The sequence below is a fragment of the Trichosurus vulpecula genome, chromosome 4 (assembly GCF_011100635.1).
Source record: "Trichosurus vulpecula isolate mTriVul1 chromosome 4, mTriVul1.pri, whole genome shotgun sequence".
Classification (NCBI taxonomy): domain Eukaryota; kingdom Metazoa; phylum Chordata; class Mammalia; order Diprotodontia; family Phalangeridae; genus Trichosurus; species Trichosurus vulpecula.
In genome coordinates, this window is record NC_050576.1 from 253,487,905 (window position 1) to 253,632,083 (window position 144,179).

The 144,179-nt window shown below is 39.5% G+C and overlaps 2 protein-coding genes across 3 annotated transcripts; one reads left to right on the forward strand and one right to left on the reverse strand.

Moving 5' to 3' along the window:
• Positions 1 to 621: 621 nt before the first annotated feature.
• MFN1 (mitofusin 1) lies at positions 622 to 39,617 on the forward strand. Of its 2 annotated transcripts, none has more exons than XM_036754470.1 (18): positions 622 to 765; positions 6,893 to 7,013; positions 10,086 to 10,221; positions 14,672 to 14,834; positions 17,006 to 17,130; positions 18,448 to 18,556; positions 19,504 to 19,611; positions 20,394 to 20,547; positions 20,676 to 20,743; positions 26,472 to 26,593; positions 27,520 to 27,646; positions 27,748 to 27,852; positions 28,564 to 28,666; positions 28,945 to 29,174; positions 30,281 to 30,433; positions 34,740 to 34,936; positions 36,423 to 36,557; positions 37,632 to 39,617. In XM_036754470.1, exons 2-18 carry the CDS (start codon positions 6,899 to 6,901, stop codon positions 37,699 to 37,701), a joined length of 2,220 nt encoding a protein of 739 aa, XP_036610365.1. In that variant the 5' UTR covers positions 622 to 765; positions 6,893 to 6,898; the 3' UTR covers positions 37,702 to 39,617. The 2 variants fall into 2 exon arrangements, with proteins under 2 accessions (XP_036610365.1, XP_036610364.1); XM_036754469.1 differs by lacking the exon at positions 622 to 765 and adding an exon at positions 1,042 to 1,123.
• A 773-nt stretch (positions 39,618 to 40,390) lies between these two features.
• GNB4 (G protein subunit beta 4) lies at positions 40,391 to 96,474 on the reverse strand. The gene is made up of 10 exons (XM_036754471.1): positions 96,100 to 96,474; positions 69,835 to 69,946; positions 59,526 to 59,564; positions 57,732 to 57,838; positions 57,148 to 57,211; positions 55,357 to 55,519; positions 54,458 to 54,524; positions 54,160 to 54,361; positions 47,148 to 47,364; positions 40,391 to 45,077 (listed from the first exon to the last, which is right to left on the reverse strand). Exons 2-10 carry the CDS (start codon positions 69,889 to 69,891, stop codon positions 44,971 to 44,973), a joined length of 1,023 nt encoding a protein of 340 aa, XP_036610366.1. The 5' UTR covers positions 69,892 to 69,946; positions 96,100 to 96,474; the 3' UTR covers positions 40,391 to 44,970.
• Between the last annotated feature and the right edge of the window lie 47,705 nt (positions 96,475 to 144,179).

The following is a 144,179-nucleotide window of genomic DNA, read 5'->3' on the forward strand; positions in this document are numbered from 1 at the left end:
ATCACAGATTTAAGGCTGGAAGGGACCCAAGAGGTTCCTCTTACAGAGGAGGAAACCCAGAGGTCAAAAGAACGGCTTAAGGTCAGCCTCCGGCCCAGGGGCTCCAAGGTCTTTGGGGCCCTCGCTTAACTGGAAGGGCTGTCACGTGCAGGAGGCACGAGGTGCCTTCAAGGGGAAGAGCCGGAGAAAGAGATGCCACGAGAAGCGTTCTAATAATCAGAAGAGCGGGGAGGGGGGGCGCGGGGCGGGTTTCTATGGGTAGTGAGTTCCCCAACTCTGGAGGGATCCAAGCCCAGGCTGGAGGACCAGGTGTAACGCAGAGCCCGGTATTGGGGAAAAGAGCAATTTCTTTGGTTGACCGTCGACGTCTCCAACTCCGCTCGCGAGACGCCCAGTAGCAGGCTGGCTGCGGCTACGGACTAAGAGGTAGCGTGATATCAACGCCGCCCACGGTCGGGGTCACCTGGCAGGGAGTCCCGAGGAGACGCTGCCCTTTTTCCGCCCTCAACAAACATGGCGCCCAAAAGGTCGCGCACTTCCGGCGCTAGGGCCACCTAGAGCCCGGGCCGGGGCGGTGGGGCCGGAAGCCGCCCTGCCCCTTCCGGTCTTCGCCCCGCCCTTCCCCGACGGAGGCCTCCTCCCCCGCCCCGCCCCCTGGCCGGGCCTCGACTTCTCCCGGCGCGGGACGATGAGGCTCATGAGGACCCGCGGAGCGGCGCAGCTGCGGTTACCGGCTTAGGGGTAGAGCCGGGCGAGCCGCCGCAGGTCAGGCCCCCGCCGCCGTCCCCTCTCCCAGACACCCGCTCCGGCCGCGGGCGTTATGTGACAGGGCCTCCAGCCGCGGTCCCGGGTGGGAGTGGGCTGGGGGGAGGGGCGGGCGGCCCAAGCGGGCCGGGCGGGGCTGGCACTGGGGGGGGGGGGCAGGGCGGGCGCCTCTGCCCGGCAGTTGGGGCCTGGGCCCGGCCTCACCTAGGCTCGGCTTGCTTGATGAGTCCCTACCGGGGGCGTCGTGGCAAGGTGATCAGACCCTACACCGAGAATGCGAGAGGCTTCCGAGGTCTCAGTTCTGGTTCTGGGACCGGTCGGCCCGGGCAGCCAGAGGGGCTTGGCCAAGCTCCCACAGGTATCAGGTGGCCGAATCGGGATTTGAACCCAGCTCCGCCTTGGGCAGGGACGGGGCAGGAGGCTCCCTTTCCACATCAGGTTGTATGCATTCTGTACAGCTGCCGAGCTCAGCACAGCACCTGGCACATAGTAGGCGCTCTATAAATCTTCATTGTACGGGTGCCGAGCTTAGCACAGCACCTGGCACATAGTAGGCGCTCTATAAGTGCCCTTTCCCGGCTTCCAATCCAGAATCGTGGGCTGTGGCTATAGCTGTTGTCCCCTTTGAGGGTATGGCATACAGGGTCATTCCTGACCCCGGGTGGGGTTTTCTTCGGAAAGATACCGGGAGTGGTTGGCCTTTTCCTTCTGTAGTGGATTAAGTCAAGCCGAGGTTAAGGCACTTGTCCAGGGTCACCCAGCTAGTCAGTGTCCGAGGTCAGGTTTGAAATCAGGTCTTCCTGACTCCAGGCCAAGTTCTATCCACTGAGCCACCTTGCTGCCTCCTGACTGAGGGCTATAACCAGGATTTAGAATGCTTTTTAAAAATCCCTTTACACATTGTTTCATTCTACCCTCGGAAAAAACCTTGGGAGGAACAGGAGACAGGTTAAATAATTCACCAGATCGCACAACTAATAAGTGTTGGGAGGCAGACATTTAATTTGATCTTCCCGACTTAGCTATCCCTTGATTTAAATACTTGCTCTAATGCTCAACCACCTGAAGGATTCTAGGCAAGGCCTTTAACCTCCTTGTCTGTTTCTTATCCATAAAAGGGTTTAGGGAACCACTTTAAACTTTAGACTCTAGACTTTAAACTAATTGATCTCTTAGATTCCAGTTCTAAATGTGGTTCCACTTCTAAATCTGGGGTGCTTTTCCAACTCCGAGAGATCTATTACATTGCTTAACTTTGTGCACATGGTCCTCCCTAGCACTTGAAATTCTCTCCTTCCTTGCCTAGCTTCAGCTCTTGTGTTACCTTCTATGGGAAGCCATTTCCTGATCCCCTGGGGTTAGTGATAACTCTCTCCTTAAGTAAATATGAATACATGTGTCTGTTTACATATTCTCATCCTCTTTCTCCATTCCCTCAGGAAAATGGAAGTTTCTTGAGGGCAGGACTACTTTTCCTTGCTTATCCAGAGGTCTTAAAAATGCCTGTTGGTTGGGGAGATTTCACCTGTACTAAGTCCATGATCACCCAGGGCAGAGCTATCTCTCCCAGAACCTCATCTCTTTATTGAAGGGATTGTGAAGGACTGTCCTGTTCTAACTTTATCTGTCCCTGTGGTTAATGCTTTTATTCACCTCTGCCTCTGCTGCCCAGAATTAGACAGTGATAGCGATTTGCCCTTGGTGACTTTTCAATGGGAAGAAGCCAAGAGAGTCTTTTTACATTCCCTGAAGCAGTTAATGGCCTGGCTCTAAACCTCACTACATTTTTGCCCTGACTCTCCTTGTTTTTTTTTGTTACAAATGAACGAAGTTTGCCTTCTTGTGTTGCTTCTGTGGCTTAGGAATAAGACTTTGCAGGCAGGCCCTAGTCCTCTTTCAGACACTTTGTGAATAAGCTATTGTTTACTGACTTGTTTTCTCCTTATCCAATGCTCCTTAATGAGATAAAGTAACAACAGAAGTAAAATAGATTCTTATCACAAGTAAAGGGCTATAGAAGAATTAGAGGTAGCTTGACAAGCTTCTCTCATTTAAAAAGAAATGTAGTCTTTAAAAAAAAAAAGACTTGGACAACTTTTTCCTCCATTGGTTCCATTTGGAGAGAAACCAGTGATTGTCAGATTCTGTTTAAAAAGTAGATGACTTTTTGTCTGCCCTAATTTCAGTTAAATTCTTATAAAATTTGACATAGATTTCCTGATACCCTGAAAAAAATTAGGAAAATGTTCTCTCGAATCCTCCATAGCTTAAGGAGAAAATGAAATCTTGGAGCCGGAAAAGGACCTTAAGTATTGTCCAGTCTAGTTGGCATCTGCCCAAAGTTTCTACTACCAGAAGGTCTTGTTCAACCTATAAACTGAAAAAAACCAAACTTAAAAACTAAAAAAAAAACAAACCCTTTTCTTTGTCTTTCCTCTCCTCTTTCTCTTCCTATACTCAGTTGCTTGAGACTCCTCTGTGAGTTTGAAATTTTTGTTATTTTACTAGTTCACAGTGTAGATTGACCCTAGAAAACATGGATCAAGTCTGGCCCCTGTTGAAGCTGAAGAGATTGAAATCCAGGGGAGGTGGTGGAGCAGAGCCAGGGTGGCAGACTATGGTGTCTTAATGGAAGGAAACTGGGTATTTCCCATTCTAGTTCTACTCTAAGACCTGCTTTTGTAGCGTACAAAGAGCACTGGGGCTTTGCAGTCAGAAGACCTAGGTTCAAATCCAGTCACTTACAAAGTCATTTAACTTCCCTGGAACCCAATTTTCTCATTTTTAAAAGGAGAGCGTTGGACTAGCCAGGCCTCCAAGGTTTTATCTAACTCCCAGTATTGGGTCCTGCCTCGTCCTGTGTTCTCGGAGGCTAGCCCAGCAGATTGGAAGCTTCTTCAGTTCCTATGTCAAAGGTGGATTGTGGGTTGGTCCCAGAGCAAGTTGAGTCAGGTTGGTAGAGGCTTGTCACTGGAAGGCCTTGGAACCTAGTCTGCCCAGGGAGGGGGAAGGGAGGAGTGAGAACTCACCCACTCACTTTGATGAAATCCCAGGCCTTCACTTGCATATTCCAGAAGCAGCAGGCACTGTGGAGCATCAGAGTGTACAAGGTTTCATTTGTTGACCAGCTCAGGATGAGGTCTGTAGACGTGTTCCTTCATATTTGTTATAAATTGAATATCTGAAATGAAACCTTGAACATTACAGGCAAATCTCTTATTTTGCAATTTACTTTTGCACTAAAATTTCCTATTATTACTTGGAACCTCAGTAAATTCCAGTGGTTCCCTATTCCCTAGGATCAGGCAAGCTATCAAAAAGCATTTTTTTAAGTTAATTTAATTATTTTTAGTTTTCAACATTCACTTCCATAAGTTTTAAATTTTGCTCCCCTCCCTCCTCTCTTCCCTCCCCAAGATGGCATGTAGTCTGACATAGGCTCTACATATACATTCCTATTAAACATATTTTTACATTTGTCATGTTGTATAGAAGAATTAAAACAAATAGGAGGAGCTATGAGAAAGAAAAAAACACAAAACAAACAAACAAAAAAGAAAATAGTCTGCTTTGCTCTGCATTCAGACTCCATAGTTCTTTCTCTGGATGTAGATGGTATTTTCCATTATGGGTCTTTTGGAGTTGTCTTAGGTCCTTGTGTTGCTGAGAAGGGCCAAGTCTATCAAAGTCAGTCATCACACATTGTGACTGTTACTGATATTCCCTGGTTCTGCTCACATCACTCAGCATCAGTTCATATAAGTCTTTCCAGGTTTTTCAGAAAGCATTTATTAAGCACTTACTATGTGCAGGAAGCTGTATTAAGCCCTTAAGATACAAACAGCAGCAAAAAGACCAACCCTGCCCTCAAGGATATTAGAGTCTAATGGAGAGAAGATAACACAAAAGGGACCTGGAAAGGAGTAGAAGGAAGGTATGGAGGCAGGGCCATGGTCACCGAATCCAGAGAGTTGGAAGCACAGCCAGGAGGGAACTAAAGCATTCCTGGCATGGGCTCTTCCCCCACATGGAGGACAGAGAAGGAACTCGCCAATGGGACAAGGGGTCTGGCTTGGGGAAGGGATGTTCCAGGGTTAGAAGGCAGCTTGGTTATGGTGGGAAAGAACACAGAAGCCCCGAAGGGGAGGAAGTCAAGCATAAAATCCTCTTATTAGCCTTTAAAGCTTTTTATAACCTGACCCCATCTTACCTTTCTAGCCTTTTTAAAATTTATACAGTACTCTGTGGTTCAGCCAAACTGGCCTTTTCTCTGTTCTTCACACATGATGCTCCAGTTCCCATCTTAAGACGTTTGCCCCGGCTGCGCCCCATCCCTGGAATGCTCTCTTTCCTTACTATACCTCTTGGTTTCCTTTCCTGTAGAAAGCTCCCTTCCTATAGAAAGCCCCCCCTCTTCCTTTCCTCTCACTATCTCATTAACTCCCTGCAGTCTGGCTTTTGACCTCTTCCACTCAGTCAGTAAACATTTATTAAGCATCTGCTGTGTGCCATGTACTGTGTTAAGTGCTGGGCATAAAAGAAAGGTAAAAGACAGTCCCAGCTCTCAAGGAACTTACAATCTAATGGGGAGACAACAGGCAAATAACTTTGTCTGAAACAAGTTCCAGGATATATTGGAGATAAGCAACAGAGGGAAGGCCCTAAAGTCCTGTAGGTGGAATTTTAAGTAGGATTCAGGTGGCCAGGGAATCTAGGAGTAGAGATGGGGAAGGAGAGAATTCCAGGCAAGGACAGCCAGTGAAAGTCTCCCAAGTCTGGGGATGGTGTATGACTCTGGCCAACTCACTGGTTAACCCTGTTTGCCTCAGTTTCTTCATCTGTAAAATGAGCTGGAAAAGGAAACAGCAAACCACTCCAAGAAATGGGGTCATGGAGAGTCAGACATGACTGAAACAACTGAACAACAACAAAACTGGAGAAATGGAGTGTCGTGGTCAAATAACAGCAAGGAGACTTGTGTCAGTGGGTTGTCTGGTGCTGTGTGAAGTTGTAAGAGGGCTAGATCATGAAGGGCTTTGAATGTCAAACAGAGTTTTGTATTTGATCCTGGAGGAGACAGGGAAGAAATGATATAGTGAGACTGCACTTTAGGCAGATGAGTCTCACAGCTGAGTACAGGATGGACTGCTGTGGAGAGGGGCTTGTGGCATGTTGAGGCCTAGCATCAGAATGGTGGCAGTGCCAGAAGAGGGAAGGGGAAGTATATGAGAGATGTTACCAAGGTACAATTGATAGGCCTTGTCCACAGATTGCATATGGCGACCGGGGGTGGAGGGGTGGGTGGAGGGAGACAGAGACAGACAGATGGACACAGGATGATACATGGATTTTGATCCTGTGTCTATATATGACAACAGGAATAGGGAAGTCTAGAAGTTTAGGGGGATGGATGGGTTTAGCTTTGGACATGTTAAGTTTAAGATGTCCGTGAGATATCTAGTTCAGTATGTCCAGTAGGTAGTTGGATGCAGGAGGAGGCCCAGCACAGAAAGGTTTCCATTCCTTCTCATTGGCTTTCTTCCATTCTTGTCTTTCTCTCACTCCTCATTTCTGCTTCCTGGCTTCCCTGATTTCCTTCGAGTCGAAGCTAAAATCTTCTCTAAGAAGCCTTTTCTAATTTTTCTGTGATGTTAGTACTACTGCCCTCTGAGACTGTCCAGTTTGCCCTGTATATAACTTTCTTGCACACAGTTGTTTGCATGTGGTCTTTCCTCATTAGGCTGTGAGCTCCTTGAGAGCAGGGACTATTTTTTGTCTTTGTATCCCCAGCTTTGGCTCGCCATGTTTGGAATCTGAACTCATCCTCTTGTAAAAGAAGCCTTTCCTGCCCTGTCCTGCCCTGCCCTGCCCTGCTTTCTCTCTAGATTACGTTTTTATCTGTTTGCTCTGTAACTATAGGTGTCTCCTTCATCAGAAGGGAAGCTCCTTGAGGCCAGGCACCAGTTTGTTTTTGACTTTGTATCCCCAGGGACTAGCAGTTGTCTGGAACGCTTCCACACCAGCAAAAAAAGGATTTTACATGTTTTAATAGCTTCATTAGGCCATACCGAAGTCTTTGTGCTTGCCTTTCCCTTAGTCATCTTGGTAATATCTATCTTTTTCACAGTTAAAAATGGCAGAAACAACCACTTCTCCACTGAAGCACTTTGTGTTGGCTAAAAAGACTATTACTGCCATCTTTGACCAGTTACTGGAGTATGTGACCGAGGGCACAAATTTTGTTGAAGGTTAGTTGTTATAAAGTTGCTTGGGTGGCATTGTGTTAAGCATTTTTATGAAGACCCTTACATATGTTAATTATATTAACAAGCTTCCAGAAAATCTTGTTGTTAGAAAGTATTTTTAATCTACCTAACTTAATATAAATCTAAATATAAAAAACACTTTTGTTTTCCAAATTTATATTATTTTAAACTGTCTTTGGAGGAGTGGATGTGTTTTGCTGAAGGAGTTCAAGGATTACATTTTTGAAGCAGAAGATACTTGGATTTATAGAGACATGTTGTAGAACCAGTTCTGGGCTTTGATTTCCTTCTCTGTGAAATGAGAGATGATGTGGCCCAGGTCTAGGGAGCAGTGGCCTCCAGGCCACACGTTCCCCACCCCTGATACTATAAAAGACCCTGCTAACTTTAAACTTTTAATTTAGAGCTTACAAAGCTTGGGCCTCTCGTGATCCTGTTTTGCAGATGCTCAGAGAAGCCAAATATCTTTTGCAGGGTCACACTGCTATTTATCGTTGGAGTCAAGATTCAAAAACAAGTTTCTGAATCCCCTAGAAAGGTGTTCTAGATCATAGCAGAGGAAACTGTTTATTAGGTCCCCATTCCTTCAAGGTTTGATTATGAAATTGACCTGAAGTTCATTATAGATGGTCTTCTGGCTCACCTCAGAATTAATAGTATGTTCTGATTTTTATATACATTTTATGTATAGATGTGGAATGATATGTATATATGTGTGTGTGTGTCATTCTAGATATTACAATGAAAAGAAATCAGAATTTAACACTTTTCTTCAATGAATTACTTTGTATTTTTTGCTTAATGATAAAAAGCAAAATTAGCTTGGTCCTTATTCAGATATTTCCTAGGTCACTAGTTACTTTGTGATTGAAACTTCGGGAGGGGAGATGGGGAGGGAGTTAAAACAGTTGGTTTTATTTTAATTGTTCTGTTAGAAATTAAGGAAGTCAAGGTTGCAAAACAAAATGGCATACAATGTGACATGACATCCAGTTGTGCATCTAGGATCCCTAAAGAATGAAGAGCCTTACCACCCCACCTATTTCTGAATCTTTGACAATGCTGGGATTCCTCAAGGATGTTAGGGAGATTTTTTGGATAGAGAGGGACTCCTTAATCTCATAATATACCCAGTGCATGGGACAGGAGCTTCCAGGCCATTGATGGTGACAGGAATCCCTACAGTGATAGAAGAATCCTAATGGTGTTGGTTTTAAAAACCCATTTTTCCAGTTCGGAAAAACTTTGGCTGCTAGTACCTAATGGCTTGTTTAAAAGGTGAGTGTGAAGATAATGAAAAGATGGAGCCAAAAAGGAAAAAAAGAAAGAAATTGGGAAGCTAGGGGGAAGAACTCAAGAAAATAGGTGGAAATGGCTGCCCACATGAAATCAAACCCAGCCAGTTTTTACCATTTGATTCATATAGCTAAGTGGAGGATGGTAAGGTCTCCCATATCTGGAAACTTGCCAATCCCAGGTAAATGCCCAGTTGCCCATTATATGTCATGGAAAAAGTGAGAACCTGTCCTAGGTCATTTAGCCCACTTGGATAAAAGGACTAATGCAGATATTAATTTGCTAGATAGCAGATTGCTGTTGATTTTAAGGCAAAGAGTTACAAACCCAACTCTAGAGGTTCTTGTGAGGTCTTCAGAAATTTGCTTGGAAGACTTTGAAATACACTTGAGCATGACCCATCTGGCCATTGACCAATATATCCCACGCCTTGAGTGGTCAGATTTCTATATATAAGAGCTCAGCATACTCTATAATCTCAAAGTCTCGTTACTTTATAAATATCTTGCTACTTATATGAGTTAAAAATAAATGTTAAGTACAGGGCAGCTAGGTGGTGCCATAGTGCATAGAGTGCTGGGCCCAGAGTCAGGAAGACATATATTCCTGAGTTCAAAGCTGGCCTCAGACACTTACTAGCTCTGTGACCCTGGGCAAGTCACTTAACACTGTTTGCCTCAGTTTCCTCATCTGTAAAATGAGCTGGAGAAAGAAATGGCTAACCACTCCAAATCTCTGCCAAGAAAACCCCAAATGGGGTCAGGAAGAGTCACACATGACTAAAAATGACCAAGCAACAACAAATACAAGTACAATCACATTTTTAGTAGCTTATTTTTTTAAATACAATTTTATTGATGTATTTTTTTAACTCATAGTTTCTTCTAATATCCCACCTCCTCCCCTCCCCAGAGAGCCATACTGTATAACAAATAGTATTTTTTTAGAAAGAAAAACAAGAAGAGGAAATGTTAGCATAACTGATCAATAAAGAGTGGGACAAGATGTGCAGGCTACTACTCTTATGTGCCTTCTCCCTCTGCAGAAGGGGGGGATAGGGCTGGGGTCTCCTCATCTCTTCTCTGGAGCCATGCTTATTCTTTAGAATTTTGCCACATTTGTTTTTGATTTTTGTGGGTACGTTTGTTTCTGTTTATATTGTTCCCAAATTCTAGTCATTGTGATTCGTTTTCTAGGCTTGGCTTATTTCATTCTGTATCATTTCATGTTGATCTTTCCAAGCTTCCCTGTATTTATTGTTCACCATTTTGTACATCACAATAATGTTCCATTACATTCGTATACCACGGTTGTTTCTTTCTTTAGCCATTTGCCAACTCATGGGCATCAATTTTGTTTCCAGTTCTTTCCTATCACAAAAAGCTTGACTATAAACATTTTTACGTATGTGGGGCCTTTATTTTTATCAAAGACCTCTTCGAAGTATAAACCTTGTAATGGAATCTTTGGATCAAAGAGAATGTACATCTTCGACATTTTATTTGCCTAATTCCAAATTGCTTTCCGAATGGTTGTACTGATTCATAGCTCCACCAGCAATATACTAGTGTGCCTGTCTTCACAAGGACCTCCCCGCCCCCCGCCCCGACCCCCCACTTTCTCATCTTTTGTCATCTTTGCCAATTTGTAAGGTGTGAGGTGAGGCTATAATTACCATGTAAAACCCTGTCTATTTTATTGTTAACCTAGAATGCAGTATATCTTATTCTGTGTACTAATACCTTCTTAATTTCATAGCAACATATAAGAATCCAGAACTTGAACGGATAGCCACTGAGGATGATCTGGCAGAAATACAGAGTTATAAAAATAAATTATCAGTCATTGGTGAGGTGCTGTCTCGGAGACACATGAAAGTGGCATTTTTTGGCAGGTAATTATATTTTTCCTATTAAGTGTCATATAGTTTTTAAAACAAACAAGAAACTATTTTCTTTTAAAATTTTCAAATTTGGCAAGTCAAACTCTGTTCCTTTTTCTCTAAAAAAATTATTTTCGGAGCTCTTAAGCACATGGTAGATAATTTGGATTATAATATTGGGATGTCTTTGTATAAAAATGCAAATAATTATATTTCTTATAGCTAGTTTTTGTATAAGTGAAACCTGTTTAGTTTAGGGCCAGTGAGCATATTTGGACTTAATTCTTTGGCATGAAATATAAAACAGGTAATTCACAAATACATGTGAAAGTAGTTTTGTTTTTTATCTTTTAGACATTAAAGCAGAAATTGCTCTTAGCTTTGAGATGAAAACAATTCAGGAGTCATAATTTGTGACTGTGTTCTGTGTTCATTAGGAAGTATCTGGCACAGTATGATGCTAGTATTTTAAGGTATTATATTGTTGGGGTGGAAAGTATGGGGCTGAGGAGACTCAAGGCATCATAGCCCAGAGAAGGATGTTGATTAACTTAGTCCAGCGTATGCCATAACAAGGAGGACAATACTCCTGCCTGAGTGATGCCCACTAGAGTGCTGTGTCCAGAACGCTAATACTTCTCATTTGTTTTGTCATTTGAATTTTCAAACCAGGTTAGGCAGAGCAGGTGTTTGTTAGACATATTTTACTGAGAGAACAATGCAGCTCAGGAAGATGGCTTACCTTGAGTCACATAGCTAGGAAGTGGTAGAGACGAAATCAGTCACATACTTTGACTTCTAATCACTGGCCTTTCCACTGTACCACACTGTACTTAGGAATGTGATGCTGAGTGCCTGGTGTGTTGTGGTGCTAGTACCCTAATACCTGGGCTGTTTTATTCCCCCAGATCTTTTCTTTTCTCAAGCCTCCCATCCTCTCTTTAGCTTACCACTGTAGACTTTAATGTCCTTCCCCCTGCTTTTCAGAGCTCATTATTACCATGATTTCCCTGTCTTGTTTTTTTATGAGGAAGGAGTAATACTCCTCGATAAACTAATCCTTCTCCCTGTGCTCTCGATCTTATCATCTCTTACCTCCTCCATGATCTCCCTATCAGCTTCTTCCCTTCTGCCTACATATGCCCTCAGGTCTTCCCCAGTCCTGAAAAATTCTTTCCTTTACTCTTCAATCGTATCCCAACTTCTGTCCTCTTTCTCTTACCCTTCACCATCACACTACTTAGAAACCTTGTTCACAACCAATCACTAGTCACTCCACTTAGTCCATTGTATCATGCTTTCTGTCTCCACAACTCTATTGAAATAATTTTTTCAGGGGTCACTAATAACTTCCTCATTACCAAATTTAATAGCCCTTTTTAAAGTTGTTTTTTTTTCCTTCCTGATGTCTTGGTCACACTTGTAACTGCTGCCTGCACTTTTCTTTCTAGATGCTTTTTCTGGGGCTCCTGAGACATTACACTGTTTTGCTTCTTTCTCATTTTCTCTTAATGCACACTTCCCTTTTATAATCTCATCTGTTCTTACAGCTTCAGTTATAATCTCCAAGTACATGATATCCAAATTTATGTTTTTAGTCTTATCCTCTTCCTAAACTCTAGACTCACTTCTCCACCTCTGGATGTCGTGCCCCACCCCCCCCTCCCCGTTCTGTTTGTCTAAAATTGACCTGACCTTTGCCCTCATCCTGTTCTATCTCTTATACTATCATTCCTGCTATTCAGTTCAATTCAGCAAACATTTTTTTTTTTATACTCCCCTCCTGTCTCTCCTCACATACCTTGGGTATACTAGAGAAGGCAGTTACTGGGGGCATGTTGTCCTTTGGCAAGCAAGAAGAGGAGATGGAGCACCCTTCACTCATCCTGTTTCTGGAGTCTAGCTCAGTGCTGCCTAAGGCAGGAGGCCAAGAGTAAAGCTCACAGCCGCTTGTAGCTAAGTAGGGAGCTGGCCCCCTCCCCTTGTCCCAGATGTGAACAGGATCCAACCATCCAGAAGTGAAGCAATCATCTGCTTCAGCTTCAGTCACTTTGCAGAGAGGAGACTGAAGTTCAGAGGCAGAGGGGAAGAGCCTGCCCTGGGTCACACAGCTGTATTGGAGCTAATGTACACATGGGTCTCTTGTGGCTTGAAAAGCAGCTTGGGGTATCTTAACTCCAGGGGTGTCCAACTCAAATATAAATGACGGCCACTAAGAATTCCTTCATGCTGCGCAGTATTTTTATTTATTTTGTTAAATATTTCCCAGTTATCTTTTAATCTGGTTTGGGCCACCCTTAGGGGAGTGTTCTTACCTGGCCGAGAGTTTGTGGGAGTAAAGACATTCAGCAGACATTGAGTGTCTGCCATGTGCTGGACATTGTTATGTGCTTTCAATACAAAGACAAAATAGGAGTTTATATTCTGTGGTGGGCAAGGAAGGTGGCTTATAAGTCAGGAAAGGTGAGCTGGAGCCAGCTTATGAAGGGCTTTGTAATATTCCAGGTGAGGAGGGATGAGGGCCTGAACTAGGGCGATGGCCTTGTGAGTGAAGAGAAGGAACTGGATGTGAGAGCTGTTGTGGAGGCTTGTTCACAGATTGAATATGAGGCATGTGAGAGCTGAGGATGCTTCTGATGTTAGGAACCTGGATGACCAGCAGCTGAGTCAAGTCAGCAAGTATTTATTAAGCACCAGGCATTGTGCTGAGGGCTGGGGTTACAAAGAAAGGCAAAAGACAGCCCCTGCTCCCAGGGAGCTCACAATCTAATGCACAGAATCACATGCCAATAGTCAGGATCACTTTGAGGTAGTCTCAGTGGGAAGATACTGCTGTTCAGAGGAACTGAGAAAAACTTCATCTAGAGGGTGGACTTTTAGCTGAGACTTGACGGAAGTCAGGAGGCAGAGGGAAGGAGGACATGAACAGCCGGTGAAAAGACGGAGTTAGGAGAGGGAGTGTCTTATGCAGGGAACAGCCAGGAGACCAGTGTCACTGGATGGCAGAGAGTGTGGAAGAGAATAAGAGGGGAGAAAACTGGAAAGGTAGAAAGCAACCAGGTTATGAAGAGCTTTAAAAGTCAAACAGGATGTTGTTTTTGGATGTATTGCAGAGGGGGTGACATGGTTGGACCTGAGTTTTAGGAAAATCAGTTTGACAGCTGAAGAGAGGATGGACTGGAGTAGGAACAGATGTGAGGCAGGGAGACCAACTAGAAAATCCGGGATGAGGGCCTGCGCCAAGGTGGTGGCAATATCAGGAGAGAAGAGTGCGGATCAAATAATGTTGTGAAGGTAGAATCAACAAGACTTGACCAAAGATTGGATGAGGAGGAGGTGGGAGTGAAAGTGAGGGGTCAAGTGTGATAACCTAGGTTTTGAGCCTAGGCGACTTGAGAGAATGGGGGTACCTTGTCTGGAAGAGGGGAGGATTTGGGGTGAAAGAGAATGAGTTCAGTTATGGGCACTTGAGTTTGAGATGTCTGGAAAATAGAAATGTGAGAACAGAGGGCAGGGGGTAAGTATGTTTGAGAATGATTTGCATAGAGATGCAATTCTGTATTTAGAGAGAAGAGAGTGAGAGGAAAGAAAGTGGAGGTACTGTCTGGAGACAGGAGAGACATAGGATAATAGCTAGTGGGTATAGACAGATTCTGTGAAGGGTCTTTTGAAGATGGGTCCATAGGAGTATTTTTAGGCAGCAGGAAAGTGGCTAGTAGATTGGAAGAGGTTAAGATTATTGAGAGTATGAAGATGATAGATAGATGGAATAATCTGCTAAAGAAGATGGGGTGGCATGGGATCAGGTGTGTGTATAGGTAGGTTTGCCCTGGCAAGGAGAAGGGCTGCCTCTTCATAAGAGATGGTGAAGGCTGAGATAGTGTGCACAGAAATCTGAGTGATCTGAGATCAGGGAGCTCAAGGTAAATGGCCTCCATTTTTTTTATGAAGTATGAGTCAGGGTTCACACCTGAGAATTTTCAGGGAAGGGAGCCATTGGAAACTTGAGGAATGAAAAGGTTTGGAAAAGCTGAGGGGAGTGGAAGAATTAATCCCTGTATCAAAGGATTGCCTGGCCACAGAGAGCATCCAGTTGAGAACTTGTAACAAATTTGTAGTGGATCTTGTCAGCACAGTTTCATGATTTTTTTCCCCCCCAGTTCTGCTATCAGGGAACTTTATGAAAAAGGCATAATTTGATATTTATATTTTAGATTTCATTTCCCCTTCCCCCAAAAAAAGACCCTCACCAAACTTCAAAACTAATATTTACAAATTTAGAGGGATAAGAGTGAAAGGGGGGTGGGGTGGGTTATCTTACCTCTGAGACCCTGGGCATGGTCATCCAGTTTGACATTTTGAGCCCTTAAATCCCCCAGGCCCCAGATACCTTTAAAGAGGAAGAGTTTTTATTCTGAAAGTGTTTTTCTGCTCCTCATCCTCTTGTGCTCTCTTGCTTCAGGACAAGTAGTGGCAAGAGCTCTGTCATCAATGCGATGTTATGGGACAAGGTTCTTCCCAGTGGCATTGGCCACACAACAAACTGCTTCCTGAGCGTAGAAGGAACAGATGGAGATAAAGCCTATCTGATGACTGAAGGATCCGATGAGAAGAAAAGTGTCAAGGTAAACATTGGTAGCAAAGAACTTGTTGGGAATTATTAGCCTCTTCAGCTCTTTGTTCTGTCTACTTTTTGTATCACTGACTAGGACTAAGACATTTTCTGCGGAAATGTTTACTTATCTTTGTAATCATCGATAGTTGATATTTTGAATTCTTAAATTAAGGATTTTCCAATTCAGTGCTAGGAAACCTATGCATAAATGCAACAGCACAGATGTACCTATTTAAACTCCTTTTTGTTGCTTTTTTCTTTTGGTCCTGCCCTTTCATCAGGAAAGGGTACAAAGTTCTCCTCTCACACCAAAGAGCAGCAACTCCTCAAGTGCTTAGTTAGTCTAAGAGAGTTTGGTGCCTGGGGCCCTGAGAAGTGGTGGGTGTTGCTTATGCTTTCACCACTATCTGGTGTTAGAAGGTGAATTGAACCCCTTGTCTTCCTGATGCCAAGGCTGGCTCTCTAAAATACTCCCACATACAGCCTAAGGTTATAATATTCAACACTTAATCTCAATCTCAGGGAGGAAACATACAGCCAATCTCTGCCTACTCATGTCATTATAGAATATTTTTTTTTATGATGTTGAAAATTCTTCTGAATTCTCAGGATGAATGCTGGAGGCAGGAAGGCTTCAGCTTAACCTGATGCCAAAATAGCTAGCACAGAGTCAGTATATGTGAATTTGACCCACATTATCATTTTATATACAGATATAAACATTCTTTTTAATTTTAAGCTTTTATTTAGTATTTTATTTTCCCCAGTAACATGTAAAAACAATTTTTAACGTTAGGTTTTAAAATTTTGAGTTCCAAATTCTCTCCCTCCTTACTCACCCCCCCCCCCCATCCCCCTTTGAGAAAGCAAGCAATTCAAGATAGCTTATATGTCTGTGGTCATGCAAAACATTCATATTAGTGATGTTGTGGAAAAAAAAAACCTCAAGAAAAATAAAGTTTTAAAAAGTATGCTTCAATCTGTATTTCAGACACTCAGTTCTTTCTCTGGGGATGAATAACATTTTTCATCATAAGTCGTTTAGAGTTGTCTTGGATCATTGTGTGGTTGAGAATAGCTAAGTCACCAGATCTAAATATTTCTAAACAGTAAAATTCAGGTACACACATTTTGCATTCTAAACAAAAGAGATAATCCTGGAAAGTGGATAAGAAATAAATAGGAAGACAAGGAACATTTTTTTTTAAAACTCAAACTTCTTTACCTTAGTGGAAAATGCATCCTACTCAGTAGCATAGCATTGACTTTTTAAATATAATTATTTTATTTATTTTTAGTTTTCAGCATTCACTTTCATAAGACTTTGAGTTTTAAATTTTCACCCCCTTTCTCTCCTCCCCCCTGTCCAAGACAGTGTTCATATTAAACATTTTCATATTAGTCATGATATAAAAAAGTATTAGAACTACTGTAAGGAACCAGGAGGAAGAAGAAACAAAACAAAACAACGAAAGAAAAGGAAAGGAAATCGTCTGCTTCGATCTGCATTCAGACTCCAGAATTCTTTCTCTTGATGTGGATAACATTTTCCACCTTGAATCTTTTGAAGTTGTCTTAGACCCTTGCATTGCTGAGACGAGCTAAGTCCATCAAAGTCAGTTATCGCACAAGGTGGCTGTTACTGAGTGTGTACAATATTCTCCCGGTTCTGCTCATTTCACTCAACATCAGGTCATATAAATACTTCCAGGTTTTTCTGAAATCTGTCTGCTCCTAATTTCTTATAGCACAACAGTATTCCATTACGTCCATATAGCACAACTTGTTCAGCCATTCCCCAACTAATGGGCATCCCCTCAATTTCCAATTCTATGCCATGACAAAAAGAGCTGCTATAAATATTTTTGTACATGTGGGTCTTTTTCCCATTTTTATGATCTCTTTGGGATACAGACCTATTAATGGTATTGCTGGATCAAAGAGTATGCACAGTTTTATAGCCCTTTGGGCATAGTTCCAAATTGCTCTCCGGAATGGTTGGATCAGTTCACAACTCCAGCAACAATGCATTAGTGTTCAAATTTTCCCACGTCATCTTCAACATTTGTCATTTTCCTATTTTGTCAATAGCATTGACTTCTTGAGATATAGCAGAAGGAATAGCTCACCTTGATTTCCGTAGGTCTTGAAGATCTAGAAGCCCTATTGTTTTCTTTTTAGACTGTGAACCAACTGGCCCATGCTCTTCATATGGACAAAGACCTGAAAGCTGGCTGTCTTGTACATGTATTTTGGCCTAAGGCAAAATGTGCACTATTGAGAGATGACTTGGTTTTAGTAGACAGGTAAGACTACAAATGTGTCGTTTTGTTGACTTTATCAAAGAATATCATTTAATCTAGTATGGAGAAAAAGCTTATATGATTAAAAAATGGAAAAGTTAAAGTGTTGGGTTTTTTTGTTTCCTGTTTTTTACAGGAATGAGCTGTCAGCCTTGATTGGTCCAACCCTCTTTTAAAAAAAACTAGTAATTCATTTTTTTCTCCAATTACATGTAAAGACAATTTTTAACATTCATTTTTTAAAATTTTTGAGTTGCAAATTTTCTCCCTTTCTCTCTCAGGTCCATTCCTCTTTGTAGCAATTTCAAGGAGTTGCAAATTCTGTCACTCTTGCTTTGGATTTTGTTGAAAATATTACGACTGCATTTGAATCTGATTCATCTTTGAACCATAGAGATATACTCATGTCAGCCAGCATTGGAGTTGTTCTTTGACCCAATTTTCTCTGAATACTTGGTAGCTGAAAATTAATTATGTGGCTTGTCTAGCTGTCTATTAATTATTCTCTTTTATATTTTTCTTCATTCTACAAGCCTCAGCCTTTTTAATCTGTATTGTACAGTGTGTTTAAAATAGCCTAAATCAAATGATTGTGCCCTTTACACTAGTGTTGAATAATCTTAGCCATAAAAAAAGATTTGTAAAATTTACTGAGTCCTACCAGAACCTAGTGTTGCACATGCGACCGTTCGTCCTTGTTTATGGACTCTAGATGTCTCTTAGTGTAATAGGAATAATTTAATTTACTGAGTCCTACCAAAACCTAGTGTTGCACATGCAGCCATTCGTCCTTGTTTGTGGACTCTAGATATCTCTTAGTGTAATAGGAATAACTTTTCAAGAAATAGTTTACAGAACTAACTCGGCAGAACGTGGCACCTGAGAGGCCCTGCACAGTCACAGTGTTACTTTGTTCGTGTCCGTAGTAATAGAAATGCTGTTATACTTTCATTAAATATTTCCTTCAACTTCAAATGTCGGATGTTTTGGAAACCACGTTGAGTTGTCAGCAGCGGAGCCTGGTTATAAGTAGAACAAACACTACACAGATGGCGAGTTTTCAACCTACTGTAACCCAGGAAATAAACCTCACTTTTATGGGTAAGAAAGTCATTTAAATCTGAGGCCTTGAGCTGATTTCTAGGAGCCAGGTCTTCACGGAAACTTTTGAATGACTCGCCATATTGAGACTGCAGACAAACTATTTTACTTAGTGTTGATGTTTTCACTATATGGTGTAAGAGTTTTAAAAAATTAGTTCTTTGAAATCTCACTCAAAAATATATTTTGTATAACCATGTTTTTACTTTACCCCGCTAGTCCAGGCACAGATGTCACTACAGAGCTGGACAGCTGGATTGATAAATTTTGCTTAGATGCCGATGTCTTCGTTTTGGTAGCAAATTCAGAATCAACGTTGATGAACACGGTAGGATTTGAGCAAATTACTGTCTTTTAATGTTGGGAAACATTCTGCCAATGTTAATTTTGAAAAGTGGTAGAGGGGCAGCTAGGTGACGCAGTGAGCAGAGCATGGGCCCTGGAGTCAAAGTCACTTAACCCCAATTGCCCTGCCAAAAAACAGAAACCGAAAACAAAAAAAAGTGGTAGAATTAGGAAGAAAACCCCAAAGACTCAGTTTAGGGAGCTATGTGGAAGGTAGTAGCTCCCATATCATGAGGACTTGTCTCTGGGAGAATTTCCAAGGCTTCAGGTGTTTTGTTCATCCCTTGACCTCTTGTGACCATGGTGACCTCAGAGTGACAGAGGAGTCAAATTTGGTCTTTGGCAGACAGAGAAAGTGAAGGGACCAGAACAGAAAGGTTGCCTTTGTCTTCAGAGAAGGCTCTCTGATCATGCGGGCAGTTTTGTGTGTTCTGGGACATGGCTGCTTTGCCCAGTTGATCAGCAGGGTTTGAGGCTAGCATGGGTTGTCCTTCTTTGAGATGCAGAAGTGGTTTTGAGCTAGGTTGGGTTAGTCTTGAGGGGAATTCCAGACAGACAGAAGTCTAATTAGAAGTTAGTAAACCACTGTTAGATTCATGGACAAAAATCAGTGTCAGGCTTTCCAACTTACCTTACCTTGCTCTTCTTCAACTCTTTTCTAAATGGGTACAGTCATTTAGGGTGTTAGGTCTGTCTCTTGGGTGCAATACTTGTGGAAGTTCAGTTCTTAATTTCCCCATTTACAAATTGGTTTTATTAGGATACGCATGTGACATCATTTGAAATTCTGTTACTGTAGGTGTTTGGATTTTTCTGAGAGATCCAAAATGTTTGCATCATAGTAATTGAAGTTTAGCTTTTAAATGTAAATTGATGCTATGTCTATATATTTGAAAAAGTAAGGGTTCTGTGTCTTTTGGCCTCTTTTAGGAAAAACACTTTTTTCACAAGGTAAATGAGCGACTTTCCAAGCCTAATATCTTTATCCTGAATAACCGTTGGGATGCCTCTGCCTCAGAACCAGAATATATGGAAGATGTGAGTTATGTTTCCTTAATTTCTGAAGTGGTCACAGAAGCATTGAATTGTCAGCTCAGGAAATCTATCAGCATCGTAAAGCCAAATATTTTAAAAGCTCAGCCTTTGGTCCGTGAACACTGGTTTAGAATAAAATGAAGTATATGTGATCTGGCTCTGAATTTGATCCCTTTAAAGGAAAATATAGAATGAGAAGATTAGAAGATATTTTCTTTTATTTTTAAGTAGTTTTACTTCTGGAGGTTTTAAAGAAGGTATTAAAATAATATAGATTGTATTGCATGTATTTTATAAGTAGTTTTAGTTTCACCTCATGTCATACTTTTTCCTGGATATCTTAAAGATCTTTTCTACTTTCATCATAGAGGTTGAACTTCTTTCCTATTTGCAAACCTAACTGCCATGGAAGGAAAGTTTCTTGGACTTGAGTTATGTTGAAGCAAAATCACTACCCACCATCCAGTAGAATTTAGCATAAGATTGTTGCACTCAGGGCTCTGATGTGACTGAAGTGCCACAGTGTGGATCCCCCTAATTTGGTGGCCTTGTGAAATGGACCCGAAGGACATGATATAGCTCTGAAGAAAGGCCACGGTGGATGTGGAAGCTTTTAAGTATAAATGTTCTTAACCTCTGCAGAGGAATGATCACAGAGCCAGCAGGGTAATGTTAGAGATCACAAATCTAACTCCAACACCCTAGTTTTTGCTGATGACCAAACTTAATTTACCGTTGTTCTTTCTTCAAGGTCATGGGTGTTTCAAAGCTCTCACTCTCTGCAGGTACGTCGGCAGCACATGGAGCGCTGCCTGAATTTCTTGGTGGAGGAGCTCAAAGTCGTGGATCCCTCTGAGGCACAGAATCGCATCTTCTTTGTTTCAGCAAAGGAAGTTCTCAGTGCACGAAAACAAAAGGCCCAAGGGATGCCCGAGGGAGGTAGGCAGCACTGACCAAAAAGAGTCTGATGTGATCCCCATTAACTCTTAGCTATTAGCACGAGCTTATTGCTGATTGTGACTTTTTAAAAACCTCATCATTATAGACTCTTTACCTAAATATTACAGGTGGGGCACTTGCTGAAGGATTTCAGACAAGATTCCAGGAGTTTCAGAACTTTGAACAAATCTTTGAGGTAGGATTTGTTTGGATTTCCAACTTCTAGGTAGGTGGTAAAATAATCCAAAACCTTTGCTGTTGTTTCCATTAATTCTTTCCAGCACCCTGGTCAGTCAGTACTTGTGTATCACAGAAAGGCCATATAGAAGAGAAGAAGAAGCTGGGACTGAGTTAACTTGCAAGCTTCCAGAGTGGAGAATGCAAGAAAAGGATATTTTTTCTTCTTTATTTAAAGACAATTCATGTTATGTTTTATTCCTGATCTGTGTTGAAGAAAAAATATTCACACTGTACTCTGTTTTAGGGTCAAGTCCTCCTAGCAGTCTTTATTAACATTAGTCTAATATCTAAGCATTTCTAGCTTAAAGAGGACAATGTCTAAACCAGTGTCCTTCCATGCTTTTGGACATATCTGTTTCCCTGAGATGGTTTGAGGTAACATAATTTGAAATCTTGAACAAGGAAAATGTCAAAATATGTTAAAAGTCCAGTTTGAAGTTAACACTCTAGTTCTCCAAATAGAACAACAGTCACCTGATGACTATTCATTCCCTGACCACATCCCGTCTTCCTCCAGGATTGAAAGGGCCTCCAAAGGAGAAAGAGGGCACTTCCCTCTGAATGGGAATGGTCACAGGTCAGTCCCTTCAGGCATTGGGGAAGGCAATGGTTTTAACAAGACTAAAGATACTCTTTGTTCTAGGTTTGTTTTCTGCCCTTCATCTGTCTCCCTAAGAAAGGCCTTTTACACACTTGGAAAAGTCTGGAAAAGTTTTTTTAGACTAGAGAAATATTTATTTGTTGCTATTTGTGGATAAGCTGAAAAGGAGATTTTGAATAGGCTTCCTGCACATGCTATCAGACTACTTTGAGTGTTTCCATTCATTATTTTCTTCTAAAAGTGTGTAAACCTTGTCTTTGCCCAGTAGTTGTGGTTGGTTAGAATACAGGAGGCAGGGGAAGGTCAAAGGGGAGAATCACCCTTACCCTTGTTTGGCCTCTTTGTGACCAGAACTAGTTGAGGGATCTAGAGAGCACAGGAAGGCATCTAGAAAAGCAACATAAAACAAGAATTTTGCTACAGCAAAGGGACATAAAACCATCCTATATTCTGTTGGAACATGATACTTCAGCCTACAGAAGTGAGATTTGAGGACTCCAGATTTGAAGGGCCTTTCCCATGTTGGTTATGTCTTATTACAAGGCTGTAGCCATGGAATTTGACCTCTCCACCTTATGCTGACCTTGTGTATGTAGCGTATTGATTTGTTTGTGATCTGTCAAACACTGAGCTGTAGAGGTATATTTAAGGATTTTTCTTCCCATCTATCACTGCAGTTACAGGTAGGTAGTTTGGTATAGCGGATAGAGAGCTGGCCTCAGTCAGAAAAGGCTGGGATTCCAGTACTGTTTCTGACAGTGTCTGAGGCCTTGGCAAGACACTTAAGCTCTTCTGGCTTCTTGAGGAGGAGGCTATCCCAAATTTGTGGGTTGCTCAGAAGAAGCTGATGAGCATTGGGTTATGGAAATGAAAAGAAAAGAAAGTCATCTACATCCAGAGATTCTTAATTTATAAATAAGGGAGATGTATGGAGTAGGTCTGTATAGTACCAGTTCGATTACATTTTATTCTTAGACTTCTTTTATACAGAAAAGCAAATGCTTAGTCTGTCAGCACTGGCTACTCTAACGAAATACAAGCACACTTGAGAACATGAGAACCATCTAAGAAATCTTGAGCCTTTAAAAGATCTAGTCAAGATCATTAACTGTAGCTAATGAGACATGCACAAACAGGATATAGGTGACATATGAGGCATACAATTAACTGCATCAAAGAAATATATATTGGAAAAGGATAAAAGGTGCAAAATATTTCCTCAGATGTACATTGTTAGACCATGGCGGGTAAAAGATGAAATGACTGAGGAAACAAAGGTTCAGTCTTCTGACCATATTGGGCTATTAAGCAGTGTCTGCTAATTGCACATAGGGCTAGACCTCAAATATAGCGGAGACAGATTTTTATACATTAAAAACAATCAAATAAGGCCAGTTAATTAGAAGGAAACAATACAACATTAGGTTGATAGTTCCATTTTTTTTGTTTTTTTAACCTTAAGCAGCTTTCAAGATAATTTTGTGGCCTGAAGGCAACGTAAGCATTTAATCATGTCCTTAACAGTAATTTTTTTTATACTTCAGAAATGCTTGAAATTACTGCCATAAAATGAACACCTCAGATATGTTATTATTTTTGCCATGGACTTAGGTGAGCAGAACTGAGGGTCTCTAATGGCCTACGAACATTTAGCTTTTCTATAATGATTTATGGAGAAGGTGGGGTGAGAGTCCATAGGATTCATCATGTGGTTTGATAATTAACAAAATAGCTAATATAGAAGGGAATGGATCTCTTAAAACATGATGATTAACTTTTCTTAGGAGCTAGTTTTGTCCTAAATGGAGTGGGCTGAATGTTAGGAAGGAAAATGTTGATGTAACTCTATCTAACCTGTTATCTCCCCATCCCAATTCTGATTGGGGACTATTAATTATACTTTTATAGTTATTTCTAGTAAATATTTAGGGCAGATACTCAATGATTTAAATACAAGTTTGAAATCTGAATGTTATTTCTTTTGTTGCCTAAAACCAACTTCCTTGCAGCTTTTATCCTAACCCTGGGCTGCTCGGTGGACTACTCTTCTTCCCAGTCACCTACTTTAACAGGCTTTGGCTCTTTATAGTCACGTGGGACTTAATTGAGGTTTTTCAACTTCTCTCTCTGTCTCACATAGAAATGAGGTACTATTTGACTTTTGCCAATATGCCGTGTGAAATATGGAGTTCCTACAATTAAAAGAAACAAAACAGGTAGCTTTGGAAGGTCAGAATCCAGGCATGTCACTGCATGGGGTGCTGATTTCTACCACCTGGGAGCAGCTTGTGACTGCTGCCTCGGTTGAGGCAGCTGGGTGGGTTTACTTAGGGAGCTAAGTAAGCACTGAGCTTTGGACTCCTCCAGTAACTGGTCTGTTTGTTCTTTTTGAAATTCTTTGAAGTGCCAAGAGTTCCTAAAGAGGGTAGTTTTTAGGCCAAGAACACAAATGTACCAGAATCAGTGGATAATTTCTTAATCTGCTGGATGTTAGCCTCCACAGAAGTGTGCTTGTTATATTGTGTTTTGTTTTAATAAGGGGTGAGTGGAAGATTTTATCTTTTACAAGGATTGTACAGAAAAGCACATGAATCAGTCACTACTGAATGGATGTCAAATGCTGTTTTTGACAAATTTAGTTAACGGGTTTTTTTTGTTTGAAGTGTAGTACAAAAAGATCATACCGTTGTTTTTAAAGTTTCTTTAAAAAATGATAGTTTTGCTGCAGAGAAATTTGTCTTCTATTCTTAGTCTTTTTTTCCCCAAACTTAATCTGTCTCTATTTGTATCACTAACTTTTGGAGCTCTTCTTTCCTACCCAGTCTAGCTCTTAAATTGTGTTGTTCCTTATAAAACTGAATCTTCATGGCTGAAACCTAGATCTGCTTCATCGAGGAGCTCTGCCTGCCTTTTAATCATTCTTTTTGTTTTTGGTTTCTTTCTTGTTCTAAAATTTGTCTTTTCTGCTTTCATCATATAATTTTAAGGTAATTTACCTTGGAAGGTGTATCCATAATTATCTATAGGAGGTAGTTTACAACCCATTAAAAATGAGCTGTTCTCATTTTTAATGTTGACATACTAAACTAATACACCCATTGCTGCCAGTTTTAAAGAAGTAAAAACATGCAGTTGTTTAGGACAGAGGTGTCAAATATGGACAACTCCTGAGCATAGCTTGATCCAGATTAAAATTAATTGAAAAGTATTTTTTAAAAAATCAATAAAACATGGATAATGTTAACATAATGATTTTCTAAGTCACTCTGTGGCCCTCAGGGCTCCTTAAGCCATGTTTAGTGGCTCCATTTCTATTAAAGTTTGATATCCCTGGTGTAGGCCACCTGCTTATGTTAAGAATAAGAATGATACTCTCTCCCACACCATATTTCAAGCTTCCCAAGATAATGTGAGAGCAAAGGCCTTGATAGCAAAGGGAATGGAGTTTCAACTTGATTTAGAGTGGGGTCAGGCATTTTATGGGGGGGAAATAGTTATTATTAATTGTTATTAAGTCAGAGCTCATCAGCTAATCATCAGCCAAGACACAGGAAAAGGATCCACTTACTAGTCATCCTAATTTGAAGTTTTCAATTCTAAGAACCCTTCACAGCATACCTTCATGTCCTCCAGTTGAGTAGTTTTTGCTGTATACCTCAAGACAAGACAGATGGATATGGAGGGAGGGCAAACTAAAGAGATTTCGGAATATTCAGTTTAAGAAAAGACAAAAGTTAAGAGAATATGGTCAAAGTTTTAAAAATAACAAAGAGGGACTAGTATAGCCATAGAGTTATTCACCACATTGTGACATCAGGTCTAGTGGGTATCTCTTGAAGTGTGAAACCAATTCAGCAAGCACTGTTGAAAGAAAGGGCTTTAAGACAAAGAAATGAAAGACACCATTTTTACCCAGTCAGAGATAACGTCTCTTGGTAGACAAAAAGAGACCCGGCCTCAAAACCCAGAAGACCTTTCAGATCCTGCCTCTGACATATATTGGCTATGTGAGTGACCCTGGGCAAGTCACTAAACTTGAGCTGTCCTAGACAGTTCTCTGAGACTGAAGCCTTGGCTTTTTTTTTTTTAGTTGGATAAAAGATGCCAGCCTCCATTGGTAGGCCGAATGTCAGGCCCAGTCCTTTTCAGTCCTCATCTCCCCAGTACTCAACTTAGGGAGCTCATTTTAGCTTCTCAGGAAGTGGTACAGGCTGAAAATTGACATTGAAGAAGTTATGTTCATGAAACTAAGGCATTTGTTCCAAGTCAGTGTCACAGAGGGCAACAGTGTTCTTCTGCAAAACATACCTTCATGTCAGACCATTTGGCCCAATGCAATGTTTCTTGCATTGTTTTGAGAACAATCAAATTTTAGCTGTTTGAATATGAATGTTATTAATATTAACCTCTACACTGAATTAAAGGTAAAATGAAACCAACTGATTTTGGCCTTATTTAGGAGAGTAAATCATATTGGAGTCCTGTGATGACACTGTAGCTATCTAAAACCAGGCATACCTATATTCATGATTTTGAAAGTGAGTAGAATTTTGTGAAAGACTTCAAAATTTTCGTTTAGTTTGAATCTGTGATTCCAGCCATTTTCTCACACAGTATATTGCAGCTAAAGTTTTTAAGGGGTAGAATTGTGAACAGAATTAAAGGGAAAGAAGCCCCCCTCCTTCCCTCTTTAGAAAAGAGTTTATGCTTCCTGCATAAAATTGGACCAAATCAGGTTAAAGAGATTAAATAGGTTCATAGTGACAAGAAATTCATCCAGTGGAAATTATCATGCTTCTTTATGTTGAAATTCTTAGCCCATTATGTGTCCGTATTTACTTACTTTCTTTTTGTAATCTTTATGTTATGCAGTTGACATTGCACATTACTGTGAAAAGATACACATATATAGGCTTGCTGTTCAAAATCTTTTGAAGTTTTGAGTTTACAGATGCTTGGCACTTTCATTTATTTATTTTGCAGGGGAGGGGTTCATTTGATAACAGCAAGTTTTTGTGTTTTAAATTCCTGAACATGTTGGGATGGAATTACAGTAATGTGTTGTGGCTTGGGCCCCTCGCAGGAGTGTATCTCGCAGTCAGCAGTGAAAACAAAGTTTGAACAGCACACTATCAGAGCTAAACAGATAATAGATACTGTGAAAAACATAATGGATGCAATAAACGTGGCAGCCGCAGAAAAAAGGTATGAATTTACTTTATTCCAATGAAAAAATGGTAGTTTTTGGTAACCACTTAAATTTCCATAGTTAAATGTAACAAAATATGTCCAAATATGTCATTCCAAAACTGTCTTTGATTTGCTAAGTAATCTCCTTGTGCCCTTTTATGGATGATCATGTTCATATAGACTACAAAGGAATCATGACTCAAATGTAAGTTTTGAGCACACAAAATCGATTGTCATCGAGATGCCTAATTTTTACAAGGCAGAAAATATATTTTCAATAGCCAGAATATAATCTAATATAGTAAAATATGAGAGAAAGACATGAAGGAAATCAGGTCTGCTAATAGGACAGTCACTTTATTAGGAGTGGAGGCCCATTTCAGGGAAGGGGATCATTTTTCTTAGGTATAAACTCTTTGATTTTTCTCAGGTCATTTTATAGTGCCATAGAATTATTAAACCACGGAAATTTGAGCTTTATTGTAACAACTTGGTAAAAATAAGAATTATTGTTTGGCCTAGATCAATAACTTAGATTGCTACCCTTTGTGGATTTCCCAAGTGCTTCTTTGAAAACAAAATATGGTTTGTGCCAGAAATCAGCTGATTCACTCAACACTGGAGTGCCCCCTTGGTTCCTGGCATTATGGAAGATCAGAAAGGAGGGTGGCCCTAGCACACAGTTGGGAAACCTTTGGCCTCGAGGCCACTAGCATCTGTGGAGCTTAGCTTGTTAGCAATGACTGAGTTACGTTTATTTTAATCATTCCATATTTCTAACATAATCTAACCTCTTTCTAACATAAATTGTTAGCTGTTAGTTTTTTTAATGCCTTAAACCATTGAATACATTTTTCAGAGCAAATTTAGGTTAGCTTAGTTGCTTTTGTTCCTTTGTCTATGCCTTAAATGTGTATTATTATCCCTTAATGCTACCTTAGGATTTATTCCTTGGAGGAGAGGGAGGACCAGACTGACAGATTGGACTTTATTAGAAACCAGATGAACCTTTTAACACAAGAAGTTAAGAAAAAAATCAAAGAGGTTACTGCAGAGGTAGAGAACAAGGTATGTTTAAGAATAGTTTTGAGGGTCTCATTTTGGTGGTGGAGGTTTTCTGTGTCGTTTAAGATGTTTCTGAGTTGAATGACTCATTCTAATGCTTTCAGGTTTCATGTGCTATGACAGATGAAATTTGTCGTCTTTCCCTTTTGGTTGATGAGTTTTGTTCCGACTTCCATCCTTCTCCAAGTGTGCTCAAAGTGTACAAAACTGTAAGTTTAATGGCCACACAGTTCTTTGGAGTGATATTTCTTTGTATTATTTTATATTATTGGGATGTAATCTTTGCTGTATGGTGTGGTACCTCTTAGGAAAGGCCAACTTTGTATTTAGCTTCTACGTATCCTCTATTTACTCTTGTCTTTATTTCTGTGTGTCAAATGTAGAAGCTACTTGCCAAGTTAGTAGTTAGAAAGGACATAAAAAGAGTCCACCCAGTAGGCTCACAACTGTAATTGTCATTGCCCTGGTCAGTGGGATGGAGTCGATTGTTCTATATGATATCTAACTTGGCTTAAACATTATTTGGGATTTTATTCCTTTTAATATATTTGTAGTTTTAGGGCTGTCAGCACATTCAGTTATACTCAGTGCCATATACATCGGTGCATAATGTTTGCTTAATTTAATTGAAGTTAAAGCAAGGAGACATTTTCCCCTTTGAAGAAGATGGTAGTGGTCTTACATCTTGGCAGCGTGCATAAATCATTTTAGAGGCATGCATGTGTGTGTGTTAGGAACCTCTGAAACAAGCTTGAGTTATGACACCAGGGAGAAACTTGAAACAATTTTTAATCTAAGTAAAAAAATGTATTAGCTTTTATTTTACAGTCTTAAGAGATGCACGTTATTAAAAAATGTTTTATACCAGACCTGGGATTTAATTGGTTATGAAAAATAATAATATATAAATGTAACAACAGGAACTAAACAAGCACATAGAAGATGGTATGGGAAGAAATTTGGCTGATCGCTGTTCCACTGAAGTCAATGCCTCAATGCACCAATCGCAGCAGGAAATGATTGGTAATACTTTTGGTGTCCTGAGCTGGAGTTTTTTGTTTTTAAACTTGTAGGGGTTATTTTGTTACTTGATAAAAATTTTGTGCTTGTCCTTGAGTATTCTGTTAAGTTTAACTATGAACTCTAGTTGCTGAGAGTTTATACACGATGGTAGTTTTTTTGCTTTCTCACGTACTACTAAGTACAAATATAATCTTACTGTATACTTTTTGGAGAAATTTTAAAAAGTACATAACAACCTGCTCATATTTGAAAGGTGTGTTTTTTTTTCTGCTTTCTAGAAAATTTGAAGCCATTGCTTCCTGCTGGTATACAGAATAAGCTCCACGTATTAATCCCTTGTAAGAAATTTGATCTCAGCTATGACCTGAACTGTCACAAGTTGTGTTCTGACTTTCAAGAAGATATTGTATTTCGTTTTTCCTTGGGGTGGTCATCCCTGGTTAGCCGGTTCTTGGGGCCTACAAATGCCCAGAGGGTTCTCTTAGGATTTTCAGAGCCCATCCTACAGGTAAGGTTAAACTTGTTAAAATTCTGTGAGAAACTAAAAAATCAGAGCTTGCACACTGATTTTTTGTCATGCCTTTAGCATATGGACCAGTTGCTTTCAGTCTGGCTACACAATTTGATTGCCAAACAATGTCTGGTCGTCAGCTGTCTTTAAGAGAAAATAGGCCCTAGACTTTGTTTCTACAACAGTTGTAAATCTGAAAACTCGATCCTTCTTAAGCTCTGATGGTTCTCTGTCTCCGAAGATTTAAGGTCTGAATTGTAATCTCTGGTACGCATTTTGGGGAGGATGGGGCCTTGACTTGCAGAATGGGAGTAGTGTGACTGTGGGCACCGACCTCATCCTTGGCACTTGATATTTTATTTACCTGACATCTTAAGCAACTTGTGCCTTTGTGGCCACAGACTTGTAGGATGTTGAGGAAAGATGAAGAAGGCGTGCTCCTGTTTGGACACTTTTTCTTGCAGAGAGATAGCACATAGCAAGGCCACAGAATATAAGGCAACCATTGATATCTTGAACCACCAGGACGGCAATGTCTCCTGTGAGATGATCCCTTCCTACTCCTCATTACTTTCTTTCCATGCCACCTTTCCATATCTGCAGGCAAGAGGAGCAGTCTGGAGGGGAGCTGCATGGCTGGCTCTCCCAGTTGCAAACACTTCTGTTGTCTTCAAGAGAAGTATTCTTTAACTCTTAATGAAGCTGAAATACAGGATTGTAATTGTTGATACTGAAAGTTTGGAGTTAGACTGACTATTCTAGCATGTGAAGTAGGGCTCATTTCTCAAGCTCTTCATGGTTGGCTTTGTGAAGGCGGGATGGACTGGGGGCATGGGTGGCCCTTTATTTTAGCACTGTTGTCAGTGCTGCCCTTTTCATTTTCCTTAGAAGAACTTCACGACCTCATGAAGGGGACAGGTTTTTTCCTTTTAAAATTGAGCAGCTTTTAGAGAACTGCAGGGCTTAGAGATCAAGATGAGTTCTCTGCCCAGCCATGCTGCCTTGAGAGAACCAGCAGAGATGAACCAGAAGCAGTTATTTAATGAGAGTTTTGTAAATGCAGTAACCATTTTCTGTTTTTTTTTTTTCCCTCACATTGCCAGGTGCCTCGATCTATTGCTTCTACTCCCTCTGCTCCTCCTAATTCTGCAACGCCAGATCTTGTGTCTCAGGAAGAACTGATGGTGACCCTAGTAACAGGCTTAGCTTCTTTAACATCAAGGACTTCTATGGGCATCATTGTCGTTGGAGGAGTGGCAAGTAACAGTATTCTGTCTTTTAACTACAGCTAACATTTTGATAGTAGTGCCTTATAGAACAAGGAGAAGGGATATCCTTAATTCCAGGCCCAGCAATAATATTTGTAAGTTTGTAGCTTAAAAATATGAAATTGTGATAACATTCTGTAAGCCTTACCATAAATAGAAATATCTTTATGAAAGATGTACACTGTATCAGATAGTCTTCATTATTAAAGAACTTGTTTCTAAATTGTATGGTTAACAGTATGAAAAGTAATGAATTTTTGGAACATTTTGCTTGAAATTTGCTTTTAAAATCAAATACATTGGATAATTTTGTTTTTGTAGCTCCAAAGCCCACAGGTCTGTTGAAGTAATATTCCCCAGAGATTTGCAGCCCTTGGACAGTTAGCCTGTCAGATTTTCAGACAGAAAAAATGAATTTACTTTTGAATTTCATTTTGTTTGAGAGAGAGTGAAATTTAGAAGCTTGTCTGTGATTTATCTCTAGCATATGGGAACGTTGAATGCATCCCAACATACTTGTGAAGGTTCTTCTTTATCACAGACCACAGCATTTGAGAGTTGGGAGGGACTTCGGTGACCAGAAGTCCCCCCAGTATGTGAAAGGCATCTCTGACATATCTAACAAGGTCTTGGCTTGGAGGAAGACCTCCGTGCCGGGGGGAGCCCCCCCAGGATGCAGCTCCTTCCCCTTGGGGACGCTCTTGTCTTTAGGAAGCTTTTTCCGGTCTCTTCCACTCACTGCTGCTACTGCCCACTAGGGCCAAGCAGAACAGGCCTCTTCCCTTCTCTTTGATGGCTCTTCAACCTCTCGTTGGCCTCATCATTGTCATCTCACTCACCTCCTTCCCCCTAATCCCCCATTCCTCTCAAGAATAAACATTTTCAATTCTTTCAATTGATCTTTTATATAATATGGAATCTAGACTTTCACTATCCTGGTGTCCCTCCTTGAACATTCTTCAGCTTGTTAATGATCCTTCTTAAATTCCTTAAAACTTTAAACTAAACCCAGTACTTGAGATGAGTCTGAGGAAGGCAGAGTCCACTGGGCCTGCCAGTACCTTATTCTTGTAAGCTTTGTGTTCTGTGTCATTGAGTTGCCGTATCACAGTGCTGACTCTTTGAATTTGGAACCCATTAACCCTCTTCTTTCCTTTCCACACCCAGTGTTTTTCAGAACAATGTGCTCCCTAGCCATGCCTTGCCCATCTGGAAAAGTTCATTTGTTTTTGTACCCAAGTATTTATCCCTGTTGATTTTTATCTTCTTAAGATTAAGCCCAATACTCCTTTGGAATTTGATGCTGTCATGACAGTATGTTAACTGTCCCTGAGGGCTTTATATCATTTGTATATTTGATGACCATGCCTTCTATGATTTTGTCAAATTCATTGATAAAAAATGTTATTAAATATCCCAGGGCTAAGTGTAGATTCCTGGGCTGCTCCACTAGAGACTTTCTGCCACACTGACATTGAACATTAATAAATATCCTTCAAGACTAGTCATCCGGTTCATTCGGAATCCATATCTCTCCATGTTCTCTGTAAGAATGTGTGAGTTATCAAATCAGTAGTAATCTATAGCATTTTACAAGAAGTCATGATGAACAATGCTATCTATCCAGAAGGAGAACTGATGGACTCAGAGTGTAAAGTGAAGGGCATATTTTCTACGTTGCTTATTTTTCTTGCAACATGGCTAGTATGGAAATGACTTTTTATGTAGAATGAGTATAGTATTTCTTGCCTTCTCAATGAGTGGGGAAAGGGGTAGGGGGAGAGAGAGAATATGGAACTAGAAGTAAAAAAGTGAATGTCAGGAAAAAATAAATGGTGCAGGACTGAGTCAGCAAGATTTTGTTTTCCATCCTACCACAGACACAGCAGTTGTAGGGCTCTAAAGAAATTATTTAACCTCTTGGCCTCAATGCTCTGTCCTGTAAAATGGGATGTTTGCATTCACTTATCTTACTTAGGTGAATCAAATGAGATAAGGCAGATAAAACACTTTAAAAACCCTATATTAAAAAAGAAAAGAATCATTTGAGTTACCTTATCAGAACCTTTGCTAAAATCTAGGTAAGTGCTATCCTCAGCCTTCTCATCTACTCATTTAGTAGTCCTGTCAAAAAAGGGAATGAGGTTAGTCTGGCATGACCTGGTCTTGATGATATCATGCTGGTTTTTTATAGTCTGTTTCCCCTTTTATATGTTTGCCAATCATCTCATTAATGATTCCCAGGAATTGAAGCTGTTCTTACTGACCTGGAAGCTCGGTGATTAGACACGTAGGAGCTGTGTGCCCATGGGCAAGTCACTCAATCTCAGTTTCTTCATTTGTAAAAGGAGGATATTGAATTTGATAGCTTCTAAAGCCACGATTCTTTTTTAATTAGGGCATTTGTACTTCTCAAGTATTTTGTTACTTCTCTAAAATGATCTTAAAAATATTACTGGTAATGCTTAGCAGTGACATCTTTAAGTTCTTTCAGAAACCAATGATGTTGTTCATGTGGGCTAGGTGACTAAATAAAAATTTTATTTTTTTCAATTAAAATTGGTTTCCTCTCCATCTCACCACCTCTCTCCCTTTTTGTAGACACGGAAAAACAAATTTTCACATTGGCTATATTAAAAAAGTCTTATTCTCTACCATCCTGGGTCCATCCCCTCTCTGTAAGGGGTTGCTCACTTCATCCTCATTGGCCCTCTGGAATCATGGTTGCTCATGGCACTGTTAAGAGTTCTTATAGCTTCCTGAGATGTTTGTTTTGTAATGTGTTATGTTTCTGTATTAATTGTTCTCTTGGTTCTGCTCATTTCACTTTGTCAGTTCATACAGGTCTTCCTGCGTTTGTCTGAAACTGTCCCATTCATCATTTCCTATGTCAATAGTATTCCATTACATACATATACCGTCATTTGCTTGGCCATTCCCCAGGTGATAGGCACCTCCTTAGTTTCCACGTTTTTTTGCTACTACAAAAAGAGCTGCTATGAATGTTTTGTACACATGGGTTCTTTCTCTCAATCTGTTTGGTGTATAGGCCTAGCAGTGGTATTGCTGGGTCAAGTGATAATGCACAGTTTAATGAATTTGGGGACATGGTTCCCAACTCTACCAGTAGTGCCTTAATGCTCCTGTTTTTTTGAAGGTGACTTGAATTTATCAAGGGCAACTAGGTGCTCTTACTTCTCTTGATGTTATCCGCCTGTTATATCATTTTAGTTCTGTTCAGACACTTACTAGTTCTGTGACCCTGGGCAAATATTTAACCGCTGTTTGCCTCGGTTTCCTCAACTGTAAAATGAGAATCATAATAGCACCTACTTTTCATAGTAAGCACTATATAAATAATGTTAGCTTTTGCAAAGGTCATTTAAAACCAGAACTGTGCCATAGGACCTTCTCCTTGTTGTTTATCATTATCCCATCCAAGCTAAGGTTGCCTTCATTATCTGTAGCTTCCTTCTCCAGTCTCAGCTCATTCCATGCTTTAGTATTCTTGACTGATGTACTCTGTTGCCTGGCCTCCCTGTCATCTTCTTTATGTGTTTTTGAGTTGTTTGGTGAGTTCCCTGTGCATCCACATTGATCTCTTCACACAAATGCCATTTTTCTTTTTTGTTGGAATTGCTTCCCTTTGCTTCTTCAGAATTTCATTCTTTAGTATCTCCTGTGCCTCCTGGGAAGTCATCCCTAGAGTGCCCATCAACGTGATCGATTGAGGCTGGATTTGTAGCTGGAAAGGGCTCATCTAGTAGGCTCATTTTACAGATTAACAAACCCAAGGCTCAGAAAACAGTGGCAGGTGATTTGCCTTCCAGGAAGGCCAGGGAGCTCGTTGGAACATCGAACTCAGAGGTGTCTCAGTCCTTCTCTAGAAATGACAACATGTGCAATTCTTTAATTTTGAAGTCATAAGGAAAAAGTCTATTTCTCTTTGCCACTACACAAGTCCTCACGGATTCTGGAGTTGGGTATAGGTGAGACCTACAAAGGAGAAAGGGTACTAGTGAAATATCTGTAGTCCTCTGAATTTAGCAGTTAGTTGACAGGTTGGGTGTAAGCCAGACGAGAAGTCAACCTTGGCTCTTCCTCCAAGTTAGTCCCAAGCTTGGATTTCACCTGTAGACTCCCTAGTTGTTTTATTTTTAATTGATTTAAAAAAAAAAAACCTTGGAATTTGCAACAATAACCATACAATTAAAATGGTCCCATGTAGTCTTTCTGTTTCTGTTTGTTTGCTCCAAACTCTTTTGACGGTAATGGATAATTGTTTCTCTTGCAGATTTGGAAAACAGTGGGATGGAAACTTATAACGGTTTCCCTAAGTATGTACGGAGCTTTGTATCTTTATGAACGGCTGACTTGGACCACTAGAGCGAAGGAGAAAGCCTTCAAGCAGCAGTTTGTAAACTATGCAACTGAAAAACTGCAGATGATCGTTAGCTTCACGAGTGCTAACTGCAGCCATCAAGTACAGCAGTAAGTCACAAAATGTGTTCTAGTGAACGTCCTGGGGTGACGGGGTCTGGACTCCGAAGAAACCCAGGTCCCGTGCTGTCGCTGCATTTCACAGATGAGGAAACTCTGACTCAAATTGAGTGACATGTCCAAGGTCACAGAGAGCAGACAACCGGGATTTGAATCCAGGGCCGCAACTTTGAAACACGCGCTCTCTGCCCTTTTGCAAGGCTTAGGTCTGGTGCCACCACTTCTTCCGTGGTGCATAACCTGAACTACTCCTAGGTGTAAATAGGCTTTCTCTCTTCAGATTTTCCTAAATCATGTTGCCTGGATCTCACTGTTGTCCCTTTCATAGTGTCTGTGAGCAAGAGGCTTAGGAAGCCTCTGATCAGTTGAAACCAGTGAAGGCTGAAAGTGCCGCTGGTTAGGGTTTTCTGGTTTGTGCTTTGATTACAGAAGCAGCTTTCTGCAGCATTGTTCATTGGTAGAGAAGAGGGTCACAGCTCCTGGCTTCACATTTTATTGTTGATGGATGAATATTCCTCATCATCCATTTTATCTAAAATTTGGGTCTCTTTTTGTATTCCTAGCACCTAGCAGAGTGCCTGCCATGTAGCAGGAACTTACTAAATATTTATTGATTGAGTCCATGTAGGAGTGAGTGGATTCAGGATTCTTCTCTCCCGCCCCAGGGCCCCTAGGTGTGGGGGTGGAGTGGAGTGGAGTGGAGTGGGGTGGGGTGGGGGGCTGTAGTAAAGGGTGCTCAAAAGGCTGCTTGTCTCTGGATATCAGTACTTACAACTTAGCAAGCCTTAAACACCCTCACAACCAGGGCTCGTGCCTGGGGAGCCAAAACTTGTCTGGTCTGACAAAACAACAGTGGCTTTTGAGTGGGAATGGGGGAGAAGTAATTCACGCTCTGATAATACTTTTAAGGCCCCACAGCCCTGTGAGGCATGTGTTGCCATCTCCATTTTATGGGTGAGGACCCTGTGAATCCAGTGAATTTCCTTCCCCAAAGAGCTAGTCAGGGTCAGAGCAGAGACATAGGAACTAGTTCGTTGGTGTCATGACCGAAGGGGCAATGAGCGCCCTTTCCTCTGGCCAGTATGCCTGTCTTGTGTTAACCTGGGTGCTTCTAGGATTCTGTTCTTCATGTTTCTGGTGAACAATCCAAGTTGTTTGTTCTGCAAAGCTGCATTTATTTTTAAACTTTCTTTGTAGAGGAGTGCTGCTCCATCTCGTGGCATTTAAGAATATTGGTTTTTAAGACAACATTGCTGCAGGTATCTATAAGCAACATAAAAATAAGCCGAGGGGGTATGTTTGGCTGGTGGATTCAAGGCCTGACTCAACTTCTTTAGCTGTGCGGTTTTATCTCCTAGTTTTCCCATGATTGGCTGTCTTTAATATAAACAATTTTAAATCTCATCTTGGTGCTATCCCCTAACTAAAGCAGGCTGACCTAAAGTAGTTTTCTTTCTCATCTTTCTTTCTTAAAAAGGGAAATGGCCACGACTTTTGCTCGTCTGTGTCAGCAAGTTGATGTTACCCAGAAACAGCTGGAAGAAGAAATTTCTAGGCTGTCCAAAGAAATAGACCAGTTGGAGAAAATACAAAATAATTCAAAACTTTTAAGGTATGAGTCATAGGAAAAAGTGTTTCATAACAAAATGCAACAATTTTTATGATCAACTTTAATGCTGAAGGCCTATCAGTTGTTTCAGTTAGGAGGGTTATGCTGACATTCACTAGCTAGTTGGTGGTACAATGTTTAATTTTTTGTGCTGCTGTTGGAGTTGGGGTGAGATAAGCTATTTTATCAGTAGGAAAAAAGCTATTAGTGACATTCTCAATACTTAGAAAGTATTTTTTTAACTCACTATTTTGCCTAGGCAGTTAAAAGCAGTTTAAATGAGTTTTTTCACTCAAAGTGGCAAGGTCACTTTTGTGGGCTTCTCCTTAGGTTCTGGGCCCTTGACCAGGATGATAAAACTAGTAGAAGTAGGAAGCATTTCCAGAACTATTAAAGATGAGCTATTTCTTAGGATTGTGGCAGGATTAAAATGTCACATTGCAGTTGAATGCTGAGTGAAGCCTTCACTGGCTTTATAATCCGGCTGTTTGCGTGCACTGGATATGCCCACATGTACATTTAGAGTACACTTGAGGATATTGTTTATAAGGAAAATTGTTACAGTTGTGTACATTTGTTTTCTGATTGGGGTTGTGTATTTTTACATAAATGATTTTCCAAATAGGCAGAAATGAACTTGGATTTTGTATGATGGTGAAAGGTAGAGCTGTGATTCTATTACTTGAATGTCAAAAAAATCATATTTATCTCTTTGAAACCATTGGAGAAATCCCGCAATTAGAATTGTTATTGGTTACACACTGAATTAGCCTTGTCTTCAAGACTTTGAAAACTTGGCATACTTCATTCTGATGGCAGTGATAAGTAGCCAGAAATGTATTTTGCCAATTGTTTAATTTGATTAAGACTTTGTATTTTAGCTACCTGCAGAGCAGCCAGCTACATATATGGCAGTATAATGAAGTACTCTGAAAGGGTTTGCTAACTGTTGAATCTCTTCTAAGTGGCAAGAACTCTAGTAATAGCAGAATTTTTTTTTTCTAAATTATTGGATGGAATGCATTTTCATGAATCCATATGCTATTTTGGTAACCTTTTGTGTACTTTTAAAAACAGAAATAAAGCAATTCGACTTGAAAATGACCTGGAGAATTTTACAAGGCAGTTTCTCCATCCAAGCAAATAGAAGAATCTCAGTGGATGGCTCTGGTGGCACCAGAGGAGAAGCAGGACTTTGACTCATGTTGATTTACATGAAAAATGACTAAATATGAATTATATTGACTATGCTTGTTGAAAATTGCAAATCCGGGTTTAGATTCTGGCAGCGAACTATCTCAAGGTTTTTGCATTTCTTAACAATGGTTACATGGTATGTTTGTATCCTTAGTTGTAATGGGGGGAGGGGGTGTAAAGAAATAATGAATTTGTGAAAGGAAGTACAACTAATTGTGAGACCTGTGGCTGGGGAATGGGCTCCTGAGCTCCTAGAAAGGGTTTTTTTTTTTATTCTGAAAAACCTTGCTTCCTGGCATCCAGGAATCAGAAAGGCCATTGCAGCCCCATTTTTTCCAGAATATCTTTGTCAGTATCCTCTTATTGAGAATAACCAATCTTTTTATTTTTTTAAATACTCATTTATCTATTAGCCAAGAAGAGGAGGATTTCTTAGTGTTATTATTTTTGCAAATTACAAATCATTTTTGTTAACACATTCATAAATTTTTCATTGTTGCCCATTACAACCACCTGGTCACATCACAGGCCTTGTCATCAAATTGTCATTCACTTAAAACAGGATTTGTGGGTAGTAGGCTATTTATTACCTACCTTGGGAAAGGAACACTATCTATGAAACACCTGAAATGAAATTGGAAATGTCAGATTGATAAAAATGGCTCAGCCATATAGAGCAGTTAGAATCCAGTGTGTCAGGGATCTCTACAGGAATACTTTCATGTACAAAAACAAGAAGGGAGTGCTTGCCTGTATGGACTTGGGTTTCATGTGGAACGTTGGCTAAGTAGGGTTGCTCAATGTCCTTTTCTTTTGACCCCATGTGGGTGTGCCATCTCGGACATAAGTTGGAGTGGTTTGTGTTTCATCTTACCAAGCTTTTCATGTGCTTGAGTATATGGTAAATCACCCTGTTTGCTTTTATATCCAAAACGGGGTTGACAGTTAATATAGGAATGAAGAAAATTCTGTTGCTCTTGGGGGAAAATGTATTGGCCAGGTTTGACATTTTACTGGGGAAAGAACAGAATTTCAGACTCTCTTATTTTAGGTACCAGAGCTGAGCTCTTTCCCTGGGCTGCCCAAGCAGTTTTCTGTTGAGAACATTTTACTGTAAATAGGAATTCTGGGGGGTTATTCATTCACTGCTTCCCTTTTTGTGCCTTTAAGGCTTCTGAATGCTATTTATTATTAGACCTTCTCTGGGCAGGTGTGCCTGTATTTTTAAAAAATAAATAGCATTGTTTTTGGCCATTAAAAGCCTTTCAAATTATTTATATATTTTTATGCAAATTAAACATTTAACAGGATAAAATATTCAGGTCCAGAATTGAATGAAAAATTACTAAGTTGTACAGACTGCTGATAACTCTCACAGGGCCCAACTGAAGAATGGGAAAAGTGGCCACACTGGGTCGTCTTAGGCCACAAGCTGGTCTCCAGTAGGAGCCAGCTCCCTGTATGCATGTGGACAATGCAGTGGCTTGGTTGCATCAGTCTGATCAGTAGTCACCAATTTCCTTCAGTATTTTGAAATAAAGAATTGCCACCTGATTGATTGGCTATCTGTTATATGCATATTGGAAATAAAGGAAAGATGGCTTAAGAAACCAAAACCAACCCCCTTGTCCCTCTCCCCCCTCCTAAAGCGCCCCCACCCAAGCCTATGACTTGCACAGAAATTATGTGATTTTAGTACTAATGTGGTTCGGACTTTTGCAAGATACTTGATGTTTATTTTCTATGTGTGTTTGCAAGATGATTTATAAACTTTGTATAATCCTAAACTTTTTACAAACATAGTTATTTTATAGCTGTTCAAACTTCCAAGGGAAAAATAAAAGCTATACCCATTGTTTGCCTGATGATACAGAAAACATTTATATTGGCACCAAATTTGTGAGAGGTACAAGTCTCTTGGGAATACCTTCCGTCTTGAAGAGACAGCATTCACCTTGTCTTGTGTGGTTTTGCTTCTTCCCCCATAGTGATCTTGGCAAGGTCTCTGACCTCTTGCCACTTAGTGTGGCTTAATTTTGAAGAGTACTCTTGGATAAAAGGACTGGTATATGGCATAACTGACCTCTAAGTCTGATTGGGAATACTCAAGACTTACTGAGCAGTAATTAATTGAATAGATTGCAGTTGAGCCTTCAGGGAAATAAGAGGTACCATGAATTTTGACTGAAGCAGATGCTAATTTAGGGGAGGTGGGGTATATTTAAAACAAGTCTAAACATCACTAATTATGTTTAACTTCTTTACTGTGAAAGGATCTCCTGAAAACCTTCACTTCCTTTCTTTGCCTGGAAGGAATCTGGGTGTCCCATCTATTGGGAAGTTAAATGTACTTGGTGATACTCATGTGGTACTGACTTTTCTAAAAACTGCAAATAACTTGCCTGGAATGCTGTAGCATAAGAATAAGCTACAATACAAAAATACTTCAAATATTCAACTTAATTCACTGCTGGGAAATGTTAGCTCCTAAGACTGCCCGTGTTTCTGCCCTTTAGATGCTAGAGTGTACACTTAAGATGAAAGCAGAACATTATCGTCCTATCAAGCAGGACCATTATCAACTACTATTGACTGGCTATAGGAAGCTGTGGGGGTAAAAACATCTCTGCTACAAAGAGTCTGGTTAAAAGCACTTGTTTATTGGTTACAATATCAACTCATGGCAACATGTTTCACTGAGCCACTGTACAAATACAAAGGTCAAATCCATTGGAAAAAGCTATAAACAGAGAAGTTCATAGCAAGTGACCATTTCACAGGGAAGTCATTGATGCAAAAGCACTATTGGAGAATGCACGGCACAAGTCCCTGGTTTTTATTAGCTTAAATTAAAGCTGTTAAGACTTTATCTGGATACAGACACACTCCAAAGGCAGTGTGGAATCAATTCATCTTTTGTAGTAGTTACTGACTTACTGGTACAAGTCAGCGCAGAGTGTGTAAAACAAATATTCTAAGTAAGATGAGAAGAAATATATTGGAAAATTTGACTAGTATACAGTGACTGCAAAACAAAAGTTTTTAAAAACCAATTACATTTGGACTCCTTTGGATGTAATATGTAGTACAAGTGTTCGAATGCCTCTTTGAAAGGAGAAAAAACACAGAATAGAGCACCATTGTGTAAGTAAAACAAAGGCTTGAAATATCTAAAGACTATTCCACTGAAGTCCATATTAGTCAAAAACCTAACATACTGTGTATGGTACAAGATTTTGTCAGGCACATTTAATCTGTTATCAGTTATATCAATTAGTAACACTTTACACATTTTTACCATTACAACACTGCATTAACATTCTGCATGTATTTTACATAACCAGCAACTGGATAAAAAGGCCCGTGGTGCCTCCAAAGTGTAGGAAGAAATTTTACCAGCATGCATGCCAGATTACTGAATACAAGGTGGACCACCAGCCCATGCTTGCTTAATTTATACATGAAATGCGGTCTTAAAATCAGTCATCCTGCTATAGAACCCAGCAGGTAATGCATTTGTTTTTTACTAATTCATACCTATTCTAACCAGTATTTTAAAGTATAGCACTAAAATCTAGTGGCATTGACTGTCCTTTGAACAAAGGGAGAAAAATAATGGGATGTTTTTCATGCTCTTATAAACATAAAACATGTCACAATGGGACAAGTGGTGGTACATTTTTGAATTTTAAAGGTTATAATGTATCGTAGGATCTGCTAAGTTCATACAGCATTGCTAATCCAAACTTGAGAAGGCTTTGCTAACTCCATGACTATCTTAATGGGATGTCAGAAACAGAAGTTTAAGATATTACTCTTGTACCATTCATGCTTACACTCAGTCTTCTAAAACATCTGTCAGGAAAATTCTAGAAAGAAGCCCTTCATAAGTCATCAAAATCAGGCTTACAACTTCACTGTTTTAGTCCCATTTAGGGGATGACTCAATCCATTTTGTTCCAATTCATGTAGAAATGAATTCTGAGCCTACAAACCATAGTTGAAATTTCTTATTTAAACCATGAGGCACACATCAAAAAGCAGAAAGGGTTCCCTTCAAACATCACAAAGAAGCAAATCAAGTTTATTTTGTATTACTGTGGCGCACAATATTCCATGACTACCAATAAGGAAAATGACACGATCTTAGATTCCTCCTGTCACCATGGATGGAGCAGCTCTTCCTGGAGGCAGCAGATGTTGCAGGCTGCTTGTCATAACCCAACAGTTCTGAATCTCTGTAGACAAATTTATCTTCACATGACACAAATTACCAGGCCAGGTCATCTGAGCCATTTGCTAAACAGCTTCAGTGAAATCTCTTGGAGATGAAGAAATAAAGGCAACTTCTTTAAAGGAGTTTTAGGAACCTCATTATGCCATAAGTATTATAAAGTGCACTATGCTCAAATGTCAATCACTGAAAAGGTACAGTAAGAAACAGCTGAATAAATTTTAGGATTAGGGGAAAATTGTTATTTCTACTAACAGGCATCCCAAATTGCTACTATTTTTGATACAAATATAAGTGGAACTTGAGTGGCATTGTTTCGATTTTGACAAATTTCAAGATCTACAACAGTAGATTTCCTGTGTGTATACCTTCTTGCTGATTTTATAAATACTAACAGAATAACAGAAATCAGTGATGGGCAACCATGCTAGACTCCCAATTTGCAGATAAATTTAGCACCTGGCAAGCTATGCCATTCGGTGCTTAGAAACAAAGGAACCGACAGCCTACGTATTTTAGATTTACTGAAACACAGCCTCAGACACAACTGGCAGTCACTCAACACAGCACAAAGATGACTTTTTGACATCAATAATATGCATAAACTTTTCATACTTGTTAATAACTCAGATCATCAATTTCAAGCTGGTCTACTCAAATTGTTTCAATATTAAAGTGAACACTTAAAAAAATTGTTGGTGACTTTATAACACTTGTGGCTTGTCCAAGTGCCAAAGACAATTATGGCCATTGGCATGCAGCTCCAAACTGCTGGCGAGCACTTCTCATTCTTTTGTTACGATCTTTTCCCTTGTCAGGAGAAATGCTTTTTAGCCATTTTTCATGATATTGAACCAAATGACAATTTGTTTTTTCAGAGTTACTGTATGCATCTTTAAAATCCACATTCTGCCCGACCTCAAAGAGCTGCTCTTTATGAAGATACTCATAGACATTCCATTATTAGTACAGCACATAAAAGTCATCACACACAAAAATGAAAATGTAGGAGTTCTTATAATCTACAGTATAGAATAATTTTGGTCCTATACCTCCCTAATTGGCCTTACGTGTGTTCTTTCTAGCACATGATATAGAACTGATACTGAATTCGTTGTGGTTGGCACACTTTATTTGTAAACAAGACAGACTTACAGGCACAGTTTGGAACTGCTGACATTAGGAGTGACAAGTAATCACAATTTCATGTTGGTTTCAGCAATAATCTGTGGTCTAGAACATTTATAGAATCTTGGGCTCATGTTCACAAAAATGACTCAACAGGATATTTCCCCACACTTACTGCAATGTCACCAATTAAATGACTCTAAGGGGAACCCAAGATGGAAAGCACATTTTTCTGAAAGACTACTGATTTTTATAGTCCACTTTTGTGGCACAACCAATGCTAGTAAAAATAACTCTGGTAAGGAAATTTAGCCATTGCATGAGCATACTTAAAACTCTGTTGAGATTGGTTCCCTTATTAAGGTCCCTTGGCTTAGATGCAAACTTTCATTAGCAAAATAGCTTAAGAAATGTACACTTGGCACTAGAGGGAATAATTAGACAAAATAAGTGATTCATGTTTCAATTTAACAGACCACTGGTATCTACTAAAATGTGAAGGCACAAGCCATTTTCACCAAGCTAAATTTTAAATTAAGAGGTCATAAAATTCGTAGAAACATGGTTGACTTAAGGTTTTAAATAAGGTTACTGACCTACAGACAAGGGATAATGCTCTTCATTCAAAACACAGTGCTATCTTAACTACATTAACTATACATAAAACAGGCCTATATACTCAGGTGAAATACTGGGAAATATCCTCAGGTTTACAGGAAAAACAACTCATTCTTAATCTCTGAGGCAAAGAACCAAAAAAAAAAAATCCAACCTGAAAAATTTTCCAAATATCCTAAAAACTCAGTGTAATGAAATTCAATTGGTTAAGTTCACAGTGGGACACGTCACTCATAGTGTCATTGTATTACTGAATGCCTTGAAGAATGTGCAAAGAATGTTGGCCATTTGTCTACTACCTAGTCTTTGAACAGTCAATTCTAAAATTTCTTGTGTAGTCCTAGAAAACAAAATGGCTATTTGGCAAGTGTGGGCGCACTTCTTCCAGGATTCTACATAGTTCATCTGTCCCAAATGAATGTGGGCACTTAGTTAATTCTGGGGTTAAAGGATGCACCAGAAACCACAAAGGGAAAAATATTATCCTCAAGGTTTAAGAGGAAGGGGCTAAGAAGTAAGGCTCTAGGTAATAGAATGGAATCACTGGGGCCCATTTTACAGATAAAAGGAAGTCATCCTTCTGTAGTGCCCACACATAGGCACAACCACACATCAGAAGACATGGCATCATTCCCACATAAAGCAAGTTCACAAAGACCCTAGCTTCTTCAAAGCTATCATTTGATTCATCCTCCAAAAAACTCAGAAATAAGACATTTCAGAAAGATGCAAAGCTATAAATGTAGTTCTTTTTTAAAAAAAAAAAACGCAAACATATTTTACAGACACGAATGTTACAGGAGAGACTGCAATAGTGTGTGCATTCTGTTCCATACCAGGAAAATATAGAATTAGCAGACTTTGAGCACAAGCAGAAATTCCTCAGATCAAGCTAACCAAATTTCCCAAAATAAAACTGGGTCTGTATTTACTTTCCTGTCACCATGATTTTATACACTGGTCTCCCCCCAACCCCCCCTTCACTTTATTCTAGTTTACAGAAAGCCTTTTTGTGAGAGACAGAGACAGAGAATGAGAGAGAGAGAGAGAGAGAGAGAGAGAGAGAGAGAGAGAGAGAGAGAGAGTGTGTGTGTGTGTGTGTGTGTGTAATAGTGAATAGAAAAAAAAAAACCAAACTTCACCTGCAAATACAAGGTAGAAATGTTATTTCACAGCTACAGGCTGCAGCATTGATCTCTCCAGATCTCAGCGGAGAACGTAAAACATATTACAACTCAGTTAATTCCAGATTCTAAGAAAACTGTCCCAAGATCCTGTTGCTACAGCCATGCCATCATCAGTAACACCTAAACAGCTGACACGGTTGTCATGGCCAGCAAGGACACCTAAAAGAATAAGGGAAAAAGAATTAGAAGTTGTACCTAATAAAGCTTAAAACTGAAACAAGCTTCATTCAAAATATGGGGAATTTCAACATCATCTCCACTATAAAGTATTACCTGCCATTTCCATAAAAATACGAGAGCCCTATGAATTCACTGTAGTAATATCTACCATCTCGTGAAAAAACAAAACAAAACTATAAATGGAAGAAGTTCTTCTCTTTTGGTATGAATAATCAAACACTGATGGGAGCATCACAGGCACTGTACTGCTGGAAGCCACAGAAACGAGATGCTCAGGGCTTCCTTCACTCTTTCACGTCTTTCTTGGATGCTGCTGTCATCAACCCTCCTCCTGTATCCTGGCAAACCCCATGAAACCTTCATACCAGGATACTAATTAGAACTCCTGTGTCAATTTAACCTACCATACCTAGCATTTATCTGGTTCTGTTTCAGCTCCTGTCTTCAGTGCTGTCTTCCCCCATTAGAATGGAGGAGCCTGTTTTTGCTTCTATTTGTATTCCCACTAATTAGCACAGTGCCTGATCCACAGTAAGCACTCAAGAAGTAAATTCTGTCCCTTCCTCACCCCCAGACTCCTATATTGTTTCTCTCATCCCTAAATTGAGACTATTCCCCCTGCAGAAGCTCCTGTCCCCTGCTACTTCTGCCCAAATTGTCATCTCTCCCCTTGGGGCTCTCCCACCATAGCCCTTCACCTTCAGTCTCTCCCCTTCTGAGTCTTTACCTCTTACACCTGTGGCCTGGAGGAGGGGTCAGGTCAGGAGGCTCTGGGCTCCCAACAGGTACTTAAGGAGCCTCTATTGCCATCTTGAAGCACCCTCCCCCTCCTTGGAAGTCCATGCTAATGCTCTGTCTGTCACCCATCTAGACCCCTGGGACAGGGAAGTCCTGCAGAAGGCAGGATGAGCTGAGGCTTGAAGCCAGGAGGCAAAGGTGAGGGAGGAGAGCATTTCTGGCATGAAGTCAGGAGATGGTGCATCATGGCCAAGAAACAGAAAACAGATGAGTAGAGCTGGGCTGTGGAATACGTGAAGGAAAGGCAAGAATGGAAGGAGCCAGGCAGGGGAGTTCTCTGAATGTCAAAGAGAAGATTTTGTATTTAATTCTCAAGAGAATGCCTGTGCTTTAAGAAAAACTGGCAGATGACGAGATGGCGTAGAGTGCAGAGAACCCTGAGGAAGGGAACTTGGTTAGCTTATTACAGTAGCTCAGGTGAGAAGGGGTGAGAGCCTGGATTAGAAGGGTGTCTGTGGGGGCAGCTAGGTGGTGCAGTGAGTAGTGCACCAGCCCTGGAATCAGAAGGACCTGATTTCAAATCTAGCCTCAGACACTTGACACACTTCCTAGCTGTGTGACCTTGGGCAAGTCACTTAACCCCAAATGCCCTGCCTTCCCCCCTCAAAAAAAAAAGAAGGGTGTCTGTGAAAACACACTGGGATGTAGAATGAGAGTGGGCAGTAACAGATGAAGATGGCACAGAGGGTTTGAGCCTGGCTGAGTGGGAGGAGGGTAGCTGGAAAGTGGGGGAAAAGGGAAGGTTTGGGGATAAAGGGAACGAATTCAGTTCTGAACATGTTGAATTTGAGATATCTACAGGACAAACTGTTTAAGATGTCCAACAGGCAATCGGTGACGTGGGATTACAGAACTTAGCAAAGATCAGGACTGGGTACAGAGATCTTGGAACAGAGATAACTGACCCCATGAGAGCTGACGAGATCGCTAAGATACTAGTGAAGAAGGCCCGAGACAGAGTGCTTAGAGGTAATAGGAGGGGATGGGATCAAAAGGACATGGAGAGGGACCAGCTGTGGCAAGAAAGACCACCTCATCAGGGTCATGCTTAGGGCCTCATCATTCAATTCAATTCAAAGTTTATAAACACCTACCATATGCACAATCCTGTGCAACATGCTGGGGGTAAAAAGATCACAGGATGGACACTTCAAGTTGGAAAAATTTTAGAAGCTGATGTACCTCATCCAAACCACTTCCAACCCACTTGTTTACAGATAAGGAAAACTTATTTTAAAAACAGTTACAAACCTGCACGTTCTCCTTTCAATGTGTCCCATACGTTACAATTAAAGTCATCGTAACCAGCTAGCAAGAGGCGTCCACTTTTTGAGAAGGCGACAGAAGTGATTCCACAGATGATATTATCGTGAGAATACATCATCAATTCTTGGTCTGCACGAAGGTCAAAGAGCCGGCAAGTGGCATCATCAGAGCCAGTAGCAAATGCATGCCCATTAGGAAAGAACTGAAAAGAGAATCCAGAAATAATTATCAGAGATAAGGAGAAATCTCATGGCTTTTATTAAACACTTCAAGAAATCCAAGATAAATACTTTAAAATCCTAAATTCGTAGACCTACAGAAAAGCTTCAAAGGGTTAGGATATAAAACAATCACAAAGATCTAAAAAAAAACAAATGCAAAGCAGTCCCCTTAGGGCAGATAAAAAGAAGGTGAATCCAATTTTGTATGTGATTAGGCTTGGCTATCAATTCCCAGAAATGAACAGCTGTTACACTGCTTCAATGTAACCCTGCTTTTTAGAAAGATAAACCAAATACTGTTTGGATGTTTATAAAGTTAATTAACGATGGTCACGGATGAAAGCGAAGGGAGACTATTGGGCCTGGATTCAAGAATATTTCAACAGTATTTTTTATACTTCCAGGTGAAAGTGGTCAGTATCTACAACTCATCTATTATTGTATAGGGTCTCATTCTTAATAAAACTTGAAGAGTTTGTCGGATTTAGGATTTAGATAAAAATTTAGACATTAACAAAACAAACCTCTTTCATAATTTGTTCCTGCCTATCTATTATAAAGAGATTTAGTGGGATGGAGCACTGATAAGCAGCAGACTTCACTTATTCATATATAAATGAGGTTACAGCAAACAGAAGACAGAAAATAAAGGGCAGAGCTTTCTAACTCAACTGGAAAGGAAGGCACCTCGGTTCTCTCCTCAGGAGACAGTTTTTATGAGCCCATACAGGTTAGTGCTCTAGGCTACTTACTTTGAAAGTGCCATAGGCAGACCTGGACATGAAAGCAGACCTTAGTTGGAGAATATATTTGAGAATTTGCTGTTTCATATTAAAAATACCACAGTCTAATGAAAATTATCTACTTGCTAGGAATAACACTAAAAACAAGTTCAAGATTTAATCTTATGAAGCAGAAATGAATATTTAGTTTGGTTTAAAGTACAATACTTTAGATGCTCTTTTGGTGCCAAGAAGACAGGCTAGCTAGCATTTCTAGATAATCTTTTTTTAGTTGAAAAAAAAATTTTAATTTAACAAAAAATCTCCACCCCACCCCCCATCCCCGCCAAAGGGGAAAACAGAAGGTGGTAATCCTTGCAAAAATGCTATGCAGAGTCAAGCAAAACAAATTTCCACATAGCACATGTCCAAAAATATGTCACATTCTGCATCTTGAGTCCATTACCTTTGTTAGGAAATCATTAATATGCTTCAGCATTGATCCTCTGGAATTTTGGTTAGTAACTACAAGGGTCAGGTTCTAAAAGAGCTTTCAAAGATGTCTGTTATTGCAATACTGTGGTTATTGTATAAATTGCCCTGATTTTGTTCACTTCATTCTGCATCAATTCTTATCAGTCTTCCCAGCGTTCTCTTAAAATGTCCCTTTAATCATTTTCTTTGACTAGATAGGACTTTTCTAGGGCCTCTCTACTAATCATATATTTGGACACATAAACATGAACATTAAAAATACTTTATATTTTCCTCCATGTTTACTACTAAAATCTTAGTTTTCTGTGTATGTCATCCTACTGTGCAAGATTAACAATGTTACTGTAAGTGTTGGTTGGATCAATAAACAAATAAAAACATTTAAAAAAAATTCTCATTGCACATTTCCATTGGGCTGGAGCCAGTTATCATATTTTACACAATTATAACTGAACAGTGTGAATTCAGATACATATGATTCATCATTCACACTGATGAAGATTACAAAAGCTTGAGCAAGAAATTGGAGATCTCAGAAGCACAAGTGGTAATTTGATCAGTGCTGTCACTAAAGGATTCAGAAAAGAAAACGATTCCTAAGACCGTAAGAAGATAGTATATGAGAATTAAGATCTTGATTTCTGAACCACAGGTTAAAGATACAGGAACGAAAGACACTTGGCCAGGGATGAAGTACATCTAACAAGGTCTGGTCAAGAATGTATTTGCACAGTTACTGCACTCCCCTCTGGCTCAGCTTCTACTTCTGTAAAAGGGGAATAATGATACCTACCCTCCCTGCTTCACAAGAATGTCATAAGAAGAGCACTGGGTAAATGTATTTGCAAATCTAATCAAGAGAGTTTTACAGTGAAAGAGAAGGGAAAGGGGAGTTGGGGGAAACTGCCACAAATCACCAGGCTAAATATCACAAACAGTAAAGGACAATGAAGGTAGAAGAATGGCAGTGGTGACATTCAGGAATTTACAAGAGACAAAATCCAAGAAAGAAATCATCAACAGTAAAATCCACAGCCCTACATGTCCGTCTGCACGAATGCTCGGTTTAGAATAAAGTAAAATTATTCAGAAATTCTAAAGTAAGGGGTCAAATTTAACCTCGCAGGGATCGCTGAAACTTGTTGGAATTAAACATATGACTGGAATACGATTCCGGACAGGTATATATTGTTGGAAAAAAGCCAGTCAGGTAAAGGGGGAAAGTAGTATTGGGGTAGCAATGTTTATTAAGAAAGCATACTCATGGTAGAAAATCCAAGAACTAGAAGGTAAAATCAAGGCAGAGAACACTGGGATGATTTTCTCAATGGAGACTGAAATAGAAGTGATGATTTCCACTGTAGTACACCACAGGTCGAGAGAAAGAGGAAACAGATGAACTCTTTAGGAAAGAAATGATGATTCCTGCACTGAGGCATGGTGTAGTGTTGACGGGGGCTTCAATTATTCAGACATCTGCTGGGCTACCTCTTTGCCAAAAGCAGAGCAGCAAATAACTTCCTGATTTGCATTAATGATAGGTTTTTTCCTTCAAAAGGTATACTAATAAATGTGAATTCTATCCCAGATCTGATTTTTGTCAAGGACAAACTGACTGCTGTGTCAGAACTGATGGGATCCTAAAGGCAAGTGAGAAAATTTGTATATACATAGTTATTTGCATCTTGTCTCTTCCATTAGAATGTGAACTCCTTGAAAGTAGAGACTGTGTTTTTGTTGGTTTTTTTTGAATCCCTAAAGCTTAGCACAGTGTCTGGCAAACAGTAAATGCTTAATGAACATTTGTGACTTAACTCTTGTCTGTTTAACATGTTTTCCATGTTAACCATGTTACCAAAGCCCCCATGCCCCCCAAAAGTACAACAATAAAAAGCAAGAAACACAGAAAGAATTTTTTAAAAAGTATGCTTCAATCTGCACTCAAGAGTTCACCAGTTCTCTCTCTGGAGTTGAATAGCATTTTTCATCATGGGTCCTTTGGAAACTGTCCTGGGTCACTCTCTTGATCAGAATAGCTAAGTCTTTCACAATTAATCATCAAAACAACATTGCTGTTACTGCGGATAATGTTCTCCTGGTTCTAATCACTTCAGTCTGCATCAATTAATATGGGTCTTCACAGGTTTTTCTGAAACCATCCTGCTTCATTTCTTATATCACCATAGTGTTCCATTACAATCATACTACAAACTGTACTGACTAGAGTTTGTAGAGAAGAGAAGGAAAGCTAGACACAGACCGACACAAATCCTGGATTTGGTGAGAACAGATTCCAAATGGTTCGGAGGATAGAGAAACAGGATTCCAAAGAGTATAGTTCACCGGGGGAAGTCTACTCACAAGGAATGGGGAAATCTCAAATGAAGTAAATCCTGAAGATATAAGAGAAATAACTGATGAGGAGAAAAAACATGGGTTATCTGAAGAAACTGAGTGTGGACGTACAGAAACTTTACCCATCAACTTAGATTTGAAATATAAAGAGGATGGAAGCAAGGACGGCGGACAGATACAAGAATGCGGAACAGCAGCAGAGCTAAAGCTTACAACGAGCTAGCGCCGGGAGGGAAGCTAAGGACAATGTTCTCAGGAGTCCTTGCTGAAACAGAGAACCCTCCTCCCTATAGCTCACACTGTTGGGCTCACAGAACACGGCGCTTACTGCATACATTTTTTTTTCTATGCTGTTCAAATGATCTACTCTTTTTAAAAAAAGAAAGCTAAAACCACAAAGTCTCAGTGATTACTGTTTTCTAATATAGTTTGAGGTCACTTATGTCTCTGGCCGTTATTTCCCTTGAGATTCTAGACCTTTCATTCTTCCAGAGGAACTGTGTCATTGTTTTGTCCAGCTCTGTAGAACAGCCCCTTGGCGGTCTGAATCAAGTCTATTGATTAATTTAGTCACAGTTTTTATTACATCGAGGTGGCCCAAACATGAGCAATGACTCCAGTTATTCAAATCTTTTATGTCTATTGAGAGTTTTAAAATTGTATTTATAGATGTTTTGAGTGTCTTGGTAGGTTAACTCTCAGATATTTTATACATTTTGTTAGTATGAGATTCCCCTATGTTTCTTTCTTTTTATTGTCATGCCTCTACAGAAATGCTCTCAATTTCTGTGAATTTATTTTGTATCCTGCTAATTTACTAAAACCACCAATCATCTCTATCAGTTTCTTGAGTTACTCTCGATTTTTCAAAGTAAAGCATCATGTCCACTAATAAATACAGAAAATTCTGTCTTCTCTTTGCTCATGTTTCTGTCTTTTAATTTGTTTTATTGTTGTTAGAATTTCTAAAACTACATCAAATAATAGTGTGGAAGATGGGCATTCTTGTTTCTATATTTATTGGGAAAGCTTCTAATATTTTCCACTGAAAATCGTGCTAATGGAATAATAATATGCAAAGAAGGAATCATACCAAACTCCTTTTATGAAACAAATATGATGTTGACACCTAAACTAGGAAAAGCAAAAACAGAGAAAGAAAATTACAGACCAATTTCATTAACGAGTATAGATGCAAAAATTCTAAATAATATACTAGCCAGCATACTACAACAATATATCATATAGATTATACATGATGACCAAGTTGGATTTATACCAAGAACGCAGGGATGGTTTAACATAAGGAAAGCTATTAATGTAACTGATTATATCAACAACAAAAGCAATAAAAATTTTATGATTATATCAATAAATACAGAAAAAGCTTTTGACAAAATACAACACTCACTCCTATTAAATACACTTGAAAGCATAAGTATAAATGGATTTTTTCCTTAAAATAATAAGAAGCATCTACCTAAAACCATCAGCAAGTATCATCTGTGATGGGGATAAGCTAGAAGCCTTCCCAATAAGCTCAGGAGTGAAAACAAGCATGCCCATTGTCACCAATATTATTCAATATTGTATTAGCAATGCTAGCAATATCAGTAACACGAAAAAGAAATCGAAAGAGTGAGAATGGGCAATGAAGTAATAAAACCATCTGTCTTTGCAGACTAGCCATTCTCCAACTGATAGGCATCCCCCCCTCAATTTCCAGTTCTTTGCCACCAAAAAGAGAACTGCTATAAATATTTTAGAATATATCTAATAGTGCTATTGCTTGGTCAAAGGGAGATGTCATCAGATAACTAGGAGAACATGGAACACATTATCCTATCAGACTTCTGGAAAGGAGAAGAATTTATAAATGAACGATAGAGAACATTGTGACATGTAAAACAGATAATTTTGCCTACATTAAATTAAAAAGGTTTTGTACATATAAAACCAATATAGCCAAGATTAGAAGGAAATCAGAAAATTGGGGAAGGGGGGATTTTTTTTTGGAGGGGGGGTAAGGCAGGGTAATTGGGGTTAAGTGACTTGCCCAAGGTCACACAGCTAGTAAGTCTGTCAAGTGTCTGAGGCCAAATTTGAACTCAGGTCCTCCTGAGTCCAGGGACGATGCTCTACTCACTATGCCACCTAGCAGCCCCAGGGAGGAAATTTTAAAGATAGTTCCTCAGATAAAGGTCTTAAATCTCAAATATATAGAGAACTCTGTCAAATTTATAAAAATACGAGTCATTCCTTAATAAATGGTCAAAAGATATGGACAGGCAGTTTTTTGATGAAGAAATGAAAACTATATATAGTCATATAAAAAATGCTCTAAATTATTACTGATTAGAGAAATGCAAATTAAAACAACTCTGAGATATCATCTCACACCTATCAGATTGGATAAAAATAGATGGGGAAAATGACAAATGTTGGAGGGGATGTGGAAAAATTGGGACACTAATATAAACTGTTGGTGGAACTGTGAACTGATCCAAATGTTATAAGGAGGCAAATTTATTCTCAATGTAAAGAAACACTCAAATGAGAGCCTTCTAACAGTGAAATGGGCCACCTTTTTGGCTGGACTAAATGGCCCAACAGTTCATTTCTAACTGTGAAATTCGGTGATTCTTCGATAATGGATCATTTGAACAGCCAAATTAATTGAGTTATTTTGGGTCTCCCTTAGTCATAGGCATAACACATGTCTTAGTCAATCTTGGTAGATTAGATTAGTGGGAATTTTTCCTTTGAACCTAATTTTTTTCTATTTGGGTTTTTTTCCCCCTAAACAAAAGAGAGAGCTTTTTTTCCCTTAGAATTTTTATTGCTGTTTTTGCTTTTGAAGCATCCTTACAAATCCTTCTGCTTGGCCTGTTTATTTCTCAAGTTTCAAAGAGAGAGTATTGATTCTTCTTATAAAATAATGTAGTTGGGGAACACCTCAAAGGACTACTTTTTTTTCCAAACCAATATATTCCTCTGGATTGTTTAAGATAAAAACATACAGTTATCTGCAGATAAGCTATTGTCTGTGGTAATGAACCATGTGAGTCAACCATGAGGACTTTGGTCTTAAGAACGCTGTATTATAACATTTTATAATTTAAAGCAGATGACTGAAAATTAGAATGCAAGAATGCAATTTATACACAGTATGATAAATTCTCTGTAGTGATACCATTCACTTACACAGACAGCATTAATATCTGACACATGCCCAATGAAAGACTGCCTACACATTCCATCTCGGATATCCCAGAGTTTAGAAGAGGCATCACAAGCACCAGAAACGAAAGTTTTCATGTCAGGACTTAGAGAGAGACTCATCACATCTCCAGTATGTCCGGTGAATGTGGTGGTCTGTTGGCCAGTTTCAATGTCCCATAAAGCACTGCAGAAAATCAAATGAAAATACCTAGTTAACATTTTCCATCTTTAAATGTATAATTTTTCTTCTTCAATCACTTTTCTTTTTACATAGACTTACCAAGTTGTATCTCCTGAACTTGTAACAATTTGGTTGTCATCTAAGAAACGGCAGCAGGACAAGTAGCCTGCAATATACGAAGTGGAAAATGTTATCATTCATTCAAAAGTTGAGTGCATATACAATGGTAACAAATACAAAAGGGTCACAGCTTGTTAGAACGGTGTTTAATGGTAAACTAATTCTTTTAATATCTAAGTATCTGGAAAATCTATACTGTTTGCAAATAAATGAAGATGGCTAAATATACCTAGTAAATATTGCCAACCAAAAATTATTTATAACCATACTTATGTAATGACAGTACTCATACTGAAAACTAGAAACAATTTAACAAGGACCTATCTCATAACAAAAAATCCTTAATTTGGATAACTATTATAAATTTCTAATTTAGTAACTGTACATAGTTGCTAATGGCCTGAAAGTACTATATGACGGCAGAACATTTAGAAGGTCCTCTTTTTCCAATTATCAGAAAGCTAAAGCTTCCCATGTTTCAAAACAATTTTTTCTTTCTCACCCAGTTAGCACTAATGCTGCAGCCAGCTAAGCCTAAATTTGCTTATACCTGCGCTCACTATAGCAGTTCAGTCATTGTCAGTTGTGTCTGACTCTGTGAATTCATTTGGGGTTTTCTTGGCAAAGACACTGGAGTGGTTCACCATTTCCTTCTCCAGTTCCTTTTAAAGATGAGGAACTGAGGTAAACAAGGTTAAGTGACTTGCCTGGGGTCACACAGCTGGTAAGCATCTGTTGAACTCAAGGCCCGACCCTCTATCCACTGGGCCGATTAAGTGCTGACTATAGAAGGGTTCACTATAAACAGTGAGGGAATAGGCCCAGGGTAGGGAAAAAGGTCAGACTGGAAAAGCATAGGTACAATGAATGTAGCTCACCTGTGTGACCTGGTAACTCCCGGCTCACTCTCACATTGCCTTCCCTAGTTTTCAGGTTGTAGATGGAACAGATGTTGTCCAAACCACCACAAGCAACATAATTACCAGAGGGAGCATAAGCACAGGTCATCACCCAGGAGGATCTCAAAGGAATGGCATGCATCTTGAGAACAAATATAATATATCAAAGCACTGATAAGACATTTATTTTTTAAAAACAGTAATCATTGTTTTCAGATCTGCTCGACTCTTAAGCAAATATTACTAACATCAAAATTAAATATAACCCATAAGACTCAAGCTGCTAAAGTGAAAATGTTTTGGGGAAAAAATGAACAAAAAAGGAGAGAAAAGCAGCCACTATAAATTAATTGTTATTTTCTCATGATCAAAACTTTTCTGAAACAAGGATCCCCAAAATTATTTTTCACTCTAGTCAGATGACTCTCTACACACTTTTAAAGCCTGCAAGGTTTGCTAGAAAACTGAGTACTAACATAAACACTTAAAAATGCAATAAAATAAAGCTATTTTCCTAGGAAAATCATCGCGCGTGCATGTGTGCGTGCGTGCGTGTGGGTATGTGTGTGTTTGCAGCACCCCAGTGGTGGTATTTCAGAAACAGCAAGTGTTAAATTTTCATTTGTCCTTTAAGAACTAAAAGTCAAAACAAAGCTATATCATTTATAGAATAAAGAACAAAGCATGTATAGGGCCTTAAATGAAAGAAATATTATATAAAAGGTAAGTGATTATTCCCTTAGCCACAACACTAGGCAATAGAGAAAGGAAATATTCCATAGATAGTAATTTTATATAATTTTACTAATAATCCTTTAAATATAAAAAAATGATGCTATTCCTCACTAGCCACGGTGACAGATTTCTGTTAGCCCATCCACATCCACCTGGTATCCTTGTGCCCAAATATGAAGTAACATGCAAGACAGCTAACTGGTGCTGAAACAATGAGAACCTAACTGAGCCACAGGGGTCCAAATCCATGAATCTTGGTGTTACTGCTGTTATGCTCTTATACCAGCTACAGCTATTTACTATATATAATTACTATAACATCTACATCTTGACCCTGAGAAAACCCTGCATCAGTTTGCAAGTAACCCCCAAGTACAGGTAGCACTTCTTGTGAGTCTGGAGTGAAACCATGGAAGGGTCATTTGCCTCTCCAGGGAACTCCAGAATTAAGTTCATTTTCTAGGATTTCAGCCCTGTGCATTTTCCAAAGTCAATCTAAATCCCTACAAAGAAGTTCTGGTACAACAAGGTATCTTAAAGGCTATTCTCAAAGAACACAAGTTTATATAACTGTACTTGATATTTAAGAAATGAGTGTTTTCCATATCAATTTTAATGCCTCAAATTTAGATAAGAGATATCAAAATATGCCTACAAATGTATTTGTAACGTAAAATCCAGAGAAAACAAAATCAAGAAAACTGGAGTTGTCAAACTATTAGAAGGGCCTTTAAAAAGCCAGATTTTATATTAAAAGGTCTATTCCTAAGTTTGAATTTAAAATTTGGGCATCATTTGCAAAAGTACTTATGTTGAAAGAGATTTCCATGATTGCAGAAGAAAAGAAGAGGCAAAACATTCACAAATTTAAGCCAAGTCATAAGGAGTATATTAATTAACATTCCAAATTGCTCTTAGAAGTAATCAGCAAATTAAAATCATATTCAAAGCAGAAAAGTAAAATGGAAGAAACAATTAGTAGGTAGCAAATCAAACCCAAGAACCATACAAAAGGACCTGGATAAACAGCCCCACCTTATTTGTTGTATAGCTGTCCCAAATGATTAGTTTTCCATCTTGGGAAGCACTGACTAGTAGCCTAAAGGAAACAATACATATAATTCAAACATTTAGGGAAAAGTTTCACATTAGTCACATGGCATACATTAATATAAAGACCTATTCAGAAAATAGGCTATTCTTTTTTCTAGTGAAAAATAAATTTGATCCAAATTGTAGGTGAAATGGCAAGCCTGAAAATCTTACATACATACCACAAAATAAGAATAACATCTAATTAATACCTTGCTTTATTCTTATTTAACTTTATGGTAATGGCAGCTATGAATTTCTGAAAACAAAAAAACCCAGCCAGTGCAGAAATATAATTAAAATAATGTAATTTGTTGAGAATTGTTTACTAGATTAGCCAAAGCTTTTCAGAACATCAACGAAGATTTTCAGGGAAGGGGAAATTAATTTGTACAGTGCATGTGTTATTTTCCAATTGTTCTAAACACTACTTTAACATATTCAAATTTTTATTATTAAAAAGAAATCAGAACAATGATTCTCAACTTCATTATTTTAGTAACACTGAAAATTGCAGGTATACAAACCTTGAATCATATCCCCAGTGCATGGCATAAATCTTAGCTAAGTGACCCCGAAGAGTACGCCGTGTTCGCATCTGGATTCTTCCCACAGAATCCAGACTTGTTGTCATCTTTAGAAAGAGAAAAAGAAAATTATTATTTATCTTAAAAGTAATTCCAAGTTTTAAAAACAAACTTTTTCAAATAAATCCCTCTTTTCTCTCCACCCTGCAATCTGTCCTTTATAACAAATATTTTAAAAGGATAGTTTAAATTAAACTAAATCAGGAATACTTAAATACCACAATCTTACAATTGTATAGAGAGACTCTATGGGAAATCATTCCAAAGAAAAGGATTATATAGACAACATTTGAAGAAAGATCACAGAATATTTTTAAAAGCTGGAACTGACTTTGAGATCTTCTGGTCCAGACCATTCATTTTAGAAATAAAGCACAGAAGGTGTAAGTCACTTAACCAAGGTCACAGAGGTGGTTATTGGTAGAGTTAATAACTATCAATACAACATTACACTACACTGTTTCTACTCAAAAACAAGATAAAGTGTGATTGATTCAACTTTTTTGGTAGAATATTAACCTAAATTAATACTCTTGAATCATTAACAAAAATTTAGAAGAGGATAAAATTACGCTTCACATGGAATTATAGTCCATAATATAATGCCAATGTTATAAAGCTTCATAAACAACCAATCATAAATTTTTTTCATTAAACTGAAGTGACAGAACATGGCCTAAAGACTACATTTTGTTGTCTTACCAAGAAAATATTTTAATATTAATAATAGAACCTTAGGATTAGAAAGAGCCTTAAGAATTCATCATTCTATCCATCCTCATGATTTTACAGATAAGGTTCTGTTAAAACTTTAACACTTTATGCAAAGGAAATCAGGTCTCTAAAAGGAATGTAGAACTACTTGAAGAGAGATCTATATAATCATGTCCTACATTAATATTAACCACAGAAAATTTAATTTCATACTACCATCATTAATATATTCCTATCAAACCTTACTGTAATAAATGAAGCCCTGCTCTAATGCCATTGGCCTGATCACTTAAGATATAAATTGAATAGCATAATCCTATAATGTCACTGGAACTTTAAGAAATCTAAAAAAAAAAAATGATCTAGTCCTGGGTTCACCATTTTTGTGTCATGGACCTCCCCCTCCCCCCTTGGCAGGCTGGTTGAGCTTTTGGACCCCTCTATGAAATAATCTTTTGTTATCTTCATTCATTAATTGAAAAATACACTAAATTTCTGTTAGGAGTTAGTGAAAAGCTATAGCCCACTGCCTCCCACCCCAATTCATGAACCCCATCAAATGTATCCACAGATTAACAGGTCAATCGCCCCTAGTCTAATCTACCTACCTCATTTTACATATAAATAAAATGAAGTCTAGAGAGATGAAGTTACTTATATCAGCTGCTATGTTTCAGACTTCATGTCTAGGGCTCTTTCCACTCCACCACACTGCCTTGTACTTCAGTCACATTTCATGTCTAGCAGCAGCATCTCTCTGAGCCCCTTATAATATTATTGCATTTCATATTCTACGTCTCAGAAACAATTACAGATGTTAGACAGACTATGCCTTTGCTGCATTTACGTTTTCTATAATTTTATGTAGCATCTATTATTAGTCCTTTAAGAAGCATGTAATCGACTTATATGTGCTGCTCAAGGTGAGGATGACTTTTTTCTTTCAATGCTAAGTTGTCACACATAATTAATGGAATAACAGAAATAATAATAATAAGAATAATAGAAACAATATTTTACCTGACTGAGTGTTGTGTCACCACATGCTTTCCTAGCATCCTAAAGAGAAAAACACATATTTAAAATGAATTTAGATCATGTTTTTAATCGTTTTGAAAAAGGTCAATTTTACTGAAAAGCATTAAAATTTACAACAGTTTTTATGGTATTTTTGATTAACAATGAACTAAACTAAGAGACTGTTCTTAATTTGTTGTTGCTGAAACTTAAGAGGATGGTACCAAATAAGTACATGGTATTCAGGGTATTCTTACTGGTAAGCCTCAATGTAAATTAATGTATTGAGATCTCTTCTATTTGTTTCTTCCTAGAAGCAGTTAAGGTTGTTGAACAGTTCCAATACCAAAGCAAAAAGGTTGAAATATATATCCTTAGAAATATCAAGATAATTTTAAAAACCAAGAAAATAACCTTTATGTTTTCACACTTTGTAAAGCCACTTGGTTCCATACGCTATATCACAAAGCCTCAGGGTGATCAGAAACCCCCAATATGGGGATCTTGGAAGCCCCAGGAGCAGAGATCAGCTACCACTGCACTCAGATAAGAACTCCCTAGGCCCAGAGGTTCCAAGGTCCAGAGAGAGCCTAATCCTGGTAAATAGAAGTCAGCACAAGAATCCAGGACAGGACCACTAAGGGCCAACAACTCTACCCAAAAGCACAGCAAGATACAGAGCCTGCCCTAGCACAAATCCTCAATTTAGCACCTAAAGCTGAAGAGATGAATGAATCAAGAAAAATGCCAAAAGAGATAAAAAAACTGTTGTAACTCTGACTCCATACCAACTGTAAACAAAGACTCAAAGAAAAAAAATGAATTCTCCACAAGAGCTACATAGATATCTGAAGAAATGAAGCAAGGATTTAAAAAATTAATAAAAGCTCTAGAACAGAATCAGAAGTAGTAGTTTTGAAGAGAAAGTGACAAATTTTATCCAAGAAACAAGCTCCTTGACAACTAGAATAGACCAAAAAGAAATGAACGACTCCACAAGATAGCAAAAAATATTAGAAAAAAATAAAAAGGATGAAGAAATAAAAGAAAATGTAAGCTATCTGATATAAAAAACAAGTGATCTGGAAAACTGTTCAAGAGATAATTTAAGAATTACTGGACTCTCTGAAAGCCATGACTTAAAAAAAAAAAAAAGCCTGGATACCATATTTCAAGATATTGTGAATTAAAACTGCCCAAATTTATTAGAACCAGAAAGCAAACAAACAAAAGCAGAATAAATGCACCTATCATTTCCTTAAAGGAACTGCAAAAAGAAAAGTTCCAGGAATTTCAAATCCAGAAATCTGACATCAAAGAAAAAAAATACTACAAACATCCAGAAAGAAGCAGTTCAAGTACCAAGGAACCATACACAGTCTAGAACACACAAGACCTAGCAGCTTCTACTATAAATGAGAGTAGTTCTTAGAACAGAATATTCCCAAAGGCAAAAGAGGTGAATTTACAACCAAGAATATCTGATTTGTAAAATTGAGTCTAATCCTACAAAGGGAAAGAATGGATCTTTAATAAAACAGAGGACTTTCAAGTATTTCTTATAAAAAGGCCACAGCTGAACAGAATCTCTGATATAGAAACACAGAAGTCCAGAGAAATCTAGACAGGTAAATTTATTTGGGCAACTGGAAGGAGCTGTATAATGATGTAGTACTAACATTTTCAGGAAGAGAGATGAAGTAAGTGGTCCTTCATAACCTTAATGTCTTCAAAGAGTATTGGGAGTGTTAAGTAAGAAAAACAGAGGCCCTGGGGATGAACTGCTACTGTTCTTGAGGGTTTTAAAAAGGAAAGGTAGAAAGAAGAATATACTAGCGTAAAACAAGGAGAAAGGGGTGAAACTTGCAATTTCTCATAATTATGTTATGTTAGAAGAAAAAAGATACAAACATAAAGGAAAGGGTGAAAGGGAATGGACATCAGATGAACCTCTCTCTTATCTAAAGAAACCCACACAACTGGTGTAGAAATATATGAAAGGCAACAGGGAAACAAGTGAAGGTGGGGAGGCCAGAGGATGACACTGGAAAGCCAAAACCCTTTCTGATTTTAAAGGGGAGACTAAAGGAAAAAGAAAAGAACTAGCCTCAGAAAGGGTCCCTTAGGTCCCCTCTTAGGCAGCTGGGGAATGGCTACACAAAGTGTGGTACGGGAACGTAATGGAATATTATCGTACTGTAAGATGGCAAAGGAGATATTTAGTGAATCCTGGGTAGTATAAATTGACAGAGTGAAATGAGCAGAACAATTTATACAGGGAGAATAACACTAAAGAAAAGTAACCTTGAAAGACTCAACGACTCTGATAAACGCAATGACCAACCATGTCACTAGAGGACCTAGGATGAAACCTGTTTCTACCTACTGACAGAGAGAGGATGGATTCCAGGTACAAAGAGACACTTTTTTGGACATGACCATTCTGTGGATTTATTTAGCTTGATTCTGCTTGTTTTACACAAGTCTCCCTGCCCCACTCCCACCCCAGGCTCTCTCTCCCTCAAGTTTTACTTGGGGGATAGGGAGGAACTAGTAATAGTTATACCAAAAAAAAGAAGAGGGCTACAGTAATATTTTTAAAATGTACGTATGAGAAAAGAAGGAAGTTGAGAAGGAAACAGATAAGAAGGGCAGTTTTGAAAGTAATATGAAGGGTATTATATATATATATATTATATATATATATATATATATATATATACATATATTTATTTATTTATTTTAAATCAGGAGAAAAGGAGATTCACAGTTTTATACAGAATTCTCTTTCTGTGTTCTGCTCTGGATAGAAATGTTCTAGTGAGAATAAATTTTTTTTTTTTTTAATGCAGCCCAGAATTAGAAGTAACACAGTTAATTGAGAGTAGGAGGGTCAATCTTTGCAGTAAATATCTCAAAGTTTAAGATAAATAAGAACAAGACTCAGTCCCTAATATGTAAACAGTCAAAGGGGATATATATATATGTATACATATATATATATGTAGTTTTCGAAAGAAGAAATGCAAGTTATCCAAGGAAAGAATACACCAAATTAATAAGAGAAATGCACATTAAAACAACTTTGAGGTTTTTCTAGCATAACAAAGTGAAAAGAGCTCTAATTCAAAGTCTAAGGACCTAAGTTCACATTCTGATTGCTTCTTATCACCTGTGAGACCAAGCAAGTATTTTACCTCTAAGACCCTCTCCAGTTCTAAAGCTATGAGTCTACAATCCTATGAACTCACATCCATCGGATTTGCAAAAAAACCACAAGATGAAATGATAAATGATGCAGAAGCTATAGGAAGACAAATACACAATATTTAATGTACTATTGGTGGTTGTATCAACATGTCCTGTCACTCTGGAAAACGACTTGAAATTAAGGGGCAGCTATGTGGAGCAGTGGATAGAGCACAAGCAGTGGAATCAGAAAGACCTGAATTCAAATCTGACCTCGGACACTTATTAGCTGCATGACCCTGGGCAAATGACTTAACCTTGACTGCCTCCAAAAAAAGTCACTTAATTATACATACCCTTTGACCTAGTAACAACACCTCAAGAAATTCAAAAGGAGAACGAAAGATCCTATATTGGGACAAAAATATTTTAAGTAGTACTTTCTGTAGTAGCAAAGAACTTCAAAGACAGTCAGTAGCCATTAATCAGGGGAATGGTTAAACAAATTGTGGTGTATAAGGATATACTAGAATAGTATTTCACTATCAAGAAATGGAAATTAAGGGGCAGCTAGGTGGCACAGTGAGTAGAGCACCGGTCCTGGAGTCAGGAGGACCTGAGTTCAAATGCGGCCTCAGACACCTGACACACTTACCAGCTGTGTGACCTTAGGTGAGTCACTTAACCTCAATTGCCCTGCCTTCCCCCCTCCAAAAAACAAAATGAAACAAAAAAAGAAATGGAAATTATGAAGAATTCAGAAAAAAAACCTGGTTACTCACATGAACTAATGCAAAGTAAAGAGCACCAGAATAATTTACACGATGATCCCAGTAATAGAAATAAAGCAACACTGAAAGACTTCAGAACTCTGACTTATGCAGTGACCAGTTGTGAACCAAGAGGAGAAATGTGTATGCTTCCAGTTTCTTGGCCAAAAAGGTGGAAGATTATAGGAGCTTAAAAAAGAAAAAAGACATACATTTTTTCACACATGGTCAGTATGTTAAGTTTGCTTTGCTTGAAACGAGGGCTGAGGGTGGTGTGTGAACAGGAGTTATTGAGAAATGACAGTAACATAAAGCAAAGCATTAATAAAAGTTGGAGCTTTTTTTTTTCTTAAAAAAAAAAAGATAGTGGAGAACAGCAGAGGTACTAAAGGTCTGAAGGAGGGCAATCATTTCAGTTAAAAAAAAGAGTAGAGACTAGAATCTGGATCAGTGAGCTAGGCTTTAATTCCCAGCAAATTATGTAACATATTGTGTTGGTAAACAAAATGGGCTCTTAGCACTCAGTTCAACCAAGTACCCTGGAAGAGTTTGGCCTTTGTTTCCTTGATTAGATTGAGAGTCCTTGGTGACCTCCTTGCCTCAGGGGAGACCATAGTTTACACGTGAGTTTGAGTGACATGTTTGGGACATCAGAGGCTTTTAGACCACGTGGGTTTAAGCCACCTCTTTGTGACGATTCTAGGTCACATGAGGTTGGCTTTTCCTTTTTCGGAGCTTTTACCCACAGCTGTGGTGGCATACTTGACTCTGGGCCAGTCCTTGCTATGAGCTCCCGGGCTGAACTCAGATGTTGGTAACTATGAATTGTATTTGGTCTGTTTGTAATTTCTTTGTATTTTGCTCTAAAGTTCAGGGTGCTGGCTTTTTCCCCTGAACTAAGTGAATGATGTCTGTATGCTAGATTAAAGTAAACCTGTCAACCCCTTAACGTTGTTTTCCTTAGTAAAGCAGATCAAAAGAACCTGGGCTTTGGCAGCGTGCTTGTTGTTGGGCTTGTGTTGGTCTTTCACCCCCAAAACAGTTGCTAGCCAGATTGTTGAAACACATATTACCAAGATGACAGTTAGTAAACAACTAGGAAGTATTGATCCCAATGAGCCAACATGGCTAGGTTGTACAGAGAACAGAATGCTACACTTGGGAGTCAAGAAGACTTGAGATTAAACCCTGTTCTAGACACTTACATGCTGTGTGACTCTGGGCAAGTCACTCCACCTCAGTTTCTTCCTATGTAAAATGAGGGAGCTGAACTTAATGGCTTCTAAGGTCTCTTCCAGATTTAACTTTATGATCCTATCACTTCTCAATAATTAGGTGATATGATATACACAAAACACTTTATAATAACACTTTTTCTGACAGCAAAGAAATGACAAATGGGTACCCATCAGTTGAGCAGTGATTTAACATATTGTGGCAATAAATGTAATTGAATATTATTGTTTCATAAACAATACCAAATACGATGAATTCAGAGCAATTTATATAATGATCACAATAAAGTAAACAAAAACAAGGAAAGGGCACACTCATTAAATGTGCAGATGGCACAAACCCAAGAATGACAGTTAACACACTGGCAGGCAGAGTCAGGACATCAAGCCAAGTTTAGTGAGATGGAACAGAACAGAGAAAAGTGTAAAGTCCTACATTTGGGTTCCAAAAACACCAACTTGAAAAGATGGATGTGGTTCATCTGAAAAAGATCTGAGGACCTTCTCCTGGTGACATGGTGCTGAATGGCAGCTAGAAAAAATGAGCCGAATCCAACAGAACTGATGATACACAATCTCAACTGGGCACACTAAGTAGATTTTCTTACACCTCCTTAATTAATTCAGTATTCCACTCACCAGGGACTATTCCAAATCTTTTTCTTTCCTCAAGCCTCCCATGATATTCCTTCCCCAACCCGAAGAAAATGCCTCATAATACACATACACACACACACACACACAGAGACACCCACCAAACTATCCAGCTCCCTTTGGTATACTGTTTTCCCCATTAGACTATAAGATCCTTGAGGACAGGGACTGTCTTTTTGCTTGTACTTGTATCCCCAGTGCTTAGCACAGTGCCTGCTTATTACCTTGCTGCCTTTAGGCCCTAGTGGTGCTATCACTGAGTCAAACGGCGTGTACAATTTGGTAAAGGGGGAGCACAGGTCCAGAATCCTTTCCAGGATGGCCGTACCAATGACTTCATCACAGTTCAATCAACAGTGCATCAGTCACTCTGCTTTCCTGTAGCCCTTTCAACCTTCGTCATTTTTTTCTTTTTTTGTCAATTCTGCCAGCCTGAGGTATGAGGTAGAACCTCAGAGTGGCTTTAAATTGCATTTCTCTAATTATCAGTGATTTGGAGCATTTTTAAAAATATGAGTATTGACAGATTCTTTGAGATCTGTCTGTTAATAAGTCCTCTGAGCATCTGTCAAGTAGGTGAGGCTCTTGTTCTTATAAATTTGAGTCAGTTTCTTATTTATCTTGAAACTCATGCCTTTATCAGAGAAACTTCCTAAAAGATTTTTTTTTCCCCAGTTAAGTGCTTTCCTTCTAATGTTAGCTACACTGGACCTGTCTGTGGAAAAAACTTTCCTCCTATCCACAAAAATGAAAGATAATGCCTTCCTTTTGTCTTCTAATCGGTTTGTGATATAACCTTTTTTGTCTAGGACATGTATCTATCTTGAGCTTATCCTGGCATATGAGATGAGGTCTTGGTCTAATCCTAGTTCTGCCAGACTGCTGTCCAGCATTTCCTGCAGTTTTTGTCCCTTAGTAAGAGCTTGGCCACCACACACTTCATTTCCTTCAGCATGCAGCCCCTGATCAGCCTCTCTGCTTTTTAACTGGCACCCAATCGTTCGGATGATTACTGCTCTGTCATATAGTTTCAGAGCTCCCTTCCTCCTCACTTTGTCTTTCATTATCTCCTCTGAGATTCCCAACCTTTTATTCTTCAAGATGAATTTCATTATTATTTAGATGTATTTTAGGGCCTAAACTTGGTTGAAGTTATTACTTATTTCAATTATTTTTAGTTCTCTATAGTCTATCATATGAAAAAAGTGATGATTTTAAACAGAAATAGGTTTTGTGCTTCACCAAAAGTCTTTTCTGTGTTTACTGATATAATCATATGATTTTTGTTGTTTTTGGTTTTAGTGTAAATAATTGTTTATAGATTTCCTAATTCTATGCAACTAAGTGGCGCAGTAGACAGAGCATCGGATCTGAAGTAAGACAGACTCATCTTCTTCAGTTCAAATATGGCCTGAGACAAGCTATGTGATTCTGGGCAAGACCTTGCTTGTCTCAGTTTCCTCATCAGTAAAATGAGCTGGAGAAGGAAATGGCAAACTACTACCAAGAAAACCCCAAATGGGCTCACAAAGAGTTGGACATGACTGGACAACAATTTATCTCTATCGATTTCTCTAACAATTTTACCTTCTATCTCTGGTATGAATCCTATCTGATCATAGTTTAATCTTTGTGATATGTTGCCATAGTCTCCTTGAAAATATTTTATTTAAAATTTTTGTATCAATGCTTATCAAGGATATTGGTCTATAGTATTCTTTCTCTGGTTTGATTCTCCTTGGTTTAGGTGTCAAGATCCTATTTGCAAACTGTTTGTAAAATACTAGAATTAATTGTTCTTTGAACATTTGATAGAATTTGTTTGTTATTGCATCTGGACCCAAGGATTTTTCATTTGGCAGTTTATTTAAAACTTTTTCTGACACTGGGGCTATTTACATTTCTTATTTCTTGTTCTGTTAACTTGAGTATTTTATATTTTTTTTAAACATTCGTCCACTCCCTAGTTGCCAGTTTAATTGGTATATCTTATGGCAAAATAATTTCTAATAATATCCTTTATTTCTTCTTCATTCGTTATAAATTCTCCTTTCCATTCTTAATATTTTTAATTTGGTTTTCCTCTTTCTCCTTTAAAAAAAAATCAGGTAATGGTTTACCTATTTTATTGGCTATTTCGAAAAAAAATTATTCAAATATCTGAAGACAGAATATGCTCTCCATACTAACCACCCCTCCTGTCTTTAACTATTCCTCATGATACAATTTTAGGTGATTTTATCAGCTTACCTACCCACTGTTAGACAGACGAGTTTGCTGATACTCTTCTTAAAATGCAGGATCCAATATAACAAACATTGTTAAGCATCTATTATGTTCAAAGTGAGGAGAAGCATGGCACAGTGGACAGAGAGCTGGTCTCAAGAGTCAGGAAGACCCTAGTTCAAATCCCCTCTCTGCTCCATACTGGCCTCTTGACCGTGGCGGTCACTTAACCTTCCAGTGCTCCAGGCAGCTCTTAAAGACAATGAGTGACCGAGTGGCCGTGCTGGTAGAGGTCAATGAAATCATGTCTAGTTCCCTTCTCTACTGAAATGTTAGGCACTGGTGATGCAAAGAGAAAAATGAAAATGGTCCCTGTTCCTCAAGGAGCTAAATTCAATCAGGGGAATAGCATGTAAGTACTTATAAAATAAATACAATGCAATTTCAAGGGAAAAATACTAACAGCTGAGGGGATTCAAAAAGGCCTGTTGTAGCTAAACTTTGATTTTTTTTTTTTGTTTTTGGCAGGGCAATTGGGGTTAAGTGACTTGCCCAAAGTCACACAGCTAGTAAATGTGTCAAGTGACTGAGGTAGGATTTGAACTCAGGTCCTCCTGACTCCAGGGCCGGTGCTCTACTCACTGCGCCACCTAGCTGCCCCATGTAGCTAAACTTTGAAGGAAACTAGAGAGTGCATGTCAGGCAGGGGGGACTGGCCAACGGCTAAAGGCACGGAAAGAGGAGATGGAAAGCCCTATGCACTGTACAGGAAGGCCCGACTGCCTGGAACACAGCGTGCGTGAAGGGACGTGTTACTGCATCTGGACCCTGCAGCCAGTCTGCAAAGGTCTCAGAATTGAAGACAACATTACAAATGTAGTTTGATCAGTATTGAAGACACAATGCTTCTGTCAGTAAGTAGATGATGACACTGACTTTTCTGGAACTCAAAGCAAAATGCTGACTAATGAGAATTTATAGTCAACTAAAATCCCAAAGTCTCTTTTACTACTTTAGTCAGTAATGAAGAAGCAGAGCAGTCAGTCAAGAGCTTTCTGAACCTGACCTCTGGTGAGCATACCTGGCATTTTGTAGAGGAGCGCTCTCCAAAATTTTTATAGAGGGCACTCTAAACAAAAGTTTTTTCCCCTGGCATTTTCTTCTCTCAATATAAATGAACAATGTCAGGCATACCATTTCAAAAAGGAATAGAACAGTATGTCAGAAGTGTTGCTGATAGCCAAGGGAATTCTGCCAGCTGCTGGTGAGCTCCCTGGCCAGGATTTCACTGTGTTGATTCTGAGCTAATGTAACGAACCTCTCCTCCTAACACAGTCATGGAACGGCAGGCCAAGCTGCCAGCAGTGGGCAGAGAAGAAGGCTCCCTGTTCTTCCAACATGGGAAGGTGTGCAGCATTCTGCCGGATGGGAGGAGAATGGCATTCAGTGTCCCTTATACATATCTAAGGCTTCCAAAGGCACCACAGCAATCTCAATTAATAGTAATGTATTTCTTTTTCAGGTGAAAGTTAATTAGTGACTGGAGATGATGACTAGTTTTCTCCAAGATCATTCCTCCACTCTTCACAATCACTTGCGTGCCTCCTTGAGTGTGTCCTTGGAGGCTTAGCCATTGGCATGGCGCAATTTCTGGATGTCTCAGACATTTGATGACGCTTATGTTAGGATGATGAATGTAAATCAAATTTATACTTTAACAGGTTTGTTTCAGGTTTTTTGTTGGGCCTCAAGCCCAGAGTAATCAGTCAGGCAACAAGTATTTATTAAGTTCCTATTGTGTGCCAAGAACTGTGCTAAATGTTAGGGATTCAAATAAAAGCAAAAACAAAAATTCCTGCCTTGCAAGCAGCTTACATCCCAATGAGAGACAAGATGGAAAAAACAAGGTGTATGTACACAGCGTATGTAGACAGTGAATGAGGGTGGGCAGGTGCCACTGGTATAAACCCATTGTATAGATGAGGAAAGTAAAGCAGACAGGGGTCAGATGACTTGCTTGAGGTGGGTCTGAGGTCGGCTCTGACTCTGCTCTAACCACTGTCCTGTGGCACTACCTCATCAGCTGCCTGATGAGATGCACACTCTGTGCCTGGAACTGTTCCAAGTGAACCTAAGGGCTCAAACTGCTGTATGATGATTTGTACTATGCTTTTTTTTTAAATGGAAAAGTGTTAAGCCAAACTAAAGTATCAAGAGAAGTAAAGTGTCAGGTCTTACCTTGATCTGACCCCGAAGCTGCTCCGCTTCCTGCCGTAACTGCTCCAGCTCACTCATCTTCCAAGCCTGTGTTTGCCTTGCGCTTAGTGACAGACAATACTGCTGAAGATGGCTGTCAAGACAGAAATTTATTTTACCATGTATTAATCTCTTTAAATATGCATATGCAACTCTTTGCATTCATTATGAAATTTAACTAAGATAGGTATTACTGGAATACAATTTTATATTACATACAAACCCATTTAACATCAGTCTTTTAAAAAGGAATGTAATCAAAGTGGTAACTGGGGAGGGAAAAAAAAAAACCTTTTAGCTAAAGTATTCAGCACTGATGACAGGGGAATAATACTGCTAGAAGGGAGTCAGCAAGAAATAAATTTAAATCATCTTGAAGGCAAGAAGAGGATTAGTGATTTGGTTTTAGGAGTGAACGAAAATCATCATGGAAAAGCCAAACACCACTTTCTAAAGTTTACCTGCCTGACAAGTATCTCAAATAGTAACAAGCTGTAAGAGACAAGTCAATCAACAAGCAATTATTATGTGTTCTCCTATATATGAAGCACTGGGAACAAAAAATTGGCATAGCCAGAGCCATTTGGATGCTTCTATTAAAGAGTGTCCTCTGGCCCCACAGAATACATCACAGTCAACCAGTTAACTAAGTTTTCATTAAGTGCCTTCTACATACTAGGCACTGAGCAAAGTGCTGAGAATAAAAAGAAAGGCAAAAGATAATACCTGCTCTCAAAGAGTTTAAAGTCCAGTGGGGATGTCAACATGGCAATAACTAAACAAACAAGCTATATACAGGATAAATTGAAAACAAATCAAAAGAGGGAAGTCACTCCCATCAAGGGAATAAGGAAGTCAGGGAAACCAGAAGGCAGAGTTGAGAAGGGAGAGCTCCAGGCCCAGAGAACAGCCAGTCACTAGATCCCAGGGTCCACAAGGGTGGTGTAAGGTCCAAGATGACTGCTAAGGAAGGAGCTAGGTTATGCAGAATTTTAAAAGCCAAACAGAGGATGCGATGTTCGATCACAGACACCACATGGAGCCAACAGAATTGATTGAACAGAGGATGATAGCATCAGACTTGTGCTTCAGAAAGATCAACTTGACAGATGAATGAAAATATGGACTCAACTGGAAGAGGATGAAACAAGAAGACCAACCAACAAACTACTGCAATAGTCTAGGTCTAAGGCAATGAGAATGTGCACCAGGATGGTAGCAGTGGCAGAGGAGAGAAATAGGTATATACAAGAGTTGTACCAACTACAGTCCTTGGCAACTGATTGGATATGCGCACCAAGAGAGAGGGAGAAAGGGAGGAGTTGACGATGAAGCCCAGGCTGGGAGCCAAGGTAGCTGAGAGGACAGTGGCACCCTCAACAGCAATAGGGTAGTTAGGAAAATAGAAAGTAGACTGGGAGAGATGTAAAGTCAGTGAGAGGTGCAATATGCTGGAGAAGATGGGATGGGGTGATTTGTACGTGTAGAGGAGTTTGCCTTGGCAAAGAGAAAGGCCGCTTCATTATGAGACAAAGATGAAAGAAAAGCATCTGGAATGACATGGGAAGAAGAGGGGAACAAAAGAAACCCTTAAGAAATGGCCTCATTTTTTTTAGTGAACTATGGGGCAACCTCTCTGCTAAGGGGGTGGGGAACCATGGGAAGTTTGCAGAAGGATGAAAAGGTTTGGGGAAGCCGATATGGTTAGTGTGATAGTAAATTAGGGAGGTGTAAAAGGACTGTCCTTCTGCAGTGAAGTCCCCTTGAAATTCTCTAACACAAATTAGCAGTGGACCCAATCAGCAGTTTCAAGATTTTCTCCATCATTCAGCAGCACTTAAATAGGAATGAAGGCAGGGAGTGGTGGGGATAGTTTAAGGATGAGGTTTGGAAGAGGAAAATCTTCTACAGGATAAAGGGGAAGGGAAATCACAAGAAGACAGTGTAGAATGGAGTTGGTTCATCAAGGGGTCAAGTCTGGGAAGGGAGCAGAGTATAGACAGTGCAGAGTTGATGGCCTGAGAAAGAACTGAGGGATTAAGGGATTGGAGGTGCCAGTGAGGATAAAGAACAAGTTTTGGGGGCTGCAGGGCAGAGAGAGAGAGGGAATTCCAACAGATCATGAGATAAAGGAATTTCAGAGTTCATACAAATGGAACTTTTGTGGATGATTACAAGATTAAGGGTATGACCATCTCTATATAGCTGCAGTGAGTCATGGAAAATAAGCAAATTGAGAAACCAGGAGGTTAAGGTATTTGAGGGAGTATCATATGTATGTTCAAGTTCCCTAATATGAGAACTGGAGTTGGGGAGCAGAGTAGGACTGTGAGCCAGGCACTGAACTCAATAAGGAAGAAGAGAGTGCCCCAGAGGTCTACAGACAATAACCCCTAGAATTCTGATTGGGTGACAAATATGGATTGAGTGAATCTCTAAGGAAGAAAGGTGATGGTGGTAGAGGGAGGGCCTGAAAATGGCAAAGGGGAGCAATAAGTATTCCAGTTCTCCCACCAGAATCAATGAGTCATGGGCATGTGTTTAAAGTGTGATCAGTGCTGGAGAGGGTGGCCAGGCAAGCTGTCATCAGGAGGGAGCCTGTCTTAGTGAGTACAAGATGGAAGGAATGGAAAAGAAAAAGTTTACAAAGAAAGCTAGTCTGTTAACAATTGAGCAGGCATTCCAGGGAGCAAGTGGAAGAGGAAGCTTTAGAGTAGGTCTTGGAGGAGTTGGGTTGAGGAGGATAGGAAAAGGAAGTTGTCAGTTGGGAACCAAAAACAAGGTTTAAACAACAGCAGTGAGGAGATCAAAATTACTAGGAGGGAATGAAGCTTTCTTGTCTGACATCAGGGTTCATTCTAGTTTCTAAAAACACTGCTCAACTGGGTGAATTCATTACATTTTCATTCACGGTAAGTACAACATTGGAAAAGGGACTCTCAGTTCCCTTTTGCCCTTGGAGCAACCTAATAACAGTATAACTTTTCTGAAGTGGGTCTGAGAAGATGATGGTATCAAGAATTAACATCTGGAGGAACAGCAGCCACCAACACTACTTTGGAAATAAAGGTAGGAAAACAGTATCTGTACTGATCCCTATCTCTCTACATCCCTCTATATATTCCATTCACCTCTAACCTCCCCTCTGACTGAGGTACTCTGGAATAGATTGTGTGTCTGTGTTGCATACTAGTTCAAATTTGTATAATGCTTTAAAATTCACAAAGTACTTCCTCTACAACAAATCTATATGGCAGGTAGTACAAATACTAATGTTCTCATTTTAACGATGAAAAACTGAGGCCTTGATAGGTTGATTTATAGTCACAGTTAGTCAATGACAGTCAATTAAGTGCCTATTATGTGTCAGATGGGGCAACCAGATGGATCAGTAGATAGAGAGCTGGGCTTGAAGTCAGCAAGACCTGTGTTCAAATCTGACCTCAGATACTATAACGACAATTTAGATTTGAAGATCTTTCCCACCCATTAATAGGCGATGTGATCTGCTTATGTCACAGGAAGCCTAAGTCACATGTGGTGGGAGGAGTTTGCTGAGAGGAAAAGGAAAGTGTGTCACAGAAAATGCTGAGAGAGCAGTTAGAGCTGAGAGAGAGAGAGCGCAAGTGAGCAGATATGTGCTGTGCTGTGAGTTTGTTGGTGGCAAGGCTCCAGCATGGGGCGGAAGGCTAATGGGATGGCGAGGCTCCATGCTGTGATATTGTGTTTTAAGTTCCTTGCTGTTATGATAAAGTGGGCTTACTGGTTTTGGGAGCTGGTTGCTGCTTGGATGGGCTGGACTTATTCCTCTGGTGTCTGAATAAATGTTTTACTTCTTCTACCTTCTATACGGAGAGCCTCTCATATTTTGCAATACAGAATTACATAGGCATATTCCCAATTATCATCGATGTTGTGTTTATTGCCTTGCTAATAAAATACCTACTACCTGTGTGACCCTAGGCAAGTCACTTAACTTCTATTTGCCTTAATCTACTTCAGTATCTTTGCCAAGAAAACCTCATGGATTGTATTGGCATGCTATGGTCCATGGGGGGTCACACTAGACACAACTGAGTGACTCAATAACGATATGTCAGATACTGTGCATAGCACTGGGAATACAAATAGAGGCAAAAAAAAATCCCCTACTCTCGAGAAGCTTACGATCTAATGGTAGGGACAACATGCAAATAGCTATGTACAAACAAGATTAAACCCCGGTCTACTGACTCCAACTCCATAGTCAGGTTTCCTTGACTCCAATCTACTATGGTACCATTTCTTTCAAAGTTATGATTCAGTAAAAAAGATATTTTTAAGAGCAGGAAAGTAATAGGAAGGGGTTGACAGAGAAATTATTCTTGTTCCTGATAAATGATATCAAAGATCCATACTTGAAAGTTTCTCTTTGTAACTGCATCATCATGCTCGAAGTAAAACATTTAAAACACTCCTGCTCTTAAGCAACTTATATTTTGTCAAGGAAGACAACATATAAGCATATAAAATATATACAAATCTTAGATCTATTACACACACCTATATATTTTTAAAAGACTAGTCTGACAGGTCACAGAGTATGTGAAGGAGAGTAATGTAAAATACACCTAGAAAGGTAGGTTGGAATCAGATGGAAGGGTTTTAAATGCTAAAGAGGAGTTTTTGTTTGATTCTTGAGATAATAAAGGAGTCAGTGGAGTTTAATAACCAGGGGAGTGATATATTCAGATTGATACTTCAGGAACAACACTCTGGAATATCAAGAATCAAATGTAGAAGGGAGAGACCTGAGGAAGCGTTAGACTAATTAGGAAGCTATTAAAATAGTCTAGCTGATAGGTGATACGGGCTGGAACTAGAACTGGCTACAGGAGATAATGTGGAGATAGAATCAAGAGGATTTAGTATATGATTGAGCACAGGGAGTGAGAGAGGGTAAGGAGTGAAGGATGACTCCAAGGTTGTGAACCTGAGTGACTAGAAGGATAATGGTGCTCTTAAAAGAAACGGAGTATTCATTGCAGGGGAAGAAGAGCCTTTAAATTGTTTCCCCTTTGTTGAATCTGGGATACCTAGTTTGAAATGTGTAATAGTTAATGACATTAAGACTAGTTCTCAGGAGAGAAATTTAGAGTGGAATATAGTGTTCCAAAAATCTTAGGGCAACTTTAAGCTTTAATAGCTCAAGTAGTTATTAAAGCTATTATTGAAAGTTAAAGCCATTAATAATAGTTTTAATAGCTTAAAATTGGACCAAGGCTTTGGGGACACCATGTATATCTGAAGGTTATATGTGCACATATAGTAGGATCCACAGAAAACTAACGAGGTCACTAAGAGAAATTACTGAGTGAGGAAGGACTAGGACAGAGACCTGAGGTACAGCCACAATTAGGGAACCTACATGAGGTCTTTCCTGCTCCACTGAAACTGCTAGTACCTTTCTCTCCATGGTTACCTTGTGTTTTGCATATATACACACATACACACATGCGTATGTCCAAGTGCACGTACGCCATCTCTGTTAGAATACAAGCTCCTCGAGGGCAGGGATAGTTTCACTTTTGTCTTTGTATCTCCTGCACCAGAAACACGATCAACACTGAATAAATGCTTGCTGATTCACATAGATCATCATCACTGATCAATCAACAAAGTTTATAAAGATCCTACTATGTGTGAGGCACCACCCTGGGCATATAAATGATATTAATACAATGAATGAAACTATCACAACTTTCGAGGTGTATGTAACTTTCTAATTGTTCACCTTTTAAAAAATTTTGCATTTTTTGAGTGAATTTAACTCTAGAATTAATATAGAATTAAATGCAACTTAGCAACTTATCCTCTTTGAAAGTTCTTTGGCTTTAGCCAGCCAGGATGACCATGGCGATGACATCATGATAAATGTCTCAGAGTTGAATTTAAAATTTCTGAAATTGTTTGCTTTGACTTTGGTGCCATCTGTCAAGCAATGATATTTCTGATGGACAGGCTCTAACTACCACCAACTAGAAATACATTATAATGCTTAACGGGATCAGACTGATAGTTAAGGTTTTTTAAAACTCTTTTTTAAAATCCAACAAAAGTGCTTTTAAAAATAATTTCTTTCTTCTAAAAATAAAGTTACAATAAGACCAATCTCCCACGTTTGGTTAGGTCCTTGAGAATATGCAAAGGGGCTGACTAGTTTTCAAGACAAGCTATTTTCTGCTTGTGGGATTGAATGTGAAAAATACCATGCAAATTTAGGTAATATCACTATTTCTATTATTATTCATTACTGATAATAATAACTGTAAGCATACATATTTGTTATGGGAGAAGCATAACAGACATCATAATTCTTGCTTGGATGGGGAAAAATGGCATGTGAAAAAATAGTACTTGAGGGTTTGAGCCATTATAGCAAATAATGGTATCTAAATATCATCAGGATAAATGACATCTAAATTTTACATTATTATTTACCAAACTAATGATATATAATATTACTATTTATCAAAATACAAAACCAAGAATTTTTTAAAACAAGCCATTTTTGGAAATGAATTAAGTTGTTTTTCTCTTTTTTTCTATGAAAAAGGAGGGGTATTGACTCTGTTTACTAAGTATAACTACCATACCAATAATTCTTGTCTCTTGAAGGAATACCTGAATATAATAGTTTAGTTGGGGTTTTTTGTGGGCAGAGGGCGAAGGGTTATATTGAGGGGGAAGAAGAAAAAATTATTTAGGATGGGCATTTAAATTCAGGAAGGGTTAATTTTACTTGCAGAACAGCTATTTGTAGTGTGCATATTTATTTGACAGCCATCTAATCTGTAGAGGGTATTATTTTATTTTTCTTGCACATTTTCTTCAGTATCACTATCCTTTTGTCACTTTAATATTAAAATATACTATTAATCATTTTTACATGTCTTTGGAATCATAACACTTTGTTGTAGTTTACTTCAAGAGAACATGTTCTTTTTCTAGGTCCAAAAGAGGTAATCATTAACTTACAGCATAATATGTGAATTTAGTGTAATTAGTATATCGCTTTTTAAAAATCTGATCACATACTCATACCCTTTGAAGCTCAAAGGGAAGGGAAGAGAGCCTACACTGGTAGTTTCATTCTTAAAAGAAAAAGAAATGTCCTAAAATTTGCACATACAATCAACTAGTCTTTTAAAAAAGAAAGCAGCTCAATTCCAAATATGTGATCCAACACATTAAAATTACTTTATTAATATTATGAAATGTTAAGCACACAGTAAACACTAAATATATGAAAAGAATTGAGAGTCAAAAGCTTGAGATTTCTTTTTCCACCCTACAAAGGAAACTACTCAACACTTTTCTTGCATAAAGAACTTTGAAAATCAGCAGGAGAATTGGCCACAAGAGTTACTGGTAATGACAACAAAGTTCACTTCCCAGATGGGCCTTTCATTTCTGAAGTCACTCCTTGCTTTGTTGCAGTAAGGAAAAGACAAAGTATCACAGAAATGGAGAAGAGTAAATGTCATTTCAATTCCAACCCATAAAAAAAGGTGAAGGGGGAAGAAAGCAGTCTACAAAGTAAGTCCAAATTAATTTACTTCTTGGCAAAATTCTAGCATTACTAAAGGAATAATACGGTGAACATCTACAAAGAGAAGCTACAATCACGAAGACCAAGTATAGAGCTTCACTGGGAACATCCCAGAACAAATCATCAGAAACAAACCTTATTTCCTTATTTTTTTAAAATAATTTACTGGATTGGTGAAGGTGCTACAGAAACAGTTTACAGAGATTTTAGCAAGACTCTCTGACAAAGTCCCTCAAGCTCTCCTCCGCGGTCAGTCAGAAATCTGGGCATCATGACAGCAGACACTGGCAGATTCAGAAATGGCTGAATGCTCAGGCCCAAAGAATAGTCATGAAATCATTCAGTATCAACTTGGAAGAAGGCCTCCAGTGAAATGCCCCAGGAACTGACCCTGAGCTATTTAAATTTAACATTTTTATCAATGATCAGGATAAAGGCATAGAAGGCATGTTTATCAATTTGCAAATGATAATATCAATCACAACAAAAATACTAAAAATAAGCCAGACTGATTACTGTAATGGCTCATCTTGGTCCTAACTAGTATTTGAAATACACTTCCTCTTCTAAGTAGAGAGATGGGGATAATGTATACAGAAGTTGTCAGAGTGGCTGCTGTCTCACAGTTGGTTGTTACATGATAGGTGTTTTGTTGTATCCTTTTGGGCAGGGGAGGAATAGAATGAAAAACGATTCAAGTGCAATGTGATAACTGTCTCAAGTATCTGAAGGGTTCATGTAGGAGGCTTGGCTCCAGAATACGAAGCAAAAGGTGTTAAGTTGTGGAGGCAGATGTAACAGATATAAGCCTGAAGGAAGGAAACAATCTGAACCGTTCCAAACTGAACTGGCCTTCTTAAGAAAGTCATGGGTTCCTCCTAACTTGTCTCCAAAAGAGAGGTAGATGACTTCTTGTCACAGAGCGTGTCACAGTTACATTGGTTCTTTCCAATTAGTGCTCTGGCAGGATGAATTCCTGTTACGATGTAGGTTGGACTAAATGGCCTCTGAGGTGCCTTCCAACTCAGATTCCAGAATTTCACAATTGCAGTTCTTTATCTGCGCTTTCAAATATTCATGCGGCTCAAAGCAACGCTTGTTTTACTGAATCCTTTGGGGGTGGGGAGTGCACATCTTGCTTTTTGACAGACTAAATAAAAGGGGAACAGGATTAAGGGTAGAATATTCCTAATCCATTTAAAAAAAAACATTTCTCCTTATACATCCTACCACTTATGGATTCGTTTGGGTTATTAAGTTCCTTCTCAAAACACAAATGAACCCTGGGAGAGTGAAGCCTAATTCACATCTTTATGTGAATAAGTTTTGATTAGTGAAAGTTATCAATACCACAAAATCCCCTCAAGGGCAGGCACTGTATTGCTGTTGTTTTTTTAATCTTTGTATCTTCCACACTAGTACAGCAGCCTGGAGAATTAATCTTTGTTGAACTAAGTTGTTTGGGAGAGCAGAAAAGGGAAATTTTGCAGTTAAAATCTTTCAGAAGTTGGGGTAGGCAGCTGAAAAACTCAGTATACAGGTAGGCTCTGTATGTATGAGGGAGAGAGAAAAAGCAGCAAGCTGTTGGGTAACAAAGACACATTCCTGCTGGAGCAGCTGGGGTGACACTGACAGCAGAGTAAAGATCTGAAAACCCATTTGCAAGGTTATGGACCTCAGTTTCTCTTAGTTTCTATAGTAGTAAGTCCACACCAGTCCAACCTTTCCAATTCGATCTAGAGTTTTCTCATCTAAACCTTGCTATTCACTCCAGAGATGAAGGCAATAAAAGGAAATGTACTTATATATTCCTTACTTCTTTTATCAATCAATCAAGAAGCATTTTTTTAAGTGCTATGTGCTTAGGCCCTGTGCTAGGGGTTGGGGACATAAAGACAAAACAGAACAACTTCTGACCTTAAGTGGCTTGGAGACAATATATACAAATATAAATATATCTGTTAAAAATGCACAAAATAAAAGGTAATGAGGGGGGAACAGGCCAGGGAGCACACCCCCATCAGCTGGGGGGGAGGGGAGGGGAATCAGGAAAGGCCTCATGGAGGAACTGGTATGTGAGCTGAGCTTTGAAAGAAACTAGGAATTTTAAAAAGTAGGAAGTGATAAGAGGACATTCAAGGCACAGAGGGACAAAATGTCTTGTGTGAGAACAGAAAGGCCAGTTTAGTTAAACTGCAGATTGTGTGAGTAAATTGACGAAAGCAATTATTTATGCTTACTATGTGACAAGCACCATGCTGACACATATTGGGGATAGAAATAGGCACCTAGGTGGCAATGCTGAGTACTGAATTTGTTGTCATGAAGACCTGAGTTCAAATCCTACTTCAGATACTTCCTGTGTGACCTTGGGCAAGTCACTTAACCACTGTCTCAATTTCCCCATATGTAAAGTGGGGATAATACTTCACAGAGTTGTTGTGAGGAACAAGCAATACATAAAGGACTTTGCAACTTTAAAGTATTTTATAAATGCTAGCTATTATCATTATTATTATTTAGAAATGTGAGAGGTCCTTTTCTCAAGAAGCTCATATTCTAATAAGAGGAAGCAACAACACATTTAGAATGGTTCAGCTGTAGGGTGTGGGACCTAGAGCATATCTGTAGGTCAGACCTCAGTGCACTGAGGTCTGGGAGGTGTAGCAGCAGGCAGATAATAAGGTCTGATGGGCCTCCATCCTACCATGACTCCCTGATCATCCAGGTAGTTTGATCAGCCTTGTCTACTGTGAAGAGTTGAGAGGGTCTATGGTCCAAGAATGTCCTGCTAGAATGGGGAAAAGGGGGAGATACCGGCAAAAAAAGTTGTAACAAAGGGTAGCTCTCCACACTCTCACTCACTCCACATCACACTCCTGGATAAAGTCTGGGTAGTCTGTGCAGGAGATGGGGGAAAGGCTCCCCACATCCATTGGGATGACATTTAGAAAGCCTGGGGCAAAAGTGGGGAAGCCAGGAGAGCAAAGGTCTTCAATGTCAGAGAAATTTGTACTTGATTCCAAAGGCAACAGGGAGCCACTGAAGTTTACCAAGGAAGGGGGTGACATGGTTAGATCTAGGCTTTATAATAACCCTTTGGTGGTTATATGGAAGATGAATTAGAAAAGGGAGTTACTGAAAGCTAAGAGACCAATTAGGAGGCTATTACACAACAGACTAGGTGAGAGGTGAGGTCCTGAACTGAAGTGACAACTTTGAATGGAGGATTACAGAATTTGAAAGTAGGAAGGAGTGGCCATAACAACCGCCCCCCCCTCCCAAAAAAACCTCTTCTCTAAGCACACCAAACACATGTTCATCCAGTCACCACCACAGAGAACTAAGGAGTTGTCTCAAGGGATGGTAGGTTCCTCTCTGTTCTACTTTTGGACAATTCTATAATAGTCAGGAAGTTTTCTTTATATGAAGCCTAAACTTGCTGTTTTGCTACTTCCGCGTAATCTAACTGCCCTTCCACATGACAGCCCTTCACATACTTGAGAAAAACAGCTCTTATATTCCCATCAAGTCTTCTCTTCTCCAATTTCTTCAATCACTCCTGAAAAGACATGGGCTCAGGGCTCCTCATTCTAGGTGCCCTCCCTGGGAACCTCTCTAGCTTATCTGTATCATTCTTAAACTGAGCAGATACATGAGCATTGTTGTGGAAATGGTCTCTCCCTTTTGTTATTAGTATGGTACAATATATGAAGAATTTCCTTATCCAAGAGAATTAGCTCCTAAAAATACTGAATTTAAATAAATATTTTAATAATTGATATAAATCAGAATAACATTTCATTACATTAAAATTATAGAATGCACTAACAAATTTACTGTGACATTCACACACTTAAAAAAGTGAGTATAGTAGGACTACGGGAATTTACAGTTGGAAAATGAAGTTCACAGTCAAAAAAAAAAAAAAACAGAGAGCACCAAATAACGTGGTTCCTAAAAAAAGAGGAAGATAAAGTAAGAGATATAAAAATTATGGCATATGTTTTCTGCACAAGAGCAAATAAAGGAATTTCAGTGGACTGATCAACTGTTAAGATTCAAAAATTTAAAGACAAATTCTTAAAGACATTTTAAGATATTCATTTCCTCTTGCCTAATAAAGTTTATATTTTTCTTTTGCATAGAAAAATTTCCCAATAAAATTTGTATTTCATACACTTCAAATAACAACACCATGTAGTTACACCATTATGAAGTTGGGAAGAAAGCAGTAAATCCAGACATTTTATAAAAACAGCTGAGCAGTACCAGTTACGATAATTTGAATGATACCAATGAACCATTGTATCTAGGCCAATTTGTTATATGAATTTTAAAAACACACACGCACAGATGTGTAATTCAAACGGTTCTCCTTTGCTCTCTCTAAAATTCTCACAGAACTAGTACTAAAATGAAACATTTTATGGCATGTACAATTATGCAACTGTACCAGCATATAACTATATCAATCCATAATCAAACAAGCTTTTTTTTACCTACTTGTAATTTTCATGCTAATGGTTACCAAAGCTAAAACAAGTAATTCCTAAAATCTATATCTTAAGTTGTTCTCAACATCAGAAGTACACACATCTCTTTTTGCTTCTTAAAAGCTGAAATCTACAAGACAGTAGTAAAAGGTTTGCTGGAAGGAGAATTCTTTTAAATCTGATTATCAGAAAAATTTAAAGCTCACATATATTCTACTAGTCCGTTTGATTTTTTTAGTCCAGACATGAGCTTTCGCTGATAGAGAACTGCTGGTGAGGAAACTCCCTCTACCAATGCAACTCAGAATATTAGGAGAGTTGCCTAGAGTACTGAAGGGTTTGCTGACTTGCATGAAGCCACATGGGCAGTGTCAGATTTGGGACTTGAACTCAGGTCTTCCTATCCTAAAGGTAATAGGAAACTCCATAATTTGGTTAGGCTAGAGTCACATGATTTGCATTTAAATGACCTGGTAGGAGTATGGAGGATGCCTGGAGTGGAAAGAAACTTTGAGGCAGGAAGAGTAATTGGAAGGCTGCTACAATAATCTAGGCAACAGGTAATAAGGCCTGAGTTAAGGTGGCAGTTGTTTGACTAGAGAGAAGGAGTCTTAATGTAAGATACTGAGTAGCTAAAAATACTAAGATTTATTAACTGACTGAATATTGGAGTGAGGCAGAGAGAGTGACAAGTCCAGGAAAATGCTGAAATTACAAACCCTAGGCACTGGATGAATAGTGGGTTACATGACAGAAATAGGCAAGTCTAGAAGAGGGGAGCATTTCGGGAAAAAGATGAGTTCATTTTTAGGTATGTTGAATTTTTAGATGTCTCTGGGATATCCACTGGATATAAAATGTCCATCCAATAGGCAATTAGGCAATTAGTGACACTCAGGTCAAAGACAAAAAGAAAGCTCCCAGGGCAGCTAGGAGGTGCAGTGAGTAGAGCACCAACCCTGGAGTCAGGAGGACCTGAGTTCAGATCTGGCCTCAGACGCTTGACACACTTACTAGCTGTGTGACCTTGGGCAAGTCATTTAACCCCAATTGCCCTGCCTTCCATCCTCTAAAAAAAAAAAAGATAAAAAAAAAGAACGCTCCCCCCATGTGTACCAAAATATTCACAGTGGCATATATGGCAGTAACAAAGAACTGGAAAAATATATCCATCAATTAAGAAATGGCTAACTAAATAATTTGTTCATGAACAAAGTAGAATGTCACTGTATTGTAAGAAATTATGAATATGAAGAATTAGTATGAGAACTATATGAACTGATGCAGAATGAAATAATCAGAACCAGGAAAACTATATATACAATGACAACCATGGAAGGCAAAAGAACAAAAAGAAAAAGCAAAAGAAACTGAACTGTGTCAATTACAATAATGAAGACTCTTGGTTCTGGAAAAGAAATGATAAAACATTCCTCCTTTCTTTGCTGGGGGATGGGGGAGTGTATATGTGGGGGGAGCGGAGTGGAGAGACTTGGGGTGTAGAACACTGCCTAGACTGTCAGATTTGGCAACATACCAGTTAGTTTTGCTGAATTGTTTTTCCTCTTTTTTTATTCTTTGTTAAAAGGGATGGCTTGCTTGGTAAAAGAAGGGAGAATGTAGGGGTGTATCTGGAAATGTAGTATAAAAACAAAAAAAAAGCAATAAAATTTTCAAAAGAAGGTTGGTTGATGATGTTGTGACGTGAAGCAACTGATACCCTGTCCAACTGCTATACTAGCACTGCCTAGATATTAAAATTACAAAAACCTCTTTGGATTAGATAAATAATCTATGAAAGTTTAACAGAAAAACAGAAAGGACACACAGTTTGATAAAGCGCTGGAATGATTTTGTTTCACAAAAGCACCCTTCCTAATGATGTGGAATTATCATTCTGGTCTATTTGGCTCAAACATACAATGAGGTGCTACTTTCAGGGAAATCCATGGCATTCCTAGGCAGCTTCTCAGAACCCTATGATTGGTACGTCAGAGACTATATATCGAATACGGTTTAGAGTATTATCCTAATTTGACATTTACCTATCATTTTTATACCACTAACATGGAATAAAAGTCAGTTTGGCATTTTATGATCTGGGAAAGCTTAAAGAATCTGTAAATCTAGTTCTTCTCTCCCTCTCCTTTCCTGTTAAATGTTATTTCACTAAGAATAGTCTCGATACTGATCCCTAGGGAACCCTACTGCTAAAATTTGTCCATCCATTTATTCATCTCTATTCTCTTTAACTCATCTATAAACTATTAATAACTTTTCTTTGTTAAACAGTTAGTTGGAATCATATTTAGAAGTGGAACGGATCTTGGAGGTGGCTGAGTTCAAATCCCTTGATTTTACAGATGAGAGAGCAGAGGTACAGAGAGGTTAGACTTGCCCAGGATCATACAGTTAGTGTTAGAGGTAGATTCTCCCTGACCAAGTCCAGGGTTCTATCCACTATACTACCTAGTAGCCTAATTCTTCCGTTGCAGAGAATGAAGAGGTAAATAAATTTTATGAAAAATTCAATTAACTTCCTCCAAATTAAATCAACATACACTTTGATACTTGGAGACTTCAATGAAAAGGTGGGGCTAGATAAAGATGGAAAAAAAATGTTGGAAAATATGGTGTTATATTAAACAATGAGAAAGGCCAAAGCATGCTCCTGAAGCATCATGGCTACACACCATGAATACCTTCTTCAAGAAAAGAACTGATTTGCATTGGATATGGGAAGCAAAAAGCACAAAAAATGAAATTGATATTTTACCAGATAGTAAACCACTTGTTACTCATATGCCTGTGTACAGAGATCAGAAACTTGTTAGAATAAAGATCAAAATTTTTACAAAGTCAAAGAACAAAATGGGGGGTGGAATGCTCCAACTTGATCTATTTAAACATGTTACTGATGCAACAAAAAAAGGTGGGGGAGATTAAATGGTGGTAAGACATAGCCATCAATTATGGCAATTTCATACAGAACCTTGGCTAATAAAATACAATGAAATGAAACCAAAAGAGCAAAAAAATTGTCTTGATCAACAACCACTTGGATCTTCTTGCCAAGTGAAGAGACATGGAAGCCAAGGGTCACACAAGTTTAGAATATCCTCATTTGTACAATCTTTCAGAGTAAAATGCCAGATTATGAGCATTATAGCCTCATAAAACAGTAGAAAACCTATAAAGAAAAAAGAAAGATTAAAGAAAGAATATGAGGAGAGACTGAACTAAACAAAATCACTTGAAGTGTGTACGGATGAAACTATAAGGAAGGCAACAGACCAAAGACAGAAAATATATGCAAAGATAAGACAAACTTTTCAGCCTCAAGGACTATGGAGGCAATACATGTGGGTGTGCTTATATAAGAGAATACAGGGACTGTTCATTTGTGTCTTTGGATCCTTGATGTCTAGCACAGCGTGTGGCATACAGAAGGAACTTGATAAATGTTTGTGAATTAAACTAAACTGAAGTAGAAATGGCAATGAAAAGAGAACAAAGGTGGAAAAAGTAGTTTGATTATACCAACAGCAACGAGATTAGATCAACTGTACACAGAGGAGATCCATGTGTTGGCAGTGAGGATATTAGACAATTTTTGAAAGGGAAGGCACCAAAGTCATGGGAAAAGGCCAGATAACATTACCCATAAAAGGTAACTGAGACTGTCAATAACTAGAAAGCCATGCGCCTGTTTTCCTAGCTATAAAAAGGTTTTCAAAGAATAATGTATGCACACATAAGGCATCCTTGATGAGGTTATCTGAAGGGAACTGGCAAGTTTTTTTCCCAAGTAATATTCTACAGCAGATGACATCTTTATCACCACACGACTGCCTGAAAGATGTACAGAATTTAAGTTTCCACTGTACTTATTCTTTGCTGAACAGAAAAAAAAACTTTTTAATTCAGTAAAGCAAAATGCTATCTTAAATATTCTCCAACAACAAGGGATATATAGCTTGTGCCAATGTCAAAATGTTACAAGATTCTTTGAAAGACAGAACTGAGATAACCTTGATAATCGTCCAGTCACCAAGTATATGTGATGGTGAAACCTTACACATGCTGTTTACGGTCCTGAATATATCAAGCTCAGGAACATTACACAGCCTCCTGAATATTACCAACAGTTGCTCAAAAAGTCTAACCAAATGCATGGAAAAAAAGTACATGAAAATTCATCAACAAGTATTTATTAAGTACTTATTCTCACAACAACCCTGAGAGGGAGGCACTATTATTATCATCATCTCTACTTTACAGATGAGGAAACTGAGGCAAACAGAGGTGAAGTGCCTTGCCCAGAATCATAGTAAGAGTCTGAGTCACCTAAGAGGCAGCGGTGAGGTGCAGCATGAGTATAAGAAGGATGACAACATACTGCAAACAAGGAATCATGAAGATGCGGAAAACAGCATGTCATTAAAGAAATATATGAATGAAAAGGCATAATAACCAATGACGGTCTGTGTGTTGCACTGGTTTTGTTGTGACATCAAAAGAAAGTGAGTAAGGTCACTCTGGCCAACTAAGAGGACATAGACAAGATTCAGTTAGGTTGTGCAGTAGATAGAGTGGTCAGTTGGGAGTCGGGAAAACCTGAGCTCCCATCCTGCTTTAGACACTTACTAGTTGTGCTTCAGCTTCCTGTTCTCTAAAATGGGGATAAATAACCGCACCTACTACCTCAAGGTTGTCGTGAGGAAAAAATAAATGTTTTCCATGATTATTCCCAGAGGAGGGGCAAGCACAGATGTCTCACAATCTGTGATGGTGGAGGAATACCCACATAAATGAAGTCATAGATCCATTTTCCACCAACAGCTCTGCTTGACCTCAATTCCAGTAAACAACGGACCCCTTGGTCTCACCCCCATTTTCCAGCTTCCTTTTGTGTGTGTCTTCACTCATGCGATTTCAAGCTCCTTAAGGACGGGGACTGTCTCTTTTTCTTATATCCCCAGGGCTTAGCACAGTGCCTGGGCACATGGTAGACTCTTACTAAACATTAATGAATTGAGCAGAATTGAGCAGCATCATGCTACCCAGAAAACCTACACTTTCAGATAAGAATTCCAAAACATCTGAAAAGATTATCTAAAATGTCTTTTTGGGGGCAGCTAGGTGGCACAGTGAGTCGAGCACTGGCCCTGGAGACAGGAGGGCCTGAGTTCAAATCTGACCTCAGACACTTGACACACTTACTAGCTGTGTGACCTTGGGCAAGTCACTTAACCCCAATTGCCCTGCCTTCCTCCCTCAAAAAAACAAAAAATAAAATGTCTTTTTGTCTACAAGTGAATATGTCACAAACACATGAAAATACATGAATTTTCTGGGAATTATAGAATTAGAGAATTGAACTTGTACTGAGGAGGCTTGTCCTGACACTAACTACATGGTCTTGGGCAAGTCACCCCACCTACAAAGATCTCAATTCAACCTTCTCATTGTAAATTAAAGGAGTTCGACCAAAGTTGTTTCCAATTCTAAAAGCCATTTCCCACATTACAGAAATTGAACAAGTCCTTCAGAAAGTCCTTATGTTTGACTATCGGTCTACTCTGATACTTTCTCAAACAAAAGTATCCTCACTAAAATCTTCAGTTAAATTAGCAAAGAAAAGTTCAGTGGTAAAACACTAGCCACATGGGTGTCTGCAGCTAAAAATCAGAAAAGACACTAAACACTAAGTAGTAAGGAGACTGAATGGTCAAGGCACTTGACTCTGATAGATTTATTAAAAGTTGTCAGGTTTTAAAAATTAATTATTAAATTGGGCGAAATATTGCTTGCTGTGGTACTATCCCAGAGTGAAGCGAATTGTCTGAGGCACCTGGAGAAGTCTGCACTAATTTTCCATCAATTAATCAAATCAATCAATAAACATTTATTAAGTACCTACTTGTCTCAGGCAATGTGCTCAATGTGCCAAATGGGGACATAAAAGGAGGCAAAAGACAGTTCTGCCCCTCAAGGAGCTTACAATCTAATGAGAGAGACAACATGCAAACCAATATATACAAACAATACACAAGATAAGTAGGAAATGATTAACAGAGGGAAGTCACTAACATCAAGAGAGGTTGGGAAAGGATTTCTGTAGAAATGGGATTTTAGTTGGGACTCACAGGAAGCTAGAAAAGTCAGTGGGTGGAACTTAGGAGGGAAAGCATCCTAGGCATGGAGGACAGTCAGAGAAAATGCCCAGAACTGAGAGATGGAGTGTCTTGTACATGGAACAGCCAGGTGGTCAGTATCATTGGATTGAAGAGTACACGAAAGGGAGTAAGGCTTAAGAAGAATGGAAAGGTAGGAGAAGGCTAGGTTATAAAGGGCTTTGAATGCCAAGTACAGGATTTTGTATTTGATCCTGGAAGCAATACAGAGCCATTGGAGTTTACTAAGTAGGGGCTGGACCTGCACTTCTAAGAAAATCACTTCGATGTCTGAATGAAGAATGGAGAGACTTGTGGCAGGTTGACTCAGCAGAGGCTACTGTAATAGTCCAGATGTAAGGTCATGAGGGTCCGCACCAGAGTAGTAACAGTGTTACAGAAGAGGAGGCAGCTTATTAGAGATACTGCAAAGGGGAAATTGGCAGGCCTTAGTTAAAGACTGGGTATGTGGGGTGGGAGCCAGTGAGGAATCCAGGATCACCTGTGAAAGACTAGAAGGATAGCATTGTTCTCTCCAGTGATGGAGGTAGGGGGGGGAGATGATGACTTCAGAGGAAGATAGAGAGTTCTTTTGGACACGTTTAGTTTAAGGTGTCTACCGAACATTGGGTTAGAGATAACTGAAAGGCAGATGAAGAGGCAAGACTGGAGGTGAGCACAGAGGTTGGGGCAAGAGAGGTAGATTTGAGAATCATCAACATAGAGATGGTAATTAAATCTACCAAAGCTGATGAGATCATCATAGAGGGCAAAGAGAAGAGGGCCCAGGACAGAACTCTGAAGGACACTTATGGTTAGAGGGCAGGATCTTGATGAGGATCCAGCAAAGGAGACAGAGCAGAAGTGATGAGACAGAGAGAGAGAGAGACAGAGACAGAGAGAGAGACAGAGACAGAGAGAGAGAAGGAGAGAGAGCGGTGTCCCAAAAACCTAGAGAAGGGCTTATCAAGAAGGAAAGGGTAACCAGCAGTGGTAAAGGCTACAGAGAGGCCAAAGACAATGAGGATTAAGAATGAGTACTTCGAAGAGTTCCAACAATTACACGACAGAATATTTTAATATGCTATGACCCAAACCACAGAATTATAGGGCCAGAAAGTGCTCAATGATTAAATGAGAAACAAGTTTCTAAGATATGTAATGAGTACACCCAAATAAAGGGTGTGTGTGTGAGAGAGAAATATAAGAATATACTTCAAATTCTATTCTAACATGACTTATGTTTCCTATTTCAAAACAGATGTAACCATCTCTTAATTTTAGATATCTTGGGAGAAGATTATCTTTATAGAAGTAAACTGAAGTACTGGTACTGAGGAAAATCTACTTTATTGGTTAATCTATGTGATGTTAGACTCTTATTACAGGTAATTGTGTTCCAGAAGACAGGTTCTATCATGTAAAAAACTAACCATGTTAATAATAGGGTTCTACTGTATTCTACAATATTATTTGGAATGTTATTTGTTCTGGGAGGGGAATTTGGATGAATGATAAAACACCTGATATTAAAGGTAGTTTTAAGCAGCAATTACTGCATGTAATTAGAATATTTTATGAGGCTAAGTTGACATTTTTTAAAGGAAACCTATATTCCAAATATGACTTCCTTTCTCTCCTTTCTTATTTACACTATGATTAATCTGGGAATGTTTTCTAAAACCAAGTGAGTTAGTCAATTCTTTATTATCTGCAACCTATCCTGCTTCTTGTTTTTATTCCATTTTTCTCTTTTCTTTAGGTCATTTTATTGCTTGTTATTAGTACCTCCACTAGAGGGCAGACAAATGAAATAAGAGGTTAGGAAAATCAACAATGTTACTTTTTAACTTCCTGAGAAGCTTTAACAGCTTCCTCCCCATATTTAGTATTAAATAGTGGGCCAGTCAGGATCCTCTGGAACCAGTCTACTGGAATGGAAGCAAATGTGCTACAACACAGCCACACCAGCCTTATGAGTGGGCAGAACAGAAAGCCAGCCACTTAGGTAACGTATTTGGCAAGGGCCAAAATATTCTCCCAAAATATTTCCTCATCTGCTTTACCATCATGCCAGACTCCCCTGCTGAATATCCCTTGCTTTAGGATATTTTGTTACTAAAACACTTTAAAGCCCTGTTGTTATTAGAGGGCTATTAATCCATTATGTCCTATTAATAACTTTTAAAAATTTTTTATTAATATATTTTAATGAAATAAGTTTCTCTGATTACCTAGGCCATCACCAAGCAAGGTCTTAATGTGATAGAGACACAGGAGGGGTATATTTTGATGAGGGAAAGAAAAAAAGAAATGTGAGTATACATCTTGGTAGGAGCTCTGAGATATGAAGATTTAACAAGTGAGTATTTGTGTCTTTGCAAAATACACTGTACAGAGAAATGGAACTCTTGTTAAAAACAAACTTCACCATTTTGCTTAGGCCTAACTCCAAATACAGCTGCTCAAAACTGGACAAATAGCTACTGTATGGATAGTAAAAGAGGGTCAGACAAGAGAGCAACAACTTCAGAGAATTCTATGAATACTGGTAAACATCAGCAGACACATGAAGAACGTAATAAAAAATGAGATTAAGTGTTTAAATTCATCAAGCAGCAAGACAAAGTGGTGAAGCCTCATACAACAAAGGATGCAGCCACCAACGAAGGAGCAGGCTTCATCCCGCACACCCTGTAGGAAGGATTGCTGGCCTTTTCAGTGACTAGCGCAGATAATACTAAGCCAGAAGCAGTATCACTGTTGGCAGTTTTGGGACGTCTAAAGGCAGAGTGAGATACTGTACTATCCATGCTATTTCCCCCATTAACAAAGACACATTGCTGTCTTTTCTTTTCAAATAGTTTGTAAACAGGCTTTTGTATACAAGGTGAGGCAACACAAGGAACATAACTGGAAGCTCCAGATCTAAAAACTGGGTTCTGGTGCCAACTTTGCCATTAACTAGCCATGTTAACCTTGGACTTGTCCCTTAACCTCACTGGACCTCAGTTTTTTCATCTACAAATGAGAGAAATGTATTGGCTATCCTCTAAGTTTCCTTTTGGTTCTAAACTTTGATGATAGCCCAATACCATTAAGAAACCACGCAGTTACCTACTAGCTACTGGGGATACAAAGACGAAAATGAAAGAGTCCCTGCCCTCAAGGAACTTACATTCTATACAGGTACACAAGGCATACACAAAGAAAAACACTCATTTACTACAACTGTCCAGTATCATGCATCCAATGAACACAGCTATGCTAAAGTAATGCAATAAGAAAATTCATTCTAGGTTCAACAGCAAATGATTCTTACAGAAACACTTCATTATCTAAACACAATTTGCACCAAGTAAAAACAATGTAGCCAATACCTAGTTCAGTACTAATTCTACTAACTTTTCAATTGTTTCAAATGCCTATTTGAAAAAGAAAACTGATGCACCTTAAACTTACACCACACCCCAGTCATGGAAAAAAAAAATCAATTCCACAGATTTAAAAGGAAAAAGTTATTAAATGTGTCTATTAGTGGTCCTAGGCATAAGCACTATCTATTTTTGTGTCTAAGAACCTATGCTCAGCATAACCAACTTTACAAATGTAAATATAATTTTTTAAAAAGGTAACCAATGTAGGACATTAAAGCATAAATAATAGTACTTTATCATGATGGCTAAACTGATGATTATTCTGAGTATTAGGTATCAGCGGAAGTTTCTTATTCTTCTTTAAATTGATCTCCAAATGAACTGTACTAGGAAAAAACAAAGGCTTATGAAAAACTATGATTTTTAGTCTATGTGTGCACAAAGGGCTCAGTTAATTGATGAAAAATAAAATTCCAAGACTCTAGGAGTAGTGAGGAGGAAAAGTGTCTCCTAAAACCACAACTCAATTATGCAAGGCAGAATTTCTCCACTCTAGTTGGAATGAACAAGGCTGAACTCCCACACATAAAGAGTTATTTTTAAAACAAAATTTGAAAATATGTCTTGTTAAAGGGCCTAAAAGAACAGGGATTACATTTTAGAGTGGTACATAATTTTTAAATATCAGGACAACAGCCCCCAAAGTATGTTTTCTCTACTAATATGACTTCCACCAGATCGTAAAGGAGTAAGTACCTATCTCAATCTCAGTTCACAAGACTGGGAAGATAGAGTTGGGAGCCAAAATTAATAAAGGGAATCATGTACTGATAATCAGTTGGAGCCTAAAGTATTTCCAAATCCAAAGTCATCTCAGCAGAATGCAGATTTACGGGGGGGGGGGGGGGGGGGGGGGGGGGGGGGGCGGGGCAGGAACTGGACAGGACCAAATCCTTTCTTCATGTACTTAAAATCCAGTAACATTTCCCCAGAACTGTATTTATGTTGTTTCTCTAGACCAGGGGTTCTTAAATTTGGGTCATAGACTCCTTTGACTCTCTGGTGAAGCTGCCTCAGAATAATTACTTAAATGTATAAAATAAAGTGTATAGAATTACAAAGAAAATTGATTATACTGAAATAGTCATCAAAATATTTTTTTAAAAACTAAGTCCATGGACCCCAGGCTAAGAATCCAATGTTCTTAAAGATACAATGTAATGTATAGGAATTACTATTTAAGAAATACTTTGATTTGATATCACTGACTTTATTAATTATCCATCTAGAACTTCATATTTGTTGAATTGTACATGGGGTCTTTTGTGTGACTTACTAATGTCATTTCCCTTCTCCTACCCCCTTCTAAGTTTTTTTTTTTCCTCAACAAATTTCTGTTGTTCAGTCATGTCCCACCCTTCATGATTCCATTCTTCGGTTCTATTGGCAAAGATACTGGAGTGGTTTGCCATTTCCTTCTCCAGCTCATTTTACAAGTGAGGAAACTGAGGCCAACAGGGTTAAATGACTTGTCCAGGGTCACACAATTAGTAAGCGTCTGAGGCTGGATTTGAACTCATGAAGACCAGTCTTCCTGATTCCAAGCCCAGTGCTCTATCTACTGTACCACTATTAAGCAAATAATCATTACTTTAAAAGATTCAAGTACAATCTAATGGTAATTAAAGGATACTGATGCTAGACTGGTCTCTAATGAAAGATGAGTGGTCTTGGCAAGACACAATAGAAGTAAATAGTACTCCAATCTAGGGATTGCTTTGCTACATATACGTACACAAAGACAAAGACTCTCTCTCTGTTTCTCCTGGAGAACAAGATCATTTGTAAGGCCAAAGCCCAAACCTCCAGATAATATCCCCAAAGCAATAAATCAAAGATACAGTTGGGCTGGGAGGGGAGAGGGAGGGGCAGAGACAGGATAGCATGGTATAATGGAAAAATATAATTTTAGTGTCAGAAAATCTCGGTTTAAATACTAGCTCTGCTACTATGGGACTTGGATCTCTTTGATTCTGCTTCCTTATCTATAAGTGAATAGGCATGGACTAGATTATTGCTAAACTCTAAATTTGTGATGCTGCTTTTCTCACATCAGGAGAGCAAAAGACAGGAAATACAGCAGAAAGCCAAGTCTTAATCTCAAGATGCAAGTTGAATATAGCACCCCTTAAACACACACAAAAAGGAAGTCAACATAGGAAAGGAGAAGGAGAGCCAGAGAATCACAGGATTTAGAGATAGAAAGGAAGCTAGTGGCCACATATAATCCAACCTTCTATGTTACAGATGAGGTAACTGAGACCCAGTGAGCAAAAATAACTTGTCCAAGGTCTCACAGCTAACTGGAGACAAAGCCAGGAATAGAACCCAGTCTATTGTTCTTTCTACTACACAATGGAGATGAGTTGGATCCACGTACCAATACATTCAAATGCAGACTCACAGAATCATCATCTTGTCCAACTGTGACTTTATACATCAAGATAAGGGCTAGAGAGATGCAGACCTCCTTCCAGGAGGACAGGCATAACTTTCCTCCCTCCAGCTCCGTCAGTGGTTAGAAAGGAACAGCCATGAGGGCATCGCCTGGAAAAGGAGGAAACCCAGCACACAGCAGGAAGGGGAAGGGCGCAGGAAAAGGAGGTTTTAGTACAAAGCAAACTCAATTACAAGCGAATAGGATGATATGGCAGGGGGAAAAAATCCCTAATGCAACCTTTTTATTGAGAGGATAACGTCTACGATTAGGGAAGTGATGATACTCCTACCGAACGCCACACAGGCCAGACAGACCACATGTTCAGTTCTAGGCAGCTCATTTTGGAATGGCCTTTGATAAACTTTGATAAAATATCCAGAGGACAACCAGGGCCTGCAGATTATGTCAGCTGTGGATGTGTTGCATGAATTGCGGATGTTTAGCCTACAGAAGAGAACTCTGGAGGGGCCATGGATAAGAGTCTTCAAGCAAGGTTGCAATGGGAAGAGTGATGATGGGGGTCAGGATTAGAAGTAATAGGTAGAAACAGCAAGGCAGCCAATCGACATGATGGTCTACTATCTTGTGTGCCAAGCACTGTATTAAGTGATAGGGTTAAAAAGAAATGCAAAAAAGTGTGTGTGTGTGTCCCCTCCTTCAGGGACCTTACATTCTAGTGCCAGAGTCAACACAGACAGAGGCAGGTTTAGACCTGCCATAAGGAAAGAACAAAACAAAACTAGGTCTGCATTAAGGGGCTAACCCTCCCTAGAGATCATCAAGCTGAAGAACCCCTTGTGGGGAGACGCAGGACTCTCACTAAAGCATAGGCATCTCAGCAGAGTGGCATGGCCTCAGGGAAGGCCTTTAACCTCCTTGAACTTCAGTTTCTTCATATGCAAAATGAGGGTGCTGGACTAAAGGACCTCTGAGGTTCATAGGGTCATAGATCTACAGTGGGAAGAGAGAAGCCATCTATTCCACGCCCCCTTCCCCATTCCCTCATCTTACAGATGAGGAAACTGAAGCCTAGTGATTTGTCAAGTGTGAAAATGGGATTTGAACCCAGGTCCTCTTTTCCCAGGACCAGTGTTCTTCCAGCGATTCTACTGGATGGCTCCCAAAAGGCAGAGAAGAGGCATTTATTAAGCACCCATTTATCAGGCTCCTACTATGTGCTCAGCACCATGCTAAGTGCTTTACAAATATGATATAATTCGATCTTCACAACAACCCTGGGAGGTAGATGTTATTATTATCCCCACTTTAAAGTAGGGGAAATTGAGGCAGGCGGAGGCTATGTGACTTGGCACACACAGCTAGTAAGCCTCTGAGGCTGGATTTGAACTAGGGGCTTTCTGACTCCAGGCCCAGCCCTGTACCCACTCTGGCACCACCCAGCTGCCCGAGGGCCCTCCTAGCTCTAAATCTACCATCCATCCCACGGGTCTAAGGGCTGGACTGGTTCCAAGGCTTCTAAGGGCCCTTGTTTCTTCTCAGAGTCACAGAATTGGGAAAACTGCAGGGGAAAGAGGAGGAAGAGGAAAAAGAGAGGAAAGGGAAGGAGAGAAAAAAAGGGAAGGGAAAAAGAAGGAAGGAGGAGAGGGAAGAGAAAGGGGAGGAAGAAGGAGAGAAAAAGTGAGGGGAGGGAGAGAAAAGAGAGGAGGAAAGGGAGAAGAAGAAGGGGAGAAGAGGGGAAAGAAGGGGAGGAGAAAGGAAAAGGGGAGGAGAGAAAGGAAGAGAGAAGGAAATTCAGACAAGAGAAAAGAAAAGAGAAGGGAGGAGGGAAAGCAAGGGAGAGGAAGAGGAGGAGAGGGGAAGAAGATGAGAAGGGAGGAAAAAGAGGAGGAAAGAGAAGGGGGAGGTAAGAGGAAGGGGAGAGGGGAGGAAAAAGAGGAGGGAGGGAGTAGGAAAAGGAGGAAGAAGGGGAGGCAGGAGAAAGGAGAAGAAGAGAAGAGGAGGAAAGGGAGGAGAGGGGAAGCCAAGGAGGAAGGGGAGAGGGGAAGGGAAGGTGAGGAGGAGGGGGGGAGGGGGCAGGACCGGGGCAGGAGGGAGGGGGCACGCGGGGCAGCAGGCCGGGCCCCTCCCCGCCCGCCAGCCCGCTCACCTGCTTGGGCCGCGCGGCTCCTCCTCGGCCGCCTGGCCGCCGGGCGGCCTCTAGCTGCGGCTCGGGCTCGCGCGCTCGCGGCTCATAGCCCCGGGGCCGGAGGCCCGGACAGCCCGGCCACACCCAGAGCGGCGCGGCAGCCTCAGCCGCCTTGGCCGCCCGGAGCCTGGAGCCCGCGTTCTGCCTGGGCCGAGGGTCCTCTGCCTCGGCCGCCGCCCCCGAGCCTCGTCCTCTTCTCTCTCCGCCTCCTCCTTCGCCGCAGCCGCCGAGCCCCGCACCGCTCCCGTCCGGCTCCCGCAGCCGACCCACCAGCAAGCAGCAAGCGAAGGAGGGAGTGCTCCGTCGCCGCCGCGGGGGGCCGCGCAGGCACCGCCCTCTCCCCCCGCCCCCGCGCAGCAATGGTACGGCCCCCCAACCAGGCCCCCGGCGGACCGACCCACTCCGACCAGAAAAGGGGGGGAGGAAGGGGAAGGAACAGGGCGCATGCGCTGGGGGCGGCTGCGGCCCGGCCGGCTTCCTATATTCCCAGTGGGGGCCAGAAGGGCGGGGAAGGGGGAGGGTCGTTCCCGGCCCCCTTTGGTTTTCTCTGCAGCTGCGGCAGAGCAGGACTCCGGGAACCTGGCGGGGAGAAGGCCTCGGGAGGCCTGGAGGTCTAGCTCCATTCTATGGATATCTGTGAACGCGAGAGTGCAGGCTCCCTGAGGCCAGGCTCCGTGTCACTTTTGCCCTGCCACCGTGCGGGCTCTCCATGCCCCGGACCCGGCCATGCCCCGACACCGCCCCTGCCCTGCTGCAGACCCTCCCCAGTCACACTTGCACGGGGTCAGCCTGCTTCAGTGCACCCGCCACTCAGCCCCCAAAGTGATAGTCCAAGAACGCAGGTCTGTCTGCATCACCCCTTTCTACGAACTCCGTGGCTCCCTACCGCCTCCAGGAACGAAGACAAAATGACATTCAAAGCCCTTCACAAGCTGGCTCCCCAACAGAAAAATCCGACCTATCGACACCGGCCGTACAAATAACACGAGTCTCCCTCCCTCAGTCCATTCATTCCCCTCTGACTCCTGACTTCTGGTTTTCCCAACTAAAACCTCCCCCCAGATTGGAAGCCTTCCCTAAACCCTCTTAATGACCACCCTTCCCCTCTGTTTATTATTTCCTATTTGTTTTGCACTTATCTCGCCTTGTATGTAGATGTTTATATGTGGTCTCCTCCATTAGATTGTAAGCTCCTCGAGGGCCGGGACTGTCTTTTGCCTCTCTTTGTATCCCCAGCGCTTTTCACAGTGTCTGGCCCTCAGTAGGTGCTTAATAAATGTTTATTAAGTGATCGGTCAATAAATGAGGGTCTAGATGAGGCTTCTGATGTACCTTTGGCCAGACTCTGTGCTAACCTCTGATCCATAGGTAGGTCAACAAACATTTATTAAGTACCTACTATGTGCTAGGCACTGTGTTATGAGCAGGGAAAGAAAAGGCAAAAAATACTCTATGTACAACATCTGTAAAGACAAGATATATTTAAGGTAAACCAGAGATAACAGAAAGCACCAGCATTAAGGGGGTGATACAAAGGGGAAAAAAAGAAACACTTGAGGCAATTGGAGTTAAGTGATTTGCCCAGGGTCACACAGCTAGTCTCTGAAGTTGAATTTGAACTCAAGTCCTCCCTGGCTCTAGGTTGCTCCTGAGCTTGCCACCTATTGAGGACGACTGCTGTATACCTATAAAGACAGGGACCAGACTTGTGGTTTCATTGGTATAAGGTGAGTTCCTTGGTGAGGAGCTTCCTATATACCAATTCATATTGGCGCCGTCTCTATAGTTTATACTCAGGATTGCTGCCTAGAGTAGGGAGTATGCCCAAGGTCCCACTGTGACTGTGTGCCCCCAAGAAGCAGAACTTGAACTCAGCTCCCCCAGTTGTCTTTTCATTGTTACCTTGATTCTCTTGTATGCAGATAAATATATTTTTAAAAAATTCTCTCTAGACTATAAACTCTAGAGAAGGCCAGATCTCCATTTGCTGGGGTTAGCTCTTCATGGGAAACTCCCTACACACTGTTGAAATCACAGGTCAAGTAAAAAAAAAATATATATATATATATATATATATATATATATTCATAGTAAGTACACAATAATTGCCTACTATGTGTAAGGTATGGCTCCCAAAACTGCCTTGCCATTACTTCGTACAGGGCCTGGCAAACAGTAGGTACTTAATAAATGTCAATTGATTGATTGATTGCCTTGAGCAAATTACTTCACTTTCTGGAGTTTGATTTCACCATCTATAAAATGGGACTGGTAGCAGAGACTACTTCTGGGTCCTTCAATTCTGTAATAGACACAGAGTAAGCTAAGAACCCAGTTTGCTTCCACTTCTCAGTTTCTGATACAATATGTTGTAGTTTCCTCAAGCTTCCCCATGCCTACCAGTTAATTCTGCCCTACAGCCTCGATATCATTGCTCCATGCATGCCATAGGAAAAATATATGCATCTTGCCCAAGGAGAGCTGCAAATGCTTACTACCTTCTCTAGTAGCTGAATTTTAAATTTGTGTATCCAACTAAAACGACAAATAAATGCACCCATTGCATTGACTCACTCTGAAACCTATGCAGCAGAAAAGAGCAGTCGTCCCCCACCCCCCCGCCCCTCCCACCCCGGCTTTCCCCCTTTTTCCTCCCTCCTTCCCTTTCTTGGGGGCTAATGCCAGATGATGGACGGTTGCTATAGCATTAGATCTCTGACGTTAAACAGTTTTAAAGAAACAACACTGAATTGTGAACACTGCTGAGGAGTTAGTGCACTGAAGCCTCTTTGTTGGAAAAAAGAGAGATTTGAATAATATCATTTCAAGGCTGGAATACTCCCACAGCGTTCCAGGCTGTCATTCTTAGATAGACACTCACCTGCAAGAATTTAAGAAAGACTTTGAAAAAGATGCTAATTCTTGTACTTTCCTAGGAGGCAGAAAAGAGAAGGAAAGGGGAAAAGGAAAAGAGGAAGAGGAGGAAGAGAATGGAGGAGGAGGAACAAGAGGGACACCTGGGATCAGGCTAGGGAGGCTACATTAGGGGAATTTAATGGTCCTGAATAAATTGGATCCTTTTCCCTCCCCCATTAGATTGCAAGCCCTGGAAGGCAGAGACTGGTTTTTGCCGTTCTTTTTATCCTCAGTGCCTCCCACAGATGACACACAGTAAGTTAGCCCTTAATGATAAATGCTTGTTGACCATAAGATCCTTGGATAGAATATAAGCCCCTTGAAGGCAGGGAGTTTAATTTTTGTCTTTGTATCCCACTATGCCTAGAACAAAGTAGGTGCTTATGATATGTACATACGTACCTACATGTGTGTGCATGTACGTACACACACACACACACAAACACTTCCCCTCAGCCTCATTTATACCAAAGATTCCCTCAGAAAATGCCATAGATTTGGTCAGGATAAGGTTGGCGTGCATTTGAGAGACCTCCAGAAAAATCAAATTCAGAGATTCCGCTTTCATCAGAGATCAGTAATTCCTGACATGAGATGGAACTGGGGAAGAAGGGGAGGAGTAGGTTAGAGTTTTCGAAAGACCTAGCTTTTCTCATTAGATCATATCCCTTAAAACAGATTGCATTTAAAGGCTTCATCAGCCTAAAAGCATAAAAAGGATTTTGCTGCTGCTGCTTCAAACCTTGAGAATAAATAATGCAAAGCAAACACTTCTATATCTCTTTGACTAATAAATGATCTGGACAGAGAAAACGCTGAATGGATAAAGTCCAAGTTCCAAAGGGGTGAATTTTAATTATCACCACAACTATTCCCCTTCCAAGAACATCATTCATTATCTTAGTGTTTTGCTTCATCTGCTGCCATATCATTCTGCAGCCAATGCTGGTTAAAGCATAAAGCCATACTGCAAATCTGAAAGTGGAATTGATGAACAGAATTTCAGTACCAGAAACCACTTGCTAAGCACCCAAGATTGCATCTAAGCCATCTAGCAATTATGGATTGTGCTAAAAGACAACAGAAATTATAAGACAGGAAAAGCACAAAGCATAATTAAAAAATTTTAAACCTGCTCTACTTTGGAGCTGGTCACTGTAGTAGAATATTTTTATTCCACTATTTATGATTTTTTTTGGTATCCCCAGCACATAGCACAGTACCTAGCACACAGTAGGCACTTAATAAATGCTTATTGTGTGACTGATTTCCTCCTCTATACCAAATAGTTTTCTCTCTGGATGTAATGTGCTAATAGTAATAGTTCAAAAATTCTGCACACCCCACAAAGAAATCATGGGGAATAAGAGTAGGCAAATGATGCTGGAGAGGGCAAAGACCATAACCAACAAAACTTCCACCCTGTTTCTGAGCCTTAGAGTATCAGGAGCAGGGCTGTGCTTGGATGTTTTGAGATGTAACTGCTGAAATTGGCCCTTTTTGTCTTTCCCACAGTGTGCCCCCAATGCATATTATCATCTTCATTACCAACCAACTATGAAAAGTAAAAATGAAAGTTCTTTAACGGTGTCATGGTTTTATTGCTACCCAGGGATGAGGCAGGTCAGGTATTTTTAGGAATCCGCAGGAAGCAGCCACTTAATCTGTCCCTGTAAAAAGTGTTTATTGGTCTTTGTTTAATTCTCAAACAACAGACATCCTCAGTACACAACAGCGATCTGGAAGCTATCCCCTTGCCCACATATACACAATGCACTATTTTTGTCATATCTTACTACTGCTTCAGTTTGTGAGGCTTTCCTCTATTTATTTTTAAGGTCTAAAATCCTATGATCCTAGTCATGATTTTCATGTTCCACAGCATTGTTAATGTCACAGTACAGACCGGCCTGCTCTTTCCTTTAGACTCCCTTTCTTATATAGCTCTGGTCTAGATGCGTGTCAAGATAATGGGAAATCCTATAAGTTCACAGTCTGGCCCAGGGTCCATCAATATATAGATCAGGCTTATCCTTTGACCATAACATTGTCCAAGCAATGAAATTTCCACTATTTATCTAGCCTAAACATTTTCTCATGACCTCTCTGATGGTGTTCCATCACGTACATGTAGGTATGTTTCAACTGATCTTACCCATATTAAAGTCCTACTTGTATCCGTCTTCCTGCCAGAGAGGTGACCCAAAGTTTCTCAAAGGCTATTCTAGGGGAGAATAGTCTCTGGCCTATGGTTCTGTGGACCTAGTCAACAAGTCAAGTCAAATCAACAAGCATTTATCAAGTACTTACTATATGTTAGGCAATGCCCTAAGTGCTTAGAATAAAATGCAAGCCAAAAGAAAAGACGATCCTTGTCCTCCTGGAGCTTACATTCTAAGAGGGAAGATGACACAAAAGGAGGTGAGGTGAGGAAGAGAAGGTACCCATGACAGGACATGGTGGTGAAGCTGGGAGTCAGGAGAGAGCCAGGAAAGGAGTGAAGGATGGATGACTGCCCTAGGCAAAGGAACTCACCGTTGTAAAGAGACGGAGTTGCAGGGGCAGAGGAATCTTCCAGGGAGAGCCTGGTGACCGCATGTATCTCTTTTGTGTGAAGATTAGCCTAAATACGTTCTGAAAGGTTCATAACCAGGTTGGCCATCTACAGAATCTCTCCTAGACCATCATAGAAGGTAAAAGGTGTGCCCACACCAACAAAATCACACACCTTACAAATATTAAAGCGTAAGGTCTTATACAATTATTAGGGAAAGTTATTCTTTACGTTTTGAGCTAAGCACAGTAAAATGAAGCTACATTTGGGTTAGGTCACATTATAGATTTGGAGATGGTAGAATCTAATGCCCTTCTCTAGTCTAACGCACTCATTTAAAAGTTGAGGAAACTGAGGCCGGTAGAGGCAAACAAGACCCCACTTGTTATAAACGGCAAAGACAGAATTCAAGCCTATCTCTACTCTGACTCCAGATCTATCACTGTACTTTAGATTTAAGCTTCCTTCCCTTGGGAAAAGGACTATGTCTTCTATTTGGGGGACCCTCTCCAGGACCTAGGGCCTTGTCCAGTATAGAGTTGATAATCAACAGTTCTGTAAGTTACCAACTCTCCCTCCTTTGTTTGGCATTCAAAGCCCTTCATAACCTAGCCCCTTTCTACCTTTCCAGTGTTCTTACAATTGACTCCCCTCCATGTACTTTACTGTAGAGGGAATCCTGATTTTTATAATAATGGATATGATATGTGTAATAAATATACTAATAGATTAGATTTTTCAGAATTGCCTTTTCCAGCTTGTGATTCAAACTCACAATGGAGCTTGAACTAATCAATCAAATTTTGACAAGGCTCACAATCACTGGCATTCTTGTGCTTGTGTATCTGAAGTGAAGCAAATCAAAGACTGTAGAACCTGTTCCCATCATAGAACTCTGGTCCTATGACCCACCAAGTAATGACCCCCAAGGACTGGAGCAATATTGCTCCCACGGGACTACAGAATTATTGCACTGTCTTCCATTTGAGGGTTTGTCATGGAAACCACTCTGGACCTGGGAACAAATGTTTGTAATCCATCTTCCCCCTCCCTTCCCACTTGTGATTTATGTTCATAATCTCTGTCTTCACTTCAGCAAGGTGGAATTCTGATCAGGAGAATTCCAAATTTGCAATCTGTTCCTTATAATTTGCAAATCTGTTCCTTATAATGAAACTAATTAATTAAATGGCTACCTGATTACTGGCACTTTGTCTCTGGCCTACTGTTTCATCACTTTCAGGTTAGAGACTGGCTCGTAAAATCCTGTTAACATTCTCAACCAGTGAATCTGGCTTCTTTGTGGTTCCTCCAACAAAGCACTCCATCCCCTGACTGGACATTTTTATTAGCTGTCTACCATGCCTGAAGTGTTCTTCCTCCGTGTCCTCTCTTCTCCTGGCTTCCTTCAAGTCTCAACTAAAATTTCACCTGCTGCAAGAAGGCTTTCCCAGGTCCCCTTGATGCCAGTTACCTCCCTTTGAGGTTACCTCTAAAAGCTGTTTGTACATAGTTGTTAGCATATTTTCTCCTCCATTAGACTGTAAGCTCCTAGAGGGTAGAAATCATGTTTTTTTTTTGCCTTTCTTTGTATTCGCTGCACATTTTGAGTCATTTTTTTCAGTTTTGTCCAACTTTACCCTATTTAGGGTTTTCTTGGCAGAGATACTGGAGTGCTTTGCCATTTCCTTCTCCAGCTCATTTTACAGATGAGGAAACTGAGGCAAACAGGGTTCAGTGACTTGCCCCAGGGGCACACAGCTGGTAAGCATCTGAGGCTGGATTTTAACTTAGGAAGAAGAGTCTTCCTGACCTCAGTCTGGCACACTTTACCACCGAGCTGCCCCAGCTGGTACATTGTAAGTGCTTAATCAATGCTTATTGACTCAACTCTCAGTTCCGCTTATCCTGACACCTGAAGATATAAGATCAGTTATAAGGAGTGGCATAGATGTTGGCCTGGCCAAGAGAATTTAGGGGTAGCAGTGATCAGTGGAGAACCCTCTAAGACCTAAATATTTTGAAAGAAAATTAATTTCTGCAGATAATGATTTGTTGTTGTCGTTGAGGAACACTTGCCTAACGCCAATTGCTTTACATACATTTATTGCTGTGGACAGAGTGATGACTGGAGTCAAGAACTCAAATATCACCACAGATGCTTACTACCTCTGCACCATACCCTTCACTTCCCTGGGTGTAGGTTTCCTGTCTATAAAGTGAAAGAGTTGGACTAAACACCCTTTGAAGTTCCTTCTGGTTCAAGATCTTTGATCCCAGGATCTGTTCACCACGAAATCCATTTCCTTGTCAATGAACTCACTACTCTTCTTTATTCATTCATTCATTGAAAAGAACCCACTATATGCTAGATACGGTGCTGGAGTGAAAAAGGCAAAAACAAAAACAACTCCTTCCAGCATTCCCGGTGTTCAGCAGGGTTGGGAATTGAACAATAGATCTAAAAAGAAGTAATGGAAAATATGTAGCAAGTCATGACAAGTCAGTATTGAGTTGAGTGTGGGTGGACAGAGAGGGGAGGTAGAATTAGGAAAGACCTTGTATGGGAACTCTGAAGGAAGCTAGGGATTGTAAGGGCGAAGAGGTGAGGGGGGACATACATTCCAGGCAGGGGAGATGGACTGAACAAAAGTGTGGAGAGGGGAGATAAGATTTTGTGTATGAGCAACATCAGGTAGACATCTCTTCAAAGGGAGCTTTGCTAAGACTTACTTTTTCTGTCTTCTTGTGAAATGACCTTAATGTGCACATTGCATTTTATTTTATTATTGAAGACTTTACTTTAAGTCTGAATTTACCTGCTCATCTGTTGTGTCGCCTTAGGCCAAGCATAGAATTTGATTTTTTCATTGGCTATTCCCCCAGCCCTGGAATCCTTTTTCTTCTTACCTCTGCCTCCTGGATTTCTTGGAGTCCTTCAAGACTCATCTCAAAGCCCACCTTGGCAAGGAGGCATTTCGAGGTCCCTCCCCCTACCAGTGTTTTTCCTTTGAGATCAGTCATAGCCTGGAAGGTGGCAGGGTGTAAGACCTGGAATCAGGAGGACTTCAGTTCAAATTCAGCTATATGACCCTGGGTTAGTCATTTAACTTCTCAGTTTCTTCAACTGCAGAATAGAGATAATAATAGCCCCTCCCTCTCAGAGTCGTTGTGAGGATAAAATGAAAAAAATCTTTGTAAAATGTTGAAAACCTTGAAGCACTATAAAATGATGGCTATTATTATGTAATTTCCTTCCATTTACACTGTATATGTCTTATACGTACATGTAGAACGACCTCATTTTAAAATATTTATTAGATGGTCTTGTCTTTTTAAGTACCACTGTATTAATGCTGTTCTCAATTAATGGTATTGTTTATTTCTCAAATCCAACATATTCAATATATCAATATATATATCAATATATTTCCAAAAGGAAAAGCACAACCAACCAGTTAAATTATTGCTGAACGTCCCATTTTATATATGGAGAAACAGTTGTGCCTGAAAAGGAAGTCATTTTGTCTAGGCCGTGCAAAGTTCATGACATAGCAAGTTCAGTAGCACATGCATTTTAGACTTTGAGGATGCTATTCAAAAACCATACCACTTTGTACTCAGTGGGTACATAATAAATGTTTCCCTAATTGAATTCCTAACAACTGTATTAAACTAAGCAACTGCTTTTCTCAAACACCTGGTCAGTTTTATGTATGTGGAAGATAGATATAACATGGCCAAGACTCTCCCAAACTTAAAAAAACCCCCAAACGTTTACTAGATCCTCCCATCCCTACGAACTGTCATCCTTAATCTCTCCCATTTCCCCATTGGCTGAACTATCTGGATTTTATCAGGTTCTCCATAATCTCATCATCCTGCAAGATCACACTAACCCTGACCTCAGCCTCCCAGTTCTTCAGTGCCTCCTGCCCCTGGGCCCCTTCCCTCTCTGGATTTTGGACAGTGGAGAGCCAGATCCTCCATTTAAGGGGGATGCCTAGAATAGCCAACTCATCATTTCCCATCCAGCTTCACTTCTCTGGACTTTATCAGACCCCCTGCTCCCACTCCACTCCCTTTTCATATCTTTTTGTAGGTTGTCCTCCTTCATTATATTGTGAGCTCCTAGAGAGAGGGACTGATTGTTGTCTTTCTTTGAATCCCCAGTACCGCTTCTCCGCTTCCTCTCCTCTTATTCATTCCTTAACTCTTTGGGATCAGGCTTCCCACCTCATCAATTCAGATTGCTTTCTCTAACCTTACCAACAATCTTTTAATTGCCAAATCTGGCCATCTTTTCTCAGTCTGCATCCTTCTCAATCTATCATTCAACATTATTGACCACCTCCATATGCTGCTTTGGCCCTATCATCAGCTTCCATAGGTTTGATTATTATTAGCTCTATGCATTTGACTCCCAAATCATCAGTGTCTGCAAGCATCTATCAAGTGCCTACTGTGTTAAGCATTGGGTATACAAAGAAAGTCAAGAGACAATCTCTACCCTCAAGGAGCTCAGTCTAGAATAACACACACACACACACACACACACGCATGCTCACACTATAGGCAGGATCAATAGGAGGCAAGGTTTTAGAAGCTGGGGAATCAGAAAAGCCTCTGAGAGAAGGTAGGATTGAGCTGAAGGAAGGCCAGGGACTGAGGTGAGGAGGGAGAGCATTCTAGGTACAGGAATAACCAGTGAGGAGGCTTGGGTTACCTGCAGCCTCAAGGCCACTTGCTAGGTCTTTTGATTGAGACCAAGTTTTACAGAACAAATCCTTTTATTACAGTTTGTTCTGTGAAGTTTGGATTCAGTCAAAGGGCTGCACTTGAGGATCTAGAGGGCTACATGTGGCCTCGAGGCCTTAGGTTCCCCATCCAGATGGGAGACAGAACCCTCAAGCTTCAGTCCTGCCTGAACAATGGCCTGTTGGACATTTCAAATCAGATGTCCTGAAGAAACCTTAAAGTCAACATGTGAAAAACTAACCTCATGATTCTTACATACCCATGTTCAACAAAATTGAACTCTTTCTTCTCCTTCCTAGAAACGTTCTTCTATTCAGTTGACTGTTATCAATCCTCTGGAGAGGGCTTACTGGATATGACTGATGGTGGCCATACTCCAGGAACTCTTGTCATGGATAGCAGTGGAGTCTGAAGTTTCTCTGTTTCTCACTGCATGACTGGTCCATCTATTTTCCCAGTTGCACATCTCTCCAATGACATTCTTTTTGGGGTCTTTTTTTTGGCAGGGCAATTGGGGTTAAGTGACTTGCCCAAGGTCACACAGCTAGTACATGTGTCAAGTGTCTGAGGCCGCATTTGAACTCAGGTCCTCCTGACTGCAGGGCCAGTGTTCTACTCACTGAGCCACCTAGCTGCCCCATCCAATGATGTTCTTTATGCCACTTTTGTCCAATTCTAAACTGACAACATGTTGCCATCTATTTGCACCTCTATTGTCCTTTGGGTGACCCAAAGTTTTAATTCTTTGTAGGCAATGGAATAGGCATATTCCATTCTCATCTTCATTATTTATTATTTTGAGAAATCTTGTATTTTCAAACACATAGCAGGGTTCAGGTAGAAACCAAGAGGCTGTCCTCCGTATGGATATGAGAGACTTAGCAAGAAATGTTGAAGTTCAGGGATGCTGTAGATTTAGAGGGATTCTTCCCTCTTCCTTCAAAGCATAGCTCAGTTGCTACCTCCTATACTTTCCAGAACCTCCTTGGAGTGTTGTCTCATCTGTAAGCTTCCTAAAGGCAAGGACCATTTTCACTTTTGTCTTTGTATCCTCTGCACTTAGTACAAGGCCTGCCACATAGTAAGTGCTTAATAACAGCTAGTGCCTTTCCCTCTAAGCTTCCCTATCTTCCTAGTCTTATTATCCAAACCACCCCCTCCCACATTCTGTAATCTAGCCAAAATGGCCACCTTTCTATTCCTTATGCACACCACTCAATCTCCTTTCCCTGCACCCCATGATTGTAATGCATTCCTTTCTTGCCTCCTCCTCACCTAATCCTGCTTTTCTTTCAAAATGCAGCCCAAGCACCATATTCCACATGAAATCTTTCCTAATACCTTCAATTGCTACTATCCTCTGTCTCTCTTACCTTGTATTTAACTACTTTTAATTTAACATTAAAATTTTAATTTATTTTTCAAATTAATTTTATTTTTATGTATTTGTACTTATTCTCTTTATAGTCTGTATGTACATATATTTATATATGCTTATTGCCCTCCCTCTCCCCCTTCGAATGTAAACTCCTTGCCAAAAGGCAAAGGTTTCATTCGTTGATTTTGCATCCCTAGCATCTAGACAGTACCTGAAATATAGATGGCAATTACCAAACAACTAGTTCTTGCTTGCTTGATTCTTCTGGCTGTTAGAATTCTTTTCCCTTTGAAATTACTTTTGTATATTCTTTGTGTTTATGTATCTGTGAACATGTTACATTCCTATACCTCACACATAGGTACATAGGCTCATAGTTGGTGCTTAGTAACTGCTAATGCCTTTGTCTCCAAGATTATCTTGCATCTGCTTCATATGTATTTTGTGTATTACTACACGTATATTTTGTGTATATATATATACATATATATATAACTATATAGACACATACATATAGAATTGCTATTGTTCCCCTCTTGAGAACAACAAATATATATGTGTGTGTATATATGTACATACATATGTTGTCTCCCAAATTAGAATATAAGCTCCTTGACGGCAGGGACTGTTTTTGTCTTTGTATTCCCAGTATTTAGTACAGTGACTGGCATATAGTGTCTTCTTAATAATTGCTAGTGCCTTCTCCTCCCAGATCCCTTTTATCTGGGTTATTGTCTGCTTTATGTGTGTTCTGTATGTACCTATCTACGTGCATGTTGTCTCCACTATTAGACTGTAAGCTCTTTGAGGTCCGGGGTTGTTTTGCTTTTGTCTCTGTTTTCCTAGGACCTAGCAAAGTGCTCGGCACATATTAACAATTTATAGAGGCTTGCCTACTTAGTTGATCCACGTAGGAATGTGAATGCCCCTTGGGGGCACACTCTGTTCTGGTTTTTACCTTTTTATCTCTGTCTTGCACACTGTAGGTGCTTAATAAATGTTTGTTTAATTGAATTGAATTTTAAGTGCTACTTGCATCACAGGGTTCGTGTGAGGAAGCACTTTATTAGGTAGGTAGCATTGTACGGTGGAAAGAACACTGGCTTTAGAGTCAGAGGTTGTTGGAGTCATGTTTGACTCTTTGTGACCCTGTTTGGTGTTTTCTTGGTAAAGATACTGGAGTGGGTTGCCATTTCCTTCTTTAGCCCTTTTTACAGTTGAAGAATCTGAGGCAAACAGGGTTAAGTGACTTGGTCAGGGTCACACAGCTAGTAGATGTCTGAAGTCAAATTTAAATTCAAGAAGATGTCTTCTTGACTTCAGGCCAAGCCCTCTACTTGCTGTGCCATCTATCTGCTCTTGGAGTCAGAGACCTGAGCTCAAATCCTGCTTCTCATACTAACTACCCACATGACCTTAGGCGAGCCATTTAGCCTTAATAGGTATTCTGGGCCAGGCTTAACTCAAGCTGGTTTAGGTACAGTATGGAGACAAAATGAGATATTCTGAGACCATCTAACATTTAACAAAAGGATGTTTACTTAACAAGAGTGTCGAAAGGATCTCCAGCAAGGATATAATACTGACTCAGTTGGGCATGACTCTACTGACTCCACATTTGTCATGGCAGGGCTTAATCAGCAACGGTGTGTGTGTGTGTGTGTGTGTGTCTGTGTGTCTGTGTGTCTGTGTGTGTGTGAAACCTAAGCAACACCTGATTCCTCGTGCATTGGGTATTGGTACATAATTGACCAGGAAGTCCCATCAAAGCTTCATGCCTCAGGCCTTGGGACTATATGGGTCTCAAGTTTGGTTTCATTACTTTGAGGGAAAAATTAGTCTCATCTACAAGACAGGGACTTTGGTAGATGTTGCTCCTACCACACTAGGCCTCAGTGTTGTCATTTATAAGATGAGGAGATTGGGCTTGATGACCTCTATGGTCCTTTCCAGATCTACAGTCCTATGAATCTTAAACCACTGTCTATATAAATGTGAATTCCTCTCCTCCTCCTCTTCTCCTCCCTCATCTTCCTTTCTTCTCCTCCTCCTCCTCCTTTTCTTCCTCCTCCTACTTCTTCTTCTGGTAGCTCTTGCCAAGGTGGAAAGACCTGAAGTCTAGGTCCAGTGACTTTCTGGACAAATAATTTTGGAGAACCTCAGCATCAGGTTGGCAGCAAGGGGATGGCTGTTTGAACCACAGAAACACTTTTTAAAAAAATTTTTATTTTACAACACTCAGTTCCACAAATTTTTGAGTTCCAAATTTTCTCCCCCTCCCTCTCCTCACCCCTCCCCCACAAGACAGCATGTAATCCGATATAGGTTCTACATATATGTTCACATTAAACTTATTTACACAATAGTCAAGTTGTAAAGAAGAATTATAACCAATGGAATGAATCATGAGAAAGAAGAAACAAAACCGAAAAAGAAGGGAAAAAAAAGAGAGCAAATAGTTTGCCTCAATCTGCATTCAGACTCTGTAATTCTTTCTCTGGGTGTGCATAGCTTTTTCCACCATGAGTCTTTTGGAACTGTCTTTGAACCTTGTATTGCTGAGAAGAGCTAAGTCTATCAAAGTTAGTCATCAAAGATACCGTGTGTCTGTAATCATGTCTGATGTTCTCTTGGTTCTGCTCCCCTCACTCAGCATCACATCACGTAGGTCTTTCCAGGTTATTATGAAGTCCATTTGTTCCTCATTTCTTATAGCACAATAGTATTCCATTACATTCATATACCACAACTTGGTTAGCCATTCCCCAATTGATGGGCAGCCCCTTGATTTCCAATTCCTCACCACCACAAAAAGAGCTGCCATAAATATTTTTGTACATATGGGTCCCTTTCCCACTTGTGTGATCTCTTTGGGATACAGCCCTAGAAGAACCACAGCAACTCTTGAAGGTCATCCACCAACCATCATCGTTCATTGAATCTGGAGCTAGAAGGGATCCAAGAGCACATCTAGCCATGGGATCATGGGGCTGGAGCTAGAAACGGAGCTCAGAGTGCTTCTTGTTTCTAGCTGGAGCTAGAAATGGAGCTCAGAGCGCCAACCTTTCATTTTGCAGGTAAGAAAAACCAAGACTTAGAAAGATCATTTGCTTTGTCCAAGGTCACACAGGTGGTCAATATCAGAGGCAGAATTTGAACCTTTGTTAGTTGAAGAGATCTGACCTGGGTAAGGGAGTACCCACAATGCAAGATCATCAGTCCTAGAAGTATAGGAATGGCAGCAACAACAAAAACACAGATTTCTGTCTTTTAGAGCATCATTTTTCCTTCTCAGCACTTGGATGGATTGGGATGCTAATACTCAGTTCTCTTGTTCCAGTGACAGGTTTCATGCTGGAGCGTTGATGGCTCATTCCATTATCTATTTGCGAAGATGCTGCAACAAGGGCTCCAGACAAGAATGAACACATATGCGCCTAATAATAGCCCAGGATAAGGGTTCTCTGGTCCACAAAGAAATTAGCATAATTACTCTGTTCAGGAGCAGACATGAGGATAACAAAATGCTTGTTCTACATGCTTCTCCTAGGAATAGAAGCTGCTTCAAGCAGCTGAGTTTGGAACCTGAATGTATGCAAAACATCTTGCTAGAGTAGATTTGATTTAATTCTACAAACCTTCATTAAGTACCTACTAGGGGCAGGGCACTGTGCCAGGTGCTAAGGGTACAAAGACAAAATGGAAAACAGCCCTTCAGGTTAAAAAAAACCTTACATTTTTTACATTCTACATAAAAGATTTACACAGAGAATTAAATGTTCCTGCTGGAAGCACAAAGCATTATACCACATGTGGCAATCAGGAAGGGCTTCCTTCCCCTAGGAGATGGCACCTTAGTGGAACCTTGAAGAAAACTAAGGGTTTTGAGAGTTAGAGGCAAGGAGGGAATGTGTTTCAGGGTCCTAGGATCATAGATTTAGAGCTGGAGGGGAGCTGGAAGGCTATCAAATCAAACTCCCTAATTTTCAGTTCCTACCATATTGATTAAAGTCAGTTTATGCAGTCCTGTGAAAGACTGATTGGTGAGGGAGCAGGGAGGCCAATTAGGAGGCTATTGCAATGGGCTTGGTAAATTGAGATGGGATTAGGGTATGGACCAGGGTGGTGGCTGTATGATTAAAGGAAAGGATAGATGCAATAATATTTTGGAGATAGAACTGACAACTCCTGGCAACTAATGAGATCTAGAGGTCAGCGGGAATAAAGAGTCCAGAATACCTAAAGTTGGGAATGTGGGTGACTAGAAGGCTGGCAGGCTTCTTAACAGAAATAAGGAAATTTGGAGAGATAAAGGCTTAGTGGGGAAGACAGTGAGTTCTATTGGGGACCTTTTGAGTTTGAGATACCCATGACACATTCAGGTAGAAGTGTCCAGGTCCCACTTGTGGGTCAGTTCTGTGATACTGTTGGGAAAAGATGGGGAGAGGTTGGGGAAGAACCAAGTTTTAAAGGCCATAAGATTCATTTGACTTTTCTGACTAGAAACTTTAGTATTTTAGGAAGTAATAATAGCTTACATTGATCCAGTGTTTTAAGGTTGGCAAAGCACTTTAATGACATCATCTCACTTGACCCTCAAAATGGCTTTTAGGGACAGGTACTTATTTTTAAAAAATAAATGTTTCTTGGTGTCTTTTTTTTTCATCATGAAAATTCTCCCCAGAGTCTCTCCTTCACCCCTTGCTAAAGAGCCATCCCATAAAACAAAAAAATATTTTTTAGGACAAAAAAAGAAAAAAGAAGAAGAAAAAAATCAACCAAACAGATCAACATATTGAAAAAGTGTGAAATATTTGCAAAGTTCAGCATGCACAGACCTCTGTAAATAGGTAAGTAGGGGTCTTCTCAAATCTAATCTTTTGAGATAAGATGCTTGTTCTTTGTAATTCACTTTTGATTTCTTGGATTTGTTCTTTATAGAGATGTTTTTTTCTCAACTAGATCTATCATTTTCTTGATATGGGGAACTTCAGGTAAAAAAATTCCTATTACGAATGCAGATACAGGCTTACTCCAAAACTTATACTTTTAGAGTTATCTGGGAACACTGAAATGTTAAATGACGTACCCACAGTAACACAGCCATTATGCATGACAGATGAGACTTGTATTCCTTTTCTTCTGACTCTAAGGCTGATTTTAATAATAATAATAATAATTAACACTTATATAGCATTTTAAAATTTGCCAATCACTTTACAAATATCATCTCATAACCCTGAGAGGTAGATACTATCGTTATCTCAATTTTACAGATGAGGAAACTGAGGCAGACCGAAGTTAAGTGATTCTTCCAGGATCATACACTGAATGTATCTGAGGCTGGATCTGGACTGAGATCTTCTTGACTCCAAACCTGGACAGCACTCTATCCATTGCCCCAGTGTGGCCTTTCAGGTGTATCATCCTTACCATACAGATAAAGACACTGACCTTCATAGAGGCTAAGACTCAGGGGTGGGGAACCTGTGGCCTTGAGGCCACATGGGGCCCTCCAGGTCCTTATGTGTGGCCCTTTGACTGAATCCAAACTTCACAGAACAAATCACCTTAATAAAAGGATTTGTTCTGTAAAACTTGGACTCAGTCAAAAGGCTGCACCCAAGGACCTAGAAGGCCCCATAAGGCCTCGAGGCTGAAGGTTCACCACCCCTGGAAGTGGTTTGCTCACAATCGTACAACTAATATCAGAGATGGGATTCAAACTCAGGTCCTCCGGATATCAGGGCAGGGCTGTTTTTACAGGTTTGACAGTCCCTGGTAAAAATCACTTTAGTCTTTAAGTTGAAAAAAGAAAGAAAAAAATTGGATACCATGTAAGCACCAACACTTTGCCATATTAATTTATACAGAGACTACCTTAATTCAATTGGCTCTTGCCTATATTATTGCAATGGACTCAAAATTTGGTCTCTGTCTCTCAAGTCTCCCCACTCCATTTCATCCTCTGTACTACTGCCAAAGTGATTTTCCACAAGTACAAGTTTGACCACATCATTCTCTTATTCCATAAACTCCAATGGCTCTCTACTGACTTTAAGAGCAAATATAAACTCATTTATTTAGCTTTTGAAACCCTTTACAAAGTAGCCAAGATCTACCTTTCCAGCCTCCCGGTAGGCTACTGTCCCTTCTGTACTCTGTAATCTAACCAAACTGGCCTTACCAATGTTCCTTACACACAATACTCTATCTCCCACAATGCTGTTGCACTGGCCACACCTGTAATGAATTCCCTTCTTACCCCTACCTGGAGAATCCTTCTTTTCCTTCAAGATTCCAGTACATTCTATATATGAAGCCATTCCCAATCTTCCCAATTTAAGCACTTTTACTTATTCTATATATACACACATATCTATGTATGTGTGTGTGTGCATGCATGTGTGTATGTATACATAGATACATATATATACATATATACGTATATAAATATTTTACAAACATTATCTCAGTTTATTCTCACAACAACCTTGGGAAAGAAGGTGCTATTATTATCTTCATTTTATAGATGCCACAGAAGAGGTTATGAAGCACAGAGAGGTTAAGTATGAACCACCCCCCCACCCCAGGTCATATAGCCGGTATATGTCTGAGACTAAATTTGAACTCAGGACTTCCTGACTCCAACTCCAACACTCTATCCACTGGGTCACCTACCTGCCTAGGTATATATACATATACATACATACACATACATACATATACATACATATACATATATATACACATATATATGTATATACATACATACATACATACATACATATATATATATATATATATATATATATATATATATATATATATATATATATATATATATACTTGTGTGATGTATCCCCTGTTAGGATATAAGCTCCCTGAGAAAAGGTACATTTCATTTTTGTATTTGTGTCCTAGTACAGTGGCTGGCCCATAATAGGTTAATAAATAATAATCAATAATATTCAATAAATAAATAGTTAATTAGTAAAACTTAAATAAAAAATAATAAATGCTTGGTGATTGATCTCAGTGATTACAATTAACTAACTCTCTTAAGAAATCTTTGCTTCAATAGAACAAAGAAAAACAATACACACGATAATTTAAAAAATGCAAAGAAAAACAATCCCCCAAATATCAGAAATCACATCAATACAACGATTTGTCTTAGATCCCCAGTGCACATGATGAAACCTCCCAATTTTCTGCTTCCCTCCTAATTCTTGTTGCATTGGCTTTTTTTGTACAAAAACATTTCAATTTGACATAATCAAAATTATCCATTTTGCATTTTGTAATGCTCTCTATCTCTTGTTGGGTCATGAATTCTTTACTTTTCCACAAATCTGATAAGTAAACTATTCCTTGCTTTCCCAAATTACTTAGAGTATCAACTTTTACTCCTAAATCATGAACCCATTTTGACTTTATTTTGGTATATTGTGTAAGATATTGGTCTATGCCCAGTTTTTGCCCTACCGTTTTCCAATTTTCCCAACAGTTTTTGTGAAATAGTGAATTATTAGCCCAGAGGCTGGCCTCTTTGGGTTTATCAAAGAGTAGATTGCTAAACTTGTTGATTTCACCTACTTGTGTACCTATCCTATTCCACTGATCCACACCCCTGTTTCTTAACCAGTACCAGGCAGTTTTGATGACTGCTACTGTGTAGTACAGTTTAATATCTGGTGTGGCTAAGCCACCATCTCTAGGATGTCTTTTCATTAATATCCTAGATACTCTAGACCTCTTGTTTTTCCAAATGAATTTTGTTATTATTTTGTCCAGCTCAGTAAAAAAATTTTTGGTAGTTCGATTGGTATGGCACTGAATAGATAGATTAATTTAGGTAAAATTGTCATTTTTATTATGTTAGCTTGGCCTAACCATGAGCAACTGATATTTCTCCATTTATTTAGATCTGATTTTATTCGCGTGAAAAGTGTTTCATAGTTATGTTCATATAGGCCCTGGGTTTGTCTTGGCAGATAGACTCCCAAATATTTTATAGTGCCTTCAGTAACTTTGAATGGAATTTCTCTTTCTATCTCTTGCTGTTGGGCTTTGTCAGTAATGTATAGGAATGCTGAGGATTTATGTGGGTTTATTTTATACCCTGCAACTTTGCTAAAGTTGTTTATTATTTCAAGTAGTTTTTTACTTGATTCTCTAGGATTCTCTAGATAAATCATCATATCATCTGCAAAAAGTGATAATTTAGTTTCTTCTTTTCCTATTCTAATTCCTTCAATTTCTTTTTCTTCTCTTATTGCTACAGCTAATGTTTCTAGTACCAAATTGAATAATAGGGGTGATAATGGACATCCTTGTTTCACCCCTGATCTTATTGGGAATGCATCTAGTTTATCCCCATTACAAATAATGCTTGTCGATGGTTTTAGGTAGATGCTATTTATAATTTTGAGGAAGGTTCCACTTATTCCTATGCTTTCTAGTGTTTTTAATAGGAATGGGTGTTGTACTTTGTCAAAGGCTTTTTCTGCATCTATTGAGATGATCATATGGTTTCTGCTAGTTTTGTTGTTGATATGGTCAAATATGCTAATAGTTTTCCTAATATTGAACCAGCCTTGCATTCCTGGAATAAATCCTACCTGGTCATAGTGTATTATTCTCGTAATGAGTTGCTGCAATCTTTTTGCTAATATTTTATTTAAAATTTTTGCATCAATATTCATTAGAGAAATTGGTCTATAATTTTCTTTCTCTGTTTTGACTCTACCTGGTTTGGGTATTAGTACCATATTTGTGTCATAAAAAGAATTTGGTAGGACTCCTTCTTCACCTATTTTCGCACATGATGAAACCTAATCTCTTTCCCTTCTCAGTAGGAGACTGGTGGACTACAGAAGCAAAGTGAGGCATATGCTATCTAACATGGTCAATATGTCTGTTTGTTTTGCTTAACTGTATTTAATGGAAAAAGACAGTGATGCAAAAAACAAACACCAATAAAACTTTAAAAAAGAACACAGCTGCCTAGGGAGCAGAAGTGAGAGTTGGTTCCCAGGCATGAGTTACCTTTTGTTCTCAAAACCATTCCTGGCAGCACTTACCTCTGCTCCCCCTTTACCTGTGTTCAAGTGTTCTCTGATTCAGCCTGGGCTTTTGAACTCCATCTCAAGCGAAACCAATGGATTAGTACAATAATGGTTGTTTAAATAAGAACTACTTTTCAGTTCCCCCAAGAGCCGAAAGAATGTATCAACCTGAAACACTTAGTAATAATTACTTGGAAGCACTTGGAATATCTACATCTCTCAGCTTCTCTCAGAGTAAGAGCCATTCTGATATTTACACTTGCTGTGTATTCAGCAGCAATTTAGGACGTCTTTACTGAGTCAAAGTGAGGTGGATAGAGGGAGTTTCTCACAGATCAGAACGCTAACTTCAGTTAATCACTCAAAACAGTCTCTTTTGGCATCCGTGGAAAACTGGGCCTAATCAATAAATACCAAGACCTCTTTACAATCCCGTCAGATTCCATTTGTGATTTTCATGATTTTCATTCTGGGAAAACCAATTTCAGGGCTAAGTCCATAAGTTTTCTTCTTGCTTCCTTCCTTTCTTTCCTTTCCTTTCCTTTCCTTTCCTTCCTTCCTTCCTTCCTTCCTTCCTTCCTTCCTTCCTTCCTTCCTTCTTTCTTTCATTCTTTCTTTCTTTCTTTCTTTCTTTCTTTCTTTCTTTCTTTCTTTCTTTCTTTCTTTCTCTCTCTCTTTCTTTCTTTCTCTTCCTTCCTTCATTACTTCCTTCCATCCTTCGTTCCTTCTTTCTCTTTCTTTCTTTCTTTCTTTCTTTCTTTCTCTCTCTCTCTTTCTTTCTTTCTTTCCTTCCTTCCTTCCTTCCTTCCTTCCTTCTTTCTTTCTTTCTTTCTTTCTTTCTTTCTTTCTTTCTTTCTCTCTCTCTCTTTCTTTCTCTTCTTTCCTTCTTTCCCTTCCTTCCTTCCTTCCTTCCTTCCTTCCTTCCTTCCTTCCTTCTTTCTCTTTCTTTCTTTCTTTCTTTCTTTCTTTTCTTTTTCTTTCTTTCCTTCTTTTCTTTCTTTCTTTCTTTCTTTCTTTCTTTCTTTCTTTCTTCCTTGCTTCCTTCCCTCCTTCCTTCCTCACTCTTCCCTCTAACTTTAAATATCTAGATGCTGTCTTTTTCCAGTTTTGCTTTAACAAGAACTAGTATTTGCTGTTATCCCTGTTAGTCTGTGTGATGAACGTTTTTATGATTTCCTAATTTAAGGGTTTTAAATTAAAATGGCACCACTTCCGCATTTTCTGGATGTCACATCACTACTGATTATGAATATATACTTACTCCAGCTTACTTTTTGAGAGTTTCACTGAGTTTATCATCGAAACCATGTCACTTCTCTGAATTTCACAAAACCAGAGAATTTCAGAGTTCTAAGAGATCTCAGTGGACATGTCTCACCTGTTCATAAAAAGTATCTTCCTCTTTACCATACCCAACAAAAGGTATTCGAGCCTTTTTGTGAAGTCCTCCAGTAAGGGAGAATGCCCCTCTCTTCTGGATGCATCCTATTCCACCTTCAGATAGCTCTCATTGTTAAGAAGTTTTTCCTTGACATTAAGCCTACATCTGCCTCTTTGCAACTTCCACCCATTTCACATTAGTCATTCTCCCTAGTGGCAAGACTGTGCTTTGTTGAAAAAAACACAAATTTTGCTTAAAAAATTTATATGCTAGTCCATGTTTTTTTTTGTCTGAAATGTTGCTTTATTTGCAATCAAAGATAGAATTAGATTACATTTGTATTCACTGAAACCAAGAGAAATATATTTTCTTTAGAGACGGCTCGCTAAAACAATTGCTCAAACCTTTGCAAGGAGGGCTCTTCCTCTTTGGTGACAGTAAGTCAAATTTATATTGACTCAGAACTGAGATGAAGAGAGGAAAAAAAATCTTGACAGCCAGTGAGTGGTTTTCTTTCCTCCTTGTTTGGTAGATACAGTAGCAGCTCTAAAAATAAAATTACCTAGGAGGGTTTTTTTCCTTCTAAATTTCAAAATCAAATTCTTTCCTTTGGTTTATTGAATTACTGTGCTTCTTTTTCTCATAAAAAGTTAGGGAAATTAGCAGTTGCATACTAAAACACTTCATATTTGGTTTCAACAGAATTGTAGAGACAGTTCAAATCTCAAGTAGCATCTTCCTTCTGGGGATTGTGTCACATGCCCTATATGTAATTTCCTCCCTTTCCGATATGTAATTCTCCATATGTGCTCTTGCCAGGCATTTACATTCCCTACACATTTGCATTGCTCCAGCAAGGTATAATGGTGCCATGGGGAAGACAGCACTGGATATGGAGTCAGAAGACAAAGTAGGTCAGATCTTGGCTCTGCAACTTACTGATTATGCATAGGCAAGCCACTTCACAATCTGAGGCTCATTTTACTTAATACATAGAACAAAGGAGGTGAGTTAGATAATAGTTAAGGTCCTTGCTGTTCTAGATTCTATATCCTGTAATGATTTTTTAAAAAATTGATAGGTGCTTTAGGGTATGCATGTATGAACAATATATTTTAGGCAAATTCACCAAATGGAGTTTTGGGATTTGCTTTTTAAAAATTTTTACTTTTTTAGAAAGCTGAGAGGATCTAGATCTTCCTAGGTTGGCAGCTAGGTCAAGTGCTAGACTAGAAGGTCAGTAAGACCTTCACATGTTCACAAGTTCACATGTGACCTCAGAAACTTACCTGTGTGATCCTAGACAAGTCATTTAATCTTTCTGCTTCAACATCCTCATCTGTAAAATGTGGCTTAATAATAGCACCTACCTCCCAGGGATGTTACAAAAATAAAATGAGATAATATTTGTAAAGCCTTTTGCAAACCTTAAGGCACTCTATAAATGTTAGTTATTATTCTAATTACTCCAGTAGAAGTAAAGAAGAAACCCAAGAGTTTTACATGTCAATGGGTTTTTGGCTTGGGTGGCCACTTGGCCAACTGGGAAAAGAGCTATCCATTGCCAAGCTTCTGAGGAAGTCTGCTAGCAAAGTAATGTGTCCTTTTGTCTCAGGCAGCTTTGCTAGGTCAGTGTAGTTAGGGGCCAAACTGAATATAAATGCATATCTGAAAAGGTAAGTGATGCCATCACTCGACCAATTATCTGGAGTAATGTTCCAGACAAAACTCTATGGACAGTTAATAAGCATAGGGTTCAACTTGACAGCACTGGCATAATATTGGACCCAGTTTTGTGATCTCAGAGTAACTAATTATTGTCTAATGAGTGTTATTTTCTTCCTTAACTTCCCAACTAGCAAGCAGTGAAAAGTATCAACTGTATATAGTCTGGGGCTGAGTTAAAAAATAATCCATTAATGCATTAAACTGGAATGTTCAAAGCAGCTAAATTGTCCTTTATCATCATAATCTTCTGTGATATAATCCTAAGTCAAATTAAATAAGTAAGGATTTACTAAGTACTGCCATATGTTAGATACTATGCCAAGCCCTAGGACTACTATGAGCAAAAACAAAGATAATTTTCACCCTCAAGGAGTTTAGGAATAAATGAGAACGAGATTACAGTATGGGAAAAAGGATTCTCACCAAGGATAGTAACAAGAGCAATATATCGTTATTTACTCAAATAAGCCAATGAATCTGTGATATCATCAATTTCAATGTTCTTTCTAGTGATGCAAAATGCAACCTATGCATACCAGTCCATCCTGTGTGATTCTTGTTCACATCTTCCTATTGGTTCACCACAAGGGGTCCAATGGATTCTTCTCCTTCACCTTACCTTTTGAGGATGCCGCCGAGGATACCACTTGTTAGCTCTTTTGTGACCAGCTCATATCTTTTTTCTATCCTTCTTTCTTTCTTCTTTCTTTCCTTCCTTCCTTCCTTCCTTCCTTCCTTCCTTCCTTCCTTCCTTCCTTCCTTCCTTCCTTCCTTCCTTCCTTCTTTCCTTTCCTTTCCTTTCCTTCCTTCCTTCCTTCCTTCCGTCCTCACCCTGCCCTCTAAGCTAAATGCTGTCCTTTTCCAGTTTTGATTTAATATCAACTAGTATTTAATGTTATCTCTGTTAGTCTATGTGATGAACTTTTTTAATGGTTTCCTAATTTAAGGGTTTTGCATTAAAATGGCACCGCTTCCACATTTTCTGGATGTTATACCACTGCTGATTATGAATATATACTTACTCCAGCTTACTTTTTGAAAGTTTCCTTGAATTATTTTTTCTTTGACCTGCAAGTTCTGGATTTTGGCTCTGACATTCCTAGGATTCTTCATTTTGAGGTTTCTTTCAGGAGGTAACTAGTGAATTCTTTCTATTTTCACTCTGTTCCCTGAGCAGTTATCCTTTACGATTTCTTGAAATATGATGTCTAAGTTCTTTCAGGTGTTCCAAAGGGTGATTGTGGTTTTTAAGTTGTACAGTGATTCTTAAATTATATCTCCTTGATCTGTTCTCCAGGTTCATTGTTTTTGCTATGAAATACCATGCTTTTTCATCTATTTTTAAAATCTTTTGACTTTATATTAATATTTGTTGCTCTCTTAAGGAGCGATTGACTTTGTTTGGTTCATTTTACTTTTCAAGGAGTCTGTTACTATCATACACTTTGCTGAAGACATCTGTTCTTCAAAGTTCCTCATTTGTCATATGTTGCAGCCTGTTCACACCCAGTATGGCCTCTGCATTGCTCTCTGGGTAGTTTCATTTTCAGTTCTTCAAAGACTGTCACGTACTTTGTCTCAAAGGTATACACCCTGGTAGAAAGATGGACCTTCATTGCTTGGAAAAGTTGGGAGTCATTAAAAGAACTTTGCAATATGCTAAAGCCTTTGAAACCCCATTTCCTTCTCCCATCCAATCCATCATCCTGTATACCACTGGAGAAATTAATAATGATGAGGATGAGAATGAGGATGATAAAGAGGTAATATACTATAGTGCCTAAAGAGCTGGCCTTAAGGCCAGAAAGATCAGAGTTCAAGTCCTATCTCTGACAGGTGATAGCTGTGTGCTTCTGGGTATCACTTAACCTCAGAGTCTAGAAAATCCTCCAAGACACTCTACTATAGATGAGGTGCTGTTATGAATTGGTAGAGAATTTCCTCCTTTGGGGAGTTCTCTATACCAATGAAATTACAGGTTCCATCCCTATTCCTACCCCTCCATAATAATAATAGCTAGTTTAATGCCCCTATGACCACTTACTCGCTAGTTGATAGTACAGTATCTTGCACATAGTAGACACCTAATAAATGTTTGTGGATTGACATGATCTGTTGATATTCCAGTCAAATGCATAGAAGCTTAGGATCAGCCCACTTTTGGGCAAAGATGATGGAAAGACCATTTCTATCTCCTTCCCCTCTTCCCAACCCTTTAGAGCAGGCACACATATCCTCTGACTGTTTCCTATTTATAAGGATGACTTGGGTTTATACTAAGTGATGGAAAGTCCTTTAATGGGTTCCTAAACCAGAACTCTATGGACGTGTTAATGGAATGACCCAACCCCAGCTTGAAATTACAAGGAAGATTTTCTGGAGTGGGGATTGGGCTATGCCAAACCAGCCACAAGCTGTGAATTCATGGCTTCTTGGTCAAGTCCATGTCTGTGATTGGGCTGCCTCCTGTTTGTGTCTTCTTTCCTTTGGTATGGAGCCTGGAGAAATCTCACCAGATGGTTGATATCTTCCCTTTCTCAGGTATGGCAGGAGCAGGGTCGCACCTACTGGAGCAGATGAGGTGGCAACAAAAGTTGAGGAAGATACACCAAAAAGGAGAGCTGTTCACAGTTTGAAAGAGCCCACTTGGTATTGATTACGAAGCATTCATTAGAAGTGAAATGTGAAACCACTAATTAGCAGCTCTTACAAAGGAATTGTGCAAATATCCCAAGAAAACTTGACTATCAGACTTTCAATTGACTGTACTCATAGGGATAAGTTACTGGATTCTCTTCTAATCATTCTATGATTCTTCATGGCTTAGCATTCCCATTTTATTGTGGGGTGAGGGGCATCAAACTACCCGTTCAATACCTGATTCGTGTTTATATTTAGTATTCTTTATTTTCTCCCCTTTTTCTGGGGAGAATCCATAGACTATAGCCAAAATAGAATTGTACTTTTCAGAAATCTGAGGTGGGATTGTAATTGAAGCACTAGGGAGCCTAATTCCCTGAGCACCCAGGGCAAACCACCAGGGCAGTAAAGCACAGGGATTGGCAAAGGTCAGTGCCTGGCTAGTCATGATAGACGAGCATTTATATAGTATATTGACATTTGCAAAGCACTTTTAAACATGTGACTTCATCTGATCCTTACAACCTTGTGAGGTAGGCGCTATCATTACTCCCATTTTACAGAGGAGGAGCCTGAGGCTCCTTGTTCTAGGTAACGTAGACACCAGGTGCAATCTCAGTTTTCCACCAAAGCCACCTTTCTTCCTCTTTAGTTCTGTCCCCTGAAAAACCTTCCTTCCATTCTTGCAATTTTCCACCAGCTGGTCAAGCCCCTACCACATTTCAAAAAGTTGTGACATCATAACTATTTTCCTGACCTTCTCTATACAATAACACTTCAATACAACTTGACATTTTCAGAAGTTCCAAGGTTTCCACCTTGTCAGCAGTGTGACCTTGGGATCCACTTCTCGGAACCTCAGTTTTCCCATCTATAAAATGAGTGATTGAAAGAGCTGATATTTAAGGTTCATCCCAGCTCAAAAATGCTATTCCTATGTTACCTGCCCCGGTGGTAGCCCAAATTTTCTCCCTCTCCCCTTCTCCTTAGCCCCCGTCATTTGGGAAAGATCCTATAGTCCCCAGAAATAACAGATTCTATTGGAAGAATGCTTAGAAATTCTGAGTCAAAATGCAGTGAATTTATAAGTATTAGGAGGTGCGTGCAATGCTGAAGTGCTTTTCCTTCTCTCTGTACTCTTCTTTTTCTTCCCTACTTGGAATTGGTCATGGCCCTTATTTATTTGGCGCCTCATATATAGTACTATAGGCAAATGGAGCCAAGGAGACATATTGAGGCGATAAAATAGAGTAATCAGTGCTTTACAAACAGACCCTTTTTCATTTTTGACCATAACTCTGTGGACGGGGTGGGGGTAGTATCTTGATGGTGGGGTTCTCAGTTAACTGCCATTTACCCCTAATCCCAGAGTTGGAGGTAAGTGGCACTTTGGGAATGCTAAATAGGCTTTTTGAACAGGGCAAAGTTTTGCTTTTTGCTGCCTTATTTATTTGAGAAAATGCTGAAGCACAGGCCCTGACTCTTTCCAAAGCTGCTATCAGAGCCTAGCCCATCTCCTATCATTGAAAACACCACTTTACTAAATGTATGCTTTAGTGCCTTGATGACATTTGAGTTGTTACTTCCAAAGAAGGGTGTTCACTTGGGGAAAGGCTGATGCTCCAAGAAAAACTTAACAGCAACAGAATGTATGCTCTTCACAGACTGGGATCTGGGGGACTGGCTTTCAAATAGGGGAAGAAATGTCACCAGAAGCTCATGATATTTCAGTCTAGTGTGGTATGATGGGAAAAAAGCCCCAGAAATAGTATAATGGAAAGACTACTGGATTTAGAGTCAGAAGATGGGTTCACCTTTCAGCTCCGCCATCTGTTTGACCTTGAGCTGTTAAATAATCAACAGGCATTTGAAAAAAATATTTATTTGACATATTATTTTTCCCAATTACATGTAAAATAATTTTTAACATTTGTTTTTAAAAATTTTGAGTTTCAAATTCTCTCCTTCCACCCCTCCCCACCCTGCTCATGGAGAAGGCAAGCACTTTAATAGAGGTTAAACGTGTCTGATATGCTTGATCAACAGGCATTTATTAAATACCTACTATGTGCCAGGCACTGTGCTGGGTGCTGGGGATATAAATATAGAAGAAAAACCCAATACATTCTACTGGGAGGACACAGTGGGTACATGCATAAGTACATATTCTAAAAAATACATGAATGCAAGATAATTGAGAGAGGGTAGTATGAACTAGGAGCTGGAGGAATAAACTTCATGGAAAAGGTGACACAATCTGAGATTCTAAGAGGCCGAGGAGAGGAGGGAATGCATTCTAGGCAGGGAGCAGCCTGGATAAATCACTTTACCTCAGTTTCCTCATCTGTCAAATGAGGAGGTTGGGCTAAATGACCTTTGAGCTCTCTCTCTCTCTCTCTCTCTCTCTCTCTCTCTCTCTGTCCCTCTGTCTCCTCTTCTCTCTCTGTCTTTCTCTCTGTCTTTCTGTCTCTCTATCAGTTTCCTCAGCTGTCAATGCGGCAGTTAGAGTAGATTATCTCTACTATCCTTTTCAGTTCTAAATTCTATGACCATCTTTGTTCATACAGTCTGAGGTCAGACTCAGGAGTCAGTTTCAGTTCTGATCTGATTCCTTTCTGGGCCTGAATGCAAGGCAAGTTACCGTCTCTGTTTCCCCATTTCAAAAACAGGGAAATAACTTTTTTTTCTTTTCTCGAACTTGCCTTAAATGTAACTTGTTGGTGCTGGGTTAGGATATAAATATATTTACCAATACATAGCCTCTCTTAAAGAATGATTGGTGTTTTGGTTTGGGAGGGAAAATGTCTAGGTTGGGATATGCATCATCTTACAGAGATAAATGATCAGGTACAGGCAATTCTTGCTTTAGGCTTAGTTGACATATGGCGTGAGGAACAAGGGTGGTACTGAGATAAATCTTAGAACACTTTCCTTTGAGGATTGGATCTACGTCTATAGAAAAGATTAAGGATAAAGACAGTCTTAAATTAGCTTGATGGCTGGGTTAAAACAAACAAAATCACCTGACTACTTTTTCTCATAAGTTGGTTAGGGTGTAAAGTACAATACTTCAAGATGAAATAAACTTTTTTTTTTCTTCTTTCTCTGTAAGTGTCAAAACAAGATTTGTACTAGCTGGAGACATCTGCGAAACCCAGTTATATGCTGAGGTTATTTGCAAGATAACAGCCACTTTAACTTTATAACGACTTCATCTAGCACAGTGCCTGGCACATACAGATGCTTCCTGGCTGACAATATGAAGGGTGAGTCTACAGAATTCTTGGGGGCTATTGGGTTTCAAATACTTGGTTCTGCTTTCAATTTTTCTCCCTAAGAACACAACTCATCAAGTTTCTTATCTCTCACACTTGGGGAAAGATGCTCTCCAAGGGTTGTATGATTGCATTGTGTGGAAAACAAAAACAGATTGACAGAGAATGCAATGACAGTATCAGCTTGTTTAAAGAAATGGTGAAAAAAAGACTTAAGGAAGTGTGATATACACATACATGTGCACACACAAGCATCTATGTATTTTTCTGGCTTTAATACTGGGTCTGCCTATCTTGTCCAGGCTAAAATTACAATCGCCACTCACCTGTCTGACCCCACTGCTGATCTGCATGGGAGCTTTGACCCTATTCCATTTCTAACCTGGGTTGCTTCATCCTTCCTTAGACAGCCCAGTGGCCCCTCACTCGAGGGTTCACTGCCTTAGTTCCAGACTTAGTAAGAACACTATGGCTTAGTACATTGAAGCTCAGAGCTCCTGAGCTCGAGAGATCCACCCACCTCATCCTCTTCAGTAGCAAGGATTATCGGTATGCACCACCACACCCAGCAGAAGTGTAAAAATATTCAGGTCCTTGAATCAGAGAAAGAACCCTGGGAATTTTGCACATCCTTTGGTCATAAAATTATAGCATTTGGAGGCTAAAGGGCAACATGGCAGAAGGGAAAGAATAACGTCCCAGAAATAGGAGACAAGTTCCAGGGCTAGTTCTGGCATGTTGATTACAAGTGAGTTGTGTGATTTCTCTGAGGCACAGTTTCCTTGTCTATAAAACGGAAATATTGCAGTGGCAGTACCTAGAGCTTGCAATGCACTCCTCCTCTCTACCTGCTTCCTAGAATCTCAAGTTCCCTTCCACTCTCATCCTCAAGGGCCTTCTTCTACGTGAAGTCTTTCCTACAGGCAGATAGACATAGATCAATCAATCAATCAATCGATCGATTAGACAGACAGACAGACAGACAGACAGATAGAGTATCTACTAAGTACTTTAGGTGCTGGGTCTTAACTGGAGATACACATATAAGAAAACTAGATAGTCCTCACCCTCAAGAAGCTTACATTCTAATAGAAGACAAAACAGAAAGGAGAGCTAGAAATAGGAGAGGGAGGAGAAATGGGAAGGGAAGGTAACTCATGGAGAGATGAGACATTCCAGAGAATGAGTTGAGCTGGGAGTGAAATGGCTGGCTGAGGCTCCCTCAAGAAAAGGTAGTTCCAGCCAAGGACTCACCAATCCTAAATTGGAGGCTGCAGGGAGGAGTCATTCCAATGTAGGGAGGTCCCCTACCCATTACATCATGAGGTCCTTCAAAGCAGGGAATATCTTTTACCTTTCTCTGTATCCCCAGCACTTAGCACAGTGTCTGGCACATAGTAAATGCTAAATAAATATTTATTCACTGACTGACTGATTGATGGAGGTGGAGTGGTCTAGGGAGTTGAGTGGTAGTACATTACTTTGTATTTACTTATGTATGTATACATTCTTCTCCTGTTGGGACGTAAGCTCCTTGAGGGCAAGGGCTGTTTCACTTTTATCTTTCTATCCTTAACACGGTGCCTGACACATAGTAGGTGTTTACTAAAAGCTTGTTGATTGATTACTCTTGAAGAGTCACAAAGCATTCTGTAGCATGTTACAATTTTATATTGACAATTATGGTCATTGTGTTGAAACCAGTTTCTATTTCTCTCTTAAGACTTTGTATTCTAGCAAGATGGATGTTGAAGAGAATTATGTCCTAATATTATTGGCTTTGTAATTTCCAAATACTTTCAGAAGACAGCTTTGTTATCTAATTCACCTGCCTGTAACAGTTGGTAAAGATGTTAAATTAAGAATGACAAAAGTTCTACTTTAAAAGGCATAGAATTAAAGTCAAGTAAGGGTGAAAATATTGTCTTCTGTTTGGAAAAAAACAGAATTGAAAAATTTTATGAGAAAGTTTACACATGATGAAAAGCTATGGATAATTTAGAATCTGGGGGGAAGGGTAGAAAACTGAGATGAGAATAAATCAACTCAAGTACTGATTGGTTAATCAATTATTCAATCAGCTAACAAGCAAAAGCTGAAATTAATATCAAAATAGGAGAAAAGATAAGGATGAGAAGACCTTGTTGTCTAACATGTCTGACTCTCCATGACTCCATTTGGGGTTTTCTTGGAAAAGATACTGGACTGATTTGCCATTTCCTTCTTCAGCTCATTTTACAGATGAAGAAACTGAGGCAAACAGGATTAGGTGACTTTTCCAGGGTCACACAGCTAGTATCTGAGGCCTGATTCGAACTCAGGAAGATGAATCTTCCTGACTCAAGGCCTGGCACTCTAGCCACTGCACCACCTACTTGCCCAACAACAACATAAAGATGAGAAGACTGGATGCATGCAATTACAGTCCTTCCAAACTACCTTGTTTTTTTTTTAAGAAAAGCTGCTGACTTTGAAAAATGGGTAGTGGATGAAAAGAAAGATATTGAATCCAATCATCACCATTCCTTAGAAAATTTTAACTGACTTAAAACTTTCTGTGATGAGGCTACTCTTACTTTTTAATTGCAAGATTGGCACTAGTTTACCCTCTAATTTCATTCAGTCAGTTCTGCCCACCCAGATTTCCCTCAAGTGCTGACACTAACATATACCCCCTATATCACCTTCTGCCTTCTTTCCATACCCAGGATAGTCCTTGGTGACCAATCTTCCCCAATGAGGAGGGGTCAGAAAGGACTGAGTTGGGTTGGAAAGGATGAGATCATAGCAGAACATAGCAAAGGATTACAGATGATAAGTGGAATCATAGACCTCGACCTCAAAAACATCTTAGATGTCTTCTAGACCAACCCTCTCATTTTATAGGTGATGAAGTTACTTATGTAGGGTCAAACAGGTATAAATGGTCAGAATCAGGATTTGGACCCAGCTCTTCTTGAATCTAAGTCCAACACTCTACCACTATACTACACTCAGATATTATTTTGGATAGAGCCTCTGCCTTGATTCAAAAGAAGTGGTGGCTCTTCATGGAGTACGCAAGCCTCTCAAGGTGGTACAACAGGGACAACAAGATGGAAAGAGCCTGATGCTACAAGCAAGCTACTCAAAACAAAAAGCCTGGTACAGTAGAAAGAGTACTAGATTTTGGAGCCAGATGACCTGGGTTCAAATTCCACTTCTGTCTTGTCTCCACCAAGGAAAATGATCTTTGTATTGGGAAAGACAGAACTGAAATATAGAGTTGATACTCAAGACAGTCAGGGAATTAGTAAGAGAGCACATGGCCATCCTGAGTGAATTCAAGTGACCCTAGTCCAGAAGACTGAAGGAGCTGGCAGATATGACCACTAGTCCACTGTGGTGTTTGTCCTTCCTTCTTGAAAAGGACCATGATATCAGGGAAATGAGGACATGACTTGCAGTTGACTTTGATTTGAGTGAGGGAGGGCTGTGCAAAGTCCCCAGCCTCACTTTCTCCTCCAGAGCCACCTGGGTCCAGTGGCCAGATATTCATCAGGTGACTGGAGATGGCCAAGGATGCAGTGGGAGACCCTGGCCCTTTCTGGCTAAGGCCTTTTCAGGTTATCACTTCGAGGGAGGTAATGCCTATTCAATGAATAGGCCTCTTTAAGAAGTGAGTCAAGGGATGGTCCCTTTAGTTAGAAAAAAAAGAGAAAAAAAATCAAGCTGAGAGGAGAAGACCCTCAAGGTTGTTGGTCCAAAGAGAAACATATTGACATTTGCCCTGAGCCAAGAGGGTTCAAAATATAGCCACTAAAGGGAGCTTGGGCAGGGATCTATTGTACTACAATCTATGAGCTTCAGAGTGAAATGGGTTTAAAGTTTGGTCTTTGAGAAAAGAGAAAGAAAGAAAGAAAGAAAGAAAAAAAGAAGGAAGGAAAGAAACAAGGAAAGAAAGAAGGAAAGAAGGAAGGAAAGAAGGAAAGAAAGAAAGAAAGGAAGGAAGGAAGGAAGGAAGGAAGGAAGGAAGGAAGGAAGGAAGGAAGGAAGGAAGGAAGGAAGGAAGGAATCTGGCCAGTAAAGCCCAAGTTACCTGGGCAGCTTCTGGCCATAAAAATTTACCTTCCTTTGGAGAGAAGGAGAAGGAGAGGGAGAGGGAGAGTACAAGCTGAGGTACCCAACTGGTGATCTTTGAAAGTTATGGAAGATAGGAGAGTTCTCTCGGGACTAAAGAAAGGCAAATGTTGACCTAGTTTTCAAAAAAGGGAAAAAGAGTATATATTCTGCAAGCTCAGTGAGCTTGACTTTAGTTCCTGGGAAGATTTTCTAACACATGGTTAAAAGGATGTTTAGTAAAAAGAATATTTAGTAAATAACAAGAAAAGGAAGGTATGATGAAAAAAAAAACTATTATGACTTCACCAAGAATAGATCATATGAAACTAACTTTTTTTTAATAGGGCTCTTGGACTACTAGATCAGATAAATGTTATAGCTATACTTTATTCAAATTTTAGTAAAGCGTGTGATAAAGCTTTTCATGTTATTCTTGTATACAAGATGGAGAGATATAGTCTAAGCAAAAGCACAATTAATTAGATTCTGAAGTAGTTGTATAGTAGGGCCTACTAAATGGTTACTAATAGTTCTAAGTCAACTTAAAAGGACATCTCTCGTAGACCATCCCATTTCAACAGCTGTACTCCTTGGGTGTTGTATGATAACTACTTTGTATTAAATGGGATCTCTTTTAAAGGAAGATGCACGATTGATTAGGGAATGGCCAAATAAATTGAGGTATGTGAATACAAAGGAAAATTAGTGTGCCAAAAGAAATGAATATGAAGAAATCAGAGAAGTATGGCAAGACTTCTACAAACTGATGCAGAGGGAAGTAAGCAGAACCAGGAGAACAATCGATGTGATGACTACAACATTTGAGGCAGCTTGGTGCTATAGTGGCTAGAATGCTGGATGTGGAGTCAGGAAAACTTGAGTTCTAATCCTGCCTCTGATGTTTGCTAAGTATGTGATTATGGACAGATCACTGATATCTCAGCTTCAATCTCCTCATCAGGATAATAATAGCACACCTACTGTGCAGAGTTTGTATGAGGATCAAATGAGATTATATCTATATATCTCTATCAATTTTTTGGGGGGGGTAATTATAATGAGCCAGCTTGGCTCCAGAGAAGAGTGGAGAAGCTACATCTCTCTCCTCTCTTTGGATAGGTAGGGGACTATAGCTGTGGAATATACCACATGGTCAAACTTGGTTGACATGTGGGCTAGTTTTACTGAACTCTTCCTCTCCACCCCTTTCAGTTTCAATCTTTGTTATTACAAGAGATGGCTTGCTGGGAAGAGGACATATTTGGAAATTGATGTGATATAAAAAGTAATAGATATCACTAAAATGAAAAATTTTTTAAAGTGGACACACTATGGTAACCTCTGTTTAAGAGTGTAAAACACTAGCCCTGACTGTGAGAACCTTGTAGCCTTGATACTGTTAAGAAACTAAGGCTTCCAGGTCCTGAAAGCACTGTTCTCCTTGTAATTACTTCCTTTGCCAGGAAGTGATTACCAGTCCTACAACAAGGGCTGTAAAACACTCAGAGTGACCATTTATCCTAAAGCCACAGGATGTATGTAGATAACAAAACATGTCAGAATGAAAAATAATGGGTCAGCATGTGTAGGGGGTAGGCATTTTAATGACTAAATTGTACCAATGCCAGGCTAGTTAGCTCAGTTATGGACATATCCATTGCTGCACTTGCCAAAAATGACAATCTAAATGAAAAAGAAGGTTGATTTCATGGTTTTGTACAATGAAGGGCACAGTCATATTCTAGGTCCCTACCAACCAAGTTCTGATGTTGGGCATTGTCTTGGATGCAGACCAATCACATGCGTCATTGGCAGAATCTGATGTGCAGCATTGCGGCTGACTATTCTCAAATGGCATCAGCTGTCCCTGGACTCTGGATCAGCTCCTCAATCTGAACACAGGCTGAGAAGAAATCCTTATGAGAAACACATATACCACCTACTCCGCCATCAACCTTGTTTTACAGATGAAGAAACTGAGACAAAAGCAGCCTTCTTCATAGGATCGGTAAATCTTAGGGCAGGAAGTGACCTTAAAGTCCTCCTGGTCCAGGGGTTCTTAACCTCAGGTTCACAGGCCTCTAAGGGATATGTGGATAGATTTTAGGGGTTCTATATACTTGGATGGAAAATATATCGTCTTTATTTTTTATGACCTCTAGCTGAAATTTAGCATTTCCTTCAATTAATTTGAAAGAGTTATTCTGAGAAAAAGTCCATCAGCTTCTCCAGTCTATCACAAGGTCCCATGTCATAACAGAGGTTAAGAACTCCAGATCTACTCAAACCCAACTCTCCACCCAAATCTTCACTATAACTGTGGTCACCTAGCTTTTTAAAAAAATATATTTCCATCTTAGTCATTTTGTGAAAGGAGAATCAGAACAAAAGGGTAAAACCACAAGAAAGAAAAAAAGAGAGAAAATAGTATGCTTCAATGTGGATTCAGACTCCATAGTTCTTTCTCTGGATGTGGATAGCATTTTCTTTTTTTTTCTTTTTTTTCCCAGTTAATAGTATTTATTTTTCCAATTACATGTAAAGAAAGTTTTCAACATTCATTTTTGTAAGATTTTGAGTTCCAAATTTTTCTAACTCCCTCCCCTCCCCCTTCCCAAGGACAGCAAGCAATCTGATATAGGTTATGCAAATACCATCATATTAAACATATTTCCACATTAGTCATGTTGTGAAAGAAGAATCAGAACAAAAGGAAAAAAAAGCATGAGAAAGAAAAAAAGTGAAAATAGTATGCTTTGATCTGCATTTAGACTCCATAGTTCTTTCTGGATGTGGATAGCGTTGTCCATCATGAGTCTTTTGGAATTGTTTTGGATTGTTGTATTGCTGAGAAGAGCTGTCTATCATCGTTGGTCATTGCACACTGCTGCTGTTACTGTGTACAATGTTCTCTTGGTTCTGCTCACTTCACTCAGCATCAGTTCATGTAAGCCTTTCCAGGTTTTGCTGAAGTCTGCCTTCGTTTCTTATGGAACAATAGTATTCCATTATATTCATATATCACAACTTGTTCGGCCATTCCCCAATTGATGAAGCATCCCCTCCATTTCCAATTCTTTGCCACCACAAAAGAGCTGCCATATATATGGACCACCTAGTTTCTGCTCAGTGAAGGGAGGTCTTTGAGGACCCAAAAAATGGTGGCTGTTTTCTGACACAGTCTATTCTGCCTTGGGATGGCTGTAATTGTTTGGAAGGTTCTTCTTATGTTGAGACAAAATCACTCTGTAATTTCTGCCCAATACTGCTAGTTATGGGAGCACCAAATCTGAGAGTTGGAAGGGATCTTAGTAATTATCTGGTGTAATCCACATCTGAATGACCTCTCCTCATAAGAACAATATCTGACATGTATAAATGATCTCATTTGAGCCTCACATCTACCTTGAGAGTCAGTTGCTACAGGTATTAATGTTATTGCCTGTTTACCGATGAGAAAGCGAGGCCCACAGAGCTACTCAGAGTCACATCTCAGGGTCACACGATTAGGAAGCATTAGAGATGGGATCTGAACCCTAGCCCCACCTGACTCAGAGTCACAGAATTACAGAATTTCAAAGTTAGAAAGGCATCTCATAAGCCACCTACTCCAACCTGTACCTGAACACAAATCCCCTCTAAGGACACCTGACCAATGATCTTCTAGGCTCTGTTTGAAACCATCCCGTCTCAGAGGGCTGCCTAAAGCCCAGAGAAATTGTGGCTCTCCCAAGGTCACACAGCCAGGACGTGTCAGAGAGAGAAAGGACTTGAACTCAGCTCTTCCCAGTTCTCTAGCCCAATAGTGTACCAGGCTGCCTTTCATTTAAATAATTAACTGATATTAATTAATTCTTCCCTCCCTCTGGGATTATTTGTGCTGTCTTCTGTTCTCCAACCAAAGTATGTTCAATTGAGTGACTTTCCTAAAGTCATTCTGAGTCACTTCCTTTAGGAGATGATGTGCAAGGTATAATGTCTTTAAACCTCAGTTTCCCTAGCTGTACGATGGGATACTAATACCTGTAGTATCTCCCATTGGAGGTTCGAAGATATGTAAAGAGTATCAATGGCAATTGATGGAGCCTGGAGACAGAATCAGAGTTAAGAGCTGGAGCAGTAGGTGTTCACAACCAAGAACAAAGCAGATCAAAGTTGGGTGGACAGTGAAAGGAGGGTGAAATAAATGGAGTGCGGGACAGCAGCCCCATCAGATGGCATAGGCAACAGGCAAGAGGGCATTAGATAACCTAATTCCCCTCCCCCCACCTTCATCGCCTTGGTGGGCTGGAGGATGGGGTATTTCACTCTTTGCTTTCCTCTGAATGGGAGTTAGGACCTGCAGCTGATACCTCCTTACATACATTTGGAATACAAAGTCTACATCCAGAAATAAAACTTCCATAACCATGTGAAGGCGTGACATCTTTTGCCATCATTTTCAATGTGAATTTTCATAACCAGTCCTTCAGTTTTTATATGTAAAAAGAGGACTCAGTTCCTACATTGCATCTTTAGAAAAAGGAAGCAGAGAGGAAGGAAGGCAAATATCCCTCAGTTAACAATAGAAAACCTCTTTTCCTGCCTGGGCCCTGATTAGGATTCTAACTGCTAGGCATACAGAGCATATTCTTAACTGTTTTCATGCACATATTCTGATATATCCTTGAACACAGGGTTGTTCATTTTCTAAGCATAATTTTTTTTGAGTTTTTACACTCAAATATGTTTGCTTTTTGTTTTTATTAGAATGTAAGCTCCTTGAGGGGAGAAATTGTTTTGCTTGCTTATATTTGCATTATCAGTGTTTAGCACATAGGTAAGCACTTTGTAAATGCATGCTCTCTCTCTCTCTCTTTCTCTCTCTCTCTCACCACAATCCATCTCCATTTATCTCTCCATCATCTGTCTCTATCCATCTGTTTCTTTTAGCTAAACTATCATCCATCTAATCTATCTCCATCCACCTCTCTCTACTTCTCTATCTAAACCACCATCATCATCATCACCTCTCTTTCTTTCTAAATGATCATCTAGGTATCCTAGGGTACCTATCAGTGGATAGAGTCTGGGCTTGGAGTTAGGAAGACTTGAGTGCAAATCTGGACTCAGACACTTACTAGCTCTGTGACCCTGGGTAACTCACTCAACCCCATTGGCCTCAGTTCCTCATCTGCAAAATGAGCTGGAGAAAGAAAAGGCAAACTATTCCAGTATCTTAGCCAAGAAAATGGTGTCACAAGGAGTCAGACATTACTGAAATGACTGAACAACAAAAATCAATCCTATCTATCTCTGTCTATCTCTATCCACCTCTATCTCTCTATCTAAACTCTCTCTCTATCTATCTATCGCCATCTCTCTATGCTGTTATCTATCTCTGAGTATGTTTCACCATCTGTCCTCTGGACTCTTGATTCTATGCAGTAATGGTAGAAAAGTAGTAGTTAATTAGCACCCCCACCATATGCATACTCCAACTTTATTAGTTTATTCATTTCTGCATTTAGTTATTGGTCTTCTATTTGACTTTTGTTCTCATTTAAAAGGTAAGTCAGGTGCTTTCTTACCAAAAAAAAAAAATAGGCCAGCACTTATGTTCCGCGGCCAATTGCAGATTCCTGTAATGTATTGCTTTGCAGTTTGCAAATCACTTTCTTCCCAGAAACCCTGAGAGGCAGATAATATTACTTTATTACTTTAAGTAATATCACTATTTTCAGAAGAGGAAATTGAGGCTCCCGGCTGTGCTCAAGGTCGCTCAAGAAGCGTCAAAGTCACGGGTCATGGCTTCAAGTCTAGGCTCCTCCAGTTCCATTTCTTTTACACCTACATGTCTTCTCAGGGGGAAAACATGGTCACAGATGGTCTGTTTCACAGTATTCTGAAGGTGATTATAGGAGCTTAGCAAATCAGCTAGAAGACTAGCGAAGCTCCCAGGTGGGAGGTGAGTAGAACTTAGAACAGAATGGCGGCAGTTGGGATGTATAAACGGGAACCAAACAGAGAAGCAAGGTGGAAGTAAGGGATGTAGGAGAGGGATGAATGAAATATGACTCCTAGGCTTCAAGCTTTGGGAAGAAGTAACATATTGCTTCCCTGCTTCCATGAATGCACAAGCTAAGACGGAGATCTTGTTTTCAGCAGACAGAAGGAGGTGATAGGTGCAGTTTTGGACAAGTTGAGTGTGAGGAGATGATGGGAGAACAAGATGGAAATGCAGAGAGGCAATATGGTGTTGTAGATTGAGAGCTGACTTCAACGTGAGGAAGACCTTGGTTCAAGTGCTTCCTCTGACACATGCTGGCTGTCTGGTTACTTCTCAGTGATCTCAACAACTCTCTAAAGTGAATTTAGAATTTAGTTGTAGAGCAGTTACTGACCTGCTTTGGTACAAGGAATCTTCTCATCTACGATTTCCTTGTGGTGATGAGTCAAGTCCCTATCCCTTAAGAAATAAACAATAGAGGTTCCTTTACAGGGGTTCTTAACCTAGGGTCTACAAACATTTTTCAGAAATATTTTAATGGCTGCATTTTGATATAATTTTTGTTCTTTGTAGTCCTATGCATTTTTTAAATCATTTTTTTTTGTTTTTTGAGGGGGTAAGGCAGGGCAATTGGGTTTAAGTGACTTACCCAAGGTCACATGGCTAGTAAGTGTGTCAAGTGTCTGAGGCTAGATTTGAACTCAAGTCCTCCTGACTGCAGAGACAGTGCTGTACTCACTGTGCCACCTAGCTGCCCCAGTTCTGTGCGTTTTATGTTATATATGTAAGAAACATTCTAAGTAGCAGTCCATGGCTTTCACCAGACTGTCAAAGGGAATCGTGATCAAAAAAAGTTAAGAACCTCCACTAATGTAAGGTCTAGATGTAGAAGTGAGAGCTGAAACCAGAACAATGAATACGTTCTCTATAGCAGTTCAAAGAAGGGAGAGCCAAGAACAAATTTCTGAATTCATCCGGATGTTGCCACAGTTGCAAGACCCAACAATACAGTTGCTTTTCAAGCACTAGAAAAAAACCTATGGCAAATTTCAATGACTGCAAATGGACCCAGGTTGGCATTTATGCTTTGGTGCATTAAATCCTTAAGCATCATTGCAGACCAACCAGCATATTACAAATGGCCATTCCAGGCAAGGAGAATGAAAAACAGAGAGGGTGATGGACAGCTAACTGAGCAGATGAGATGTGAATAGAGCAACAACTAATTATTTTGATGATCCTTACCTGGGACAAGCAGCATGAAAGGGGATCTCAAATCACCTTTGCAATCCATGATAGAAAAATTAAGCTAGTGCTCAATTCAGGAGAAATGAAGATGTAAGACACAGCCTTCCCCTTGGTAGAGAGGTTGGGGGTTCATGGGTAGGCTTAGAATGTAGCATGAGTTGCAAGATTTTTCAGTTTTGTGGGTTGGTTTTACTGACTTTATTGTTTGGTTTCATGACAAGGTAGTGTTCTTTTGGGTTGGGGAGTATATTAGGAAATGACAGTGATATAAAAAAGACATCAATAAAAATGGAGGAAAAAAAGAATGGACAACTCATAGATGAAAACTATCAACAACATGTGCCTGCTGATAGCTTCTTAATATATATTAACTTATGTCTCTTGCAAACTAGATCCTAGATTCGGTTGTTTCTGCTGAAAGAGTGTGGGTTAAATTTTTGCATCCTCTGAATTTCTGAGGCCTGGGACAAAACCACAATCACCCTATTTTAGTTATATCTATGTATACAGATGGTAAGCTGCTAAGCAAGATGCTCTCCCCATTCAAGACATACACTTTTTCATTTATATAGATTCATAGTTCTAGAGCTTGAATAGAGCTTGAAGGGACCTTAGAAACAATGGCTCTCTCCCCTTCATTTTGCAGATGAGGAAACTGAGACACAGAGAGATTAAGAGACCTTCCTGGGGGGTACACAGCTAGTAAATGTCTAAGGTGAGACTTGAACACATAGGTATTTCTGACTCCAAGTCCAGACTTCAGTCTAATCACTATATTATATTGATTTGGTTGTTGGTGGCGGTGATAGTTGTGGTGGTACTTTTGTTTTTTAAGGCAGCTAGGTGGCACAGTGGATAGAGTACTGGACTCAAGTTCGAATGCTGTCTCAGATACTGATTGACCCTAGCAAATCTCTTAACCACTGTCTGCCTCAGTTTTCTCATCTCGAAAATGGCAATGATAATAGCCTCTACCTCCCAAAGTTGTTATAAGGATCCAATGAGATAATATTTGTAAAGTAATTCACAAACCTCAAAGCACAATATAAATGCTAGCCATTATTACTTTCTCATACTACCAGAAGTGAAGTTAGATCATATTTCTTGCTTATTTCCAAGTCTGCAAGCATAAGTTTGCCCTAAGTACTGAGCTACAGCTTTTGGAGTAAAGAACTAGATAGATTCCTTAAAGTTCAGAACATTTAAGGGAAAAAGCTTTTGGGGGACTCCAGACTATCTCTGGGATTCTGACAGTCTCGCCTACTCTGCTCACATGAAAAAGAGGCTGAACTCAAATATAGCCTTCTAAACATCTTCTTGATCTCTCTCTGAGAACATCTTTATGCCAAGACAGAAATATATATCCTATGTGTGGGGAAAGAGTAAATTTGGATTCTTCTTGAGTTTCAAAGTTATTTTGCAATTTCTCAACTTGCCGAGTTTCAGATGTTGGCAAGGCTTCTTCTAAGGGTGCGTTTATAAGTTAAGAGTCTCATATTCAAAAAGTGTCTATTTCTCATTCATAGTGCATAGAATGAATCAGAGCAAGACATTTCATTCGATTACTAATGAAAATCTTGGCCTGGAGCAATTTAGAATGTAGGCCCAGAGAAATCTAGGTGTTAGGTACCTGTCTGCCCAAAGGTTATTTGGTTTCTGAAACCACATCCATTCAAGAGTGCCTTTCCAGTAGTCATTAAAAGTGACTTCTGTTCTTGTTTAAGGTGGATGGAACAGTGATGATGGATGATGGAGAACAGGAAGAAGTATACCACACTTAATTTTCTCCTATTTCCTTTGCTGAGAAGAATAATCTTTGTATTGGAAAGGGCATAATCAAAATGACTAATACGACATTGATGGTACCCAAGATAATTGTGGCAAGAGTGAGAGAGAACCACAGAGAGTTCAAGTCATGAGGCCCAGATGGACTACATCTTTGGGTACTGTAAAACTTCTGCCAGCTGGGATTATTAAGCCACTGTCAATTTTCTTTGAAATATCATGGAGAATGGGAAGGATGCCACAATACTGAAGAAGAACAACTGTTATGCCAGTTTTGGGGAGAAAGATGAGAATGGAGCCTGCAAATGATAGATCAGTGAGCATGATTTCAACTCCTCAAAAAATTCTAGAATATATTATTAAAGATATGGTTATTAGATAAACAACCTATCTATCTCATAGGATCATTGTGAGGGTTGAGAAAATATAGGTACAAATGTTTTGCAACCATGAAGTACTATTCATGTAGAAACTATCATTATTTGTTTGGTAAAGAACAGTGGGTTTAATTGCTACTAAAATTATTCTTCCCTTTAAGATTTAACTAGAGCAACAGATCTCAAATCATTATCTAAGACCACTGTTGGTCTGCAGCTGTCTTCCAGCTGGTCCCAGAATGGCATTTCATGGCATCAACATTTATAATATTACTTACATATATTTTAAACTGTTCTTTATTTGGTTCATGCCAGAAAGAAGATCTTTTCCTTAGAGGATATAATAAAAATCAGGCATTACTCCATAGGTGTCTTATCAAAAGTAGCAAGTAATGGTGAAAATGATGCCAATGCTAATGGCTAATATGTATGCAGTTCTTTCTGCAAGTACTTTATCCATACACACTGCCTCATTTGAGTAATACTGATCAGCCTCAAAATGTATTATAAATCTAGATGACTTTGTCTCTGAGGGCTTCTTATCCTTTTTGTATGTCTGTGTTATGGACTCCTTTTTAAAGTCTGGTGAAGCATATAGACCTTTTCTCAACATGATGTTTGTTGCCTATATTCATAATGGAAAGTAATGCTAAATTTTAATTAGAGGTGGGTGAGTGAAAATCAAGGTGTAATTTTTTTCCCCACTCAAACTAACATACACTCTGAAATCTATCCATGGATCCCGGAGCAGGGTCTGTGGACTCAAGGTTAAGAATCCCTACACTAGAGGAAGGGGATTGCTTGACTTGTATTTTGGAGCACTTTTCGCTCGTTGAGGAGGCTATTTCAACATTGGTACTATAAATCTAGAGAACTGTACAGGTCCCTTGGGGAGATGGAAGCCCATCAGATGGGGAAGGCAAGTTGTTAGACTGATAAAGTTTCACTTGTATGCAGTGTATTGTTAGCCTGAGTGTTTACATGGAAATTAAGGGCCCTTTCCCTTTCCCTTTTTTGTAGAGACTTAGACAAAAGCCAGATTCTGATGCTCTTGTGGAAACTTTGGTTGGGAACATGAGCCAAAGAGAGATTCATATATGAAGGCTGTAAGATTGAACCCTGTTCACATAAACTCAAAGTTTTCATTCTGATCCACAGGTTACAACTTGGTACTTAGGGTAGGTGGTTATTTTGCCCTTCATACTGATCTGTGCCAAAGATATCTGTGGGCCACTAAACCACAGTATACTATTCTGTTGAGATAGAGTTGTATAAACCCAGACAAACACAGATGAAAAAAAAAGCCACACATGAAAACTCATTGTCTTCTAACCAACTGGACAACCCCTTAAAATAGCTCTGGCTTCAGTAACTGGGCCAATATGCTAAAATTGTTGGCTTTCCCATTAAACAGAGACATTCCACTGAACTCAGTCCCTGGCCAGCCCATTTGCAGGCTGGTGGAACATTATGAACACATTTGCTTTACTTTTCTGGGTTTGCCTGTTACTATTTTTAGGCCCTCATAATTAACACTGTAGGGAGCATGACGCCATCCTACCTTATATTATACAGCTCTGGCATACTGAACTAGACACGGGCAGCTGTCTTCATCGTGGGGTGGCTCATTATCAGAAATGTGAGGGTACTGTTCTACTATGGTTGAGTTCAAAAGATTAAATTAAAGGGTAGTGGCTTTAAATGACTAAGTCGGTCACAAACCAAACTTGTTCAATCTGTTATTCATGGCAGCCAAGATCTAAAAGATTATTGCTGACTCTCTGAATTTCTCTTTACTGTTGTACAAATGAAATGAAATCTAGCCAAAATGTAGAATGGCACTAAGTTCTAGATTACTATCTCCCTTCTTTAAAAAATCTTTAAGTGATTTTTCATTAAATTGTTGTCACTTCCCATCAAACCTCCTTTTCCCCCAACCACATCCTTCCATACCACTGGACTCTCTCTTGTTAAAAAGAAGCAAATCAAACTAACACATTAACCATACCTAGTAATATGTGTCTCCTTCCACACCTACAGGGCACTCTCTGCCAAGTGGAAGCAGTATCATTCACCGTTGCTCCCTGGAGTCAAGATTGGCTATTACATTAATCAGAGTTCTCAAATCTTTCAATGTTATTTTCCTTTATGTTACTGACTTCATTATGTAAATTGTTTTCTTGGTTCTGCTTACTTCATTAGGTATCAGTACACACAAGTTTTCTCAAATTTCTAAGAATTCTCCATATTTTTTATTGCTTATAGAATAGTAATAGGCTGTTATATCAGTACATCATGATTTGTCCAGTCATTCCAAAATGATGGGCATTAACTTTGTTTTAAGTATTTTTGCTGCTGCAAAAATGTTGCTACAAAAAATTTAATCTAGATTTAAAACTGGACTAAGACTTTGGGACACCCTGTGTATAGGACCTTCCTCTCTGGTTCTCTTCTCTTTAGTAGATATCAGTAGTGTCAAACTCAAATAGAAACAGATTCCTTCAGGTTGCACATTTATTTAGAAAATTATAAATTAATAATATCTAAATTGTACTCTATTTTTATTTATTTTGTTAACCATTTTCCAATTATATTTTAATCTGTTCACCTCTCCCACCCCACCCCCCACTCCCGGAAATTTTCTAGGCTTCTTGCTGCTTGCAGGAAATGAGTTTGACATCTCTGGTGTATATGACCAGTAATAACATTGATAGGTCATAGTTATAGTTTAATCCCTTTTCTAATTCCTATAGCCTTCTAATAATAAAATCCTTTAAAATAGTTACATAGGAAGATTCAAGATGGACAGGCTTGACAGGAAGTCACTAGTACATTTTTTAAAACATAAGGTTCCAGATAACTTGTAGTGTTATATATACTTTCATGCCCTTGGTATTAAGTGGGGCAAGAAATATTTCACTCTTTTAAATGCTAAAGTCAGGAACTGACTAATATCATGATAACAAATATTTTAAACTCAATGTGATAACAAAAAATTTAAAATAGAAAGAGGCTGTGTTGTCATACAGCTCAACGTCCTATCACAAGCCCTGACATTAACCAGTTTATTGTGGTTAAGGACTAAAGTGTTAGAGACTAGATCAGTTTATGAAATGGTACACCACATATAGAATTTAGACATTTTAGAGCTTAGGGGGAATCTAGGAGATTATCTAGTTGAAGATTTCATTTTACAGATAAAGAAACTGAGGCACAAAAAATGACTTATTCAAAGTTACACAATGGGAGACCAGTAATTAGAACTCAAGTCTTCTGATTGCCAGATAATGCTTTTTCCCATTACACATGACTAATAATCCTAAATCCTGCTGTTACCAATACTGTTATAGCTGGTAGATGAATTGAGAGACAGAAAAACAGTTTTAAAAGATTTGATACTAACATGGAAGAAATGACCAGCCAATAGCTGAGGTACTGCTGCTATTGAAGGGACAAAACTCTTTTTGGCCCAAGCCCTAACTAAAGGCTTAGCCCTAAATCACTTAGATTCTGACTTGCTAAAGCAGTGATATATAATCATATATAGTCCATTATAAAGAAACTGTTTGTCTTCAAGAACTCTTAAGTTCTATTTTAGAATATTATACTAGGCACAGAAGTCATGTGACCTTAAAGTAAAATGACAGCAAATACTACTTAAATCTTTGCAATGCTTACTTAACTTTCCAAAGCAAATGCATGTAGGGCATGCGCTAGAGACAGTGGCTGATGATTCATAGCTAATGCAGATCAGTAGTTTCCATTAGTGGTTCAAGAAGTTATCACTACAAATTCTTTAATGAGATCAAATGAAATATTTGTAAAGTGCTTACCACAGTGCCTGGCACATAGTAGGTGCTCAATGAATTCTTGTTTCCTTCCTTCTTTCTTTCTTTCTTTCCTTCCTTCCTTCCTTCCTTCCTTCCTTCCTTCCTTCCTGCCTGCCTGCCTGCCTGCCTTCCTTCCTTCCTTCCTTCCATCATGGAACCTTAAGCAGTAAATAAGAGCCCAATAGTGTTACAAATATATTTTTCACTTTGTGATAATAAGCATGTGCACGTTTGAAACATTATAGGGTTTTTTCTCCAGCAATTCAAAATGATCATGATTATGTACACAATGATTTTGGTGTTTGTGCAGTGATTACATCAAACTCTGACCATTTCTGAGTAAGCCCAGCATGTTCTAGCAGTTTCTCAACCTGATGTCAAATTGTTTCCAAACCACCACAGGGTTTTGACATTCAAGTCCAAACTCATTCTCTCCATGGATGGTCAGACACATGCAAAAACCCTAATTTATATTCTGTACCCTGTATTCCTCATTGCCTTTTGTTACCTTGCAATCATGCCTCGTAAGCCATTTAATCACATGATCACAATGTTACAAATATTTGTGTCCTTGAAGCACAAATGTCATCTGTTTGAAAACCATGATTGCTGGGCATGTGCATTATGAGCCATCTTGAAACCGTCATGGACTGTCACTAACATTCTGCAGAAACAAGCCTTATATGGCTTCTCATTGCAGTATTAATGTTATTTTCTGATTTAAACTTGTCCTCCAATTGTTACTACTTTTCTATCTGGAAGATTTTTCCAATGAACTGGTTGGCAACACTGATTCATTCAGGAGCATTTCTGTAAGAATATAGCCAGTGTGCCATTGGCAGAAGAGAAGAAAGAAACATCTGAAGAGATTCTTTCCTCACGAAGGATAGTATATTTGTATGTTTATTGTTCTAGTTGCATCTGACTTTTCATGACCCTATTTGGGGTTTTCTTAGCAAAGATACTAGGGTAGGTAGATGGCATGGTGGATAAAGCACCAGGTTTGGAGT

Bases quoted from the DNA above. Each gene is read 5' to 3' on its own strand.
- MFN1 (XM_036754470.1), top strand. From the start codon at position 6,899: ATGGCAGAAACAACCACTTCTCCACTGAAGCACTTTGTGTTGGCTAAA. The intron at 20,744-26,471 runs GTAGGATTTGTT...GGCCCCTCGCAG, and splicing joins ACTTTGAACAAATCTTTGAG to GAGTGTATCTCGCAGTCAGC. The intron at 27,647-27,747 runs GTATGTTTAAGA...TAATGCTTTCAG, and splicing joins CTGCAGAGGTAGAGAACAAG to GTTTCATGTGCTATGACAGA.
- GNB4 (XM_036754471.1), bottom strand. From the start codon at position 69,891: ATGAGTGAGCTGGAGCAGTTACGGCAGGAAGCGGAGCAGCTTCGGGGT. The intron at 59,565-69,834 runs GTAAGACCTGAC...TTTTCTCTTTAG, and splicing joins AGCTTCGGGGTCAGATCAAG to GATGCTAGGAAAGCATGTGG. The intron at 57,839-59,525 runs GTAAAATATTGT...CTCTTTCTAAAG, and splicing joins GTGACACAACACTCAGTCAG to ATGACAACAAGTCTGGATTC.